This window comes from Pleurodeles waltl, chromosome 7, assembly GCF_031143425.1.
Source record: "Pleurodeles waltl isolate 20211129_DDA chromosome 7, aPleWal1.hap1.20221129, whole genome shotgun sequence".
In the NCBI taxonomy this organism is placed as follows: Eukaryota; Metazoa; Chordata; class Amphibia; order Caudata; family Salamandridae; genus Pleurodeles; species Pleurodeles waltl.
In genome coordinates this window covers 87,974,508-88,118,686 of record NC_090446.1, presented here as the reverse complement: position 1 = coordinate 88,118,686, position 144,179 = coordinate 87,974,508, and the positions used below count along the sequence as shown (strand labels likewise).

Genomic DNA, 144,179 nt, shown 5'->3' with positions numbered 1-144,179 from the left:
CAGGAACAGACCACTTTTTAATCTTTATGTGATGAACGTACTTCTTTAGACAACCTAATCTATCATTGAACACTTCCTTATAATCTTTAACAAACTCTGGTGGAACTTCTCCTTTTCCATCTTGCACAGAAAGTTCACAAACCTTCTGCAGCTTTTCAATAAACTCGTTCTTGATCATAACAGGTGTGGATGAATTGGGATCCAGAATAATATTCAGATCCCTCTGGTGCGGCCAACTCAAAACACTGTCCCCTTTAACCGGAACATACATTTTCCCAAAAAATGTGTTCATTTTGAAAGAAATTTCAGACTCAAAGTAACCTCAGTTCAATAATTTGCCCACCATACGCACCGGGGGTAACATCCGGATCTTTCAAGTTAACTTTGTGACTTAAATGTTTGTCAAATAAATCATTTGATAACAAAGTTAACCATGCTCCTGAGTCGAACAGTGCTTCACTCTCAACACCTAAAATAGTAACAATATCTCTTGGATGACTTTTCTTCTGAGTACACGTAGAAATTGATAGAATGCAGTCTTCAACAACTTTCAATGACGTTTGACTTTTGGTAGACTTGCAACACTTGGCAAAATGACCCTTTTTATTGCACAGTTTGCAAGTCATATTGATGGCAGGACATTTCTTATGTGAGGCATAATGACCAGTTGTAAGGAAATGCCTCCTTGGCATGGTTACCCCCTGACTTTTTGCCTTTGCTGATGCTATGTTTTGAATTGAAAGTGTGCTGAGGCCTGCTAACCAGGCCCCAGCACCAGTGTTCTTTCCCTAACCTGTACTTTTGATTCCACAATTGGCACACCCTGGCACCCAGATAAGTCCCTTGTAACTGGTACCTCTGGTACCAAGGGCTCTGATGCCAGGGAAGGTCTCTAAGGGCTGCAGCATGTATTATGCCACCCTAGAGACCCCTCACCCAGCACAGACACACTGCTTACCAGCTTGTGTGTGCTAGTGAGAACAAAATGAGTAAGTCGACATGGCACTCCCCTCAGGGTGCCATGCCAGCCTCTCACTGCCTATGCAGTATAGGTAAGACACCCCTCTAGCAGGCCTTACAGCCCTAAGGCAGGGTGCACTATACCATAGGTGAGGGTACCAGTGCATGAGCACTGTACCCCTACAGTGTCTAAGCCAAACCTTAGACATTGTAAGTGCAGGGTAGCCATAAGAGTATATGGTCTGGGAGTCTGTTTTACACGAACTCCACAGCACCATAATGGCTACACTGAAAACTGGGAAGTTTGGTATCAAACTTCTCAGCACAATAAATGCACACTGATGCCAGTGTACATTTTATTGTAAAATACACCACAGAGGGCACCTTAGAGGTGCCCCCTGAAACTTAACCGACTATCTGTGTAGGCTGACTGGTTCCAGCAGCCTGCCACACTAGAGACATGTTGATGGCCCCATGGGGAGAGTGCCTTTGTCACTCTGAGGCCAGTAACAAAGCCTGCACTGGGTGGAGATGCTAACACCTCCCCCAGGCAGGAGCTGTAACACCTGGCGGTGAGCCTCAAAGGCTCCCCCCTTTGTCACAGCACCGCAGGACACTCCAGCTAGTGGAGTTGCCCGCCCCCTCCGGCCCCGGCCCCCACTTTTGGCGGCAAGGCCGGAGAAAATAATGAGAATAACAAGGAGGAGTCACTGGCCAGTCAGGACAGCCCCTAAGGTGTCCTGAGCTGAGGTGACTCTAACTTTTAGAAATCCTCCATCTTGCAGATGGAGGATTCCCCCAATAGGATTAGGGATGTGACCCCCTCCCCTTGGGAGGAGGCACAAAGAGGGTGTACTCACCCTCAGGGCTAGTAGCCATTGGCTACTAACCCCCCAGACCTAAACACGCCCTTAAATTTAGTATTTAAGGGCTCTCCCTGAACCTAGAAACTAGATTCCTGCAACAAGAAGAAGAAGGACTGCCTAGCTGAAAACCCCTGCAGAGGAAGACCAGAAGACAACAACTGCCTTGGCTCCAGAAACTCACCGGCCTGTCTCCTGCCTTCCAAAGAACTCTGCTCCAGCGACGTCTTCCAAAGGGACCAGCGACCTCTGAATCCTCTGAGGACTGCCCTGCTTCGACGACGACAAGAAACTCCCGAGGACAGCGGACCTGCTCCAAAAAGACTGCAACTTTATCCAAAGGAGCAGCTTTAAAGAACCCTGCAATCTCCCCGCAAGAAGCGTGAGACTTGCAACACTGCACCCGGCGACCCCGACTCGGCTGGTGGAGACCCAACATCTCAGGGAGGACCCCCGGACTACTCTACGACTGTGAGTACCAAAACCTGTCCCCCCTGAGCCCCCACAGCGCCGCCTGCAGAGGGAATCCCGAGGCTTCCCCTGACCGCGACTCTCTGAAACCTAAGTCCCGACGCCTGGAAAAGACCCTGCACCCGCAGCCCCCAGGACCTGAAGGACCGGACTTTCACTGCAGAAGTGACCCCCAGGAGTCCCTCTCCCTTGCCCAAGTGGAGGTTTCCCCGAGGAAGCCCCCCCTTGCCTGCCTGCAGCGCTGAAGAGATCCCTTGATCTCTCATTGACTTCCATTGCGAACCCGACGCTTGTTCTAACACTGCACCCGGCCGCCCCCGCGCCGCTGAGGGTGAAATTTCTGTGTGGGCTTGTGTCCCCCCCGGTGCCCTACAAAACCCCCCTGGTCTGCCCTCCGAAGACGCGGGTACTTACCTGCTGGCAGACTGGAACCGGGGCACCCCCTTCTCTCCATTGAAGCCTATGCGTTTTGGGCACCACTTTGAACTCTGCACCTGACCGGCCCTGAGCTGCTGGTGTGGTAACTTTGGGGTTGCTCTGAACCCCCAACGGTGAGCTACCTTGGACCAAGAACTGAACCCTGTAAGTGTCTTACTTACCTGGTAAAACTAACAAAAACTTACCTCCCCCAGGAACTGTGAAAATTGCACTGTGTCCACTTTGAAAATAGCTATTTGTGAATAACTTGAAAAGTATACATGCAATTGAAATAATTCAAAGTTCCTAATGTACTTACCTGCAATACCTTTCAAACAAGATATTACATGTTAAATTTGAACCTGTGGTTCTTAAAATAAACTAAGAAAAGATATTTTTCTATAACAAAACCTATGGGCTGGATTTGTCTCTGAGTGTGTGTACCTCATTTATTGTCTATGTGTATATACAACAAATGCTTAACACTACTCCTTGGATAAGCCTACTGCTCGACCACACTACCACAAAATAGAGCATTAGTATTATCTCTTTTTACCACTATTTTACCTCTAAGGGGAACCCTTGGACTCTGTGCATGCTATTCCTTACTTTGAAATAGCACATACAGAGCCAACTTCCTACATTGGTGGATCAGCGGTGGGGTACAAGACTTTGCATTTGCTGGACTACTCAGCCAATACCTGAGCACACGACAAATTCCAAAATTGTCATTAGAAATTGATTTTTGCAATTTGAAAAGTTTTCTAAATTCTTTAAAGTCCTGCTAGGGCCTTGTGTTAGTCCCTGTTAGCATTTCTTTTAGAGTTTAAAAGTTTGGTAAAAGTTTGAATTAGAACCTAGAACTAGTTTTAGATTCTTAAAAAGTATTCCAACTTTTAGAAGCATAATGTCTAGTGCAGAGATGAATGTGGTGGAACTCGACACCACACCTTACCTCCATCTTAAGATGAGGGAGCTAAGGTCACTCTGTAAAATAAAGAAAATAGTAATGGGCCCCAGACCTTCCAAACTACAGCTCCAGGAGCTGTTGGCAGAGTTTGAAAAGGCCAACCCCTCTGAGGATGGCAACACAGAGGATGAAGATAGTGACTTGGAGGAACATTCCCCCCTACCAGTCCTATTTAGGGAGAACAGGGCCTCTCAAGCCCTGACTCCACAAATAATAGTCAGAAATGCTGGTTCCCTCACAGGAGGGGCCAACAACTCTGAAATCACTGAGGATAACTCCAGTGAAGAGGACATCCAGTTAGCCAGGATGGCCAAAAGATTGGCTTTGGAAAGACAGATCCTAGCCATAGAAAGGGAAAGACAAGAGATGGGCCTAGGACCCATCAATGGTGGCAGCAACATAAATAGGGTCAGAGATTCTCCTGACATGTTGAAAATCCCTAAAGGGATTGTAACTAAATATGAAGATGGTGATGACATCACCAAATGGTCCACAGCTTTTGAGAGGGCTTGTGTAACCAGAAAAGTGAACAAATCTCACTGGGGTGCTCTCCTTTGGGAAATGTTCACAGGAAAGTGTAGGAATAGACTCCTCACACTCTCTGGAAAAGATGCAGAATCTTATGACCTCATGAAGGGTACCCTGATTGAGGGCTTTGGATTCTCCACTGAGGAGTATAGGATTAGATTCAGGGGGGCTCAAAAATCCTCGAGCCAGACCTGGGTTGACTTTGTAGACTACTCAGTAAAAACACTAGATGGTTGGATTCAAGGCAGTGGTGTAAGTAATTATGATGGGCTGTACAATTTATTTGTGAAAGAACACCTGTTAAGTAATTGTTTCAATGACAAACTGCATCAGCATCTGGTGGACCTAGGACCAATTTCTCCCCAAGAATTGGGAAAGAAGGCGGACCATTGGGTCAAGACTAGGGTGTCCAAAACTTCCACAGGGGGTGACCAAAAGAAAGGGGTCACAAAACCTCCCCAGGGAAAAGGTGGTGAGACAGCCAAAAATTAAAATAGTAAAGAGTCTTCTACAGGCCCCCAAAAACCTACACAGGAGGGTGGGCCCAGAGCCTCTTCACAAAACAATCCTGGGTACAAGGGTAAAAACTTTGATCCCAAAAAGGCCTGGTGTCGAAACTGTAGTCAGTCTGGACACCAAACTGGAGACAAGGCCTGTCCCAAGAAAGATACCACTTCTAACTCCCATCCAGCTAAAACTGGAATGGCCAGTCTCCAAGTGGGATCAACAGTGTGCCCAGAGCAAATCAGGTGTCACACTGAAGCTACATTAGTCTCGGAGGGTGGGGTGGATTTAGCCACACTGGCTGCCTGGCCCCCTAACATGCAAAAATACAGGCAGCAGCTCTTAATTAATGGGACAAGTGTAGAGGGCCTGAGGGATACAGCTGCCAGTGTCACCATGGTGACAGAGAAACTGGTTTCCCCTGGCCAATACCTGACTGGACAAACCTATCCAGTCACCAATGCTGACAATCAGACTAAAGTACATCCCATGGCAATGGTAACTTTAGAGTGGGGAGGGGTCAATGGCCTGAAACAGGTGGTGGTCTCCTCAAATATCCCAGTAGACTGTTTGCTTGGAAATGACCTGGAGTCCTCAGCATGGGCTGAGGTAGAACTGAAAACCCATGCAGCCATGCTGGGTATCCCTGAACTGGTGTGTGTCAAGACTAGGGCACAGTGCAAGGCACAGGGTGAAAAAGTAGAGCTGGAGTCTGGAAAAATGGCCCAGCCTACCAAGAGACAAGGAAAGTCAGCTGGGAAACCAGCTGCAACACAACACCAAAAAGAGAACCTCTCTTCTCAGGAAGAAGTTCTGCCCTCTGAGGGAACTGAGCCTATGGAGCTGGAACCTTATCAGGTTGAGCTCTTGGGCCCAGGGGGACCCTCAAGGGAAGAGTTGTGTAAGGGACAAGAAACCTGTCCCTCTCTTGAAGGCCTTAGGCAGCAAGCTGCTGAAGAGTCCAAAGGCAAGAAAAATGGAACACATAGGGTCTATTGGGAAGATGCACTCCTGTACACTGAGGCAAGAGACCCCAAACCTGGTGCCACTAGGAGAGTGGTAGTGCCTCAGGGTTTCAGAGAGTTTATTCTGACCTTAGCCCATGATATTCCCCTTGCTGGGCATTTGGGACAAACCAAGACGTGGGAGAGGTTAGTCAACCACTTCTACTGGCCCAATATGTCCCAGAAGGTTAAGGAGTTTTGCCTCTCCTGCCCCACCTGTCAAGCCAGTGGTAAGACAGGTGGGCATCCAAAGGCCCCCCTCATTCCACTTCCAGTGGTGGGGGTCCCCTTTGAAAGAGTGGGTGTGGACATAGTTGGTCCACTAGAACCTCCCACAGCCTCAGGAAATATGTACATCCTAGTAGTAGTGGATCATGCTACTAGGTATCCTGAAGCTATTCCCCTTAGGTCGACTACTGCCCCTGCAGTAGCCAAGGCCCTCATTGGTATCTTTACCAGAGTGGGTTTCCCTAAGGAGGTGGTTTCTGACAGAGGTACCAACTTCATGTCAGCTTACCTAAAACACATGTGGAATGAGTGTGGAGTGACTTATAAATTCACTACACCATATCATCCACAAACAAATGGCCTTGTTGAGAGATTCAACAAGACATTAAAGGGCATGATCATGGGGCTCCCAGAAAAACTCAAAAGGAGATGGGATGTCCTCCTGCCATGTCTGCTTTTCGCTTACAGAGAGGTGCCTCAGAAGGGAGTAGGATTCTCACCCTTTGAACTTCTGTTTGGCCACCCTGTAAGGGGACCACTTGCTCTTGTTAAAGAAGGCTGGGAGAGACCTCTTCATGAGCCTAAACAAGACATAGTGGACTATGTACTTGGCCTTCGCTCAAGGATGGCAGAGTACATGGAAAAGGCAAGTAAAAACCTTGAGGCCAGCCAACAACTCCAGAAGTTGTGGTATGACCAAAAGGCTGCACTGGTTGAATTTCAACCAGGGCAGAAAGTCTGGGTTCTGGAGCCTGTGGCTCCCAGGGCACTCTAGGACAAATGGAGTGGCCCTTACCCAGTACTAGAAAGGAAGAGTCAGGTCACCTACCTGGTGGTCCTGGGCACAAGCAGGAGCCCCAAGAGGGTGATCCATGTGAACCGCCTTAAGCTCTTCCATGACAGGGCTGATGTAAATCTGTTGATGGTAACAGATGAGGACCAGGAAGCTGAGAGTGAACCTCTCCCTGATCTCCTCTCATCAGACCCTAAAGATGGCTCAGTAGATGGGGTGATCTACTCAGACACCCTCTCTAGCCAACAGCAGTCTGACTGCAGGAAGGTCCTGCAGCAGTTTGCTGAACTCTTTTCCCTAACCCCTGGTCAGACACACCTGTGTACCCATGATGTGGACACAGGAGACAGCATGCCTGTCAAAAACAAAATATTTAGACAGTCTGACCAAGTTAAGGAAAGCATCAAGGTGGAAGTCCACAAGATGCTGGAATTGGGAGTAATTGAGTACTCTGACAGCCCCTGGGCTAGCCCAGTGGTCTTAGTCCCCAAACCTCACACCAAAGAAGGAAAGAGAGAGATGAGGTTTTGTGTGGACTACAGAGGTCTCAACTCTGTCACAAAGACAGATGCTCATCCCATTCCTAGAGCTGATGAGCTAATAGACAAATTAGGGGCTGACAAATTCTTAAGTACCTTTGACTTAACAGCAGGGTACTGGCAAATCAAAATGGCCCCTGGAGCAAAAGAAAAGACAGCATTCTCCACACCTGATGGGCATTATCAGTTCACTGTTATGCCCTTTGGTTTAAAGAATGCCCCTGCCACCTTCCAAAGGTTGGTGAATCAAGTCCTTGCTGGGCTGGAATCCTTTAGTGCAGCTTATCTTGATGATATTGCTGTCTTCAGCTCCACCTGGCAGGATCACCTGGTCCACCTGAAGAAGGTTTTGAAGGCTCTGCAATCTGCAGGCCTCTCTATCAAGGCATCCAAATGCCAGATAGGGCAGGGAACTGTGGTTTACTTGGGACACCTTGTAGGTGGAGGCCAAGTTCAGCCACTCCAGCCTAAGATCCAGACTATTCTGGACTGGGCAGCTCCAAAAACCCAGACTCAAGTCAGGGCATTCCTTGGCTTGACTGGGTACTACAGGAGGTTTGTGAAGGGATATGGATCCATTGTGACAGCCCTCACAGAACTCACCTCCAAGAAAATGCCCAAGAAAGTAAACTGGACTGTAGAATGCCAACAGGCCTTTGACACCGTGAAACAAGCTATGTGCACAGCACCAGTTCTAAAAGCTCCAGATTACTCCAAGCAGTTCATTGTGCAAACAGATGCCTCTGAACATGGGATAGGGGCAGTTTTGTCCCAAACAAATGATGATGGCCTTGACCAGCCTGTTGCTTTCATTAGCAGGAGGTTACTCCCCAGGGAGCAGCGTTGGAGTGCCATTGAGAGGGAGGCCTTTGCTGTGGTTTGGTCCCTGAAGAAGCTGAGACCATACCTCTTTGGTACTCACTTCCTAGTTCAGACTGACCACAGACCTCTCAGATGGCTGATGCAAATGAAAGGTGAAAATCCAAAACTGTTGAGGTGGTCCATCTCCCTACAGGGAATGGACTTTATAGTGGAACACAGACCTGGGACTGCCCATGCCAATGCAGATGGCCTTTTCAGGTTCTTCCACTTAGAAAATGAAGACTCTCTTGGGAAAGGTTAGTCTCATCCTCTTTCGTTTGGGGGGGGGGTTGTGTAAGGAAATGCCTCCTTGGCATGGTTACCTCCTGACTTTTTGCCTTTGCTGATGCTATGTTTTGAATTGAAAGTGTGCTGAGGCCTGCTAACCAGGCCCCAGCACCAGTGTTCTTTCCCTAACCTGTACTTTTGATTCCACAATTGGCACACCCTGGCACCCAGATAAGTCCCTTGTAACTGGTACCTCTGGTACCAAGGGCTCTGATGCCAGGGAAGGTCTCTAAGGGCTGCAGCATGTATTATGCCACCCTAGAGACCCCTCACCCAGCACAGACACACTGCTTACCAGCTTGTGTGTGCTAGTGAGAACAAAATGAGTAAGTCGACATGGCACTCCCCTCAGGGTGCCATGCCAGCCTCTCACTGCCTATGCAGTATAGGTAAGACACCCCTCTAGCAGGCCTTACAGCCCTAAGGCAGGGTGCACTATACCATAGGTGAGGGTACCAGTGCATGAGCACTGTGCCCCTACAGTGTCTAAGCCAAACCTTAGACATTGTAAGTGCAGGGTAGCCATAAGAGTATATGGTCTGGGAGTCTGTTTTACACAACTCCACAGCACCATAATGGCTACACTGAAAACTGGGAAGTTTGGTATCAAACTTCTCAGCACAATAAATGCACACTGATGCCAGTGTACATTTTATTGTAAAATACACCACAGAGGGCACCTTAGAGGTGCCCCCTGAAACTTAACCGACTATCTGTGTAGGCTGACTGGTTCCAGCAGCCTGCCACACTAGAGACATGTTGCTGGCCCCATGGGGAGAGTGCCTTTGTCACTCTGAGGCCAGTAACAAAGCCTGCACTGGGTGGAGATGCTAACACCTCCCCCAGGCAGGAGCTGTAACACCTGGCGGTGAGCCTCAAAGGCTCCCCCCTTTGTCACAGCACCGCAGGACACTCCAGCTAGTGGAGTTGCCCGCCCCCTCTGGCCCCGGCCCCCACTTTTGGCGGCAAGGCCGGAGAAAATAATGAGAATAACAAGGAGTCGTCACTGGCCAGTCAGGACAGCCCCTAAGGTGTCCTGAGCTGAGGTGACTCTAACTTTTAGAAATCCTCCATCTTGCAGATGGAGGATTCCCCCAATAGGATTAGGGATGTGACCCCCTCCCCTTGGGAGGAGGCACAAAGAGGGTGTACTCACCCTCAGGGCTAGTAGCCATTGGCTACTAACCCCCCAGACCTAAACACGCCCTTAAATTTAGTATTTAAGGGCTCTCCCTGAACCTAGAAACTAGATTCCTGCAACAACAAGAAGAAGGACTGCCTAGCTTAAAACCCCTGCAGAGGAAGACCAGAAGACAACTGCCTTGGCTCCAGAAACTCACCGGCCTGTCTCCTGCCTTCCAAAGAACTCTGCTCCAGCGATGTCTTCCAAAGGGACCAGCGACCTCTGAATCCTCTGAGGACTGCCCTGCTTCGACGACGACAAGAAACTCCCGAGGACAGCGGACCTGCTCCAAAAAGACTGCAACTTTATCCAAAGGAGCAGCTTTAAAGAACCCTGCAATCTCCCCGCAAGAAGCGTGAGACTTGCAACACTGCACCCGGCGACCCCGACTCGGCTGGTGGAGACCCAACATCTCAGGGAGGACCCCCGGACTACTCTACGACTGTGAGTACCAAAACCTGTCCCCCCTGAGCCCCCACAGCGCCGCCTGCAAAGGGAATCCCGAGGCTTCCCCTGACCGCGACTCTCTGAAACCTAAGTCCCGACGCCTGGAAAAGACCCTGCACCCGCAGCCCCCAGGACCTGAAGGACCGGACTTTCACTGCAGAAGTGACCCCCAGGAGTCCCTCTCCCTTGCCCAAGTGGAGGTTTCCCCGAGGAAGCCCCCCCTTGCCTGCCTGCAGCGCTGAAGAGATCCCTTGATCTCTCATTGACTTCCATTGCGAACCCGACGCTTGTTCTAACACTGCACCCGGCCGCCCCCGCGCCGCTGAGGGTGAAATTTCTGTGTGGGCTTGTGTCCCCCCCCGGTGCCCTACAAAACCCCCCTGGTCTGCCCTCCGAAGACGCGGGTACTTACCTGCTGGCAGACTGGAACCGGGGCACCCCCTTCTCTCCATTGAAGCCTATGCGTTTTGGGCACCACTTTGAACTCTGCACCTGACCGGCTCTGAGCTGCTGGTGTGGTAACTTTGGGGTTGCTCTGAACCCCCAACGGTGGGCTACCTTGGACCAAGAACTGAACCCTGTAAGTGTCTTACTTACCTGGTAAAACTAACAAAAACTTACCTCCCCCAGGAACTGTGAAAATTGCACTGTGTCCACTTTTAAAATAGCTATTTGTGAATAACTTGAAAAGTATACATGCAATTGAAATAATTCAAAGTTCCTAATGTACTTACCTGCAATACCTTTCAAACAAGATATTACATGTTAAATTTGAACCTGTGGTTCTTAAAATAAACTAAGAAAAGATATTTTTCTATAACAAAACCTATGGGCTGGATTTGTCTCTGAGTGTGTGTACCTCATTTATTGTCTATGTGTATGTACAACAAATGCTTAACACTACTCCTTGGATAAGCCTACTGCTCGACCACACTACCACAAAATAGAGCATTAGTATTATCTCTTTTTACCACTATTTTACCTCTAAGGGGAACCCTTGGACTCTGTGCATGCTATTCCTTACTTTGAAATAGCACATAGAGAGCCAACTTCCTACACCAGTATTCCCACAACCGAAACACCTTGTGTCTTTGAACCAGGTCAACTGTCCTAGATTAATTTTATCCTCCTCTTTATCACTATCTACTTCTTTTCTTAAATTTTCCTTTCTTGTAGTAATTTTATTTATTGTAGTATTTTTTCCTCTTTCTAATTCCTCCACACAAGCTAAAGTGTGTTCAACACCCTTAGCTAGGATGATCACCTCATGTAAGGATGGATCATCCTTGCTCCATAATTCTTGTCTGATTTTATCGCTAGAACATCTTAACATAAACTGGTCTCTAATGCGTTCATCAATAGTATCCAAACTTACATGTAGATGCCAACTTTCGTAGAGCAATGATGTATTCTTCAATACTTTCCTCGGGTTTTTGCTCTCTCATGCCAAAATGGTACTGCTCCAAAATTGTAAAAATTTTTGGTAAGAAATGCAGGTCTAGTTTTTTCAAACTCATTTAAATCCATTCCTTCATCACCTGTGTCGGTTAGGGTTTCAAAAATCTCTTGTCCTTCACACCCTAAACAATGCATAAGCAAAGCTGTTTTCCTTTCATTAGATAAATTAGTGCCACATACTCTGGAATAGTGAAGAAATGTCTTTTTCCATTTAGACCATTTTATAGGTGGTTAGGAAAAAGGGTGGAGGTGATATATTCTGCATTATGGAATTCACTAATATTTAATTGTGCATATGCACTGTTTGCTTCTAAAAGAAGAAAAGAAAAAAACATTTTTTTTTTTTTTACCTAGAAACAAATCCTCATGCAGATAAGAAATCTCCTAATGCGGTGGATGTTACCTAAAATATGTCTAATTACAACTTTATAGACATATTATGTGGCAAATCGTCAGTTCTCTAACAAAAATGTCCTTTATCCATACTGTAAAATTGCTGTCTATGACGTTGTGGAATGGGAAAGCATTCGGTTTGTTTTCTAAAGGAAATCTCCCTTGTACACTCTGTGACGTAGTTACTGAAGAAACTTCCTTCACTTCTTCTGAACGCACCAAGTTGAATGCCCTCGTAAATGCAGAGACTTTGTTCTCTTCCTCAGTGACCCACAGCTCACAGCTGAATGCCCTCGGGAAATAACAAGCAGGTAAGAATATCGCGCGGCACGCGTACAGTTCATCTCGGCACCGAAAGAGAGCGAACACATGCACGCGAAGGCGCGGCGGGAATCCTTATTGTGAAGGCGTGCGACGCCAAAACACGAGCAGTGCGTTGATTTTCAAATAATAACGTTTTCCAGGTTAAAAGGTAATCTTTAAGGGTTTGCAATGCAAATAAAGTTTGGCTCACCAAAATGTACATTAAAGGCGATGAATAGACAGGTTTTCCTTTGAAATCTTCATTAGAATGATGGTGAAGAAAGTGTTCCCAAACAGGAGATCCAACCGATTACTTCCTTGAAACTTGAAACTGTGTGTAGCTACTCCCAAAGTCTTCACCTCGTCGCCAAATGTAATAAAGTGGAGAAGTTCAAATATGATGAGTAGGTTCTTTATTAGGAGGATCCTATCCACTAGCAACCAAAGACATCCATCTCTCTCCATCAGCTCTCCATAAGCTCAGCTAGAACATTCCTACCCCCAAGAATCTAATATGATGTCATGCATGACATCTGCCTCAGGAATAAATCCCTTACATTCTACCATCTAATAAGATGTCAAAGAGACTTGCCATCTTCACATACTACTAATACCAACAGTACTAATATTACTGCAACTACTAATAGTACCTCTGCTGCTAATACCACTATGACTGCTCCTACTAATATTACTAATACTACTGCTACTACCACTAATACTACTTTTGCTACTACTATTGCTACTACTAATACTGCTACTGTTACTACAACCACTACTGCTACTACTACTTCTACTGCTGCTACTAGTACTGCTACTACTGATGCTACTACTACTAATACTTCTGCTGCTACTACTAATACTTCTGCTGCTACTACTAGTACTACTATTTCTACTGCTGTTACTACTGCTACTACTAATACTACTTCTATTACTAATAGTACTGCTACTGCTGCAATTACTACTACCACTAATGCTACTACTTTTACCACTACTACTTCCACTGCTACTATTACTTCTACCACTGATACTGCTACTATTACTACTACTTCTACTGCTACTACTATTGCTACTACTATGACATCTACTACTCCTTCTCCTCCTGATCTTATTCCCTCCTTCTCCTCCTCCTCCTTTCCCTCTTCCTCCTCCTTTTTCCCTTTTCCACTTCCCTCTTCCTCCTGCTACTCCTCCCTCTTCCTCTCTCTTCCTTCCGCTTCCTTTCTCTCTCCCTCCTCCTCCTCTTCCCTCCTCTTCCTTCCTCTTCACCTTCCCTCTTCTTCCTTTTCTTCTCCCCCCACCCTATCCGGTCACAAGGACAGTGAAAGAGCTACTATTGTCATTAATAATGTCTCACACATTAGTACTGCTGCAGTGCTTAATTTGTAAATAAAAAGGTGGCGGTGCTCAAAGCCCTCCTCTTAAACACGCAGCTGCTGCAATTAAAAGTGCGCGCACATACTACTGAGGCAGTGTAATCCTGAAGCCACCTCGGGCCTCTTCAATCCATTTACAGCCACTCCCTCACCTGAGCTCACTATTGCAGCTTTCTGCTTTCTCCCTTTCTGACGCTTTTTCGTTTTTCTCTTCCTCCGTCTTTCCCACGTGTCTTTTGCTCGCAGTAAATGCTTGAGACTGAAAACTAAGCGCCAAACCTCAGAAATAAGTGCTGGTGCTCTGCACCGGAAACAACAAGCACAAATTAAGCACTGCACTGCAGACAGCAGTTGTAAACGTCTGAAGACCTACTTGCTAGTCAGTGCTGATACAACCTACCCCTTACAACCAGCACAAGGTATACAACCTATCACATGCCTAACGTGTGGTCGGTACATTGTAATTTTAGTATCTAAAACCACAATCCCAGATAAACTAACCCATGAGCTCCACAAAACAATGCATGCATTAGGCACACTCATCAATGCCCAGAATGTATCTCCATATCGTTTCACAATATATATCATTGCCCAAGTTAATAACAGTATGTTGTAAACACCTATTGCTCAATTCTGTTGACACAAAACATTTTCTGCACACTACACTCACTTAAATGATAGCACAGAGTATAGAAAAATATGTCAGGCCATAATCACCTTAAACTGTACAACACATAGCTTTCACTAATTATGGTCTAGACATTTACACAACAAAAACGCCTGAGCCCCTGAGCACTTCCTGTAATGCCCACTAATGCCAATTGTAGGTTATACATAAAGCAAATAAGTGTCATTCAGCATGCAAAACAGGTATTGGGTACTTCCTGGTCATTCTCTACCCTTGAGAAATAACTATATACACATTTTATATGGTCTCTCACTGCTAACAACAAAAATTATAATTTATTTGACTGTTGCTGATGGGACTGACTGGGTCAGAGACCAGTTATGACCAATTGGAGGCTCCATGGTGTATGCCAAGGTTACATGTGCAAGGCACAGAAAATCCCCTTCTTTGAGGTTTTCCAGTGGAATAAGTTAATACTTTACTCAGTACAAAGTATGCATCAGTACATAAGTTATGCTGGTGGCTGCTGGTGATGGACATCATAACTCAGCAATGAGGCGTATCTTGAACCAAGTCCTCACAAGGGGCTGGAGTAACTAGCACAATATCAAAACCAAAGCCTCGTACATTAAATAATTCTATTAATTAATTTTGCATTTCATGTTATCCAGTTCACAAACCGAGGGGAGAAATATGTCGATGATTCACTACTTTAATTTAGAAAAATGTATTAATATACAAGTACCCTATTCATGTCCAGTTTAGGGTGGGATAATTGAACCCCATCACCACTTCCTTCTAAAAAACAGAAATACAAAAATACAAAACATATTGGGGGTCATTATGACCCTGGCGGAAGGCGGAGAAGCGGCGGTAAGACCGGCAACAGGCTGGCGGTCTTTTTTTTGGAACTTTGACCATGGCGGTTACCGCCATGGTCATCCGCCGGATCTCTGTTCCGCCCGCCAGGGCGGAGACGACCGCTGGGCTGGAGACCTGGGTCTCCAGCCCTGCGGTCGTCACTATACCGCCGGCGGTATTTGGACCCGGCTGACCGCCATGGATTTCATGCGGTTTGAAACCGCCATGAAATCCATGGTGGTAAGCACGATCAGTGCCAGGGAATTGCTTCCCTGGCATTGATAGAGGCTCCCTCACCCCCCACCCCCCACCCCAACTCCCTCCCCTACACCACCCACCACCCCTGCCACCCCCCAAAGGTGGCAGGACCCCCTCCCCACCCCGACCTCCAACATCACATCACTCACTCACACACGACACGCACGCAGGCACCACCAACACACATACGTGCACACACACCGACATACATGCCAACATCCACACACACAGTCAGACACGCACACCCACATTCAAACATACACGCACACATCCATACAGACATACACGTATTCATTCCCAAACACACAACACCCGCCACAAGCATACACGCACTCACACCCCCCCTCTACATACACACATGCACACCCCCATGCACGCACAAAACACACAACGCCCCCCCACCCCCCTCCCCTAACTGACGATCGACTTACCTGGTCCGTTGATCCTCCGGGAGGGGACGGGATCCATGGGGGCTGCTCCGCCGACACCACACCGTCAACAGAACACCACCAAGCCGAATCACAGGACGTGATTCGGTGGGCGGTGTTCTGTTGGCGTGGCGGTGGAGCAACCTCCACTTCCCCGCCGCCCGCCAGTATGGCTGTTGGCGGCTCTCCGTCCGAAAAAGGACGGAGAGCTGCCAACAGTCATAATACGCCGAGCGGAAAACTGCCACCACTGGCGGTCTTTCAAAAAGACAGCCGAGGTCATAATGACCACCATTGTCAAAGTTAAACTATATGTATGTTGATAACGGAAGCACGCCCAGAGGCTAAAGGATGTAATATCCTGGAAGTCCAGCCCTGATGGTTTGACAAAATAGTGCTTGAATCTCCTCTGTCATCCAGATTGAGTACCACCCTCCCGAGCTCATATTCTATCTACATTTTGGTCCCCTATTAACGACTCGTGATGACCACCCTCAGGGCTCGATTGAGGTCGATAAAAAGAGAGGCGGTGTATGTTGGTGGCATGAGGTGGAACCAAGGTTAACCAGCCTTGATATTCATTAATCCCGGTGTTTGGCAGCATCAGTGGTGGCTCCTAAGAAAACCCTTGGACACCTATACTTTTTTCACTAATTAAACACTGGTACACATCCGTGTGTTTGCTTGGAGAGTAGCTCTTGACTTGTGCTTAGCTCCATGTGACAGGGGTTTCCAGGGCACCTTGTCTGGTGTGGAATCAGAACCGTCAAGGATGTAACATCCCATGTAAATTGTTACCAGAGGCAATAGTACAATATAACAGTGGAAACTGTATCAATGTCTAATGAAGTGGTGGGTGGAGGCATAATGTGGATGACAGTTGAATAGACCAATAAACGAAGAGGGCTTACTGAAAGTTTGTGCTTCGTTTACATGTAAACCAATGAGGCTGGAAAACAGCTACATTCCAAATGTGTCTCTAGGCCTGGCCTAAAAAGGAGATAATGGTGGAAAAATGCACTGTGACGTAACACAGCGCATGAATATTTGGAACAGCTTACAGTTATAAAGTGTGACCAACTCATCTGGGCAAAATCCTAATGTATGGTGAATTTGATCAAAGGCTATTTGAAGAGGAGTTCCTGACTTGATTTACCATTTGTGGTCTACATTACTTTGCAGTCCACCTTTCCTACACGACTTCCTCATCCTGTTTATTTTCCTCAATTTAAGACACCAGTTGATCAACTTAGCCAACATAACACGTTTCCAGTTTCAACTGGGCAAACGAAGAATTATCCAAATTTCCAATTTCATTTTGCATCTGTGTACCAGACCTTGAAAGCAGATCTGCAAATGCTGCATGGATGGCTCTAGCGTCAGGCGCAGAGTAGAGCATTGCCCAAAAGCTGTAATTCTCTCCAAGAACTAAAATGGCAATTTTTTGTTGAAGTGGCCATACAATCTGAGATAGAATATGAAAATAGGAATTGAATTTCCAGAGCAGCAATTGTTTTAAATAAATTGAATTTGGCGTATTATTAGTTTTGGTTTTTGCATAGCACTTTGCCTTGGCTCTGCATCTTCCCGGTTTGAATTGAATTAGTATGGGTGACGTATAGATTCAGATAAGGTTACGTATGGTAAGTCAGGAAACACGTTCCTTTTTGGCCTTTGGCAGAGTTGGGTGATATTTGTCAGAGCCAAATGCCAAGGCGGTGGTGTTCAGAACTCAGGGTACAACTACTACAAATGTTTTAAACTCAGAACCAGATTCACAATGATTTTGTTGCAAGAACATGCAACATAACTCTCCTAACGTACTAATGAATCCATGCAACATTTGAGAACAGCAAATGGGAGATTTTGGCAAAGATTAGTGGAAGATAATTTCCCTGGTTGACTTGCATATAACTGTAGGCAATTGCATTTAGGAGAATGATAAAATAACGCTATTTTTTACTTAAAAAAAACAGGATTCTTTTACCTATTTCTATGTAAGCTATCTAATTAAGATAGAACTCCTAAAAGAAAGTCACAGGTCATTTTTTGTGAATAGGGCCCTCGGAGTTTAACAAAATCCTTTCTTGCAAATGACTTCAGACATGGCCAAAGCAAAATTGTATAGATGTCCATGACATTCTAAAGGGGGGGACCTGCATCTATGTCCAGATGAATGATGAATAATTTGTAAAGCGTGATACCAAACCCCCCTCGTGGCGCTGCTGAATATTCTGGACAGGGATATGAACCTATTGGAATTGTAAATCTGACAACGGCCAGTTTTGAGTGATTCCCTAAATTGATTTATATTTGACTGAAGTTTAAGATGCATTGGAACATTGGAAACTGTTCCATAGTTTACAGGTGGGCAAGACAAAGCTTCTACCACCCCATTGAACCCTTCTGGATGAGGGTATCACAATGTTCTTGGAAAATGTTCTCTTAGGGAGGTACCATTGGAATCTCCTCCTTAGATATTCCGGGCTGGAGTCATGAAGAGCTTTAATAGCTATAGAAAGGGCTTTAAAAGCAACTTGTTTTTTTACTGGTAGCCAGTGAAGATCAGCTCTGACTTGTGAGATCAAATGACATTTTGGAATCCTTAGGAGGAGACGTGTGGCTGCATTTTGTAAAAGCTGGAATTTGTTTAGTAATCTTTATTGAATGCCAACATTGAAGCATTGCAGTAATCCATTCTGGACATTACTAGGGCAACTATCATTGTTTTTTGAAGACCAATAGGGATAAATGGGAGGATTTTCTCAGAGTTTTTGCGAGAAACAAACAAGTGAAGGCGAATTGGTTGATTTGATTGGCAAGCGTTATCTTGTTGTAAAAAAAGAACTCACAAATTTTTAACCTTTCTGGCAGGGGAAGTGAGAGGGCCAAAATCCTGTGCCCACCTGATAGGGAAACAAAAGGAGATGTCATTTCCAAACACAAGAATCTCAGTTTTGCCCGAGTTAAGTTTGAAGCATTTGTATTTCATTCATCTGCCGATCTCAAGCATCCAGTTGTCAAAACGTTTTGCTACCTCAACAATGTCACTTGAGATTGAAACTACAATCGTAGTATCATCCGCGTAGGAAACTATACAAAAGCCAAAGGAATGGATTTGTTTTGCCAGCAATGTAACATACATGTTGAATAGAGTAGGGCTTAATGAAGACTCTTGTGTAACTCTGCAAGGGAGAGAGGAGGATTTGGATAGATAAAGGGTTATTACAATGGGTCACGGTGGACTGGCAGTGCTTGCAGTCCTAATCTGCAGGGGCAGCGCTGCAAGCAGCACCGCCCTGAGGATTACGACCTCCCGGTCCACCAGCTTTTACATGGCGGTGCTACCGCCATGTCAAGGCTGGCGGAGACAGGGTGCAGGGGGCCTCATGCGCGCTGTTCACTGTCTGCATCCTAGGCACTGCAGCATTGCTGCCGGCTCAGTTATGAGCCGGCGTCAATGTTAAAGGCTGTTTCCCGCTGGGCCAGCGGGCAGAAACGCTGACCCAGAGGGAAACCCCTAGTGGGGCTCCCGGGAAGGCAGCCGCACTGGCAGCAACCTGACCGGCAGAGTTTGGCGGACGGCCTTTTCTGTACACCAAACTCATAATTACCCCCATAGTCTCCTATGTGTTCTTTGTCGGTAAGGAAGGAGTTTAGAATGGCCAAGGCAGGGTCCCTATTCCCAATGGTCTCCAGGCGATCTAAAAGCACCTTATGATTAATAGTGTCGAAGGCCGCCGACAAATCTAGAAGGATAAGCACTGCCTTTCCACCTTTATCTACTATTGCTCTCAATCTTGGTTGCTACGATGGCAGATTCAGTACTGTGATTACTTCTCAATGTTTACTGTGAGGAGTCTAACAGATGACTATCCAGAAATAAGGAGAGTTCTATGTTCATAGCATTTGCCACTAATTTAGCGGGCATGGGAAGACTGGAGATGGGACGATAGCGGCTTACTTCATGTGGATTAAGGGAGGGTTTTTTATTTATGGTAAAACAGAAGCATTTTTCCAGATTTTTGGGATGTGTTCTGGGCTAAATACAACATTTAGGAGCTCAGTGCTGTGCAATGCCACGGTCTCTGGTACAAAAGGTAGGATTCTAGGAGGGCACAGATCTGTAGAAGCTCCCAAATTGGTTGGATTAATTTAGTTACCGCCTCCTTTGTCAGTGTGGTAAAGACATCAAATGTCTTGGTTATGGGGATGGGGGGATCATTCATACTATCGCTTAGGTTAATTTTAGTATTGGCGGCAAACTCAAGATAGACTTCATTAACCTTATGTTGAAAGAAATCATCCAGTTTATCACAGAAGGATTGGTTAAGGTCAGCTGTGTTTTTAATATTAAAATTTAGAAGTATGCTAACCGTTTTAAAGAGTTCTTTGGCTGAGTTTTTGGCAGTTTTAATTTGTTTCAGTAAATTAGATTTTTCAATTGCAATCTTGCCTTTGTAGTCTTTGATACAGTGTTTCTATTTGTCTTGTTCACATGAGCTATGATTTTTCCTTCATTTTTGTTCCTGCTTCTGCACATTTGTTTTTTTCAATCTTAAACTGGAGAATTCCAAGGCTCTGATTGTGAACTTCTATAATTTTTTCCGGATCTTTAAAGGGGTCAACTCCTTCACCACTGCCTCTATCCAATTAGTGCAGTTTATTGTTGCTTGATCCAGATCATTATATAAATTAGTGTGCGTCTCTATTAAGGTTTATTTACTCCGAACTTTAACATATGGAAGGAGAAGGGGGAGGGGTGTGTTAACATGCCATATCTAAACATCAATCTCTGTGCTTAGTAATAAAATTAAAATATTTGTTCATAGTGTGAAGCAATAAAAATAACTGTTGGCAAAGCCCCTAGATGCCCCAGTGTAAGATTTCAAGATGTTGGGCCTTATTATGAGGCTGGCGGTCCAAAGACCACCAGCCTTGCGGTGGCGGTCGAACTGCTGTGGCGGTCAGACCACCATATTACGAGGTTGGTTGGCAGACTCGCCAACCTACCGCTGTCCCCGCCAGGATCAGAGATCCCGACGGGCAGACCGCGGTCCTGGTTGTAATCAGCCAGGGTGGCACTGAACTCTGCGCTGCCCTGTTGATTACGACCTTGTTCTCCACCAGCCTTTTCATGGTAGTTCCACCGCCATGAAAAGGCTGGCAGAGAACAAGTGCAGGGAGCCACGTGAGGGCCCCTGCACTGCCCATGCCAATGGCATGGGCAGTGCATTTCGAGGGTGCTGGTGCCCCCGGCTCATGATAGAGTGGGCGACAATGCTGCCGCACCTTTCCTACTTGGCTGACTGAGGAAACAGTGGTTTCTGCCAGTCAGCCGAGTGGCAAAGTCGCAATGGGGCCGGCCCGTCGGAAGTTTGGGGGACAGATGTTTCCATCCAGCAAACTCATAATCACCCCCTTTGTATGTTATGTTTTTTACCCAAAAGTAGGATTAATTTTGTGTGATGCACCTCTAAAGGCTGTGGGGAGCAAGAAAGAGAAAAGGAGTGACACTCATTCAATGCAAGCGAGACTTGTGGGGCCTGATTGTACAAAAAAAAAAAAACTAATTTATCCCTACTCACATGTTTACAGACTTGCATGGGTGTAGATTTAATCATTTTTGGACTGCACAAAGGTTTGCCAAGTTACATTTAGAATTGCAAATCCTCTTTCTAACCTTTTTCTTTTTCTTTCCAGGGAAATATGGGCCAGGTGTACAGAAAGTTTTAGCGTTTGCAAGTGCCGGATTGGGCCATTTACAGCCGCTAAATAGCCTTTTTGTATGTACCAATCCTATATTTCTACTTCCGTAACCTATTATCGAATCACAGAATAAGGTTGGCAAGTCCATATTAGGAGATGGCGTGATAAGGGCATCCCTTCCTAATATCATTTTGCAGGGCCATGTATGAATGTTTTGTCACCGGAATGCGGTTGCAAAACATTCACAGTTTGCCACCAACTTCAAGCTTGTTGTAACCCATTCCAAACAGGAAGGGGTCCCATGCGACCCCTTCCCCTTTGTGAATGTGGGCGCCAACATTTTTTAAGAGCAGGCAGAGGTCCCACGGACCACTGCCTGCTCTTAAAAAATGAAAAGAAAGCTTTTTATTTTTGTTTTTGAAATGCATCCCATTTTCATTGAAAGAAAACAGATTGCATTTTAAAAAAATGCTTTATTAAAAATACAATCACAGGCATGGTGGTCTGCTGACCCTAGAAGGCCACCATCAGTGTGATTGAAGCCATTAACAATGGGTCGCAAATTGCGACCTGCCTCAATATTAATGAGGCAGGTCAATTAACTCCCATTGCAAATTACTAAATGTCTCTGAGACACATTAGTACATTGTAGTTTGTGATCTCCTAATTGCGAATCACAAAGATTCGCAATTAGGAAATCGCAAACCGGAATCTTTGTACATCTAGCCCTATATGTCCTTATAAAGAAACCTGTTGCTGTACAATCTCACTATCTTAGAGGGGTGTTGTCTTTCTGCCTTAGGTAGGGCTATTGCTAGAAGTAGATTTATGATTTTTTACCCGAGTGGAAATGGGTGTGAAGGGGATTTGCTAATATCAATATATATGTAAGTTGGAAATGTATGTGTGTAAGCAAAACTTAATTGTGTAAATAGCTCTGTGGTATGAGTCCGAGATGTTTTGTGCAAGGTCTTACCTGGTTTCATGCAGCCAACCGTGGACCCTTTGTTTGGTCCAGACCGTGAGAAAAAAAGAGTTAAGAGGGGCAGATAGATTGGTGGTCATAAATAAGACTGTAGGAGTAATAACCTGCCAGTAGAGGGCAGCAGAGAGACCTGGCTAGAATGAGGCAGTAAGGCGGGTTGATCATTAAGAAAGAGGTGAGAAATGAGGTAGGGAATTTGGAGGTTAAATTAAATAAGGTATCAATATTGCCCTTTTCCATGCAGGTGTACCGTGTTGGATGTGTGAAGGACAAGAACTACACGGTTATTAACCAAGACTATGAAGAAGAAGAGGAATTACGCCAACACATGCATTTAAAAGAACTGCCTTTGGATAAAGCAAGAACTGAGGCTCAAAAAAGTAAAAAAGAGAAAGGAGGAAAAGGAAAGGAGGTAAGAGATGAAAAGGAAAAAAAGAGACATAACAAAGTGAAAAAAAAACATAAGACAGAAAATGTACAAATAGAACAAGAGGAAAAGGCACAAACTCAAGAAGTAGAGAATGAAAAATAGAGAGAAAGGATTTAAGAACGAGAAAGGGCAAGCAGAGAAATAATATGATAGAGGAAGAATAATAAGTCACAAAGCAAAGGTGGAAAAGCAAAATTAAATATACCAGAAAGAAAGTTGAAAAAAGTAAAAGTCAGGCACAACAAAGAATGAACAACAGGAACTGAGGAAAGAATGTGGCGTATGCACAGATGAAAGCAAGAGAAAAGAAATAAAAAGGAAAACAAAGAAATGAGAGAAAAGAAGAAATTACTGTCTTGAGAAAAAGAGAATTTATAAAAGGGAGGATCCAAGTAACAGTAAAAGAAGAAATAAATAATCAGTCAGAGAATGCACAAATCTAGAAAAGAACTACAAAAGGAAAAGCAAGAGAAAATTAAGAAAATTATAGAAATGCTCAGCAGGACAGAGTGATGTAAAAGGTAGAACATTAAAGAAAAATTTAACAATAGAGGGAAAAGAGGATGACATGGAACAGAGGAAGATGGTGGGTGAGAGATTGCAGAAGGATGGACAGAGTGATAAAAAGACAGTGCAACAGAGAGGCTACTTATTCTGCTCTGAGCCTGACTTGTGTCCTCCCCTACGCCCTTCCAGCAACTCACCCCAACTGATTACCCTTTCTCCATGCATTAATCGGAAGGCAGAAGTCATATAGATGAACTTTACTAGCTTTTACTGTAGATATCTTGAGTCCTATAATGAAGCAAAAAGGCCGCCAAGCGCTATTGTACCAGCCCCCCACCAGAGGACTTCCCGCAATTTAATGTCTATCCACCTGATGCTTCCCTTAAGTGACTGACATATTGTCTATAATAAAATATGAGAAATCATTACATCACTTTCAGAAGGTGTATGAGTGTGATGGGATGAGTTCAAGAGTGCAGTACCCGGATTATTTCCCAGAAATCTTCATTACTCCAGTTCCTTGGACTCTATCCCCGATCTTACATCCTTTTGACTGGTCATGCTTACCTGTGGGTTTTGGGGGGTGCAGGTGGCAAAAGGTGGCAGTATCACAGTGAGCAGGTAGAGAAAACAATATACTTTTATTTAAGATGAAGAGTGGGTATGATAAGTATATGCAGGAGGTGATTCATCTCAGGTTCGAAGTAAGAATGAAGGGATTGGAGGAAATAATGAGGGACTGTAGGTCTTGGGTTAATATCTCGTCTGTCTGGGTGGGTGGGATTTGGCCTGTAATCAAAACTGTTACAGGTGAGACTTGAGAAGCATAGTCTTTTTGGACAAGAGGGAAGACCTCTCTGGAACTGAAAGCAACCTTCACGAACTTTCATGGTCGTACACTCAACCAGGGAGGGCATAAAACCTCTATTCATCATTAAATAGCAGACAGAATTTACTATACAGTGATGAAGAACAAACAAATTCAACAGTGTCTTGGACTGTAGCGAAAGTTCAAAAAGTTACAGATTCTCATGAAGCCATAAAACCTCCAGAGATTTTGAAATTGTCTTTACTGCTTCAGAGATGAACTGTTGCCCTGCACTAGCCAGTCTCAAGTCTGGTGAGATACTGTATGGATCACCAACATAATATTGGAACCAACAATATTGTGTCAAAAATATTGATTACAAAAATATTGTTTTCCTATAATTATAATAGTAAGTACAAAAATCGTATTATCCTAATATTGTAAGAAACATACAAAAATATAGTTTTTTAATATAAATATTGTTTAAAATAGTAAATCTTGAATGTTTTCATTTATAACATTAATATAATGTAAAGTAAATACATTTAAATATTATTTAAAACTAAATAGAAATAAACACTTATATAAACACACATATGTATGTTGATATATAGATATACATATATATAATGTAGCACTATTATTAAAATATGTATTTTACATTATATTATATTTATTGGAGTTTTTTTTAATTTCATATATATGTGCGTGAAACAGAAGAAATATTAACAAATCAACAGGAAAAAAATAAATAAATTACCAAATTAACTATAAAAAAATATTAAATAAAAAAAAAATACTGTCATAAAAAATATTTTATAAATATATAAATCGATCTCTCGCTCTATATATACCTATATGTGTATATATATATGTATATATATAGAACAGTAGAAAATAAACAATATATATATTTGAACAATATTAAGGGAAGTATTGAAGTCTGGGAAGAATGAATATACTATTTCCACTTCACTTTGTGCAATAGTAGGGAAAGTGTTAGACTTTTGGAGGGATTAAATTTTTTAATTTTTAATAATTAATTGTTAATTATTCCTTTATTTGCTTACCACCTTCTCCAGTCTGTGCAACAGTAGAGAAAGCCTTGGACTTCGGAAGGGTAAGATTGACTATGTCCACACTGTGCAACAGTAGGGAAAACTTTAGACTTCGGAGGGATTCAATTTACTATTTCTATTCCATTCTGTTTACCTGAGGGGAAATGTTGGACTTCAGAGGGATTCAATTTACCATTCCCACTCCAGCCTTGTAACAGTAGGGAAAACGTTGGACTTCTGAGGGGTAAGATTTACTGTTCCCACTCCAGTCTGTGCAAGAGTAGAGAAAGCGTTGGACTTTGGAGGGGTAAGATTTACTATTCCCACTCCAGTCTGTGCAACAGTAGGGAAAGCGTTGGACTTCGGGGGGGGGGTCTCCAGTCAGTGCTGCGGTAGGGAAAGTACATCACTTTCAACACATATTTGAATAATCCTATTAATTTACAAAAAATATAAAACTCCTAATGGGAACATTATTAATTAACCGAAAAAATATATGAATCAAAATAAAATAAAACATATTTATTACTTACCTTCCCCCATTATGCCCCCACAAACCTAGAAGCCCTCAGTTAAAATGTAACTAAAGTAAATATGCATAACACAATTAACATAATTAATGATCAATTAAATAATTAGTAATAAATTAATAAATAATTTTCAATGAATTATTACTTAAATACCTTCCCACCTTATGCCCCTACAAGCCCCGCAGCCCACACCTAATATATAACTTATAAAATATAACTATTGCACAATTTACATAATTATTAATCAATTAAATATTTAGTAATAACTTAATAATTAATTGTTAATTATTATTTGATTAACTTCCAACCCTATACTCCTTGAAACCCCACAGCCCACACCTAATATAGAACTTTACAAATTAATTATTACACAATTTAAATCATTAATATTCAATTAAATAATTATTTGTTAATTACTTAACTTACCACCCCACCAAAACCAGCAGCCGACACTTAATATATATCTACAAATATAATTATTAATAATTTAAAAATCAATTACATAATTAAACATAAATTAATAATGAATTGTTAAATATTTCTTTATTTGCTTCCTACCCTATCCTTAATTATTACTTAGTTAACTTCCCACCCTAAACCCCTTCAAACCCAGCAGCCTTCACCTAATATATAAATTAAAAAATATAATTATTACACAATTTACATAAGTAAAATTAAATAATTAATAATATACAATATTTAATTGGTCATTAATTGTAAGGAATTTACCACCCTTAACTCCTACAAACCTAGCAACCCACTACAGCACTATAAATTACTATTATCAATTAATTTAAGCATTTTAAATCACTTAAAATTACAAACTATATTTACAAATATTAACAATTATACAAACAATAACATAAAATGAATATATGAACTAAAGGTCATTAAAAAATATATTTTGAGAACTATGTTATTGAAATCAATATTCTTGACAATATTACTTAATATTTCTGTGTTACAATATGTTTTTTGAAATATTTCTGTAACTCAATATTTAAAACTCAATATTTTGTCCAAATGGCTGTTGCATAGTGCTTAGAGTTCAGGTTATGTGGCATATGATCCCCTCTCTGTTCACATGTGCAAGGTAACCACCCCCCCCCCACTCCCGGTACTCCCCCAGTGTGTCACACATGAGCACAGGAAGCCGGGTCTTTGGCAAACACAAGTGGGTGTAGAGCTGAAAGGGGAAGCACAGGGTGGGGATAACGATGTTTGAAGGGAGTGATGAGAAGGGGATCTCCTATTTAAAAAAGTGATCCAAACGAGAGTTTGACTCAGTGCAAATGCACATTTTCAAAACAATGCTGCCAAACACTTTCATTCAAAAATATGTTTCCCAAGCCAAATAGTTTGAAGTATTAACAAAGAATTGGTGCAGACACCTGCCTTCGCAACACGTGCCTTGGTCCAATGGCTTTGAATATCCATGCACAGCCACTCGACAATGAGGGGACATAAGGAAAATATGCAAATTTTAACTTTGAGAAGCCCATACAGGTTTCTGATTATCAAGAAAAGGTTCGCAGTTATGCACTGGGAAGGGAAAACCATAAAATAAGAAACAACCCTGAATAAAAACCAGAACTGTTAAAAATGATCATATAGCTCTCATGGAAGGATTACAGTGCCTTAGGAGAGAGCAGGTGTTTAGAAAAGAGAACTATATATTTAGTAAAACTTGAAAATCTTTGAGACCTTAACTGTGGTTTTCTGGCTTCATCATAGCGGAGGATTTTATGTTATGTTGATATGTATAGCTTACTAATTACATGAGAGGGTATCCAGTCGATATGATGGTGCATCTATGGCCGTCATTTGAGATAGAGCTCTTAGGGATAAAATTTAAACACAGCATGGAAAAGTCTAGTTCACTGCTTCCAGGTCCAGCTCTAATTCTCTCGGGAGCCAGTCAGAGCTGCAGCAGATAGAGTTATTGGAGATGGGAGTGTATAGATTGTCAGGGGCCTGAGAGATATTCTGACCCCCTCCCTTGGTAGTTAGAAAGGATATTTGGCTACCTTTTGAAACTGATAGCCAATTGACTTGGAGAAAAACTATATCGTCTTAACTTAAGAACCACGTGCTTCGTATCATGGATCATATGGATTTGATATTCCTTTATAGTACACTGATACAGCAAGGGATTAGCACATACTGGTAAATGGATGGTCAGGGAAACACACCATCTATAAATGGCTAACAAATTTAGGGCCTTCTTGAGGCGCTGGCAGGTGTTGTGCCAGAGGGCTGAAAGTTATGACCTCCAGCACTCTAGCAGAGGATTGTCCACCATTTTTAGAGATTCATGCCTGCTTGTAGGAGATCTCTCTGCTGTGAAGTTAGTCATCACCACAGCAGCTTACTCCTGCTGAGAAGATGCCATACTTAAAGTGCCTGCTCAGCAAACTTGTTTCGTTCATAGAAAAGAAATTCCAAAAGCAGGAGTTTGATTTCTCTGAACAAAAAGTAAATGGTTCGACGCACATGGAGTTCTGTCTCTACACATGGGGTCCATTTAACATTTTCCCTGTTTGTTTCTGCTGTGCGTTGCATGGCGGACACGGTCATGGAAAAATGAGCAATGGTAGCTGTGCTGTCAATAGTGTGACCCAGCGGTTGTGTGGAAAATGGACCTCTGGTTTCAAGTTGAGCCAGCAGGAAGGTTTTGCCACACGTTCTCCCCAACTCTAAACAAAGTGGGGGAACTGAGGTTTTGGTAGGGCTGGAGGACTGCTGATTTACCTTTTTCCTCCTGTTCTTTCTAACCCTAAATAACGTCCATCTTCACCAAACATAAAAGGCAAGTTTTCAGATGTTTCCTAAATCCCAAGAGTGACTATCTATAGTCCTTTTCTAACTTTGGCAGCCAACAAGACGGTCAAGCTTCACTAAGCAGGATACTCACCCAAGATGGCTCATCTCCAGGAGCAAAGTACAGGAAGAGGGGGGAAACGCTGAGGGCTCACCCTAACATCTGTTGAATCCTGGGTGGTAGTTGCAAACTTGTTAAATAACAAGCCAGCCACCAGGTGTGGAATTTCCAGGTTGTCAAATTACTGCCTCATTCTGAATTTCAGACCTTGAAATTGGAGTTAGTGCTGAGGTAGCATGTGTTTTCCCATATTCCAAGGTGTGCAGACCTAGACTTGGTGCAGTTTGCCAGCACTAATTATACCAGGATTTTCCTGATGAGAATTGTGGTGGCAGACACACATGGGGAGCGCAATTACTGGCTCAGGTGTAATTCTGATCCAGCGCCAATGGAAGGTTCAGCCCAGTTCTGGATTTATGCTGCCAGTGAATGGACTCTTTGGAGTGAATAATGGTTCCAAAAGGCAACATGCACCTGAACCTGCTGCCCATAATCTGCTGAATCGGGTATGAAAATACAGTCAGAAAATGTCATTCTTAATTGGAAGGATTTACACAAAATCAGCTACACAGTGCTGTTACTTTATGGGGACAATGACTGCAATGTTACTGTCACAGGATACCTGGTGGCCAGACTAAGTTGGTCGCTAAATATAAACAAGCATTAGCAAAGCCAATAGGTCTTGCTTTTGGGAGCTATTGACTTTGCTAATGGTTTTTGACGATGCTGACGAACACAAGGGAAAAGGGAAGACAGAGCAACACAGAGTGGAAAGGCAGAGAAGACCACTGGTGAGAGCTAAGATCATAAGCATGGGTGGGGAAAAGAATCATTCAAGAGAGACAGCTGTGAACATGCACTCTCACAGTTCTTCATGAAAAATAGTTCCTGGAAAGCGAGCACGCCTGAAAGAATAGAACCAACGATTCAGCGGCTATGCTCCACGAGAAGGACAAAGAAGTTGGACGGGCTAAAAAAAAAAAATAAAGCCACATAATAGAATAGCATGTCTTCAAGAAGTCTTTCGCATCCAGACAATTGTGTTGTCAGTAGGCTTCAACCTCAACAGCAAATCACAAATAAATCACAATTTTGTTTATTTCTAACATTTCCTTTGTCAGGCCGAACAATATGGACCTTTGTTCAAATACAGCATACAGAAAATACACAGAATCAGAAATTAATATGGAAAGCCGGAGATTTTGCAGAAGCACAGAGAAAACTCGTCAATGACATCCTTTTCCTGTGGTCTGTTGTGGTGCGTGCCCAACACACCCCTGCTCCCAGGTCCACAAAGAGATTTTTCATTCCCCAGCACTCACAGATACACCCTATACCAGAGCCCAACAAAGGATATCTTTTACCCAAGCCCCATACAACAAGTTCTGCTTACAAGGCCCCCTAGTAGACTTCCTGTTTCTAAGCTCCCTACAAACACTTACTATTCCCAAACCCCTTATAGAGGCTCCTGTTGCAAACCTTCACATTAGATTTTCTTTTGGCCGCTTCTCAAGAAGCTTTGCTGATCATGTAGTTCGGATCCCATTGGCTATTTACATATGTTGGGGTGACCCCCATGAAGTGGCAAAGTGGGGTTTACTTAAATTGGAGTTAGACCTCACTTTTATATATCAGTCGCACCCTGATCATTGCAATAAGCCCATTCTTCATCATAGCTAAAAAGTGTGAGAGTACCAGGAAGGCGAGAGGCCTCACAGACCTTGTTCAACAATCCTCCCTCTGGTCACCACATACAAGTCAGAGGTGGATGGTGAACTCCGCTCCGCTTGAGGAGTTTGCAGAGTTTTTCCCACACCGCTTAGAGTGCGGAGTTCAGAAAAACTCCATGTAGCATAGCGGAGCTGAGTTTTTTCCTTGTTCGGGCTCGCCAACATTAAGTTGGCGAGCAAGGAAAATCCTATTCCATGCTACTCCCGGTGAGATTTCTCAACGCAGCGGTCACGGATGGTCACTACTGCTCGTGTTGAGAAACCTTCCGTTCCTGTTGAGGAAGCAGCACCCTCTTGCGCTGCTCGTGGTGCAGTTCGCACTGATTTTTCAGCACAGGACAAACACCCGGCACTAAAAATCAGTGCGAACGGTGTTACCTAACGCACTACGCTGTTTGCCGAACTCTGCATAATGCGTGGAGTTTTTTGGTCCGTTTGCGGAGTTGCGCGTAGTGGAACTCCGTGAACTCCATCCAGGCCTAGTCAGAGGGCTGTGACCACTGCCCTCTGCTCCTTCTCCTGTGCCTGTTGTAGGTTGTATATGGCCCTGGAGCCCCTCCACACCGCACTGGTGGATTGAGGGAAACATAAATGATGCTCCTGAAGGTTCCTAGAAGGGAGGGCTGTAGTTAAGCTACGGATATATTAAGATTCCTTCTCATTCCTGACTTTGAGAGTGACCCCGAAGCCGCATGCAGGTCTAGCTGGACAGTCAGACAGAAGGAGTAGAGATAAGACAGACTAAAAGAGGGCCCTGTCTGGCTATATAGGATGTATGACCTAAAAGTTATACAAATACATGAAAAGGTTGTTATTTTTTTCAGAACCATCATTGGGAGGGTTCTAGAAGCTTTCCTGTGCAGGGCCGCCAATGGGATTTCATAGTGAACCAGGAGAGGAAAAGTGTTTTCTGGCGGTCAATGAGCTCTGCAGCTTCTGACTTATTAAAGTAGGTAATGCCTGTAGTATATCCCAGTCTCCTCAAATTTTGCCATTCTCATGTCCTGCAATACTCTGCTGGGGGATAAACTTGACTCTCTGCAGGTGAAATTTACATCTTTTGAACCTCATCATCAGACCAGACCCTGTTAGTGTTCAAAGAGACCTGAACCAATTGGAGGTTTTGAGGCACCCAGCAATATTTCTACTTTTATTAAATGCCAGAAAGTAGCAAATGTCTAAATCTGAGGCACGTTTCAGCTTGAGGTTTAGGGCCAAGTGTCTGGCCTCGAGGCGCAGCCTTCGGTAGACCCTTATTCCAGAAGGGATGCTTCATTGTCAGGTGTGTTGAAATCATGAAAGCTGCCAAACTCTTTTTAAGACCAGCCTGCTGTTGAGTTGTGTGCTTTACCAGACACTTCAGAGATTAAGTGAGTGGGAACTGACAGTAACTGAGTCCCACTATAGTTTATATTTCAAGCAGCTCTGCTAATTTGTGGAACCATTTTCATAGATTTTATACTGTTCTTTACAAAGTTAAAGTACACTTCTCCGTCTTACATTTGCATTTGTTGCACTCTACAACGATAAATGTTTCACTTGTGCCCCTATTCAGGTGCCCTACATCTAAAGAAAAATCTTTTTTTTTTACCTATTCCTTACGAGCCTCCACAGTGCACCCTGCTTGACCAGCATCGGACTGGTCACTGCTTTACACATTTTTGTATTACACATCCATCTCCTGACCGTGCCTTGAGTTTCCTCACGGTGAAACATCGGAGACTATTACGTCTAGATTGACTTACGAGCCAACAAGGTACTCAAGCTGTTGAGTACTGATCTTGTTGGTTTGTGGAAAGCAGTGTAACCAGATAGTCATCAAAGGTTGGTGTGAGGATGCAAGTGGACGGGGAAATGCTGCCAGGTCAATATTGAGAATAGTTCTTCATGGACTGTTTCACCATCGCTCCAGCATTTGACAACCCAACTGCAGTTTTGAAAATCACTAATGGTGTGATCCGGAAGGGGTGGAAATTTCTAGAAGAGCATTTGGAGTGTCTAAAGTCTGTGACTGGAAATTCGGAGATTTTAATGTTCTATACTATTAAGCAAAAAAAAAGAATACTCGCTAATTTCCTTGAGAGTAAAGGATTGTCATAATTTTACTTTAAGTAATTAAAAACATTTCTCCTTTGGGTCAGCTAGACTGAATGTTACCTTCAGTATTGCTTAAATTAAATGTTGGTTACTTTTTTCATTTGCTTATTCACCGCTATTTTTTCCTGTGAACACTTGGGGTCTCATTACGAGGCTGGCGATCTTGAGACTGCCAGCCTCGCGGTGGCAGTCAGGACCGCCGCCGCTGTGGGTCCGACCGTCACATTAAGACCCTGATAGTTAGACCGCCACGGGGTACCGCCAGCACCGCTGGGATCCATGATCCCAAAGGGCTGCAGTGGCAAAGATCGCAATCAGCCAGGGATGCGCTGCTGCTGCTGATTACGACCTGGTTCTCCGCCAGCCTTTTCATGAGCAACATGAAAAGGCTGGCTGAGAACGGGTGCAGAGGGCCAAGGGGGGGCCCTCAACTGCCCATGCACCTGTAAATAATGACAATGCAGGTAGAGTAAATACATACAAAAGGGCAACCCAACAGTTCCTTGTGGGCTTGGTTATCTAACTATCGATAGGGTAAACTACCAAAAAGGGAATGATTCAGAGGTACTTATAAGGCAAAATTAAAGTCTGTTTTAGATGTCCTTTGATGGCATCACAAATGAATTAATAATATTTTAATGAGACGATTAAACAAAGAAATAATCACACAGATAGGTGTAAATTCTGGTTGAATGCAACCAACTATTCAAGCACAACAAATGATGGGGTTCAATCAACATAATGTCACACCATACATTGACAATGTGCTTGAATATAATTTGTTGCATTCAACCAGTATTTACACTTGTCTCTGTGACTCTTTCCTTGTTTAATTGTTTCAAGAAAATCAATTAATTTATGAAACAGACTTTAGCTTTGCAATTTATGTACCTTTGAATGATTCCCTTGTTGGCAGCCCTATCAACGCTGGTAGAAGATTATCATCCTTCCAATAACAGGGCATTTTGTGTTCATGCTATCTGCAAGTTCCATGAGTGCTCTTAAGCCATAATAGGTCAGTCCCTGCACCACCCTAGGATATCAAGAAGGTCTCACAGGCGTAACTGCAAAGGAGTTTGGAGAGTGCACCCAGTAGGTTTGGAAACAAAATTCCCAGAGAAAACCCTGGATCACCAAAAGATGCTGTTTTATTTATACGCCTCACTAATTTTTCTTCCTACATACTGTAACTAAATGTTCACTAGTTTGTTCTGCCTAGGTGTAGCAATTTGTTTTGTACTGGATACTGTCTTTACTCCTAGATCAGAACGTGGCTTGTGCGATTTTCCTATTTATCCCACCCGTGGCCAATTCATTAATTGCTTTATCTTCAGTGTCAGACAGATCTGACTCAAGTAAGGCACTCCCACCTACCTGCCTTCTTACAGAGATGGGGTCCTTTTCAGAACTTTGCCCTGCTGGCATGTAGGTATAATCAGATTATCATTGAGACATCATAAACCCATGTTATAAAGTACACTTCCACTTTCCAGTATCCCTTTTCAAAGTAGATATGTTTTCTTCCTAGGGTTTTTTCTCCCACAGAGACTTAGAAACTTACTCTTTCAAGGTCATGCTATGGATATTTTGTGTTCCTATGAGTGCCTCACACTTCCTTTTCATTTGCCTTCAAAAGCCCTTCAGAGACACCTACTGCTATGCCTCCAAAATGTATTTTTATTTTAAAACATCCAGCGGTCCATTTATGGACTTTCTTTTCCCAAGCACTCTTATGAGACATCTTGTTGCAGAAGCTCCTTGCGCTCCAGCACCCAGCGCAAACATTGTATACTCATGCCCTCAATGGAGGTGTGTTCCATCTGCAAGTTAAAAAATGCAGCTGTCAGTTCTCCAGTGCGGTCCACAAGGTCATCAGCAGGACCACCACCAGGACCCCAAGTAATCTGAGGTATGTATTCTTCTGCATAGTGTCCCCCAATTCATTCCTGTCTGCCATCTCCACCAGGGCTTCCACTGCAACTCTTCAGATGGATTCCAGTTCCTGCACTCCTTCTGTAGCCTTAGCCTGGTGACCCTCCAAGGCATGCAAGCCATTTTCTGTTCCTTCTGTACCTTCTTACCCTGCAACAAGTTTCTGTCTGAGGACCATTACTACTTTCTCGATTGTGTCAAACCAGGCACTAAGTGGGCTGTATGTTCCGGGTCCCCACTTGCTAGGACTACCAACACAATGGGATAAGGTACTGGGTGGGACCCTACTCCAAACAAGGCTGTCTGCTCAGTCACAAGCCGATGTTTCTTAGAAATGTGAGAAATTCATGAAGACCAGATGTGCAAGAAGTTCACATGGGGCAGAGATGCAATATACTAATACAGAGCCAGATGAGAAAAAGGGGCAGTGAAAGAGTTTGAAAACTTCGTGAAGTAACAGAGATGTATGAGTGACAGAAGAGTTTGGGCCTAGTTACGAGTTTGGCGGACGGGAACACCCGTCTGCCAAACACCCAAAAGGGTGGCCACCACTGTAGTGGCGACCTCCCTGCCAGACCTATTATGGCAGTTACACTGGACTGATTTGCGGAAACCTTGGTTTCTGCCCGTCAGCCCACTGGGAAAGTGTTGGCAGCATTGAGCCAGTGGCAATGCTAGCGCCCGCAGGGGGCACCAGCACCCTCATAATGTACACTGTCTGCACAGCAGACTGTGCATTATGAGGGTGCTGGGCCATGCAGGGCCCCCGGTGACCCTCCTGCACCTATTCTCCACCAGCCTTGAAAAGGCTGGCAGAAAACCAGGTTGTAATCGGCAGAGCGGTGCTGCATGCACCCGCCGTCAGCCAGTCGGGATCACGGATCCTGGCGGAGACAGCAGTACCCTGCTGCTCAGACAACCAGGGTCGTAATGTGGCAGTCCAGACCGCACAAAAACAAGATACACTGTTCCAAAGAGAAAAAAGGAAATGAACGACACATGGCAACCCTCTTGCTAGAAGCAAATGCCCTCACACATCCAATTAGATGTCATGCTTCATCATCGGGCATGGTCCTCATCAGACCAGCTCTGCAATGTCTGATGGACACCGCGTAGAGGGGGCTCTTTGCCGGAGATCTTTTTCCCAATGCCTGTGTGCCGTGATAAGAGGTATAGCGGACAATGCCAACCTACAAGCACAATAAGGATAGGAGAGCAAAAAAACAAAGAATAAAATTGGCTCAAAACCTAGCACATCATCATAAATTTATTTGATCAGGGAAGGGTCTTGGCCAAAGGTAAAAACAAACGGAGAGTGAAAGTAGAGATAATGCTCATTCACCCTCTCAATCAAGGTAAAGAAGTGGGGAGGAAACTACCTTGCACCCCGATAAGATGGGTCAACATGTTTCGCGTCTCAAGAGTCCATATGAATCCTTTGACACTTCAACAGGACCAAACAATTGAAACTTCTCCTTTATTACACACACAGACCTCAATACGTCTTGAACTGTCAGTCCACTAGTCTCCGGTCACTTACGTAAATAAACTGCACATCAGGCTAGTCTAGTTCAAAAGGTCGCCAGTCCCAAATTATTAATCTGGCTCCCTAGGAATACACGTGTCGGGAGACAGGCGCAATCAGATTGTGCAGCCAGTCCTCGGGATAGTGTTCCTGCAAGTCTAGTGACCGCCAGACTCGTAATTAGGCCCTTTATCCGGAGCACCAATGTATAACATTTATGATGTACCCAAAATGTGAAACTTTCATAGTGGGATAAATGGAAAAAAAAAAGCGGGGGTAAAATGTGAAAACTACGGAGTGCAGAAATGTGAAATGCTCCTGATGGGAAGAATTGTGACAGACATTTATGGGAGATAGAAAAGTGAACAAAAATATGACCAATTTGTGAGGAAATAACTGTGACACACTAATTTGGAGCAATGTAAAATAAAGTTTGAGGTGAGAAAGCCATAGTGAAAGAAAACTGAGGAAGTTCAATTTCTGGTAAAATGTATAAAATTCAAAAGGTGCTCAGAAGTACGAAATTGATGCCATGCAGCACTCGGGGAACTTCTTCCGGGAACGAAATGTGAGTAATTCAAGGAGCAGAACTGTGAAGTTTATTTTTAAAGCAGAATTGTGATTACTTTAGTGAAAGTGGAGTTTTAGGAAACTCTTGAAACCCAGAGCCTGGGGGAATTCAATTAGAATGATTAGTTTTAGGATGCTTGTGTTTTTCTGCATTTGCAGTTGTCTTCAGAATGGGTTTCTATTGCTTACAGAACACTGTCTGAGTAGTATGACAACCCTTGAGTCAGCCTGGCTTGCATGGAGTGCAAAGGGTGCTTGGGTTTCATCAGGAACTGGGGTAGTCTGCCAGTCTTGTCATTCTCCAGTGCTTATTTAATAGTGAGTGCATTATCAAGTGCTGTGTTAGCTTGGGCTTTATGAAGTGCTGAGTTTGTGTGGGATTTCTAAAGATACCCGGCTGAGTCAAGGCACTAGTAGCAAAATATAAGTGAATCTGGTCAGTGTCAAGAGTTGAGAGATTCTGTACTTTAGAAGCAATTAGAAAGAAATGGAATCGATAACAAATTATTTTTATTTGGAAGGTATTAGGAGCTGAGCAAGACTGTGCTGTTTAACATGCCAAAGTAGCCTGGTTAATAAGAAAACACTGAGGGGGTCATTCTGAGCTTGGCGGGTGACGGAGGCTGCCCGCCAAACTCAACCTGCCACCTGACCACTGGTGCCGTCAGGACACCGCCGGCCCTATTACGACTTCACAGGAGGGCCGGCGGGCGGAAACAATGTTTCCGGCCACCAGCCCTGCGGTGAAGAGGGCCTTAACATTGATGCTGGCTCGAAATCGAGCAGGAGCCAATGTGGCGGTGCAGCGGGTGCAGCAGCACCTGTCACGCATTTCACTGCCTGTAATTCGGGCAGTGAAATGCGCGATGAAGCTGTGCATGTAGGGCCCCTGCACTGCCCATGCCAAGTACATGGGCAGTGCAGGGGCCCTCAGGGAGCTCCCAGCACCCCCATTTGGCAAGATTTTCCAGGGCGGTGTAAATCACCATGGAAAAGCTGGGGGAATGGAACTCGTAATCCGGTGCGCAGTGCTGCTTGCAGAACTGCCCTGGCGGATTACTACCGCCGGTACCACCAGGCTGGAGTTTGACTCCAGCCTGGCAGTGTCAGCGGTATTATTGCACCGTTTCAGCTGCAGTCAGAATGTGGCAGATCAGACTGCCACTACCACGGCGGTCCAGTGGCCACCCCGAGTCTGGCAGTCTCAAGACCGCCAGACTCGGAATGACCCCCTGAGTTTGTCTGTGCTTTACCAAGTGCTGAAAGAGGCTGTTAATTATCAAAAGTAAAGCTATTAGTGTGGGTTTTATTAAGAAGGGAGTGAATCTGGACAGTAGAGATCTGGAAAGGTCTATGGTTAAACACGGTTATGGGTAAAATAGTTTTATTATGGGTTTGTTAACCTAGTTGTGACACTGAGTAGGCCGAGTGTTATCAAGAGTTACCAGAGTTTGACCAGTATAAAGATCTTAGTTAAACTAAATATTATATATTGGTAATTTAGCCTGTTTTTCATCATGCTGAGTGAGTCTGGTAAATATCAAGAGATCACCTAATTCATCTAGTGTTGAGCTAGGTGGGCTTTATTAAGTTATGTGTTAGACTAGGAATTATCAGAAGGCGTGTGCAACTTCAGTATTGAGTTAGAATTGAGTGTTGGTGTAATCATGGGCTGAGTGAGCATGGGAATTGTGGGGATATAAAGTTTTCATGGGCATTTGAGATGATCTGGGAATTTTCAGAAGCTATGCAGGACAGGAGTTATTAAACCCCTGGTTACTCTGTGTATTATCTAATCCAGATTTTGTCTGGACATTTTTGAGGGATTGAGTTGATCTGGGCATTAACTAAGAAGTATTTTGTCAGGCCATAAACAACATCTGAGTAAGGCTAGGAACCACAGACATCTTTCAGTAGCCTAGGCAGTAATGAGGACTGAATTATATTGAGGCTTTTCAAGAATGAATTTTCTGTGGGCTTTATAAAGAAATGAGATAAGTGTCTATCAGCTACGCTCCATCAAATGTAGAGTTAGTCTTGACTTCAGGCGCTGCATGAGACTGTTCAGTAACAAGCTAGAAGAGAATCTGCGTGTTATCAAAAGCTGGCTGAGTCTTGGCACGATCATGTACTGAATGAATCTGAGGGATCAATAATCAATAGCTGAGTGTGTCAGGGCATTGGATAATATCAGTATGTTGAGTTATTAAGAGCCAAATTAACCTGGGTATTGTTAAGAAGTATTGTGGGTTCTCCCTAACAACCTATATAGGTATTAACTAGCTGGAGATGAGTGGGTTTGGAGATTAAGAGCGAAGCTGATTTGGATATCATAGGTCTGAGTAGGACTAATGATTACCAAGAGCTCAGAATGGATCAGCTTGTTATTAGAAAATGATTAGATTGTGTATTATATCAATAAGTGAATCTGGCCCTGTCAAATGCTACTTGAGCCTGAGCATTATAAAGAAGTGAGTTAGTCTGCATTTTATCAATAGGTGAGTGAGTCTCTTCCTGATCAGATGCTACGTAGGTCTCGACATTATCAAGAGCTTAGTATTTGCTTCATCATGTGCTATGTTATTCTGAATATTATCCTGAGCTGAATCACTGTAAAGTATAAGATGTTAGTTAGCATAGGCATTATCAAGGGCCAAATTAGTTAAGGAATTAGAAAGAATGATGATATTCTAGGCAACATCAGTCGCAAAACTTGCACTTGCCAGGCCATTATTTAGAGAGGAACTAGTCTAGATAGTGTAAACATTTGAGTTGGTCTACAGATCACCAGGAGCATAGTTAGTTTGGGAATTGTCGCAGCTTTAAATTATGTTGTCATTATCAAAAGCTGAGTTGGCCTTGCTAGTGTATAGTGTTTAGTTAGTCAGGGCATTGCCAGGAACATAATTAGTCTTGGCATTATCAATAGAACTAATTAATTTAGTGGGCGTGAGCTTGGACATTATCAGGAGCTCTGCTGGTCAGGCATTTTATTAGTGTTGAATTATCCTAGACACTGTCAAGAGACCATGTTTAGTCTGAGTTTATCATCAGCTGAGTCTGCGATGCATAATGAAGTGTTGAGATAGAAGTATCCAGTGGCATGGTTTAGTTAGTGTACTATCAACAGCCGAGTTGTATAAAGATTCTGTGGTTTGTGGAGGAAGTCTTAAATCAGCTGTTGGATTATTTCCCTGTTTCACCACTCAACTCTAAATCCGGCCCCTAGTTTAAGCATTTTTGGAAGATGTTATTTATAAGAGTTGAGTTGGTTATGCATTAACAAGAGCATAATTCAGCTGACTCTATCAAGAGATTGTCCTGTCATAATTAAAAGCTGCAGTAGTCTGAAAATTTAGCAAGAGCTAAGCTAGTTTAGACACTAAGGAGTTGAGCTGTTCTTTACACATCAAAACATGAATTTCTATGGCATTATAATAAAGAAAGTCAGTATAGGAATTATGATGGGATGATTAAAGTTTTTTATAATCAAAAGTGAATTTTTAAGCTCTAAATTAGTCTGTACCTTTTAAAGGACATTAGGCCTGATTTAAATGTTGGCAGGAAGGTTGTTTCTTCACCAGGGTGGTAGAGTAAATTATTCAGTCGCCCTGATGGAGGTGCAGTCCGCTAAATTTAGAAATGCCTGCTGGCCAGCAGACATTTCTAGCATTGGCAGGAACAGCCGTGACATCGGTTCTTAGTGCAATGTAAGTCCGTCAGACCTGTAGGGCTCACTTAAAATGTTCTTTCTTTTCTTTCTTTTTTTTTGAAGAAAATTCCAAAGTGGGACATCTTTTTGGAAAATTATTTTTAAAAAGAGCCCCCCCCCTCACCATGGGAATTTTCTTGCATGGTAAGGGAGGCCAATGAGTACTTTTTGATGCCCTTTCCTCCCAGCTTCTTCCTGGCAGTAATGGGCGTTGAAAATCAACTGTATGTTTTCCCACCTAAGTTAGTTAGGCAGACATACAGCCAAACATCCAACAACTCGTGCTCCATCGAGGGGCTGGAGGGGTTTGACCATGACAGCGACATAGTAGTCTCCACCGTCATTACACCTGTGGTCCGACCGATTCTAAATTGGGCAGTTGGACCATAATAGTGGTTTGGAGAGAACTCTGTCGCCGACTGACAACACTTAAATCCTGCCTATGGTTACTCAAGAACTCAATTGCTCTTGAAATATTCAAGTGTTACATTAATGGGGCTATTTTCAAGATCTGATATAAATATATTTGACATTTTCAAGGTCCAAACATTTCCATATACCACAAAGAATTCAATCTTGACATATTGAAGATAATAATTCAGGTGAATCATTAAAAAAAGTTTCAAGATATGTCACAAGGATCTTGTCTAATACAATGCAGTTTCTTGGGTTGCCCTATGTTACATTATGCTAATGGATAATATCAATAACTCCAAATACTATGTCTTCGTTAGTAAGGAAAGTTTGGTAAGTGTGCCTACGCATTCTCTTCCTAAGCCATTTCATTCTATTAGAAACTTTTTTTTGCTAAGTTACAAAGTTCTGAATGTTCTTCTTACCCAGTTGCATTGTTCATCCTTTGAATGTTGCTCAGGAAAAATCTGAAAATGTGTTGTTTTCTAACTTTCTGACTGTACGAAATTACTACTTATCCAAAGTTCTGATTGCGAGAGCTCTTCCCTGAACTTTGTATATTACTGAAGTTGATGTTACTTTGTTAATGAATTATTTTAAATTGAGATATCTTTTTCCCTTTTTCTATCAGTTCCATTTAGCTGTACATTTGGTGAAGCATTCGCCAAGCAAACACCATAAACAAAATAAAGAGTGAAAATACAGTTCCTGCCACTAAAGGATACTACAGATATTTTCTGAGCCCCAAAATGTAGTTCCTTCAAAGATGACCTGTCTCAAAAGCCCCTTTGATGTGGTATCTTGGATGTTCCTAGTGTAGGATCATGGTGCTTCCCATACAGTGGGGGGTTTCTTCTGGAAGTCCAGGAAGAGGGTAGCTTCATTATCACCAACAGGGTTTGTCCTGAGTGTCACGCCTCAGTGGGGCACAGTGGGTAGTCTTGGGCAGGCCCTTGTGGACTGTAGATTGTTATGTTGTGGAAAATAGTGACTTTGTGATTAAGGCTGGGGAGTAACAGCATTAACCTAGCATTAGGGTGTTTTTCACCACTGTTTTTGATATGGTTTATTGTGGAGCAAAGGGTTTATGGCATAGATTATGAAGACAGCACAATAGCAGCAGTCGGCTGCGATAAGGTCACAATGGCCATTATAGGCCATAGTGACACCAAGGAGCCATTATGATAGGAGAAATAAGAGGACCCTGTTCCTGGGGGCACCACAACCTTCAAATGCCATATATGGCAATGTTAAACCACTACCACAGATGTGTTCTTACTTAGACCCAGATATTTTGTGAGGTAAACTATAGCTCTTCAACATAATTTCCATGGACAAGGTCTTTGTCCATATGTCCAACACGCTATTGTCAGTGAAAGTTTGTTGAGTGGCTGGACTGAGACTGTGGCCTAAGGTCAAAATAAATCATAACATGATTTTATCTAAATGTGCCTACCAAATGAACAGTAATGCAGAGGGCACTGCAAAGACTATCAACCAAATTTTGTGTAAGCTTCTAAATAAGATGACATCTAAATAGTATCCGAAAGGTGTGAAATGAGATAGGGACATAAAAAAGCCAGTGGTTGAAATGGGTAACATCATCGAAGTCAGAAATTAAATGGCCGCCGCTCATTGTCCTAATACCACAATCAGATGAGATAATTCATTTTTGTATAGACTTTGGCAAAGTATTTAAGATATCAACCATCTTCACCTATCCAACCCAAGGGTGCATGACATATTTTTTATAGAGCAATACACTACACTGATATTTAAACATGGTACTTGACTTGGGTCATATCTGAGAAACAGACAAATGTGTCAGTGCCTTAAATCCAACCAGAAATTGTTTCCATTTCAACTCCCTTTCGCCTGAAGGCATAAACACCTGCAATTTCATCTTGAAATTCTTTTATGGGACTATTCTTCACTGGCAGTGTTTTCTACTAATTAAGCCTCATTTATTTGGAGCAAAATCTACACATTATACTACCACCAGGCTTCTTCATTCGTCTTCCACTGTCAAGCTTCAAATCATGAGCTACAGGAAAGAAAGACAGGGTGGCCCCTCCTTTACTGTGCCGGTGATGAGGATGTGGAATAACTTCCCTTCCCCTCTGGGCCCTGAAATTAATAATCTTACCTTCAGACATCTCTGAAAATGCTGCTCTCCCCACTAACTTTCCTTTATTTCGTTCATCAGCCCCTGGCTAAGTAGGGTTCTACCACCTATCTGCAGTGCCACAGCACTCTTAGAGTATCGGAATGCTTTCTGAAATTTTCTGTATAACATGACATTGCATAACTTCTTCAGGGCCCCGGGTTTCGTGGCACTTAGCAGGAGAGAAATCTCTCTCATAAATATAAAATAGAATCCAAATAAGTCCCAAATTGCTAGCTGAGTATATCTAGAACTGGAAGGACTATCTTGTGTGATGCTCTTTAGATCATCCCAGTTCCAAAGTGCTACATGTAGGCTAATAAGTAGATCTGCAAAGAGGAGTTTTCCTGCATCCTGCAGTGGCCTAGGTAATGAGCCTGGAGGAAGACAAAGATGCCAGGTGCGTCCCAAATATGACAATAGCACAAATAGTGTTGAAGCAAGTATTTCCTGGATTAGCATATCTCTCTAAGAACCATAGCTTTCTTTGCATGGAATTGTTGGTTGAACTATCTCATTAATGTTAAGACTTTCCTGAGAGCCTAACATCAACCTAACCTGTCTAATATGTTGTATCCAGTAAATCTGTAAAGGCTCTTCCTTAATTTAGAGTGGTTTCTCTAAGTTGTTTCTAGCCATTCTATTCCACTTGTAGGCCCAGATGAACATAAGGATCAAATCCTGTATTTTCCTAATCCTGGATTTATAAAAAATAAAGAGTTTTTGCTTTAAACAAAAATGTTGGAAAGGACATTTTCACAAAACGAATTCTTCCTTTTTTGTTATTGCACATTGCAAGCTTCTGCTTTAGTTCCAGAAGAAATTTCCATAAAATGTTATTCTTCCATCTGCTCCCACATAGGTGTTAAATAAATATTCATATATTTAAAGCAGAGATTCTGGAATGTTAGTATGCAAGCACATAGACCTGGGTTTGTTCATATTGGTGGACAGCAACATCTTCAATAGGTTCCTTGCTAGGCCTGGTGGTTTAGATGTGTACATTATAATACAGTCAACACACATTGTTATCTTTCTGCTCCAATTATTGAAGTAGAATGGGGTCTAAACACTTCTGAGGAAACAGGGACATGGCGGTGCTGTCTTGTCTCCCTTGGAATATAGGTTTTATCAATACAGATTCTATTTTTTAACACTTTAGCATTGAAATTAGCAGACAGTTTATGAAAAACTGCAGTCTGCTTCCCACGTATATCAAAACGTTTCAGTACCTGCCACAAGAATGCTCAGTTTGTCTTATCAAAACCTTGAAGGCAAGGATTTTCATAACTGGGAAGCAAATTTATTTTGCTAAACTAAATGTCATGTTTCCCCTTCAAATGCTGGACAGGGTTTGCCATGGTATACCACCACCACATTGCATGGGTTATATCCCATGTCAAAAATATTGTCTCCACTACATCAACCTAACCACTGCAACATAAGCTACATAGATGTGGAAGTAATAATACTAAGTAGATATTTACCGTGATTATGCAGGTGAAGTAGTGATACAATATTATTGTGGGTTGATGTAATAATTATAGTACTATATGGTGACCAGGAGTGAAACTTTTCTGATTCTCGATAATAAAAGCAGGAAGCAGATGATTGAAACCACCTGAAACAATACTAGCAAGGACTTTGGTACTAGAGTTTAATATCAGTAATTTACTGGGTTTAGGAATTTGTTAAATAGTTGGCTTCAGGCCAGCAATAAGGAATGGCTCCATGCAGGTTACCATCAAATAATTGCCTGGTGATTCCTTTGTTCTATGGAATAATATCAGATATATCTCAGCTGTCAGACTGCCTATATCTTTGGGTTTACACTTCAATGAAGAGTTAATGACTTCACTGTTTTCTTGTTCCATACAGATGACTAATTACAACAGCTGCTCTGGAGCAATTGAATTACAGAGATAAAAGAGATTAAGTATTCCAGCTATGTACACTGTGTATGGTTTGAAAAAGTTTTTCAGATTTCAAAACCTGACACTTAAAGCGTTTAACTGATGTGAGAATTTTTGTTTTCAATTTATCACATATTGAGTTATAGCTGTCAAGCCGGAAGGCATCTCCTTTTTTTACCTTGCCTACTTCAATTGGTGCTGCCCTGCCTCTGAGAATGCTGCCTGAAACTTAGTTTAATATTTTTGTTTCTGATTTTGAATCAAATTCAATAACTTGGATTTAAATACTTCAGATATTCTCTGAAAGCAGCAGTTCATCACTTGCATTTAACTAATTTTCCAACTGGAACCACTCGTGCTTACTAATCCTGGTGAGTTCCCAAGAAAGTTCTTTCAGTGCGCAAAGGAAGGCTTTGAGAGTCCTGGAGAATATAGAGGGGACGGGTTTCCTATTATTCTCTATAAACAAAAGTCAGATTTAACTTTGAGCCCATCTTGGAAATATTGCCCATATTTCCCAGAAATGTATGAGAAACATGTAGTTATTGAGTTATTTCCTCAAAAACTTAAGAGATTTTGGGCACGATTATGAGTTTGGTAGTCCAGGGGCAGTCAAATTTATGGTGGCGGTGGGACTGCCGCACTCCTGGCAGTCCACCCGCCAGGTTGTCATCCTGGTGGTCGGACTGCAAGAAGACTGCCACCTCCGCCAGGATCAGGGATCCAGACGGGTTTGGTGTGGTCGGAGTCGCGGTCAGCCACAGTGGTGCCGAGTTTGGCACTGCCGTGCTGATCACGACTCCCCTTTCTGCAAGCCTTTCCATGTCGGTTGCATTGCCATGGAAAGGCTGGTGGAAAGGCAGTGCTATGTTGTGGCCAGTGCAGCCCTCCCCGCCAGCACCCTTGGAATGTGCTTTGTGTGCTATGCATATATTTCATGTTTTTTGTGGCTGGCCTCTTTATGTAGAGTGTTTGCACCCATCTTTCTTGAGAATGCTGCTACTCCTGCTTTTGTAAGTGTACCCACCTTCCTTTCTTGGTACTGTTTCTATGAACTGTGTCAGTGTGTCTATTGAGGGGCAAGCTGGATAGCTGTAGTTGATCAGGTAGTGGGACCTTATTTTTATATATCATAAGGGTTTGATGCTGCCTCTGTCATTTACAGTAATTAATATTCAACAATTATTCATATCATTTTTATATCCATTTTCATGTTCTTTTGGGATTCGGTGGCAGTGTATTTTTCCTTTGTACACTGCTTCTTCCAGGTGTTTAGTGGAAGAGTTGGCTTATCATGTTACTGATGCGGTCTCTGATTCCTGTGAGAGAAGCATGAGCTGCTAGGCTTTTCCTACCATCGTTTTCCTCCAATCAGATCATTCTCCCTGTTCCCCTCTTTCCAGGGTCTGGGGTTTTGGAACCATATAGGGTCCTTCCTTGTATACATCAATACTCAAATTACACTCTTTTTTCAGTGGTCTCTAAGTCCTGGTCCTTCTTCAATTGGTGAAACACAATCCCAGGCTTTGGTTTCCCCATAAAACCTCCTAGTCTTCAAATCATTACAGACTCCCCAATTATTTACAACACCAGGTGGACATTTCATATAGATTTTCAGTTGTCTCTTCTTTAATCTAGTCTGCTGTCTCAATTTCAGGTTATCCACGGCTTTACAATCTTGGGGATCCACTGTATCTTACCAAAGGAGCATTTTGCATACTTATTTGGACTACCTGACTGGGCCCATATATTTGGACTCTTCAAATGCCTACCATTTGTGGTGCTTAGGAGGTACAGCACCCTAAGGCTTATATTATTGAGAACTCGTGGACTGTAACTAATCAATCTACAATTCCAGTTCTTGACACTTCTCATAAGACAGCGCACCTACAGGGCAGTGCCATTCTCTTAACCCTAGGGCTCTGTCAGATACACTGATGGGACCCATTTTGGCAATCCTCAAATATGCCCTTTAAATGTAAGTCTCTGACATTCTCATGAGGTTTGCCTGAATGCCCAGACAAACAATGGGACCCATTAATGTGTTACGACTACTCCTGCTAAATGTAAAATGCTTCCAGTTCTTGGGACTCTGCCGATATACCCCCCCACCACCCTGTCCTGGTCTGCTGCTTTCAGGTACCAATTCTTAGAGATTGACCAGTGACTTAAATTAACTGTACTACACTTGGACATTTGTTCGGGTTTTCAGCTAATCTGTGGTATCTAGCCTTGTAGTCCTCTGAAATACAATACAGAACATTCCCATTCTCTGAGACACATTGATGCATCAAGTGAATTTATGGGACAGGAATCTTGGGGATTCTTGAATACATCATTTAACTACAGAACACTGATCTTCTTGGGGGCTCCTTTGGGGTACTCAGTCAGTATTTAGGACCAAATACTGTGGCCCTCAAATATCCCTTTTAACTGTAGGTCAGTTGGATCCTACTGTTCCTAGGCATTCCAGATACCCAGCTAAAATTTGAGACCTGTTATTGGCATGCCAGAGCCCTATGAATTCAATTTTAATTACATGTCACTCTGAGTTTCCCTTTCTGGTGGACTCCTTAGAGACATACAGTCAATATGAAGGATCCATTTTGGCACCCCCCACCAATTTGCTCCCATACTATTAAACCCTTCAGCACCCTACAATTGTTTTACACCTTCAAGTTACCGAAATAGCCACTGGGCCTCTCCCAGTCCTGATAACCCCCAAAATCCCCACACGCCTTGGTAGACCCTAGCATTCTCCAGTTCTCTTTGCATTCTTCTGATCTTCAGTCCCCATACTTTCCACTTACTGTCTTCTGCCCCTGTGCCTTTCTCCTTTCTGCAGTCACCGGTTCACCGGCATGTGTGCACCTGCACAATGTTGCGGCACTGCTTACACTTGACAGAGCAGCACCAGCGGAAGGTGCAACTGCAGCGCTCCACTACCTCAGTCTCAGCTGTGTGGAAGCCCCGACCACAGCACATCAGTTCACATCCATCAGTGGCGGGTGAGGTGCGGTTGCAGCGGCGGCCTGTGGTGCCTGGGACCCCATTTCTAGGGTCCTGGTGGCAGAAGTCTGGGCTGGGTGACAGGTAGATCAAATCCTGCATGGTATAGGGCTTGAAGTGGGCACTCTTGGGCACTAGAAGCTTGCGGGTAGCCACCTTCTGCTGCTGGACCTCCGTTGCACCCTCGAACTTCTCCTTCAGTACATTGCCCACCTTGCGGAAAGGTGGCATGACCTTCCAGCATGTGCGCACTTCACAAGATCCTGAGACGCCGTGGCACTTGCACTCTACCTTCATGTTGGACAAGATGGCCTGCAACAAGAAGAGTAGTAAAGAAACTGATTGCCATGGCTAATGGAGAAATACATTGGGACAGGCAAGAAAGAAGACAATGACAGAAGCAAAAATGGTGATAAAGCCGGCTGGACGGAACGCACTTTGCTATTCATATGGGAGGCCAGTGGCAGCAGTAGAGGCAGTTTAGGAGGTAACCAGAGAGGGCATACTGTGTCTAATGTGTATAATTGAGATCAGGAGAGATATTGATGGAGACTGCTAGATGGAAATCATCATGATGTCAGGCAAGCAATGACTGAGAGCCTGATTACGACCCTGGCAGTGTTCGGACTGCCAGGGTTGCGGCGGCGGGCGGTCTGACCGCCACCAAAGCGGTGGTCCGACCGCTTTGGCTGTGGTCTGACTACCACATAACGACCGTGGTGTTCGTGCCGCGGTTGGACCGCCACCACCTCCAGTTTTCCTCCAAAGGAGGGACTGGCAGTCCTAATCTGCCAGGGCAGCGCTGCAATCAACGCCGCCCTGGGGATTACGACCCCCCCTCTCTGCAAGCATTTATAAGGCTGGCAGAGACAGGGTGCAGGGTGCCCTAGAGGGAGCCTGCACTGTCCATTCATTTGGCATGGGCAGCGCAGGAGCCCCCTAGCCAGTCCCGTTGCTAAGTTCACTAGTTGCTTTGCACCCTACGCACTACAGCACTGCCACTGGTTCTATTATGAGCCAGCGAAAATGCTGTAGGCCTTTATCCGTTGAGCCTGCGGGAAGGTCGGCTGCACTGTCGGCAACCTGACCAGTGGAACTTCGGCGGACGGTTTTATAATGACCCCTTAAATATTTGCAAAAGAAATGGAGATGACTGGCGAAAGTAAACAATACGGTCAAGGAGAATAATGACCAGTCAGGGTAATGGAGATGGCTAGCAATGAGAAGCATAATGGTCAGAAGACAGACCAATCAGAACAGTGGAGATGGGATTAGCTAGACAGGACACTGAATAAAGATGGGCATGAATGTAGCCAATAAATCAACGAAATCGCAAGAGAGGATCAACTGTAGAATTAAGTAGGATTAGAGCAGTAGAGATGTTTATGTGGATGGCTAGAGAAGACACATACCAACAAACTCAAAGGGGATGAATAATGAGAATTAATGAGATCTGAGCAGCCAACAACTGTGGTTTAATTGTTTTCTTAATAGCTATTTGAATTCTGCTGTTTTGAAGACATGAGGAAAAATAGTTTTGAATGCCTCATAATTAGCAGAAGATTGTGCAACAAATAGTTCTAACACCTCTATCCACATCAGCACCCTCTTTCATCCTCCTATTTGCTGCATTCCTCTTAGAGTCTAAAATCTTAATGTAGGAACTTTTAGAAAGACGGGAGGGGGAAATGGTTCAAGCCTTCCACTCTAATGCAGTGGATTGAGTTTGTTATGTAGAATAATTTCATTTTAAGTTACCTAGTTTGTGCTCAGTAGGTGCACACACACTCTGAAAGAAGTGTTGTTTGGGATATTTAATTGCCCCCTTTGACTCCCTCATTACCTTTTTCAGTATTCCTCTTTTGCACTCCCTGCATGACAGTGTAGAGGCTGGACAAATATATTTTACTGTAATAAGTTAGGACAAGTACCTTAAAAGCATTTTTTAAATATCATAGTTAATAACGAAAAGTGCATTTATGTGCAGTTCATAAGTTACTATATTCAAAGTTAATTCTAATTCAAGTTCAAGTGAAATATTATTTAAACATTAATAATTTACTAAGGTAAAGAGAGTGATTTGATCACTCAAAATGCTCTAAGTACTTTGAGTCTTATTCACAAAGATAATTTGCAGTTTTGAGTAGGTTTACTACTTTTGCTTATTCACAAAAAGTGTAAGTTAATACTGAAAAAAATAGTATGTCCTGCGCTACACATGGCCAACCACTGGTACTGCAACACCTCTCTGAGGTAAATAATGGGCATAGGGAATTAAAATAAATCTCTACAAGAAATATGGTTGAATTAATATAAATTATTTAAAATAGTTAAAAATATAAATAAATACTTAAAATGTAATGTTAAAAATACAGAAAAATAGTACATGGTATTATTGAACTATACATTATTTTAAAACCCCATTTTGAATGTAAAAGTTAATGTAAGAATATTTTTATTAAACTATAGATTAATTTTCGTTATTTATATACATAATTTTACTAATTAAGGCATAATAAAAGAATATTTTTTCTATGGATGGGAATTCATTTTTTTATTTTAAACTTCGAAATATTCATTTTAATTTCATTTAATATATTTCCATTACTTAAAGACATAGTTCAGATTAAGTGAATAGTGCTTTCGCATTTGTATTTTGTTCTACATTTAACATAAATATCGAAAATGAACTTACATTAATATTTACAATAAAATATTTTTTATATTTATTTTCGAGTAAATAAACCTTCCTTTATTTTTCTCTATACTGTACCATGTGAAAATCTCTGCACCAAATGTGGAGTCTCCTTATGGTAAGTTATTTAAAAATATTTAACTCAAATTTAAATATTTTAAAAGATTTTTATATTTGATGTTAATGCACATTAACGTATACGTTTATTTTAAATGTAGAACAAAATCTAAGAAGGTTAAGTTAAAATAAATATAAAATTAATGGTAATATATTAAATTAAAATTATTTTTCTGAAGTTTAGATTAAAACATAAATTCCAACCAACAGATAAAAATAGAATTATTATTTATAATTATCAAAAGTGTTGTATCGAAATACTTAAAATAAAGTCATTATATTTGATAAAACATATTGTTGCATTTATTTCACATTCAAAATAGGGTTTTATTTTATAGTTAATTAATATATGTACTATTTTCATATATTTTTAATATTACATTATTTATATTTTGACTATTAAACAATTTAGGATCACATCATTCACAAAACGGTTTTATTTTAATTTACAGCATCCCTTATTTTCTATTGGAGCTTTCTCCATGGAAACAGAATGAGTAAAACTCTTTCATCCATCAGGCTTTAAATTTGTAAGTCATGAAGAATAGATCCCATTCTGTATCTTTCTGTGTGGTGTGTGGTATTATTGCATACACCAGTGTACTGTGTTTATTATGTGTACAACTGCGTCTACATAAACAAAAACTATTCCAGTACAATATGTGCTTGCTTGTCTGTTAAATGTAGGAGTGAAAATGTTGAAATGCAACTTATACCCATAATTATACGCTTTGCCTCAAAACTGCGGTAACACAGTTTTGAAGCAAAAAGTTTATCGCTGGCTTGTGTCATTTCACAACGCCAGCCGGGCGCCGTATTTATTGAGCCGGTGCTAAACTTGGGCTAGCCTCTTCAAAAAAGACGCTAGCCGGGTGGGGGTGGCAGTAGGGAAGGTGGGGATTGTGCGTCAGAAAATTACGCTAGCCTGGTTAGAGGTAAAAAAATGCCTCCAACCAGACTAGCACTGTTTCCCGTTGCACAATCACCAAAAACATGACTCCTGTCTTAGGAAAGACAGGACTCATACCCACCACACCAATGGCCAGCACAGGGGACAAGTGTCCCCTGGGGATCGCCACTGCACCCTGTGCCATACAGGGAGCCCCAAGTTAGGGCTCGATGGCAAAAAAACATAGAAAAAAAATACTTACCTGGACTCACCTGGGATGGGGTCCCCCATCCTCCGGTGTCCCTCTGGTGGGGGCGGGGTGTTTCTGGGGCTTGGGGAGGGCACCTGTGGACCCATTCCATGGTGTTTAACCATGGAATGGGTCCACAGGTCTCCTAACGCCTGGTCTGACCCAGGCATTAAATAATGGTGCTAAGCAAGCTTAGCCCCATTATTTAGCCCCTCCTCCCACCCGTGCATCATTTTAGCACTGGGGAATAAATATGGGGCTATGGGGATAGCACCGTTTTTTGGATGGGAACGCCTACCTTGCATCTCATTGATGCAAGGTAGGTTCATTCATCCAAAAAATGGTGCAAACTCCTATATCTTGACGTTAGACATGTCTAACATCAAAATATAAATATGGAGTTATGTTTGAGCCGAATCTGCGTAAAAAAAATGATGCAAATGCAGCGCAAAAAAGTATTAGTATGGGTCTCTGTACTTCTATCACTCTGTATACTAGTTCTTAATTTAGCTACTTCCTCTTTCACAATCTGTAAAACATTCTGACAAGTAGATAGAAAGATAGATAGATAGATAAATAGATAGATAGATAGATAGATAGATAGATAGATAGATAGATAGATAATATATATTAGTATAAAAGACAACAAACATAAATGCCAACTTTTTAAAGTTTGCACATGGCCTCTTAATTGCAGGGCATTGGACAAAAATACTTTTGAATGGCTATGGAAGGAAACTTTTACTAGTACCAACATTTACCAAAATAAGTATCTCACTCCAAAAGAAGGTACTTTGACAGCAAGAATGCACACATTTCTTTATACTCAACCTGTTCTGATGTTCATTATTGGAAAATACCATAACTGTGCAAATATGAACAATGTAGCCGATAGTTTAAAACAGCTGAATTTTTTTGATTGATTCCAGATTTATAACAATGTTTGAAGTTTGAAAAACAAATAAGAAAACGGACTCACACACAACCTGTAAAAAACTAGGGGCTCATTGCGAGTTTGGGGGTCCCAATGCGGGACTGCCAAACTCGCGGGGAGGATGCCACAACCTTAGGGGTGGTGCCCCGCTGCCCTGTTACAAGTTTTCCACCAGTCTAACTTGGCTGACCGGATGAGAACTAGAATTAGAGCGTTCCCGTCTGTCAGTCCGGTGGGAACAGTGCTAAGAGATGGCACTAAGCTCCCTTAAAGGAGCCGTGTGCTATCTCGTAGCACAGATGGGGCTGACCAGCACCCTCAGAATGTGCACTGTCCGCAAAGCAGACTGCGCATTCTGATATTGCTGAGCAGGGTGGTCCCTGCACTGCCTTTACGCCAGCCTTTTCATGGTTGGGTCACAGCCATTAAAAAACTGGCGGAAAGGTGGGTTGTAAGCAGTATGGCGGTGCTGAGTTATGCGTCGCCATGGCTGATTACAAGCCCGACCACCGTCATGCCGCCAGGAACCATGTACCTGGCCGGGACATCAGTCTTTTAACGGTCCGACTGCCAAAGTCGTAATTTGGTGGTCGGACCATCAAAGGTGCAGTGGTCCGACCGCCATTGCTAGTCTGGCGGTCTCGTAATGAGACCCTAAATATTTCATGTACGTCTACAAACAGTATAAATGTACAACTGTTCACCTGATTTACTAAACTTCTAGACACACTAGTGCCCAGCCTCTGATTCTTATAATATACTGGCATACAAATGTGGTATTGGCTGATAAACATCTGCTTTCCCTTATCTACACATTGTGTAAGTTAAACATGTTCAAGTGTAGGTGAACAGTGACATTTCAAATATATCTTTGGAATTGTTTTCCTTTTCTATTAATTTTCTGCTTTACTTTCCTTACTGAAAACCTGCATTAAGAATGCAGCACATCTTCTAGCCATTAAAATTGGACCATTAGGTGTACATTTTGAAGCACAAGTAAGTAGATGGAATTCAGTTGTAAATGTTTGTATCTGTTTTTATGTTGTTATCTGTGTGTTGGAAGTTAGTTTACACCCTGTCCAAGTAGGGACCCTCTCTCTCTGGTCGGGTAAGAGAGTCACCCACATAAAATAACCCCAGCTCATCCCCTTGATAGCTTGACACAAGCAGTCAGGCTTATCTCTGAGTCAATGTGTAAGGTACTTGTACCCACCCACAGAGTAACACAGTAAAAACATTACAAATGGACACCACACCAATTCACAAAGATAGCCAATATTTAGCTGAATAAATCAAGCCCAAATGACAAAAATCCAACATACATACGAAAAGATATACATTTTTAAAGTGAAACGAGTCTTAATCCATAGGAATCAATGAAAGTGTTGTTTTAGCACAAAGTACCTGGTATGTGCCTAAAATAAAGTAGCAGGAGAGGTGATGCATCAGAAAAGCAAGCGATGCGTTGATTCCTTACACGTAAGTGAGGCCGTGCATCGATTCTTTTCCCGCCCAGTAGGTGATGCGTCGATTCTTTCCCTGCAGGACAACAATGTGTCGATTTCTACCCACTCCACCTCGGTTCCTTGCACTGCAACAATGGATTTGCGCTGAAGCAGGCGATGTGTCAATTTCTCCAGCACTGCATTGGTTTTTCAGCTGCGGTGCAGGGGATGGATCGATTTTTCTGCTGCAGTAGCGTGGTGCGTAGATTTTTCTTTAGGTCACCAGCTTCCACTTCCGAGGGCCCAAGGACTAGATTTAGCACCACTTGGTAAATCAGGATTCTCAGCAGAAGAAGGCACTGGCAGATGAAGTATTTGATGTCCCTGAGACTTCACAACAGGAGGCAAGCTCAGTTCAATCCCTTGGAGAACCTTGGAAAGCAGGATGTAGAAAGCAAAGTCCAGTCCTTTCACTCCCAGGGCAGAAGTAGCAGCAGCAAGCCAGCACAGCAAATTATTAGGCATAGTGGCAGCTCTCCCTGGTAGAACGTTCTCAGTCCAGAAGTGTTCTGAAGTTGTGGGGTCAGCAGTCCAATACTTAAACTAATTTCTGCCTTTGAAGTAGGCAAACTTCAAAGGAAAGTCTTTGTAATGCACAAAACCCCGTCTCTCCCTGTCCTGGTCCCTGACACCTTCCAGGGGGTTGGAGACTGCTTTGTGTAAAGACAGGCACTGCCTTATTCAGGTGCAGGTGTTACTCTTCCCACCACTCTAGCCGAGGAAGCCACATCAGGATATGCAAGACACACCTCTGCTCCCTTTGTGTGACAGTCTAGAGTAAATTTGCAAACAGCCCAACTATCAGTCTGACACATACATCTATTCAGCAGCCAGGCAGAGGCACAGATTGGTTCAGCATGAAAATGCCTACTTCCTAAAAGTGGCATTTTCAAACTTATAATCTAAAAAACAACTTTACCGAAAGATATATCTTTGAATTGTGAGTTCAAAGACCCCAAACTCCATACCCAATGGGAAACTGCACTTAAAAGATATTTCAGGGCATTGGCCATGTTAACCTATGAGAGAGATTGGCCTTGCAGTAACGAAAACCGAATTTAGCAGTATTTCACTTTCAGGACACGTAAAACACAGCCATACATTTTCTACCTTTTAAATACACTGCACCTTGCCCAGGGGGCTGCCTTGGGCTTACCTTAGGGATGACTTACATGAAGTAAAAGGGAAGGTTTGGGCATGGCAAGTGGATTCACATGCCAGGTCGAACAGGCAGCAAAAACTGCGCACACACACACACACACTCTGCAGTGGCAGGTCTGAGCCATGTTTACAAGGCTACTCATGTGGCTGGCACAATCAGAGCTGCAGGTCCACTAGTAGCATTTGATTTACAGGCCCTGGCACCTCTAGTGCACTGTACTGGGGACTTACTAGTGAATCAAATATGTCAATCAGGAATAAACTAATTACCAAAACAATTTAGACAGAGAGCATTTGCACTTTAGCATTGGTTACTAGTGGTAAAGAGTCCTAAAGCCAAAAAAAAAGGTCAGAAACAAAGAGGAGGAAGGAGGCAAAACATTTGGGGATGAATCTGCAAAAAGGGCCAGGTCCAACAGGTTCACTGGCTTTGCATTTCACTGGCTGCTTCTCTGACACTCAGCGCTTAATTAGTAAAAAAAGAAAAAAATCAGTTCCAGGGCTCTCATCAAGAGGCTACTGCAACTTACAACACACATTGCCCCTGATAATAGTAATGGCACAACTACTAACCATCACACTCCTACAAGTGTGACAACACAGACTATTCCGGGCCCTCAAAGCTATAAGAATGGCTTGGGCGGCAGGTAATAGTAATTTTAATGCATATTGAATTAATAATTAACTGTTGTTGTGGTCATCTCTGAATTAGCCAGACAGCGCCACCTTGTGGCGGACTGTGACAAGGGGCGGTGTTGACAATTAAGTGCTGGTGCCGAGCACCAGAAACCACTGGCTCAAATTAAGCACTGCTGTTACTTCACTCATTAAGCCGACTTCTACTTACTCGAGGAAACTTTGCTATTGGAAATCTATGCATACTTTCCATATGTTACATATGAAACTATGTTTTGCAAATGCCTTATTATAAATCCCTGATTTTTCTTCTTTCAAGCAATAGTACACGGGAAGGTACATCAGGATTGGTGAGGCCTTGTCTAAATTATATGTATTCCACTTCAGATCGGAACAAGTTGCTGGTAGATTTATTTGCAGCAATGATATTTTTTTATGACGGATGCCTCTTCCTTGATATAGTGCTTCTCCGTGTTGTAATAATTAACATTCCATTGTTGCTTCTGGTTTGATGTTGTGAATTTAGTTCAAGAGGTCAATGGAATAATTGGGTGAAACCTATGAAAGATGATATAATCTTGTAGGAAGTAAAAATGTTTATTTGGGGTAGCTGTAACACTAAAAGATACTTGGCTGCAAGTTTACAAGTTTTTTCCTCACAGCAAGAAAGAATCAGCCTGTGAGGGAGAGGTGGTTTTGATAAATGACCAAACTGTTCATCCCAGAGAGCTCAGACTGGATTGTAAATATGTGATTGTTCAGTTGACTATCTTTCTAAATATGTATTATTTAGATGTGTCGTAGAATTCACCACTTAGGCCGTTGTGAAGTGTCTGAAGGGATGTTTTATTTGTAAATGATTTCCCATGTACAACTACTGATAATGGTATCCAATTCACTTCTGATGAAAGGACTGTTTTTTTTCATATTCTGGTATCATGCACAAACACACTGTAACACTCACCTGACAGTAGTGGCCTTGCTGAAAGGGTTAACAGAAATTTGTGTGATGACTGTAAATGACTGAAGTGAACAGCAGTTGTGTTAATAACTTAATTGAAGAGAAAATGTTGTCTGGCCATTGTCCAGCACATTCTACCATGGATTTTCGCCATTTGAATTGTTAATTAATTGAATTTGTCGATTGGATTTTTGCCCCATTTGATTATCACTTTACAGTCCAACTAAGACTGATCTCGATATGTATGAAAAAACGAAACCAATGTATTTTCTAAGCAACTGAAGAATAAGGGCCCTATTGCGGCTTTGGTGGTCGTACCACCAGTCCGCTGTCGCGGCAGTCGAGAGAATGCCCCAAGCTGGTGGCATCCGACCGCCACATTACGACATTCTTGCGGGGCTAGCAGTGTGTTGGTGGCACAGTCAAGACGGCAGCCTGCTTCAGCTCAAGGAGAGAGCCTGAAGCCAATGCCGGCTACACTGCTGCACCACCAGCAATGCGGGCGCACTACATCCAGGCACCATGTGGTGCATGGCAAACAGTGTACACGCTGACATTGCAGACATAGGTGAGAACAACATATGCCCCAGGCACAATCCACATGGGTTTAATCACCCTGGGGCCCATTTTTTGTGGCCCTTTACCTGCCTTTCTGCTAGCCTTTTCATGGCCGTGTCACCTCCATGAAAAGGTCGGTGGAAAGGCAGGTCATATTACACACTGTGGTGCCAAGCCGGCACCGCCATCATTGACCACCATTGTCCCTACTGCCGCTGCTGCGGTAGCTCAAATGTTGGCGGCGGTCTGACTGAACAGATCGTAATTTGGCAGTTGGACCGCCAAAGGCGGTACAGGAGTCCCAAGACCGCCGAAGTCGTAATCACCCCTTAAGTCTTGGTTTGACTCCAATAGAGCGGTCAAGGATTCTGTCATTATTAAAGGTGACTCAGTCAATTTAATAAAATGCCCATTTTGTTCACGCTGGTATGTTGACGTATTCTTTCCCTCTTAAAGTGATTTATTTAGCAAAATCCTTAGCCAAGTTAGATAATAGAAACTAGCGGAATCTTAACAGAAACATTTAAGGAACATGAATGAAAGGAATTTGCAAGTGCAAATTCTGTCAGGAACATTATATTGGCTAACAGTAATGTATAGGTTGATGTGGGTCATTGTGGGCACAATAGTGTTGATATTTCCACAAATGAGGACCTCGATGTCTCAGATTTTAAGTTTGCACTGTACTCCATCTGAGCCTAGGCTTGGAGAGTCCATTGTTTGTGCTGACAAACAGTTAGTAAATCCTCAAAGTAAAGAATATTTAACAGGTTTACAAAGTCAAAGAGTTGTTCAGTGAAGTTCTAGAAAAGTGTCTCAACATCATTGGCGGCAGGTGACATTTGAAAGTGGTGGGGCTTAAAAATTGGGTATGATTTTTATAAAGCGAGTGAAGCGAGCAAGCTTAATGTGCAAACGTGGGGTCCAAGGTAAGTCCTTCTCTCAAGAATTTTTTTTTAAAAAGATTGACAAATGGTGCATTTGAAAGCAAATGAATTTAGTGAGAGAAAAGGGTTTAAAAAGCAGTGGAAACGTATAGTCTTGAAATACTAAACACAATGAAAACTGGGCCATATCTTACTGCATTAATATGTTCAACATTTACTATAATGTGCAAATTGTACAGCGCAACAACTTGAGGCCCTTTAAAGTGTGTGCTTGCCTAGTGTTTTGCACTGCAGCATCAACGTTGGAAGAAAATGCTCTAACCAGGCATCAGTAGGCAAACACAGCTGCTGGCTGTAATCAATCATACAGAAATACGTGCAGACAGGTCTTTAAGTGAGATGAAAAAAGTGTGGGGTCTGGAGTGTTTGTTTGTCCAAAGTTCAAGGTTTGGTTGGTGGGGGATTCCTTGGCAGTATCATTCATGGCATTGCAGCCATTCTAGATGCACATTTATGTCTGTTTGGGCACTATGCAGGTGTGTTATCCCATTGACGTAGAAATCCAAGTTTGAATCTATCCAGGGTGCTTATGCACAAGTTTCTATATGTTTCAGAGATGCTTATATGATCTGTGTGAAAGAGTTGAGCATGTGTTGGTGTCTCTGTATGCAGTACACTTTTTGGTAGGTGCATTGATGCATCTCTCAATGTCACTTTTCATAACTGGTACAAATGCATCTTTTTACTTGATTGTACGACGCAGTATCAAAACTGAGAGCTTCCTACTATCCAGGTGCATGCAAAGATATGCAATCATTCAGAGTATGTTGGGTTGTATGTGTCTGATGCAGACAATTGTTCTATAGTCAAACCAGTGGATCTAAGGATGTGTGATCGCAGGATGAATGTGTGCATGCCGCATGGATGACTCTTTGCATCCCCAGCTAAAGTGCACAACTGCTTCTTCACTCCCAGCATCTGGCAGGCGGCAAACCCAACCTTGTTTTGACTGCAGAACACTGTATCCAAGATGTTGAAAAATAAAGGGGCATATTTATACTTGTTTTGCGCTGAATTTGCATCATTTTTTTACGCACATTCAGTGCAAAACTAACTCCATATTCATGCTTTGGCGCTAGACCCGTCTAGCGCCAAAGTTATGAAGTTAAAGTCATTTTTTGGATGTGGAAACCTACCTTGCGTCAATGAGATGCAAGGTAGACGTTCCCGTGCAAAAAATGACTCTATGGCTTTAGCACCATATTTACCCCCGTCCTAAAATCATGCACGGGGAGGAGGGTTCAAATAATGGTGCAAAGCTTGCTTTGCACCCTTATTTAACACCTGGGTCAGGGCAGGCGTTAGAGTGAACACCATGGAATAAGCTCACAAGTGTCCTCCCCAGGCCCCAGGGATACCCACACCAGAGAGACTGCGGAGGATGGGGGACCCCATCCCAGGTAAGTATAGGTAAGTATTTTATTTTATCTTTTAAAGTGCCATTGGGGGCCCTAAAATACCCCCCCCCCCCCCACATGGCCCTGGTGCAATGGCCATGCCCAGGGGGCAATGGTCCCCTGTTCTGGCCATTGGGGTGAGGGCATGACTCCCGTCTTTTCTAAGACAGGAGTCATGTGGTATGGATGGTTTTGAGTGAGAAAATGATGCTGGGCTGGTTAGAGTCATTTTTTTTACTCTAACCTGCCTAACTTTATTTTGTTGGTGCAAAACTGCCTTCTCCCATACCGCAACCCCCACCTGGCTAACGTCATTTTTTTTACGTTAGCCATTTCTTTGCACCGGCTTGCACCATTCCATAAATATGGTGCCCTGACGGTGCTCAGGAATGGTGCAAGCTGGTGCAAAACTTTTTGATGCAAAACTGCGTTAATGCAGTTTTGCACCAAAAAGTATAAATATGCCCCATAATGTGCTATCCCAGGCAAGGAGGACCAGCAAAGAAAACAGATGCTGGAGCAGCAAGCCAACATTTTCATACTGGTGGACACACAAAGGTCAGAATGTCTCTGCCTAATGCGCTTTTAATCAAATCTGCCAGCTGTTGCCCAAAGTGCCAGGAAAGCTGTCTCTCAACAACTTTCAAGCAAAGACTGCATCCACAAGAGACAGTTGCAGACTCACTCTCTGACCTTCTCGTACTTTCACTGCAGTCCAGTCATCTCAGCACAAATGACTGTCTTCAAAGCCTGATTGCAACTCCTATTACATTGTATCATGTATACACAGTTCATAAACCGCGGATTGATAAACATTCTGACCAATCATATGTTGAATCACCACAGGAACCCTCCTTCACGTCAGCCATTTAGATGAAGCAGTTGGGTTTACAAAAGCTTCCAGCAATCCACTCGCTCCTCAGTCAACTGCAAATGAAATCATGCACCTAGCTCACCCTTACAATATGTGCTTTAGACAGATAATAGGTTTAATTGGCAGTGAACAGCATCCTTTTTGGGTTACCACAATCCTTTCGATGGAGGAAGGTGTTAAAAAATCACCCAAACAAGTTAGGGATCTCACTCGTATTCATTAAATGGACAAATGAAAAATGCATATTTCTTTCACTTATCCCAAATAACAGAGCTAGCTGGGCGACTTGCTACCTGTACTGTTTCCCATTCCAATATGGCTGCTCTACGATTTTTTCAACCTTTAATGGCTGTTCTGGATTTACCCAATCCAAAATGGGTGTTCTGCATCCTAAAACACAAAATGGTGCCTTTGTCATTTCCCAGTATGTAGTGAGTGCTTTGCAATACCACAGAGGAATGTCAGTCCAAATCGAAGATGGCTGGTCTCTAACTTCCCAACGCAAATGACCCAAATCTTCTGGTAGTCACTCGGGCTTTAGGGCCATATAGGGGCCTCCAATCCACCCTCACCACCTCTCTCTGAACACACAACCACTCACAGAAGGATTTAGAACTGTTGGAAGAGCGTGCGTGGGGAGGGAATAGGAGCAATAGAGAAGAGGGCAGAGTACAACCAGTTCAGATGGTTAAAGTGCTTGTGATGGGAGGGCAAGTGGACCTTGTGAAACGCAGGAGATGCTCTGTATGCTTGGCTCACAGCACAGTTCCCTTGCCTCATACTCACCCGTCTGCCAGCCTCGTTGTTGTGGAGGTTCATGAGGGCCCGACTGGAAAAGACCCCGCGACTCCTTTCGGGATTATCTACAAAGCTCTGAGAAAAGGCAATCCCATAGGAGAGGTTATCCGAGCAGCCGGACCACTGAAAGCCTGAAGAGGGAACGAAGAGAAGAGTCAGTCAAGGAAGAGCTGCACTGATCATGTCCTGTGAATATGTAGTATTTTAGTCCCAACCCCTGTTACACCGTCCCCAAAGGATAAAACTGAGCATTCATTCGCCAGCACTGTCAGCCCCTTCCTTGGTCTAGGACATGTAAAGGGCTCAGTCTGAAGCTCTACCAGCCCCCCTTTAGGCCTAGAATATGGAGACAGCCTCAGCAGCAGGGATGGATCTTGTTGTGAGTATGGTGCTGATGCTGGGAGGGCACACACCTGGAGGGTGTTCGGACAGTAATTCTCAGTGAAACTGGGACTGTCCCGCTATGTCCTGGCGCACTGCGTGCAGAGCGCGGGACAGAACTAGAAAGCCACCATGATGGGGACGAGATGAGGTATGGGGCTTCCACCACCTTCTCTGACACAGGGTGGCTGGACCACTGCTCCAGTGCGCACGGGGCCTATTGACTGTGGTAGGCAACCACCCTGAGTCTCTGTCATGGAGAAATAGGGTCTGCTGATTTTCCCACGTAATGAACCACACAAAAGCGACAAGCCTGTGCTGGGGGGGAGATACTGCCAAGTAAAGCAACTGTGGGATTGGAGAGTGGGGGCCCTTATCTGAAAGTATCTGAAATAGCTTTGAAACATGAGATTTCTTATTGTATTTACTCTGATATTTAATTGAGAAGATATGAAAGAAAAGGGTTTTTTTCTCAATGCATGTCTTCAACTCCCGTACTTTGAATTGTGACACATATTATTCAGAAGTTAATAATATTTGGTTTTCTTTCATTGTTCCACGTACCAACAGGCCTTAACATAGTCAGTAGGCTTGGCTTTATTGTGCTAGCACACATAAACACACATGCTGTTTACATGAGTTGCATGCACAAATGCTGTCTAACGATCATAGCAGCCCTATTGACTTTGCCAATGCTGGGGAAAAGTTGAAAAAAGTATTGCTTTCCTGGTATGATACAAAAAGATAATAAATATTTGACTTTGACAAACAGTGTGATAATTGAGTGTGCTTTTCAGTTGCAAACTGGTCCCTCATGCATTCCAATAGAAGGAGGAATGATACACCAAACAGCCAATAGCATGAGGTGAGAGAGTACTAATTCAGTGGCAGGAGCCAAAGCTTACTACATGTATGTCAAAGACTAGGAAGCAATAAGTCTTGCATACCGCTGGCATGTCAAACCACTCCTAAAAATGAGGGACGGGCGCAGCTGTCTAGCCACTCAGGCCCAGATGTATGAGGGCCTAGCGCCATTCCAATGCCACATTAGCGGCATTTTTTTTTACGCTAATGTGGCATTGGGAGGCCAAAAATGACGCGCCATATTTACAAAATGTGTAACCCCTTGCGCAACATTATGCCTGCTCCAGGCATAATGTATGCAAGGCGGCGTTCCGGCACTAGTGGGGCCGAAAAATGGCACAAAGAAATCTAAGAGGTTTCTTTGAGTCATATTTAACAGTATTTTTAACGAATGCTAAAAGCAGGCGTTAAAAAGAGGCACCCATTGTTTTCACTGGGCCTCTGGGTGCTATGCAGGATTAGCATAAACAATTATGAGGCTAGTCCCCCTGACTACCGCCATGGTGCGTCGTGTTTTAAATAAGGCTCACACATGGTGGCGTAAGTGGGGCGCAAGAAAAGTGGTGCTGCAGTAGGTGCAGCGCCACTTTTCATAAATCTGTCCCTACATTTCTGAAATCTGCAAGGCATGTTCCTTTAAAAAATAGCAGCCCTATAGAGAACAGGTGATATTTTACAACAAGGAGTGCAAGGACCATCTTGAAAGCTACTTGTACTGCCTTGCTAAAGGTTTAGAAGTCATACAGAGATGGTGTCCGTTACATCTACCCTGGACTTGCTGACAAGGGCATGAGAGGTACCTTTAAAGGCTTGACAGTCATGCTGAGAAGTGCCAATACCAGGGCTTATTTTGAGCCGGTGGTTGCAGCTGGGGCCCACTGGGACTCTTTTAAGAGGGAGATAAAAGGAAGAGGGGAAGAGATGTCACTGGGGTTAACTGTGTGTAGAATTCCAGTGAATTAGGGCCAGATGTAGCAAAGGTTTTTACCCATTCTGTGTCTATGGGAAAAAGTATTCGTACATATGGCCCTTAGTGAGAAAAGCATTTAGTTCTAATCAAAAGGTTATGTTTCACGTGGTTCGAAATTGCCCATTGTCATTGAATTTGACATCAATTCAAGCAATTTCAATCGAATATATATTCAGCATTAGTCCAAACCCAATGCTAACCCCTCACTGCACCCTAGACTTATCCTTCACCCCAATCCTAACTATAAAACTATCTAACTCTCCCCCATCCTTTATTCAAACCCCTTCAATTTATCTTTCGAGCTCTTCTCACTGCTCCTTTTCCCACTAATTATTTTTCAAACAATGTTCTTAGAACATCAGAACTGATCACTTATCACTGCCACTGAGAGATAATTGACACAGAATTAAGATTTATGAATGTTAAAATACACGTGTTGATATTAACCACAGAAAGTTCATTTGTCTTAACATGGTAATAAAATAAGGACCCTGTAATTTTGAAGCTGTTTGGCTGCAACTCAATAATGCGCCCAGTAGATGGCAGTACTATCAAGCAAAAGGCCAAAATTCCCCAACGAAAAATATTTCAAAAAAGATAAAACGTGGGGGAAGAGGAGACAGACAACTGATTACTTAGTAATTGCTGCCAACTGAGAATGACTAATGCTGGGAAAATATAAGGCTGCATACTGGCTGCTGCATCCGGTTTACAAGTTTCCACGGTTACTCAAGCTGTAATCAAATAGTCAGTACCCTAAATGCAAAAACGAACACGGCACAATTGCGTCATTTAGTCCCGGGGGAACTTGGTGGGGGGGCACTGACTTCTGCTTCTATGGCGACGGATCACTTGCCATACTTCAAGATTCCCTGCTGCCTTGTGCGCTCACAGTGCAACTTCCAAAGTGGGAACTTCAAAAAAAAAAAAAAAAAAACAATGGTCGTGACTTTCAGGGAGATTTCTTCCTGTGGATCAAGGCTACTGTTTGTTTCCACTTCCTGTGACTGCCAGGGCTCGCATGACCGACCTGAGCGAGGAAAACCACTGAATGACGCATACATGTTTCCATTTAAAGGTGTATTTAGGGCGGGGCGACCATCACTGTGATCTGGCGACCAAATGGCTGATGGGCTATTAGATCAAGGGGTTCCACTGGTGAATCCATTGTGGTTTCCTTACTTCTAAATGGGGTGGGGGGACTGTGAGGTTGACAGATGATCAAGCTGGCATTTTTGCAGATATCCTGCACTTTCTGGCCTGCACATGAGGCCTTTAGTCTGGAAGTGCTCACTGACAGCTGACAACCCCACCCTATATCCTTGTCTCAGGTATACAGTTTTCCAGCTCAGTCACTTGCTGGTCAGGTACCTTCTGGGCTGATTCCGCGCACCTTACGGTCACACCCACATTTTTCCAGCTCGCTGCGAGTGCACGCCCGCGTCACAGCAAATGCGACCCCGGCTGAGGCCATGGCATGGACAAAGGCTGACTCCCGCGTCCCTGCAAGACCAAGAAAGAGACCAGGTTTTTTTTCCCAAAACTGACACAACAATGAAAAGTGATCAACAAGGAGGCTTCTGGCTTGGTCCATCCCTTGGGGGACTTCACAAGCCCAGAGCCATCAAGAGCTCACCTTGCATTATAAGCTTCCCGAAGACCTGCACCCCATCAAGGGTGGAGCAGTTCCATCGTCGATTGTAGAACTGGTGCTGGCACTCCTCGATGGCCATCTCTGCGCCCCGCTTGACCGACTCCATGGCCTCCACCTGTCGCCGGCAGAGCTGCAGCTGGCCGTCTGTCAACCCTTTCAGTTGGCTGCAGACGTCCCGGTCCCGCAGTGCGCGTAGGGAGGGCTGCTTGGCCATGTACCTACGAGATAATGCAAAAAGCTGGGTTAGGAAAATACAGAGCCCTGAGGTGACCATCCTTGATGCAAACACCAAAAGAATCCAGAGGAAGCAACTCAACTCACTTCCACAAATAGTATTTATCAGTTTTAGTTAGGGAACATGAAACCCATGCATGAAAGACAAATAAGTTATATTCTGAAAAAGAAGTGGTTAATCCAACTAGTTATACCAATGCAGGAGGTACTCAACTAACTTCCTTAGATAGACTTTTACCATCCATGAAGATAAACTCAACCTGCTTTTGTATATGACGCAGACTAGCAAACACTGAAACACTCAAATCATTCACGAGATTCACATTAACTCACTGTTATAAGGCCAAGGAGAAGAACTGAAAACTGCATTAATCAATGCAGCCCGTATCTGCAAAGGGTGCTCTACAACCCTCTAGGCAAATGCCAAAACCATCCAACGGCCATGTAAAAAACACAATAACCAACAATGAACGCCAATTAAATCCTCTTTCAGAAGAGGTTCCCAACCAAAGAAGAGCAGAAACTCCTAAATCACAACAGAGAGTTTGTTAATTCAACTTCTGTGGTAAATGCGAAAACCATTCATGGGAGTGATCTCAACCCCTTCATGCAACGGATGCAAAGGGTAGTCAAGCAAACTTCCATTTCCATGCCAGCCACCATAACCCAGCTCTGTAAAGGGTACTACAGCTGCGTACAAGGAAACACTCAAACCATTCATAGTTATCTCAACCCCTGTGAAGAACGTAACTCAACAGACCCTAATGAAAATACCAACATCACCCGTGAGAGTCAACCAGGCCCACTTTAAGAAGCGTTACTCTATGCTCTTTCAGTAAAACATTTCAAGCATCCTTGAAACTTCACTCAACTCACTTCTGCAAGTGGCACTACAGGAATAAAAGAAAGAAACAAACAAAAACATTCAACAACACCCAAGTTCATTTCACTTCATCACTGGGTAACCAACCCATCTAAAATGTGACATTCAACCCTTCTATCAAAGACACATTAACCTACCACTATGTGCTATACGGAACCAGTCCAAAGGGAAATAAGGAATACATCACCCCTACTGAACTTTATTTTACCTGATTAACATCTTTTAACAACTTGATAAGAAATGCTATCAAAATCACAATCACAATGCACTGCAATAACCTGTAGCCAGGTGCGGTAAAGGATTTTGTGGTCGCAAAGCCATCAATTAGCAAAATCACTGGATTTACAACTGCAAAAGCTGAAGTTGCAGTGCACTAAAGAGAAATTACGAGTCATGGAAGGAGTGCTCCCACCCTCAGATTTGTTATTATGAATGAAACGCATTTGTGGTTTGTGATTGCAGTTGTGGCAGAAAACCATTCATCATATCACAGCAGCAGACTTGAGGTGGTAACTGATTTGCAAAGGGGAAGCTATTCGTGTGGGACATCTCCTTTAGGTGTTAGGGTGGGCGGCACAGAGGAGGACAGACAGTGGACAATGCATGCTCCCCTCAATGCCATTCCTTCCAAGTGAATCATATTTTTAGAAAGGAGCCCAAATCATTTGCAGAGACAAAGGCTGCGTTAAGGGGCCTGGGTTACTTTTAAAACCTATTTTCATAAGGAATACAAATGCAGCAAGGGAGGTCTGCGGTCCTTTGCAGGCCTCCATCCCTGTATTCAAAAGCATTGGCAGGGAGTCATACAATGCCTCCTGGTTCATTAATATGCATGATGTAGGACTTCTTTTGTCCTTCTGTGAATGTAGATTTGGGAAGCAACTGATTAATCCCATCACAAAATGTAGTTGATCGCAAACCAGTGGGTATTCATGTTTTCACCTATTGGTTTGCAAACAAATTAGAACAACCAACAAACTATCCACTTCTATATTGGGTACCCAACCCTGCTCCAGCAGACACCAAAGCTATCCATATAAGGTAACCACACACACATCTAAAGGAGGTATTTAACCTGTGTAGAAAGGGAACAGCAAAACCATCAATGAAAGTTAACTCAATCATCCTCGGCAAGAGTTATTAAAGCAACAGAAGGGAAACTCACATGCCACCTTAGAGTTAGCTCAGCCAATTGTCTTTTCTGCTAAACATGCAAGGCATTGCTAAAAGTGACCTCAACCTCCTTATTTAAGGGGTACTCAACAAGAATGCAGATCATCCAGGGTCAACCAATCATATAAGGTGTACTCAATCAAATATCTACACCATCTATCCATGAGATGCACCCAAATCACTGCTGCAGGGTTACCCAGCCTACTTAAATGGAAACCCTCGAAGCATCCACAAGTCATCTCGCCTTCCCTCAAACAGGAGTGCCTGCAGAGCTACAGGGAAACATACAAATCACTATTGAGAGCCAAATTAGTCCATGTCTGCAAGGGGTAATTAGGCACCTATAAATCCTAAACTCATCCAAGAGCATCGATTCAGCCCAGTTTTGAAAATAATTCTCAATCAACCCCTAAGGAAACAGTCAAAGAATCCATGAGATTTATTTCACCACACTTTCACAAAGGGTACCTAGGTGGTCTACAGGACAATACCCATTTCATCCATTAAAAACAGAGGAAACCACTTACAGAAGTGGTACTCAATCAACCCATAGGCAAACACACAGCATCCACAAGAGTGATCGTTTTCCCAGTACTCAAAGAGTATTCAAACAGCAAACAAAGAAAACCAACCCAGCCATGAGTGAATTAACACACATGAAAAAAGGGCACTACGTCAGCGTGATAGGGATACACTAAAAAATCCATGGGAGTAAACTCAACCCAGTTGTACAATGCATATTCATCCACCCCCACAGAGAAGTACAAAGCTTCAATGAGATTCAAGTGAAACCCATCTCAAAAGGCGATTCTTAACCAGCTTGCTGAGAAAACCTGCAAACTATCCATGAAAATAAATTAAACTCTGTGCTATACGGGCTACTTACTAAACCTACAATGCAGTCTGCATGAAAACGTCATACTTGAAGTGCCAACAATACCAGTTAGAAAATCCAAACCCAAACTCTGCTCTATACAAATGCCAACACTATAACATAACCGAGAAAATAATGAGTCATATAAACCAAGGTTAGCAAGAGGTACTCAGCACCTTTGTCATGTTTGAGAGTGGTGTTAATGAACACAAAATCAGTCTATAGAGAAACACACAAACAATATATATAAGTATCCAGGGCCATTTGTACAAGTTAATCAACAGGCCTGCAGAGAAATACCCAAATAATCAATAGAAGGGTACAACCTCAAACCAAATGCTGCAAGGTGTACTCACACAAAGTACAGGGAAACATCAAAGACATCCATGAGATTACCTCAGTCTACTTTGACAAATACCACCTACCTGAAGAAAAAAGCCCATGTACCATCACTGTCACAAAGCCGTCTTAACCCTTTTCTACATAGTGTTTTCAAACCACCAATGCAGGATTTAGTTCACCTTTCTTCTACAAGGGGTACATCAGCATTATCTCAACCGTTACAAGACCAACAGGGAGACCACCAGTCCACTGTTGAGATTAAAATTCTCCCTCTTTTAATAAGGTACTTAACCAAGCTGAGGAGAAGCAAAGAGAGAGATCACCACAACTAGCCAAGGGAGTCAACTCAAACAGTTACCACAAAGCACATTCAATCAACCTTCAGAGGAAACTACAACATGCTTCATGGGAGTCAAATGGATCAGTTTCTGCAAGTGGTCCTCGGCCAACCAATATGTAACATACAGAACATCAATGAATGTCAAGTAAAACCACTAATGCAGGCAATATATAACCCTCCCCAGATAACCCACAGCATTCACCATAGTCAACTCGCGCCACCTGTGTAAGAGTTGCCAACTTATATGGAAATTCATAGATTACCCATGAGAGTCAGCTGAACGCACTTTCATAAAAGGTTCTCAACCAGCCTGCAGGGAAACCCCAAACTATCCAGGAGAGTCAGCCCAGTGCACTCAACAGAGGGTACTGATCCAACCTAGAAGGAAAGAGAACCATTAATCGTGAGGCACCACCCAACCCAGCATAGTGTACTTAACCAATCAGAATGCAAAAGGGCATAACTAAGAAGATGAAATAGCCAGCATCAGCAGCAGAGACTAAGCTTGGTAGAGAGCGGTCCCCTGATGGTTGAGGAATCCTTGGCCAACAGCAACAAAGTGGATTTAGCCATACACAAGAGAAACTACTCCTTGGATAAAAACAATGGTATTCAGATACTTCTGGGTGACAGGGCTTAATCAAGGACCCTGCATGGTGAAAAGCTCCCAGCTAACCTCAGTAGTGGGACTCTATATAACTTAGAGGGAAAAGCCCACAATTTCAAGAGAAGTACTGAATGAACCAGCACCATGGGAAGGTTAGTAATTCTACATAGGGAACATCCTATTATGAGACGTACACTGTGCATGCTCGGAGGAGAGACTTGGCCAACCTGGAGCGGCCCAAGAAGGGAGGGTGTACAAGCCTAGAGGAAGAAAGAGCGCACTAAGGCCAAAAATACCACCTGGCCAAGTAAAAGTACGTTTTGCATATGAGTACATTAGACCCTGGAAAATGTATTGTCAGCAGGGCAGCTTAGCTCATCTTAGCCGATAGGATGTATTCACCACGTGGAGTAAAATGTTCAACCAAAGTGTGAAGTTTCCATCAAACCACATCCTCCAATATAGGGGACTGAGCCATCTTCAAACAGAAGGGATGGGTGGTTGATGTTTCACAAGGGTGAGCTGAAGCTTTCGCGGCAGAAAAAGTATTTCACCAGAAAGGAGAAGACAGTGAATACATCTGTGGGGTGAACTGTAGCCACGTCAACCATAACTTCTGCCCTATCCGACGTTCCATTCCATCAAAGACAATCCCAGTTCAGGCAACCTCAGGAGAAATAGAGTATTCACACCGTCCCACTTATCACATTATGAACATGTGTTTATTAATTAATAAAAGCCATAAACCTGCACATTTGCAAATCACAGCAATGCATGTCAAATCAAAATTAAGACAGTGCACAATTAGCACATTGTGTTCCAGTAAAATCACACAAATGTTATTAAAATCAAGATACACCCCGGGAAAGTCGTGCCTCGAGACCCTGACGGGATGGTTGTCATAAAGAAGGATATCAAGTGCTTCCAAGAGCAATTTCTCTAATTTACCACATATGACAGGTGGAATTTCTTAGAACTACCTGGGATGTATAGAATACGAAGTGCCTGTGTGCCTCAAGTGTAGATGCCAAGTATATAGGATGTAAAGTGCTTGCGTACCTAAAGTATAAAGTGCAAAGGTCTATGTAACTCGCTCTTGGTTTGTCATTATAGGGGACGAATGGGATATTTACCACCCTCGCAGCCCACTATAAACATAAAATGCTTGTGTAGCCCAAATATAAAGTGCCGGAGGGCAAGCAACGCGCTCTTGGTTTTGCGGTATAGGGAACTAATGGGATATTTACCACCCTAGTCGCCCACCAAAACATCAGCAATGCCCCACATGAAGTTTCCTACTTGTGCCCACAACTGAGTCATAAATTTCTCTAGTGGTCGCCATGGTAGCGGCAGACACAGTATTCCTGTCATAGGACCCATCACTACTGGCTTATGTGGCCCCAGTTTGAGACACTGAGACACAGTATTCCCCTTGTGGAGCCCACATCACCATCCCACTTGATTCATGCCAAGATAGTGAGGGATATCCATACAAAATCAATACCCAACAATCTCGTGATGCTGAGTTTGAGTAGGAAAAATACAGTGAAAGCGCATTGAAACTGACCCCGCCCCTTCCCCATTGTTTCAGTCAACAAAGTGCTGAATACATCACAATACAGGCTGTCAATAAACCTACCATCACATCTTAAGGAAACTCAATAAATCTCTAACTCTACCACATCAAAGCGCACTCAACAAATCTACAAACATACCTCAGTGTGAAGAATCAACAAATCTCTCAACTCACCTCTGCGAACACAACAAAACTCTCAGTACATCCTACCGTAGGGGACTCAAACCTCAGCCTGTCTCATTTTGGGGCGCTCAACAGCCTTCCAGACTACTACATTGCAGCTCACTCAACAAACTTCACAACATTACTCACTGGGGTAACTTAAGGAACCCTTTAACCCAACTAATCACTGTAAAATCAACAAACCTTGAAGTATATTTCGCATTTGTGGACTCACAGGTCTCAGCCAAGTTCATCTTAGGTAACTTAAGAATTCTCTTGGTCTGTGGCACCACAGAACACTCAACGCATCAATTAACATAACTCGTTCGAATGAACTCAACAGACCTCTACCCCGCCCTTATGCAAAATCCAACACAACTGACCTCTGAGCGTGTTGTGCTGTAGGGGACTCAACCCTCCCAATCCCTCTCATATTAACAGATGCAACAAATGTCTCAGTCTAACTCGCTGTAGCGAACTGAGCAAACCTCCCAATACCCTTCATCAACAAAGGCTTAAAAACCCTTCAACCTACCTCATCTTAAGGCATGCAGCAAACACCAAACATCACTAGTCAGAGGGAGCTCAACCAACCTCTTACACCGCCTTAGCCTAGATTTGAATCAGTAACTCCATCCCACAGCACACTAAACAAATGCACAGCCAGATGGGACACGGTGGCGGAAAGACACATTCCAGCAGCAGGCACTACACAGAAGTCAGCACAGGAAGTCCAACTGAGGAGACCAGAGTCAATGGACCAATAAATACTCCAGTGTACTTGGGAACTGAGGATGTGATTGGGGGACCTGTACACCCCAACAAAGGACAATCAGTTCAAGTGATGAGAGTACACAGGCAAGCCTTCCTGAGGTGGGACACCAAGAAGATGGTGTTGGGGTATAGCCTAAGGGGAAGACTAAACCCTTCCCAGGGAGTAAAGCTCTTCCCTTACCAGGGAGGAATAGTCACGTCTTCCCAGGGTGGAACGCTTAACTCTTCCCAGGGAGGAACGCTCAGCTCTTCCCAGGGAAGAACGCTTAGCTCTTCCCAGCGTAGAACACTCAACTCTTCCCAGGGAGAAATGCTCAGCTCTTCCCAGGGAGGAACGCTCAGCTTTTCCCAGGGAAGAACGCTTAGCTCTTCCCAGCGTAGAACACTCAGCTCTTCCCAGGGAGGAACGCTCAGCTTTTCCCAGGGAAGAACGCTTAGCTCTTCCCAGCGTAGAACACTCAGCTCTTCCCAGGGAGAAACGCTCAGCTCTTCCCAAGGAGGAACACAGCTCTTCAGAGAGTTAAGAGGAGACTTTTACACCCTTTCCCGGGAGAAACCCTCAGCACCTTTTATGAAGGTCCTTGGTGGTCACCTTGGAGATAGCCTAGCGCGGGGCTCCTAATGATGAGATACTCAATTATGGTGTAAACCGGACTGGGGTGGGCTTTGGTTCCGGCAGATACTCACATCCAGGCGACTGACTGTGATGAGGGTGAGACCAACACCAGGGAGAAGACGAGAACATACAAGATCTTCATTGCGCTGTCCGCGTTGGCCATGTGCAGTGTGGGTACCCTCTGAAGGCTGTGTGACAATGGTGCACCCGACCACCAGCCACACTCTGGCACTTCACCAGTCACCACCTTCCAATGGGTGGAGAGCGGCTGGTGTCCCAAGACCTTCCGTCATGTACTAGATTCTTATTCTCGTAGAGTTATTGACCAGACCCTGTGGCCCTTAAAATGAGAAACTTAGGGAAGATATGCTCCCCATTAACCTAAACATAATGAGGAAATACGAATTAATAGTCAAAAGAAAGTCTGTGCCTCCACTGGGTGGGGGATCGAGTAATAGAAAATCCAAGCACTCTTGCTCCAAAAGTTTCAAATTGAGTCAAATTCTTTCAAGCTGTTTCTAATCCAATATTGAGATTAGTAAAAGAGTAGAAAACCTGCCATTCTGCACTTGTTCACCCTTTTTTTTCATTTCCAGCGAACTCCATGTTCAACTTTTCTGAAACCTTTCCCAACGAAATATTGCTTTATGGTACTTCTTGGTCAGCTTTCAAATTTAAAAAAGTACAAAAATTGAGCAAGTCAAAGGTACCATGTTGATTTCCTTCGCCGCCTACGACAAACTAAGGCCAGGTGATGACGCGTGCCTGTAGGTTGAGGGGGGCTTCCCCCCAAATATTTCCTTTAAGAAGTCCCCAGCAAAGTGCTCGGAGGGTGCCAACAACTCTGGGGGCGTCACGCCTTGTGAGCTTCCAGCTTTGACTCCTGGACCGTGCACAATGTCTCTGTCCATCGAAGAACCCAACACAACTTAGTGGCGCCCCAAAAGCAGTCTCTCTGACCCCCTCAAGATGTCGCGGGTTAGGTCCGTCTAGCGCTGGGGCACCCGGCGTTGACAGTGGCACCGTGGTCGAGTGTCTGATGGCTCGACCCACGAGAATGTCTTACCCGCTCCGACCATGCCTCCCCCTGGGCCCCCATCACCCCCCTTCCGCGGCCCCTTCTCCTTTTGGCGCCATCGGCCTTTAAGATTCCTGGTATTATATGGCGCCGGCCTCATGGAGACGGCAAACACGCCAGCCTGTGTCCCCCTCCGAGCCCGGGGCTCGCTGCCGTCATGGAAGGCCCTCTTGGGGAGCCAGGACCTGCACTGCTGCTGATTCGGGGCCTCTCGGTGAGGAGCGGGTCAGAGTGGGGGGTCTCGCACTCCAAAACAGAAAAAAATGGCGCCATAATTACCACAGCACCTGCTGGTTGTAGAAGACAGGTGGTGCGTCCTAGGTGCACGCAGTGGTACTCTTTACAACTTGACTAATATTGCCTTGGTTCACTGTAGTAATTCAGAATGATGTCCTTCCCCACTCACACACACAGAATGTGGAGTGGTGTCCTCGAGTTTCTCGCAGGTATTGGTTGACCTTGGGCTGGATCAGGCCTCCTGAAGGTCAAGTGCCTCCAAATCAGTTCGCCCCCCGCCCCCCCCGCCACATGGTTACGCCTCTGCCCTGGTGTGTGCCTGTGTTGTACCATGTCATCCTGTCCTTGCCACACACAGGATATTGAGTGCGAGTATCTGTCCCTGATACTTTCTTGCCTCACTTGTGTTCTTGACATGTTCCTGCTCTTGGCATGCTGCGCCTCACTCAAGGTGTCAGTGGCCCTTCTCACCCATGTTTGTGTTCCCTGGTCACCCATGTTCTAGTTGCATGTTCCCAACTCTGTGGCGAGTCTTCCGCCCCCATGCCTTGGGGTGTCCACATCACATGAGTTCCAGGTGTGTTTCTCCTCAGCTGTGAGTTTCTGGGTGTAGACCCCCCTCCCCGCCTCTCCTGTTGTCCCCCTCATACGTGTTTTGATGCATTACTCCTGATCCATGTACTGTAGGCCTTCCTTCACATGTGGGTTCCCATGTGCTAATTTTAGGGTGTTGTTCTTCCTTTCCATGTACCTGGCATGTCTCTCCTTGTCCACATACTAGTTATCCTCTCCAGCCCGTGGCCTAGGCGTGTTTCCTTCTCACCTGTGTTCGTGGCACGTTCCTCTTTACTCGTGTTCTTGATCCGCACCTGGTCAATTCTCACATGGCGTCAAGATTGTCAATTCACCAAAATGCCAGAGGGAGCGGAAGTGACATCACATGCCCTTTGGCCTTCAGTTTCACTCACACACATATGCTTACACACAAACACATTCACACATGCACACACTCTCTCTTGTGTAAGCACACACTCACACAACATATATTTGAACCCATATTAAGGGTCGAGCGCACAAGCGCTCCGCCCCTGTTGTAATCTCTTTTTGGGCTTCTAACCATGCCCATGTCAAGCCTGTCACTTTCATTGGTTTGTGGCCTTGCCTTTTAAAATCGCTTGATTTCATTCGTGAAAGGCATGCACACGTCATGCCTTTTCCAGGGTTTAGCCCTCCTCGAGCACACCAGCCAACTACTGAAAACATACGAGGGTCCGTGTTTTCAGCCTGATTTCTGCATTACTTTATCTTTTTATTTTTCACTCAGAGCGATCACGCTGGGTTTTACATAGCGCGATCACACTCAGTTTTTGGTTTTCAATTTCAGCGCTATTGCACTTAGTTTTACATAGCCCAATCGCGCTTGTTTTTTTTCTTTCAATTTGTGTGGCAAGAAAAATCCCGTTAGGACTTTACAACGCTAAAAGCTCTAACTCGAGCAAATGTGAGACCCGTTGCATTGCAAATGCTTGTTTTTACCTAACTCGGCTGCCAGGGAAGGTCATATACAGCTGATTGTACTCCATGTTTTATTACACTAATAGTGAACAGTGAAGCATTATTCACTATTAGTGTAATAAAAAATAGACACGGGTTAGGACTCCACTGTCTTTGTTTTTTTTTTCGCTATTTTTGTATTACACTAATAGTGAATAATGTTTTATATATTGTTTCAATGTAATAAACATTTTTACAAAAAGAGAGAGTGGAGCCCCAACTGACGTCCATAAGGAGGAGCTGCAACTGTACCCCTTGCACTGATTATGCCACCTCTGAGGCCAGGGGTCTTAAAGAGAGTGCCAGGGGTTGCTAGGGGCAAGCCAGGGGTCGCAGATGCAACCCCTCGCGGCCCTTAACTAACGTCCATGGATGGCGTTTCCTTCTCATGTGTTGGAGGCACGTTCCCCTTCACTCGTGTTCTTGATCCGTACCTCGTCAATTCTCACATGTTTAGCTGGCGTGTTTCCATGTCATCCATGTTGTGTGTGTGCCTTGTGATCATAGAGTGCACTTCCTCATCTGGATTCCCGGTTCCTTCTCACATGTTTGTAGCGTGATTCTACTTGTGTTGTTGGTGTGTTTCTTCTTTACAAGTTTTTTTGTATGTTCCTCCTCATCCCTGTTCTTGAGATGTTCCTGGTCTATTCTTCCTCATGTATGTTGTTTGCATGTTCACACTAGAACCTGTTCTTGCTGCGCCCCCCCCCCCTCTTCTGTGTTCTTTGTGTGTTCTTCCACTTCTGATTTTGCTTTGTACCTCACTATCTCTGCTCTTAGCATGTTCTATCCCACACGTGTTCTTAATATGTTTATCATCAACATCGTATTCCGTGTGCTTCAGCCTCATTCCGCTCTTGGAGCATACTGCCTCATACAGCTGCAACTATCAAGTTCCGCCTCTCCCGCTATAGGGCGGTGCGACCGGTGCAGCCGCACCCGGCGCTGACTTTGGTTGGGTGGGCTGTGTTTAAAAATAACTCATGAGTTTAAAAGCACTCGAACATATTTTTGTGTCCAGCGGTTTTCAGGCAACAATAAAAATGTTAAGATAACTGGTGATTCATGTTCCTGCTGGTGAGAGATTAGAATTTTGTCTAGTGGCAGTGTTCACTCATCACAGTAGCACAAAGGGTTAATGTGCCTGCTGCAAAGAACGTGTACCAAGCAGACCACATAATTGAGTGTGAGTGAACTGAGTAGCGCTAGGAAAAACATAAAATATATGTCAGAGAGTGGCTCTGGACAGACGAGGGCCACAGCTGGAGGGTGATCGTGAAGGAGTCCATGGAGAAGGGTGTCGAGGTGGGGGGGGGACGCCCGAAAGACCCTCGCACCTGTCCTCGTCAGCGCTAAAGCCGGGCCTGTCCAACGTCCATTGGCTGTTCCCTCTTCACACATGTTCTTTGCATGTTCTATCTCATCTGTGCTCTGAGGCTATACCTTCTGATCCTTTTCTTAAACTTGTCCCTCGTCATCAGACTCCCTGGCACGTTCCCCTTGACAGGGGCACTTTACGCGCCCCCACACCTGTGGGTTCTCGGGGTGTTTTTCCTCACAGGATCCTTGGCGGCCCCCGCCTCTCTCGTGCTCTTGCCATGTTCCTGTCCAGGGAGCTCCCGGGGGTTCATGTCTCTTCCTGCCCCACGCCGCCCAGGAGCATGGCAGGGGACGTGTTGGGATTCGCCCTCTGGGGCGGGCCCGGGACGGGGAAGGCTCCAGCGCCGCGCTGGCTCCACCCGGGAGCAGGTATTACTGGAGTGGCAGGCTCCCGAGACCGTCGGGGCCCCAGACGGCGAGCAGAGGGCCCCAAGACATCTCCTGTCCCGGCCCGGGGTCCCCGGCACCGACGATCCCTCCCTAGCACCCGTCAGCCCGCTCTCCTCGGCGCAGAGTACCACCGGGTGCCACAGCGCACCCCTGGGGGCTACGAGCAGCACAGAGCCCAGGGGGGCCTCTGGTGAGGTCATCCTGACCACCACATCCAGGAAGCAGGTGAGTACCACCACCCCTTGTGCTCTGAGGCTATAGACTGGCCTCCCTCTCAGGCCCCTCGGTGGCAAGCCCCCGCCGATCTCCCGCCGAAATCCTCGGTGTGTCCGATGGAGGCCCCACATGGATCACCACAAGAGGCGCTCTTCATGGGCCTACCAACTTCCTCTTTGTGGTGGCCCCACATGCATCTCTTCGGTGTGAGGAGTCTCCCGCCTCTTTCTCTTACCACAGTGTAGGGGGGGCATCACCCGGCTTCCTTCCCAACTCTAGTTTCAGGGGACCATTCCATGGAGTTACCAGACGACTCCATGTCATGGAGGCCAACACATTCAAGTCCGATTTCTTTAAAATCACAGTGCTCTTGCTTTGAGATGAACAGAACTACAACTCCCAGAATGCACTGTGTTATATAAAAGCCCATGTCCTGGTGACATGCAATCATCTTTCAATATTACCGTCCCTGCCACTCTTTCTCTGTCCAAGAGTGAACCGGGGTCATATACACATGCCTCCCCTCTGACCCGAAGACCCCTGGCTCCTTCTCTGTGCCTCAGTGTGACGGACTCCTCAGCTGCCACCCTCACTGACCTAATCCTGAGGTTCTCTCTCTCTCTGCATGAGTGTGAGGGTCCCTCACGCATCTTCCTTCCCTCACCGTAGTGACAGAGATCCTTCACAACAGTTAAGTGGTACCAGGTCACGTATGACACCTTCTTGCAGTCAAGGCTTTTAGCCAACAGAATTTAGCATGACAGAGTTTATGAGCCCACACGTTCCATGCTACAAGGGGAACTACAAGTCCCAGAACGCAATGTAGTATATCCTAGAAAGTGGGGTCCCGCATGGCAAGGGGACCACATGGCAGCTCTGCTTCACGTGCCCCCTATTCTGTAACTTAGGGACATGTTTACAAGAAAGTCGCGCATCGGTCCCCATGCGCCACTTTTCTTGCGTCCCCCTGCGCACCTCTAATGACACCAAGGTTGTGCTGTATTTACAATACGGCGAACCATGCCAGTCGTTACCACAACAGATTCTAAATTTTTTACGCTATTGTGGTGCTTTGCTGCACTAGTGCCCCAAATGTTTGCGCTACTTCAGCAAAGCACAGGGGGGCCCATAGGCTAATACAGGAGCATCACTTTAACACCTGCCTTGGCAGGGGTAAAAAATGACAGAAAAAATGGCGCAGTGAAATCTTGTAACTTTCACTGCAGCATTTCTTCGAGCCTCCCAGCGGGGGAACCCCCTCCCTTGCATACATTATTCCTGGTGCAGGCATAATATGGCGTAAGGGGTTGCAAAGTGGCACAATGCATGCGTTGCGCCCTTTTTGTAAATATGCATGGGGGAATGGTCTACTTAGCACCACTTTAGTGTAAAAAAATAGGGCTAAGGCGGTGCTAAGAGGCGCTAGGGTCTTGTAAATCTGCCCCTTAGTGTTAGCGTAACCTGACCTGCTTCACTTCCTCTGTTCATTTCTCTTTTTATGTGTGCCCCCTCACCCATCTCTGTTTCTTTGACAAGATCCCCAACTTTCCTCATGTACATACCCACAGGAATTATGCGGAAGTGGAGGGACACATTATTCTGTCCTATTGAATATTGTATCCGGCAAGAAAAGGAAAATTATTTTGAAATGTGTGGTACATTATTCCATTTAAATCAGGTGAGCAGAACCAAGATTATAGTACGTTTCCTATTCAGCATGTTAGAGAATAAAACATTCACCGGACGTATTTATTACATCTTATAAACACAACAATTGTTTTCATTCTCCTGTTAAGTTACAATGTGTACAGAATAGGGTCGCGATTATCACATGGACTTACCTAATACAAGAAATTCCTAGCAAATACTCTTAGCAGATACCAAATACACAAAAGTAATCATGGTCGACCACACAGCAGGCCTTCTGTGGCACTGACTGATTGAATTGACTTGGACCCAGGATGAAACCCTGTTGGTCCCTTAATAAGATGTCCTTTGCAAGGCGAACTCACTTCCCCCTCAAGACAGAGGGAGTTTGGCCAGCATGACAGCTGGTCCCCCAAACAACCATGCCAGAGCCAACCCAGTACATGGGATTCCCCCTGGCACCCACTGGGGGATGGGCCTTGGCAACCGAGCCATACGTTGGTCCCCTGGTGCAGCCCACCGTCCCCCAGTATTCTCAGGGCCAGGTAATGGAGTACTCTGGCCGGCTATGGACAATCACGGTAGCAGACGTCCTCAGCCTTCCAATAAAGACCATAGTACCCCTGCCCCGGCTTCAGCTAAAGGCTAAAAGCTGATTCCACCCTGAATTCGCCTGCACTTATATCCGTGATGCCAAGGTTGTCTACCTGTTTTCTGGCCAAATATAACTCCTCCTCCACACTTCTCCCCATGGACTTAATACAGGGCTGAGAGGGTGGGAATAGACGAAATCTGGTGCGAATGGGTCAGCGGGGTGCATCAGCAGTCATCAGCGGCAGCCAGCAGTAAAACAAGCATTTGCAATGCAACGGGTCTCGCATTAGCTCTAGTTAGAGCTATTAGCGTTGTAAACTCCTAACTGGACTTTTCTTGCCACATAAATTGAAAAATAAAAGTAAAACAGTTTCACGCAAGCGAGCCGATTCACAGCACCATGACCTCCATGAGCATCAGCGTGAAGAGAGGCTCAAAAGAAAAAAGAAGTTCGCTCGCAGTCAAACTTATCGGCAAAAGTGCAATTATCCATGAAACAGGAGCGATGGCCAAGATGGTAGCAAAACCTCCCTAAGGAGGGACAATCATAAACTATTTACCAATGTCATCAAAGGATTTTTGAAGGGCAAGCCCAGGAACGAGTGATACTAATGGGCGGGCGGTGGTCGTGGTTAAAAGCCCAGATCCATACCAACACATTGGAAAAGCAGCGGTTGCGCCCTGCTATGCTCGACCTAAAAAGGGGCAATCAGGGGGTTCTACCCCTTATTCAACTAGTGCCACCGTCCTTGATGCTCGCCCAAGCGACCCCGCCAGTCCCATAGTAACCAATGGCTGTTGCCCATTGGAGTCCGCCAAAATTCAAAACCAGGACCACCGCTGGCCACTGCCCCTGACCGGTTCGAACCAGCCCACGCCTGTCTCCGGGGCCTGCAAGCTCTCGCCTTGCCCCCTTGTCCAGACTCTCCTAGGAGGCATTTCAGGATTCAAGACATGGGACCTGATAAAAACAGAAGCATCATATTTGTTAGATTTCTGTTGAAATATCTGAAAGTCTGAGAACGGTGTCTTTCAATTCAACATGAATTTTTGTTAAAATGGAAATTAAAAAAAATCTCCTGCTTCACACAAAGATGATTTCCCGATCTGGTCCATTACTGGGATGTTTACCTTACCTGTGCAACTTGTCACTTTTTTAATTGTCTAAATACAACAATCTGTTTAGCCCCCTTGAAGTGCTCAGCGTGCGTCTGTTTTGCTTGAATTAATTTTTCTATTGAAATCTGCTCTTTATGCGGTATAGGATGGATTATGCGGCGAGTGCAACAAATTCATATCATGAAAATGTGGCAGCCACACAATTGTTTTTTTCCCCAGTGGCCCTGCTCAAGGGCCCACTTTTCCTGCGATTTTCATATTCTGCTGTGTAAAGTGAGTGTGAGGAGCACTCCCGGTCTCTGTGCCTCTAGGAATCCTGGTACTTGAGGTCCAGCAATGGATATCTGGGACCAATAAAATATACTGTCCACAAAACAATGCTAAAAGCGCAAAGTAATCAAGGATATTGTGTGAACTATTTTACATTTCTGTCTCACTGTTCGCCAGATAATCTTACATCTGCACTGAGGCCTGCCCTCACCTGCACCACTTCCTGTCCCTGATATCTACCAGTTCCTTCTTGTTCACCAGTGATACCTGCTGCTCTCTCTAACCCTCCACCCCCCTCATCCTGTCATTTCCTGTCACTGACCCGCCTCCTTGCCCCTCCCAACTTTCCCGCTCGCGGCAGGTTACACTGAGTGTTCTTATCAGCACAACTTTCCATGCTGGGATCTTTTGAACCCATAATCAGTGCCAAGGGAATTATGTGGCATCGGATGCCCAAATTATGGCTAGCGTTTGTAATTTATGCAAAAAGTAAGAACAAATGATTCACTATAATGCAGCATATCCCGTTCCACTATCACCTGTCAGTTTGTCACTTTAATACACATTGATAGAAAATGGTTTGTGACACCAGGCAAAATATAAAGTTTTCTTAGGAAAGAAACTTACACACATACACCAAATCCTATTGACAATATGTCCAACTAACAAATAAAGTTTTTGTATGACATTATGCAAAATATATTAAATATAAAGTTTTCTTAGGAAAGAAACGTACACACATACACCAGATACTATTGAAAATGTGACACTAACAAATAAAGGTATTCTAAGCACAGGACATACTCGTATTAACACTACCTTTATAACTCCCAGGGTACAACAGTTTGACTAAAGTGTACAATGTTGCACGCAACACAAAAAAACAGCCTGTGTGTAAACATTTCTTTTACTAAAGTTGTGCTTCTTTTAATCTGCATATCCCAGTTATGTTTTAGAACTGGCCTCCAGTTTTCAGTTCACTTTATGTTTGCTCTAGAGTCTTTCAAAGCACATTTTTCCATTAAGAAGTATCCTGCAGGACAGCACTGTACATTACTAACATATAACATAAGTGGGTCCCAACAGGTCACTGTTACACTCAATACCCTGGAGGAATACAAGGGAGTAGTAACATTTTGGGGTTTTATAAACGCTCGGAGTGCCCTCTTCCATAACTGCAGCGTTTTGAACAGTGTCTGTGGAATTGCATGAATTTGCATGAATAATTAAACAAAAATGTTCATGGGAGGTACGCATGTTAATAGCATAAATAGTGTAAGTCACTCAAGGTAGCATTCCAATCCATCATTTTTCACCCACTGTGCCCCTGTAGACAGAGGCCTGCTTTATGCAGATCAGACTGACCCTGCTCCTCCTGCAAGTCCATCCTAAACTGCCGGGCACTGCCCCCTCCAGAGGAACACAAGCAACCCCAAATCTGTTTAGGCCTTATTAGGTCTTGTCAGTGAGGTACAGCATGACCCTGGGGCACAGCTTGCATCCTTTGGCACTAGGAGCAAGGGACCTGCTTCCGGGCACATCCTTCGCCACACAGGGTGTTACATAAATGCCCAAAAGGTAAGGGGACCAATGCTTGCAAATAGTCTATGCTATAGCAAAGTCTCAAAGTAGCATTCCAATCCATCATTTTTTACCCACTGTGCCACTCTAGCGAGAAGCTGGCCATTTGCAAATCAGTACAGACCCTGCTCCTCATGGAAACATTTCATTGCCAACCTCCAGGCAATGCCCCGTCCAGAGTAACACAAGCAACCCAAATCTATTTCAGACTAATAGGGAGAGCCAATGGAATTATGCAGCAGTGGAGGCCAAATTATGGGGCACGGTTAAGTAAATTATGCAGCAAAAAAAGGCAAATTGCACAGCATTATGCAGCATATTTGTTGATAGTATTACTTCATTATTTTGTCAATTTTAAACTTGTTGACACTGTCTGAGTATTGGTTGCACCTCATTAGTACCAGTTTAACACCCAAATATTGCAATAAGCAAAAAGGTGACCAGTCAACATTTGCAAAGGGCTTTCCACTGCACAGCAACACATGTTGTTTCATTTTTAGTAACTTTTGAACCGTTTGAACTAGAAACACATTTGTTTGTTAAAATCTGCAGATTGTGCAGCAGACAATGGATTATGTGGCAAATATGGCAAATATATAAATATGCAAAAATCGCCGTGGCCGCACAATCTATTATTCCAGTGGCCCTGCTTGTAAAGTCTTATCAGAGAGGTATAACTTGGACCCTGTGGCACAGTTTGGATTCACCGCTGGACATATCCTCTGCCACATAGGGTGTTACATCAAACACACAAAAGATAATGGGAGGAATGCTTGCAAATAATCTAACAACTAGCAATGACGAGGGCAGCGTTCTAATCCATCATTTTTCACCCACTGTGCCACTTTAGACAAGAGCCTGCCATATGCAGATTGGTACCGACCCTGCTCCCCATGGGAAGAGTCCATATGGAACTGGCAGGCAATGCCTCCTCCAGCAGGAAACACAAGCAAACCCCCTCACTCAGCATCTTCCAGAGAGGACACACTACATGATTCCAAAAGTGTGCCCAGGAAGGAACCTGGTCTAAACTGGAGCAGTTTGTGACCTCATCAGTGATAAGAAGCACTTTACAAAAAATGCCTTCAAATAAAATACAATGATATTTCCACACTGGTTGGATTACGTTTAAATCTGTTAGGATTTTTGGATGCTGCAAATAAAAGCCATTCACAATCACCTCAATTAGGGGCATTAGTAATGCATCCACAAAAGTGTCATCTCATTAACCACAGTCCTTAATGACATTGAAATCTACAAATACCAGCTGCAAAGTTAACAAGCATTTTCAATGCAACGGGTCTCACATTTGTTCGAGTTAGAGCCTTTAGCGTTGTAAAGCAAAAAAAAATGCTGCGCGATTGCGCTGCGTGGAAAATTAACAGATAAAGTATTCCGAACTCCAGGCAGAAATCATCGAGTCTCGTATGTTTTTGGTACTTTACCGGTGCTGTGTAGGTGGGCTAAACACCGGAAAAGGCATGTCCATGCCTTTCACAAATGAAAGCAAGCGGATTTTAAAAGGCAAACTCACAAACCAATGTCAGTGACTGATGTGGCACGGGTGTGGTTTGAAGCCCAAAGAGAGATTACAGAATGGACGGAGCACTTTGTGCTCGCCCATAAAAAGTATAAGTTGGTGAAGAACTTCATCTTGAGATGGGGCGTTCAAAGAATCCTGCATTCGGAGATCTCACGTTTCCTAGCCACATACACGAATAGTTACGCCAAGATTTTTTTTTTGAAGTCTGTGACTCCTTGTTCTCATTTCATAATGGGAGACACACAATTACAAATCCCACCATGCAAAGAAACAAGAACTAGATTTAAGCTCCTCACACCTGGGCCTAGGAAGGGTGATAACTCTGTGATGCATTGTAAATTGTATTTGTAGAGCTCCTACTGCCCCTGGCTGGGTGTTGAAGCGCTTGGTGAGGAGTAGCACACTACTCCGGAACCCAAGGTTAGAAATAAGGAGGTTACAGATTAAAACAAGCATTTGCAATGCAACGGGTCTCGCGTTTGCTCATGTTAGAGCTGATAGCGTTGTAAACTCCTTACCCGACTTTTCAGCTATCGGCAAAAGTGTATTTATGTACGTAAGCCGAAAAAGTGCAATCAACTGTGTAAAGCGCTCGACTTCTGCCAAGCGAAATTGCGCTAGTAAAATAGAGAAAAAGTAGTCCACGAGCCGGACAGAAAACAGCGAGCCTCGCATGTTTTCTGTACTTGGTCGATGCGCTCGAGGAGGGCTAGCCACCGGAAAAGTCATGACGTATGCATGCCTTCGACTAATGAAAGCAAGCGGATTTTAATAGGCAAGCCCACGAACCAATAAAAAACACTGACGAAATGTCGACAGGACTCCGAGCCTTTTTCTAATAACTAAAGCGTCTTGCTGCGATATGCATGCGCGAGCGCATGCAACGGAGGCTCGACTCTAAAAAGTGATGTGTTTCCTTCTTTGTGGATTAGTTGTGGTCAGTGTGTTAAGTTAGTGCCCATTGTGATCTCATGGACTTACTGCAAGAGTTTTCAAAGGATGGATTCATTGAAGTAGATTAGTAAAGGGAAAAAGTGATTTGTTTTTGGGAGTGGAGGGCATGTTAGTTGGATGATTTGGATAACGGGGGGAAAGAGCTTTGAAAGGGTGTTTGGGGTCCATTGTAGTTGGAGAGATTTGGCATGAGTCAGAGTGAAGGTACGGACAGTGGTTGACATTGAAATTGTTAAATTATTTTTTTTATTTCTCCCAGTAAGTAAATTACTATATATATAGAAACATACTTACACATCTACACACAAATGCAAATATAAAACACACAAACACACACATATATATATAGTGATGTTTACATGTTCAGACATTCCCATGCTGGTGCGCAGAAATAAACATTTTTGTATATTGAAACAGATTGTTAATCACTTACACGCACCTTCCATGTAATCGGATTTTAATACTGAGCTATATATGTATTTTTATAGAAAACACAAATCTCTAAGTACACAGTCATCTGCGTGTATGTTAACTTTATTATATGATATACATATGTACCTATATGTTAAGCAGAAGTATAAAATTAGTTTCATTAAAAAAATACATATATATAATATTTTTACATATGTATACAAACAATATATTTAAATATAAACACCTATATATGTACAAATCTGTACATACACGAATATATGTATTGCACATAGTGATATTTCTGCACAATGAATTGATCCCTATGTACCCACACCCATATGTACTAAACATGTAGTAATATTTACCCAGTAAAACATAGGTTACTAAGGGTTGCTTAATCACACATAGGCACTTGTACCCCCTCTCTCTCTCTCAAGGGGAGCTCCGACCATCTTCACTCCCGGCTCCCTGTCTCTTCGTGTCCCTACATGTCGCCTCCCTCGCTCTCGGCCCCCCTCCACCCTCTCTCTCTCCGCCTTATGTCCCCTCTCACTGCGGCTGTGATACATATTTGGGCAGATTCTTGTGAGTGGAATGGAGGGATGCATGTACAGTGACTGAGAGATGGGAGGCGCGCGAGAGAGGCAGCAGTGTGTGGGGGGGGGGGGGGGGGCTATAAACCGAAAATATTACTTGAGTATGAGAGCAAGCGAGGGCGAAGGCAGGGAGAGTGACTGAGTAACCATGTGAACGAAAAAGTGAGGGAGTACCAGTGAGTGACTGACAGAGGTATCACCGGCCTGGAATAAGCAAGAGATTGAATGGGTGGGAAAAGGGTCACTCAAAAAGAGTTTTGCAGGCTTTCTACCCCTGCGGTATTGGCCTCTCGGCTGAGACTGCGGCCCGCGCCCAGTCATTCCACGCACGTCTATGGACGCAGGTCCAGGGACTGGACGTGTCCTTCGGGGACTCTGCCTCTGGGACGCCCCCACAACCCCCAGGGCGTCAGTCGCGAGGACTGACGTCAGAGCGGACAGTCCTGCCTTTGTCCCCCAGGATTTACTGCCCCTAGGCCTGTCACTGGGTGAATGCAGAGTCCCAGGATCTCAGGGGGAGCCCAGTGAGAAAGGCAAACAGCGAAGGGGCGCTCCCGGGGACTGGGGGCTGCACAGCCCACCATCTACCGGGGGGTGGGGGCGCAAAGGCACCTGCCACCAACGAGGATTACTGAGAGAGGGAGGTGGGCCCTGGGAATGATTGGCTAATGATGGAAGGGGCTGGAGCGGGGATTGGGTCTTCAAGGGATACGACAGTGGGGCCATCTTTGGGACCAGTAACAGAGAGAAGGGGCTGAGACCAGTGAGTAAATGATGTGAGCCATAGTGCTGTGGGACCAGTGAGTAACTAGAGTGGGGCGACCTGGACGGGTCCAGCTGTGGGCCCAATGGGATGAGAGTGCAATGGGACTAACTTTGGGGGCAGTGAGTAAGGAGGGAGTTGGGGGCAATGGGACATGCGAGGAAATGATGGGTGAAGCGGACTTTGGGCCAGTGACTATGAAACTATGAAGATATTAAAGGGGGGACAGGGCAAACTTGGGGAAACCATTACGTGGGGGATGGGAGGGTTAGGGGCAATGGAACAATTTCTCGGACCAGCTAGGGCTTCGGGCGGCGAGACCTATACTCTGACAGTAAGTGGAATGTGGGTACTGACAGACCTACTTTGGGGGCCAATAGGTAAGTGTTCTTGGGGCAACGGAGCCAACTTTGGGACCACTTAGTAAGTGAGCCTGGGTGCAGTGGGGCCAACTTTGGGACCACTTAGTCAGTGAGCCTGGGTGCAATGGGGCCAACTTTGGGACCACTTAGTAAGTGAGCCTGGGTGCAGTGGGGCCAACTTTGGGAACGCTTAGTAAGTGAGCCTGGGTGCAGTGGGGCCAACTTTAGGGCCGCTTATTAAGTGAGCCTGGGTGCAGTGGGGCCAACTTTGGGACCGCTTAGTAAGTAGGCCTGGGTGCAGTGGGGCCAACTTTGGGACCACTTAGTAAGTGGGCCTGGGTGCAATGGGGCCAACTTTGGGACCGCTTAGTAAGTAGGCCTGGGTGCAATGATGCCAACTTTGGGACCGCTTAGTAAGTAGGCCAGGGTGCAATGGGGCCAACTTTAGAACCGCTTAGTAAGTGAGCCTGGGTGCAATGGGGCCAACTTTGGGACCACTTAGTAAGTGAGCCTGGGTGCAAGGGGGACAGCTTTGGGACCACTTAGTAAGTGAGCCTGGGTGAAATGGGGCCAACTTTGGGACCACGTAGTAAGTGAGCCTGGGGGCAGTGGGGCCAACTTTGGGACCAATAAGTGATGGGGCAATAGTACACAATGTTGGACCAGAGAGTAAGAGGACGATGGCAGCGTGATAGATTTAGGACAAGTGAGTTCTGTGAGGAGGCAATTGGACCAACTAAGGGACCAGTGAGAGTGCCTGAAAGGAACGACCAACTTTAGGGGGCCAGTGGAGGGTTGAACTCTCTCCAGGACAAGTGAGGGCCAGAAGTGGGAAAAAACTGCAGGGGGAGAGCAGCGGGGCAAATTCTGGAACCGGTGAGTAAGGGGTAAAGGGACAATCTCCAGGACAGTAAATCCAGGACTGTGGGATGAGCTCTGAGACAAGTTAAGTAACCGGTGAAGGGGGGCTAATGAGGGCATCTGTGGGACCACTGAGTGAAGGGAGTAACCCCCCAGCGGAGCCCTGTTTCTGTAGAGACAGTGTCCCGCCCTTTTGGAGCCCTCTTATAATGATAGATATATTTGTTTGTTTTGTTTTTACTGTCCTCTGGAAAGTTTGCCCAGAAGTAAAGTCACGGTGGCGGGTTTCCTGGATACCCAAGCAGTCTGCCCCTCACCCTCCACCCCGCCCCCCCCCTTCTTCCCGAGTGCTGGACGGAGTGGTAGGGGGGAGGAAGAGGGACGGAGAGAAGGGCGAGGAAAGGAATGAGCGCGAGGGCCAATCGAAGTGTTCGTTTTAGAACATACACCCCGCAGGTAGCGCACAGACCGCTATACCATGTGCATTATCCCACTGAGCTATCGTGTTGGGAACGGAACCTATGGCCTGCGCATCGCACCAAGCCGCATCATGTGCAGGGATCCAGTGAGGTACCTTATGGAGCCCGAACCCCCGCTCACTGAGAGTACACACAGTTATCTATAGCGGGCACATTACTTCACAAGGCGCTATGCCTGGAAGGGGGAACACAGATACTGCCATTGTGTACATTAAGGCCCTGACTTTTTAGCCGAAGTGTGACCAATGTGCTCACAAAGATCTCCGCAGCACTGCCATTAACCGCCTGAGCTGGCTTACTGCAATCAACTTATGATCAGGTCTGTTCAGAAGGCGCTATAACCCATGAGCGTTCGACGCAAAAGGTTTCCATACATTATTCAGGTTCCGTTGGGATGCCAATGGGACCTGCCTGGGGCCATGTTTGGTCCAGCTGCTTGTGTTCATACAATCTCACACCCAACCCCGTCCCTGGAGCCACACTTCTCAGAATATGACTTCTTGGGGCCGGCATTAGCGCTGGTGGTGCCAGGTGCGAGGGTCTTTTGGCCCCTTCCACGACCACCTTCTCCAAGGATTCCCTCGCTACCACCCTCCAGCAGTGGCCCTCGTCTGTCCATAGCTCCTCTCTGACATACATTTCATGTTTCCAGCGCTACTCAGTGCACTCTGCATGGTAGACGTTCCTTGTAGCAGGCACATTAACCCTCCGTGCTACTATGTAAAAGTCAAAACTGCCACTAGACAAAATTCCAATCTCTCACCAGCATGAGCATTAATCACCAGAGTTATCTTGACATTTTTATTGTTGCCCAAAAACTGCTGGACCCAAAAAAGTTCAAGTACTTTTAAACCTATGAGGTTTTTAAACACAGCGGCCCCCACCAAAGTCAGCGCCAGGTGCAGCTGCACCAGTCACACCGTCCTAAAGCCGGCCCTGTGACTTCTCGAGAGCCTTCTTAATTTCCTGATCGCCAGCCTGCTGCAGTGTACTAAGGGCCATACTTACAAGGAACTGGCGCAGGGCAGAGCCGAAAGCCTTTCTGCTGCGCTGCCCTACGCCAATTCACAAGACAGAAATGCACCTACGCCAATTCACAAGACAGAAATGCACCTACGCCAATTCACAAGACAGAAATGCACCGTCTTTATAAGGTACGGTTCATTTCTGACCATACCCCCCTGCACTGCTGCACAAATTGATGCCTAGCGCCAACGGAGGCACCCTTGCACCATGGTGAAGGGGTGTCTGCGTAGTTGAAGGATTGTTTTTGTGCAGGAAGGGATACATTCCTACACAAAAACAATCCGTTGGGGTAGTGCTTAATTTGTAAATAAAAACGTGCCGGTGCCCAAAGCCCTCCTCTTGAACACGCGGCTGCTGCATTTAAATGTGCGAGCACAAAATACTGAGGCAGCGTAATCCTGAAGCCATCCCGGGCCTTTTCAATCCATTTAAAGCCACTCAATAACTGCCGGTGCTCAGCACCGGAAACAACAAGCACAAATTAAGCACTGCAGAGGGACATTTTCCTGCAGCACACACAGAAAGAGGAAACAACAAGGAGAGATCTACTCATTGCGTCTGCCCTGGGAAGGTGTACAGTTTTGATGCATTCCCAAGTTTAGAAAGTCTTCTAAATCTGGGAATGCGTCAAAACACCTGGGGTGCTGCATGGGAACACACGCCGCAGAGCCCACGGTACGCCTCCCTGACGCAGCGTAAGGCAAAGTGGCTCGCGCTGCACTGCCTTACACAATATCTAGAAGGCCAGGAAAACCCACACAAAGTGGCCGTGGTGGCCTTGTAGATATGGGTCTGAACAGTGAGCTGCCAGTGACCCACGGGTGGTGCACGGGGCTTGTAAATATGCCCCTAACTGTCCTGTTTCTACTTTTACTGCTAGATGTGCCTTCCAACAAGCCTGTGTTCCACGGGACCCGCCAGTCCCCTCAGCTCCATCAGTAATCATGGAGTCAACCCCTGGCCTCGGGGTTCATGAAGTCAGCACCCTTTCCCTGCTCACAGAGCTGGTCTGACCAGTCAGCACCAAACGAGGCAGGCCTGTGAAGCACCACACTGCAGGATGGACTCAAGGCGCTAGGTTCAGTCTTGTCTATATACAAATACATTCAGGTTTGGACCCGCCTCGTGCTTGAGACCGAACCTGATCTGCACACCTTGACACAACACGCCTCCCACCAACCAAGGCCTGCTCCTGAACCGGCCTGTAAATACAGGAATCATTTTCCTGTGACAGCCCGTGCCTTTCTCTACCCCCAGGCCTCGGGGGAAGCCCTACACACCAATTTGTTCTTGTAAAAAGATGGCATCGCTTCCTGTGGTCTGGCAGAGCACGAAAGCACTTTGCTTTGCAATGCGCGGTGCATATCAGGAGGAGAACTTTTTTTTTTTTCATTTCCACATTTGAGTAGTTCACGCTCCGGTTTTTGGCTCTGCTTTCTGGAACCTGCAGTCCAGCTTATACGAGTATAAACACTGGACTACAAGTCCCAGAAATGCACATGAAACGAGTCTGGGAAGTTTGGGCGCTCGGCTCATAAGTAATGTGGTTACTAGTGGCAACTTCAGTTCCACAACAAATAAAAAACACATGGCTAGAGATAAAGTGGACACATAATAAACATGGATGCATATATGGCAATGTCAGACCATAAACAGCACAAAAGCGAGGAAGGCCTAGAGCCTGAGACATTACAGCTGGCGTTGTTTGCAAGGTGCAACAGGTGAGCCAGGGGATGTGGGGCTTTTTATGTACATTTTGGGGGTTATTTGAACATCTCTTCGGATTGGCTGTTCATATTCGTGCCATTTAACTGAGATCTTTAGAGCTGAGTCTCCACAGAGACAGGCACTCTCGATGGATACCGGTAAAGCTCCAGACAGGACGAGAAATGTCTGTGACTTTTGAACGTCATTGAGGGACTTCTCGCTGCTATTATAGAAGAGTTTGAGTGTTGTTAGACTTTGTCTACCATTAGTGCTTAATTTGAGCCGGTGGTTTCCAGTGCGGGGCACCGTCACTTATTTTTCTGCCTCAAGCATTTACTGCGAGCAAAAGACACATATGGGAAAGATGGAGGAAGAGAAAAGCGAAAAAGTGCCGCAAAGGGAGAAAACAGAAAGCTGCAAGAGTGAGCTGAATGGGCAGGGAGTGTCTGTAAATAGATTAAAGAGGCCTGATATAGCTTCAGGATTAGGCTGCCTCTCAGGACCGGCCCTAGGACTGGTAGCGCCCTGTGCGACAGTTTATTTTGGCGCCTCCCACCCCATGACCTCCTCCTCGATTTCACTCACTGCCACCCAGCAAATGTGCCCCTTATCTCTCCGTCCCTCCCCTTTCACATACATTCATGTGTTACAAAGCACTTGTAAAGGCTGGCTTTACTAATCCACTCAGCTATCCACATAAATTATAGGGACATATTTAAAAGCCCCTAGCGCCATTCTAGCGCCACATTAGAGTCATTTTTTTTTATGCTAATGTAGCGTTAGAAGGCCAAAAATGCTGTGCCATATTTACAAAGTGGCACAATGCATGCATTGCGCCACTTTGTAACACTTTGAGCTACATTATGCCTGCACCAGGCACAATGCATGCAAAGGTGGCATTGCCCCCGTTAGGGGGGCCACATAAATGGCGCATAGAAATCTGACAGATTTCTTTGTGTCATTTTTTTTTGGCACTTTTAATGCCTGCTCAGAGCATGCGTTAAAAGGAGGCTTCTGTTGGTTACATTGAGCATCTGGGGGCTTTGCAGGATTAGCGTCAACACTTTGTACGCTAATTCTGCAAAGCGCCTGACTAGCGTCAACATTTCTGACGCTGGTCCCCTAACTACTGCCGTGGTGTGCCATATTTTAAATACAGCGCACACATGGTGGCATTAGGGGGTTCTAAGGGGCACAAGAAAAGTGGCACAGCACTATGTGCAGCACCACTTTTTTCAACTATGCCCCATGGGGCATATTTAAGAGCCCCTAGTGCCATTCTAACCCCACATTAGTATAATTTTTTTATGTTAATGTGGCGTTAGAAGGCCAAAAATGCTGCGCAATATTTACAAAAGTGGCGCAATGCATGCATTGCGCCACTTTGTAACACTTTGCGCTACATTATGCCTGTGCCAGGCATTATGTATGCAAAGGCGGTATCCGCCAGTTAGGGGGGCCAAAAAATGGCGCAAAGAAATCTGACAGATTTCTTTGCATCATTTTTTCCTCGACACTTTAAACGCCTGCTCAGAGCAGCCATTAAAAGAAATCTCCCATTGGTTACAATGGGCCTCTGGGTGCTTTGCAGGATTAGCGTCAACATTTTTTATGCTAATCCTGCAAAGCGCCGGACTAGCATAAAAAATTCTGACGGCAGTCCCCTAACTACTGCCATTGTGCACCGAATTTCAAATATGACGCACACTTGGTGGCGTTAGGAGGGACGCTAAGGGGTGCAAGAAAAGTGGCGCAGCACTGTGTGCAGCACCACTTTTTTCAAATATGCCCCATAGTTCTGTTTTTTGTAGCAGGCATATTAACAACCCTCTATGCTACTTTATGTTGAGTCAAAGCTGCCACTGGGCAAAACTCCCATCTCTCTCCCTAGCAGGAACATTAATCAGAAGAGGCATCTTGACACTTTGTCTCCTGAAGGCTGGAGGCACAATGAACTTTTCAGCAGATGATTTTGAATGGCAAGTTTCTGAAGTTATTTCTAAACACAGCGCCCCCCTGAGGTCAGCGCCCGGTGCCACCGCACCGCTCGTACCGCCCAAAAGCCGGCCCTGCGGGTATTCTGTGCTCGCACGTTTAATTGCAACCACCTCGTGTTTCGGAGGAGAACTTCGGGCACCGGCACGTTTTTATTTACAAATTAAGCACTGGCTACCAACTTCTTTTGAAGGCGGCTTGCCCTCCAGATTCTGCTGCTTCTTCTGCGCTCTCTGATTTCCCGTGCCTCTCTCCCCGCCCTCGCACGCCCTCTCGTGTTTCACTTTCGGCACATGCCTCCTGCGTCGCTCCTTTCACACCCCCAAACAGCAGGTGAGCACGAGAGCCACTCCCCGTCACAAAGTTCACCCCAGGGAGAGAGACTGAAGATGAGAGGGAGGGCAGCGAGGGAGGAAGAGAAGGGGCTGTGGCCACAGGGACATGCTGCAGGCCGTCTCAGCACACGGCGGCACCTGGTGAGTGACCCAATATTCCCGTATAGCGCACGCTGCACGTAGGACCGCGTCTAGGCGCTGCCCGAGGCTGACAGACAAGGGAGCTGAGACCCAGGGCGATGGGGTGACGTGAGTGTCAGCTATGGGTGGGTTGCAAGGAATATCAGCCCCCACCCCCATGGCCTGACCTCTGGTGCCCCTGCCCTCCTCTCAGAGGTCATCATGGCAGCGGCAAGAACAGAAAGTTAAAATGGCTTCAAACTATTAGAGTCCTGTTAACTTTCTGTAGCTGGCAGTCCCTGCCCATTCTCTGGCCTCTCAGCATCGTACAAAAGGCTATTGATGGTCCTAGGGTGGCACAAGGGGTCATCCTGCGATGCCCATGTGTGACATCACGTCCGCTTCCTCTGGGCTGACTCTTGCTAGAAATACTTGTGATGTGATTTGCCAAAGATCACACAGTGAGTTCAGTCAAGAAGCGAGGCAGCTCCTGAGCAGCAGTTTAACCTCTAGCTCTGCCCCATGTCTCTGCCCCGTGCCACCCAGCCGAAGGTGTGCCAGCAGCGGTATCCTCCACCCTGGCAGTGCCAGCAGCGACACCACATCCTGTCAGTTTGACCTTTGACACTTCGCGGCGCCCAACCCGGAAACGCACTAGGCTCGTCGCGAGGGAGGGGTCTGTTCTTCATGGTGCCCTCCAGGCCCAGCACAGTGGCATGGAGGCCTCTCCCCTCCCTGCATGCACGGTGCACTCCCCAGTGAAGGGTCTTCTGTCTGCGAGGGGTCTCAGCTCTCAGGGACATTTCAGAATGTCTGGGCCCTTGCTAGTGGGTCCCCAACCTGTTGGGGGGGGCTCTGCTCAGCGCTGGCATCTTGATCTCTGCGCTTAGAAAGACATCTAGGCACTTTGTTTCCTTCTTATTTGAATGTCCTAGCTTCGTGAGAAGTTGTCATGGGGCCCCACGCTGCTCTGGCGCTATTAAAAATCCCAGCTGATTAAGTGTTGGGGGGCCTGCAATGCTTAGGTCTCTATTCTCGAGGGGGGACCCCAAACCCCCGGATACCTTCGTGTTGAGTGTTCTGTCTGAGAGTCACGCACTGACATACTGGGTCCCCGTGGTTACTGCAGCGCACGCCTCCCTTCCATTCATACATTACAATACATAGCAGTGAGAGGCGGGGCCGACGGACAGCATCCTACGCCGGGGTGCTCAGGTTTAGGGGCTGCTAAGAACTCAAACATTCAACCGCTAGCTTGCAAACCTCTTGTTATCACAGTATTTAGCATGCATTAAAATGAGTGTTTTCTTGCAGATTTTTTTATTTGCATTTGAAGTTATTTCAGCCCCCTCTTTCCTATTTTCTCGGTATCTTCTAAGCACAGGGGTGTACCTTTGTCAGTAAGATTGGGGGTGTGTGAGCTTCAGATTTTCCAACAATCATGTTGATATATAGTGTCAAAATACACCACCCTACGAGCAGGGCACGTGAGAGCCTGAAGGTACAGTGCAAAGGGGAACAAACCCGGATTGGTAGGGGCACTAAGTGAGAGAAAACACATAGGGGCAGATTTAAGGAAAGTGGCACTGCACCCAGTGTAGCGCCACTTTTCTGGGTGCAGTGCCACCTTCCTTGCACCCCCCTACCGCCACCATGTGTGCGCTGAATTTCACAGATGGCGCATGCTAGGGGGCAATAGCTTCAACATTGTTGACACTACTGTTCAGGGTTAGTGCCAAAATATTGACGCCAACCCTGAACCTTTCATAGGGTCTCATTGTAACCAATGATGTCCCCCATTTTAATGCCTGCTCTGAGCAGGTGTTAAAAATGCAGAAAAAAATGAAGCAAAAAAATCTTTTAGATTTCTTTGTGCTGTTTTTTCAGCCCCTCCCTCCCGTAGGAAGGGAACGCCCCCCCCCCCCCCCTTGCATACATTATGCCTGGGGCAGGAACAATATGGTAAATCTGGCGTGGCGATTTTGGCCTCGTTGGGGCACATTAGCCTAAAAAAATGACATTAATATGGTGTAAGGAGGCGCTAGCCCCTCTTAAATCTGGGCCGTATTTTTGTAAAATAACCAACAATTCTGAAGACTTTCAAAGTATGGATGGAGAGGGGGTGTGTGCGTTTTTGTCTGTGTTAAATTTACTTGTGAAATCCGACAGGCACCTCACCAGAGTTGATTCAACTATTTTCCAGAAGACACATTTATTGGGGGGTGGGGGGGTGACACCCCACTGAAGCTACGCTCCTGTAATTTCCTCAAATCTGAGTAGTTTTATTGTAGACTCGGTTAATCTCATTTATTTAATCTCCTTTGTAAATCTTTAACCCCTGCCTTCCATTTCAAAAATGTTCCTACTGAATTTTCAACCAAGGTCCCCATCGCATCAGTGAACTCACTCTCCTTATCGCTGTTCACAAGGTGGACATCAAGGTCATCCATGGAGGGAGAAAAGAGCCCTCAGTGGACGGTGAGCTTTGTTCTTGTGATGGTGTCTGGGGCTGTACCACCCACCACTTCGCTCATTCAAGTCTTTTCGTTTAGTCTCTGTAATGTTACAAAGTTATCTTTGAGCCCTGACTTGAAGTCTACACGCAAATGCCAGGCACCATTCTTGTCCATCGGCGTTCCCCACCACAAATAATAAATACATACATAAATAAATAATACTACCACTACTAAGAGTACTAATGATAATTCGAATGATAACAATACTAACAATAATACTACTAATAATATTAATACAAAAATAATAATAATAACACCAATAATAATAATATTAATACTACTACTAATAATACTATGAACCTAAACATTAAATATGATATGCTACAAACTCATTTATTTCTTAGATCATAAACTAGGTGCTAGTGTTCCAAATCAATGCGCTCATTTTATCAACCTTGCGAGGATGAAAGACAGAGATCGCCCACCAACGGATGCAAAAAAATGGAAGCATTAAATCTATTGAAACAATCCTCTTATGCTCTGAAAAGAATTCTCCTGCCAGCGTTCTAATCCATGGTTTAAGTTAATCTGTGCCTAGACAAAGGGGGTAAACTGCCTGCAAATGAGTCTCCGCCTCTCCCCAAAGAGCCGACCAGCTTGATCCGTGAGGCTACATCCCCTCGGGTTAGGAACCGTGGGCGCAGGACGTAGAGGTACAGGGGGGGCTGCAGCGCTCCCAAAATAACCATGCCGAGTTCAGAAATGAATGAGCAATAAAGATGCCTGTAGGTTTTGTTTTTATCTCTTCACATTTGCTGTGCTTCAAAGTCAGAGGTCAAATGTCAGGCTGTGTCTTGTGGCAAATCGCTGCTTATTCTTGTAAGGATTTTGTAAAATTAAATAAATGACACCTTCGTGGGGTACAGAGAGTGTGAAAGGCAAGTCTGTACGATGCTATTTGTTTCTAACAAAAAACACAATTTAAATACATATAAAAGACCTGTACAAAAGTTTCAGAATATATCAGCAGTATAAGGAAAGCAAAAATAAAGCAAATTTTTTGTGATCCAGAAGTGTAATATAAAGTAATATTTTAATTGGATCAAAACAAATCAAGACGCTTTACTTGGTATTGTGTAAATAATAATACTTGCTGAAACTCGATTTCCACACTTTTCATTTGTGCGCTATATCGTTTTTATCAGTAAAGCTGTACATTTGTTGGAATGTAGTGGCCATTTCAGTGGAATGGTGCTGTCTATTAAGAACATAGTGCTACTACACCATGTCTTAGTAATATCTATCTGTGACAGTGTGCTCCAAAATGCACCACCAGCTACATACTACATCTGTACCACTCTCTTGCATGGATAGGTTTGCTACACCTGTCCTTTGTGAGTATGAATGAATGAATGAATAAATGTTATTGCGTAATTAATTCAAATCATTGCAATTCCTCTGCTGTGTTTACATAATAGTAACAGTAAGGACAAATACTATGTTTCCAATATACAAATATAAGAGCGTATATATGCATAAAAATAGGTTAAAAATAAACACAGCATAAAATATTGTATTGTATTGTATTGTAATAGTATTTATGTAGCGCTTACTACCCCTGATGAGGCGGCGAAGTGCTTTTCAGAAAGTAGCACGCTACTCCAGAACCCAAAAGGAAATTAGTGGTGGATTAGTAGAGGGAAATATGAGTACAGTTTTAGTATTATTATTAATTAATTTGAGCCGCGGATATGTGAATTTGTTAGTTGGATTGACTGGAGTAATGGAGGGATAGAGTAGGGAAGAATCCAGAAATGTTAATTGGGAGTTTATAGTAATAGTATTTAGGCTTGCGATGAGTAAAGGGGTGATGGAGGAGGGAAGAGTCTGTGGGAAGGGTTAGGGGGATCATAGTAGCAGGAGGGGTTTTGGATGAGTTAAAGGTGAGATAAATGAGGGTGAATTTAGTAGGGTTGTTTGGGAGATCATAGTAGTAAACTGAGGTTTGGGTGATTTAGATGTGGAAGAGGAGAGAAGAGTTTAGGCAGGGTTATTTGGAGATGAAAGTAGTAGAATGGGTTTGGGATGAGTCAGAGTGGGAATGGAGGATAGATTGATAGAGACATGGCATATGGTTATGGGTAGACAAAGCAAAGCTTACAAGAGAGTAAAAATCTAATATTTGTTATTTATAATTATATATACACATATATATATATATATACATTTTTTATCATTATTTTTATTTAATTAATTTATTTTTTATTATTATTAATATATATATTTTATCATTAAAACCTTTCGTATCCTTATAGATAGACGCAGAAAAACAACTGTTCGAAAGTGCTACATCGAATGATGTGAAATGTGCATTTAAGCAGAACAAATCTCAATGATCAACGCAAAATCTCATGGAAACTTTCATATCATTACCATCAGAGACAACCCTAGGAGAGAATTGAATCAAGTGACATAAGGAGTGCAAGAGAGCAGTATTACGTGCAAATCCTGCATCCTTCTAAGCAAGATAAGTGGCAGCATCTGCCAGCAGCTTAACGCAGTACAGTTAGTAAGGTGGAGTGCAGGTTGTCTTTCATACCAGTGAGCGAAATGAACAGATAAATTGCAATCCTCAGCTCAAAATGTCATTGGTATTTTTATTTTGTTACACTTGTTCTTTGTGTGGCGCTTGGATTTCTCTCAATCCCTATTGGTTCAGTGATTTAACATTGATGGCAGCACCCCTACTTTGACAATCATTCCAGCACCACAGATGTGAACACAGGAAGCCTCACAGCTACTGTCACCAACATTGTCCCCCATCTGTGAAGTGCACCTTGTACCCCTAGACAAGAGGTGTGAGAACTTGTGAAATGTTTCCTCTCACTGACTCCACAATTCTTGCAAAAAATGCCATTAATACCTGGTTCGCAAAGTATTCTGTGGGTTTTCAAATTAAAAAGGGAACTTCACGCTCTTTAATTGTTTCGAGATAGAAAACGTTGCCACTATCTACCCAGTTGTAAAGCAGTGAAGAAAAGTGTTTAAATGTGAACTCACTCGAAAGTGGCATGTCTGTTTTCAGTACCTACTAGCACTTGTGGCGTAATAGTGGCTCTTGAGAGTAAATATTACAAATTTGTTGTGGAAAACAATACAAGTGTGAAAATATTGAAAAATAGGGAAACTCTAAGGGCTACAGGTAGACCAATGAATCTGGATCTCCACAACACTTCCCTCCTGTACTAAAAAATTGGAAGAGGCCTACCCTATACCCAGTCTGCTGAGGATCTATGCATACCTACACCACTTAGGAAGTCCCACTGCATTGGAGGAAGTCCCACCCCCTAAGATCCCTGGTGATGGCCTGACTCACTGAGGATGCCTACTTTGTGCAAGATGTGGCCCGTAGCCAAACCTGAGAGATCCTCAACCCCCATGAGTGGTAATGAAAGGCAAATATTTTGCAATATTGATCTGCTGCCTGTACCATTTTTGCTTGCTTTAAAGTGGTCATTGGCATGTTGGGACTGGGTCTATTGCCTTTTCTCAGGAGAGAGACAACTCTTCCCCTGTTCACAAATGCGCAGTGTTCACAAAGTGTTTATCCGTTGTTTAAAGATAACCTCACATCACAGCCCTACAATCTTGCACTGCCCTGACCCATTCTTCGTGTTCCCCTCTCCAGGACTGACGGCTGTAGGTACACCAAAGGTGGTACCCTACCTCACCACTGCATTGGGAATCTGGTGGCAAATGACCTCTCCACACCGGTGTCCTCTCTCTACCGCCAAGAAGACCTGACCACTGCTGGCAGTCGATAAGGGCTGACATGGGCCAAGGAACAGACCCCAAAGAGCTCCACAGGTACGGAGGCAACATGTGAAGGCCACTGTGTTTCGGGAATGTTTGGTTGGGGGGCGGTTGAAGGCGTGGCGAGTATATGCCACTCAGTGGCAGCAGATCTCACAAGTAACACACAGTATTATTTCTGAGAAACAAAAGTAATTTTACGTTTTGGTCCAGGTTGGGTTAGGTGCTGCTTGATGTCACGTTTTGAATTAGATATCATTTGGGTTTGACATACTGGTGGGTTTGACTCTCGCTTTGATTTGGGGCATGTTGTGATGTGGTTGTGTTTTGCTTTAAGTAACAACTGACTTTAGATATTGCTTGAGTTTCACTTATGTTTGAAACATGTCGTGATCAGTTATGTTTTACATCAAGGCAAATTTTTGTTGGTATTACTTTGTGGTTTTGGTCGTATTCTGGTATGACTCACATTGTGATTCGGTCATGATTTGGCTAGAGACATATTGTGGTTTAAGATAGTTTGGCTAGGGTCTCATTTTGCTCTGGGTCATGCATGTTTTGGACCAGTGCTTAATTTGTAAATAAAAAGGTGACGGTGATCAAAGCTCTCCTCTTAAACACGCGGCTGGTGCAATTAAAAGTGCGAGCACATAATACAGAGACAGCGTAATCCTGAAGCCATCTCAGGACTCTTTAATGCATTTACAGCCACTCCCTGCCCCTTCAGCTCACTCTTGCAGCTTCCTGCTTTTCCCCTTTCTGACGCTTTTTCGTTTTTCTCTTCCTCCATCTTTCCCTCGTGTCTTTTGCTCGCAGTAAATGCTTGAGGCAGCAAACTAAGCGCCGGCCCTCAGAAATAAGTGCCAATGCTCAGCATGGAAACAACAAGTACAAATTATGCATTGATTTGAACACACGATGAAGAGACAATCATTGAGGATATCAGGCTTGGTGAGGGACTGACAGCTCGATCGCGAGTAATTGAGGCGGGCAATCCTCGTGTTTTATTTTGATATTTAAACTACATTTTCTCTAGAGTGGGACTGCGTCTGGTGTGCATACGCACTCGACATAGGTAAACCTTCACCTGTTAGAGCTAAATAAATACTTCTGAATAAACAAAGGGCAGTTGCTACTCTGCTATCTCATATCCGGAGTAGCTACCGGAAGTGGGTGGAGGAGATGGGTTCTGACCCGCCCCACCCCAGTGCTACAGTGACATGCCTGACAAGCAGCTGTCAACCCACCGCCCACGTGACCCGAGGGTGACTGTCAGCCAACAGCCTTAAGTGGCAGGGACTGGAAGTTCCACATTTCCCAGGATAAGGATGGGCCCTCAACCCCCAAAATACTTATTTCTTTTAGAACTTTTGACAGAGCACCGCTAGGTCAGCAGAGGCACAAACAGGAGTTCTCTGGGTGCCTCTTTAGGGTTGAAAGCAGGCCACACTGGAACTGCGAGGGGCTGGAGGGGCGGCGGGGGCTGTGTACAGAGGAGCTTTCTGTCTTCGGTGAGGGGAATGTGGTGAAACAACGCGCACACAGACAGTTTAGGCAGATTTAGCTGCAGCCCGTGCCCAGCACTGAGCACAGTGGCACAGCCCCAGCAGCCCGTACCCAGCACTGAGCGCAGTGGCACAGCCACCAGTAGCCTGTACCCAGCACTGAGCACAGTGGCACAGCCCCAGCAGCCTGTACCCAGCACTGAGCACAGTGGCACAGCCACCAGTAGCCTGTACCCAGCACTGAGCACAGTGGCACAGCCCTAGCAGCCCGTACCCAGCACTGAGCACAGTGGCACAGCCCCAGCAGCCTGTACCCAGCACTGAGCACAGTGGCACAGCCCCAGCAGCCCGTGCCCAGCACTGAGCACAGTGGCACAGCCCCAGCAGCCCGTACCCAGCACTGAGCACAGTGGCACAGCCCCAGCAGCCCGTGCCCAGCACTGAGCACAGTGGCACAGCCCCAGCAGCCCGTGCCCAGCACTGGGCACAGTGGCATAGCCCCAGCAGCCTGTACCCAGCACAGTGGCACAGTCTCAGCAGCCTGTACCCAGCACTGAGCACAGTGACACAGCCCCAGCAGCCTGTACCCAGCACAGTGGCAAAGCCCCAGCAGCCCGTGCCTAGCACTGAGCACAGTGACACAGCCCCAGCAGCCCGTGCCCAGCACTGAGCACAGTGGCACAGCCCCAGCAGCCTGTACCCAGCACAGTGGCACAGCCCCAGCAGCCTGTACCCAGCACTGGGCACAGTGGCACAGCCCCAGCAGGCCGTACCCAGCACAGTGGCACAGCCCCAGCAGCCTGTACCCAGCACAGTGGCACAGCCCCAGCAGCCTGTACCCAGCACAGTGGCACAACTCCAGCAGCCCGTACCCAGCACTGAGCATAGTGGCACAGCCCCAGCAGCCCGTACCCAGCACTGAGCACAGTGGCACAGCCCCAGCAGCCCGTACCCAGCACAGTGGCACAGCCCCAGCAGCCTGTACCCAGCACAGTGGCACAGCCCCAGCAGCCTGTACCCAGCACAGTGGCACAACTCCAGCAGCCCGTACCCAGCACTGAGGACAGTGGCACAGCCCCAGCAGCCTGTACCCAGCACAGTGGCACAGCCCCAGCAGGCTGTACCCAGCACTGAGCACAGTGGCACTGCCATCGGAGTGCGGCAGGTGGAGGGAAGCAAGCTGAGAACGGTGAGGGAAAGAGGGTGTGGAAGCAAGCTGACACCGGAGTGTGGGTGGCAGGGGCTGTGGAACCACGCTGATGACAAAAGATGAGCGGCAGGGGCTGAGGCAGCAAGCTGATAATGGAGAATGGGCCAGAGAGGCTGGGACAGCAAACTGATAAGAGCGGTGGGAGATGCTCCGGAATCAAGCTGACACTAGAGGGTAGGAAGGAGGGGCTGAGGAAACACACATATTGGAAGGTGGCAAGAACTGGCTGGGGAAGCAAACAGACAACTAAGGGTGGGCAGACAGGGCTGCGGTAGCAAACAGACAAGGGGCTGGTGGGAAAGCAAGAATAGTAAGTGAGCATGGGTAGGAAGAAAGCACAAACAAGCTCAAGGAGGGCGAGAAAGAAGAACATGGAGGGTGGAGAAATAAACGAGGAAGACAGCTGAAAAACACATGCACCCTTGTAGAGTGCTTAAGTAGTGTCTGAAAAATGGCAGTGGAAGAACACAAGTAATGCACCCATGCTCCAGGGGAAGGACAAACACAAGAACAAGAAAGGCTAAATAAAGAAGCTTTCATTAAGACATAAGGAAATGAAAGTGACAATGAAACAAGCCATTGGTAAGCATTGGGAGTACTGTAAGATAACAATACGTTTTGCATCAGACAGCGCATGTCCTTTTTTAGACGAGACCTGAAATATCACCTGCAGGACAGGAAGTGCACGTCGTAGGTGAAACCTAAAAAGAACTACAAGCATGAGATAAAGAGACAGGAAGTGTACGGTGGTGGAAAAAAGTGTCATGAAGTGAAATCAAATCAAGTCAGCCGTAGTACTCCTCAGCCCCAGCATTCGGCAGCCTGCACGTATGTTTTTTTACGCTAGTTATTCACGGACCATGCATCTAATCGGCGTATTTTATAACCACAACGGTGTTTATTTTTGTGTATCACACAGTCTTTCTACACAAGAACAAGGAAGAGGTTGGGTGAAGACAGATGTGACCTCCCTGGTCTGATCTAATCAATCAATCAATCAATCAATCAATTAGTCAGATGTTTGTGGAGTGCGATATCACCCTGAGGGTCACCCGGGGGATCTAGAAGAGAGTCCTGATGAATGGTGATAGAAAGACGGTGGGCTCCAATGAGAACTTTGAAATGGACTTGAGACTTGTGCAAGGACAGAAAAACATGGGTGATGTGATGTGCTGTATTATCTCAGTGTTGGTTGCCATACAAAGACGCTTAGCGGCGTGGTATTTGGAAGGCCTGCCTAAGCCCTGATGCAGTGGCGTAGCGTGGGTTGTCAGCACCCGGGGCAAGGCAAGTAATTTGCGCCCCCTAACCCGTGGATTTTAGCACTGGAGTCCCCCCCCAGATGTTGCGCCCGGTGCGGCCGGCCCCCTCTGCACCCCCCACGCTACGCCACTGCCCTGATGAAGTAGTCTAGTTGCGAATCTAGGAACACTGCAGGCACAAAGCCCTTTGATGGACAGGAAGTAGAGGAAGAACTCTGCCTAGCTGGGGGGGGGGTGGGAGTGATGCCATCACGAATGGTCTGCTACATGTATTTGGGCCCCAGAAAGAGACCTTTATTAACGAGAATTCATAAACTATTCACCACACGGTTGTAGGTCGGAAAGACTCATGTCTTTTCTATGCATGCTGCTACTCTGCAGTCTTTGCAACAAATGCGTCTTTACCGCGCATTCGTTTACCTCGCGTATCGTTACAGCGAGATGCCGTGGGGAAGGTGCTGGACTTTGTAGTGGTATAATTTACTATTCCAACTCCAGTTTGCGCAACAGGAGGGAAAGCGTTCAACTTTATAGTCTAACGCCACTTTCCCTAAGGCATGGCGTTGTAACAACATGCGTGGTAATGGAATACGTGGTAAAGACATTAGTTTTGCCTCGTTGTTACTGCAGCGTGTGGTTCAGCGGTCATGGTAAAGACTGTTTCCTTCACCACACAGGCTCAAGGGTGGAAACAGAGTAAATATTTTGACTATACTTCGATATTAAGCCACGTCTCAAATATCTATATACATAAAAAAATAGTTCTCCTTTGTCTCCCTGGTCATTCTCTGCTGATAAAAGAATCAGATATGAGGCTACAGGGGAGTGTCCCAAACACTCATAGTGTGAAGAGAAGGTCTTATTCACCCAATAGGCTTAATAAAAACCAAGGAGGAATTCAGTACATTTTCTGGCTTTCCTCGAAAGCAAAGGTCTCCATGAGCATGACATAAACAAGAGACTAGTGCCAAGTGACATGCTTCGGTGCGCCTCTCTTTCACAGGGAGCAGCACTGGGAGCAGAGACAGGCTGGAACAGTAAAGAGAGGAAGGTGTCTAGTGTTTGTCGAGGCAGAGGGTGCTCCTTGTTTACCACTAGAGTTAAGAGAAGGCCTCGATTTTGTTATTTAAAGATTTCTTTCCCTCTGGGGTCTGAAACCCTTAAAATCCAAGCAGCCTCTTTCTGTCTATCTCTTTTTTAAATACATTTATTTATTGTCCATTTTATAGGACAGTAACATACAATAACAAGGCCACAAGTTGATGCACAGTTAGCAGATAGATGCAGCGTGGCAGAGAGCAGAACCAACCACTCACACAACATGAGTGTGAAGTAGCTTTGCGGGCTTAGAAAGAGAATGGTACACAAGGTCGGGTGAGCACAGAGCGCAGCAGTTTAGGTCTAGTCTGCAGCTTCAAATGACAGCAGGTACGACCCGGGTGGTTGCCAAGTGTCTTTAGGGTGGAAGGTAGGTGGTTGGAGTGTGGCATAGACTTCACTTACCAGCCATAGCGGCTCGCGGGAGGGAAAAGGGGCAGGGCAGCACGTGGCGGAAAGGAGAAGACGACAAAAAAATATATTATAATTTTTTTTCAAATTCACCTTTCTCGGCAATATGATCCACTCCTCTGTCCTACACTGCAGGCACAGGCTCCCAGCCTGCCCTGCGCCCTATCCTAACGCTGCTTTCATGCTGCTGGCAACATGAACGCAGCCTTAGGGTTGGATGGAGCGCCCAGCCAGGACACACCGAGGCAGAGTGAGAGTCTCTGTCTGCTGTCTCCAAACAGATAACGCAGTGCCAAGTTGGAGAGGGCCTAGTGCGCATGTGTGTTTGACCAGCCGGAGAAGGCCGTCCAAACATACATGTGCACTCTCTCCCTGTCATAACCTGTGGCCTGCACCCTTTTACAAGAAAACAATGATAAACATAGTTGATAAACGTTTTCTTGTAAAGGTTTTTCAGCTGCTGATGGCAGGGGGTGGCGACGCTCCTCCGCCACCCGGAGGAACCATCCCTGCTTATCAGTCACATCAAATAATGCTTTTCAACCATGCAGTATCCGCTGGGCAAACCCTTCTACCCCAATCCAATGCAATCTCTAATTTACCCAACAATAACGTTATAGCAGTGACTCTTCGGACTTCCTGTGGTATGTCGTTAACATAGCCCAGTAGTGCCATGAGTGTCCCGGGGGTGAGTGCAATAGCGTGGAAAATAATCTTATGCCAATTTGTCCCTATTAGGGGAACACATCCACGTTAAATGTGTAAAATCAGCTTAATCTATGTGACATTTTGGGCATTGGGAGGACCTTGTATGGTCAATCTTGGCCATTGCACTGGACGTAGTATACGCCCTATGTAAGAATTTCTAGTGGGTGAGTTTATGTTGGTGGTTGGGAGATATCAATTTACTCTGGTGACAACAGGAGTACCATACGTTATCTGTCAGGGGGCGCCCTACGTCCCGCTCCCATGTTGCTCTGAGTCTCTCATCTCGCTCCAGCCTTACGGCCATGCAGGCATGGTAAAGCCTAGAAACCAGTGTCCCTCCCTCGGTATCGGCCACCACCAGAGTCAATGGGGGGAAATCATCCGGGGCCACAGGATAAGAGAGGATTTTTGCACACAATGAGCTATGAAGCCTCCATAGGATGAAGCGGTCCATTTATATGTAGCATCTGCGAATCTGGCATCATCGGCATGGGCGAAGGAGCCTCTTTCTCTGATCATTGCTCCTCACGAATGAAAACATGTCCACGGCAGAGATCAGATGCAGACAGGAAGAAGTAATTGCACCTATCAGTTGGAGGAGGCCGTTCTTGGCTGCTTACACAGGAGGTCATGTGATTTTGTGCTGGGTTTCAGAGCTTTTGGCCAGAGACTTAAAGTTCAATGGGCTTAGATACAGCTCGGGGGAATGGTGGGGCGGGTGCTCTCAACATGCATGTCGTTACTCTGCATTTATTACAACAATTTAGTCTTAACCACGCATTCCTTTACCACGCACATCATTTCAGTGACATGCCTTAGAGAAAGCGAGGGACTTTGGAGCGGTATGATTTACTATTCCAACTCCAGTCTGCGCTACAGTAGGGAAAGCGTTGGACTTTAAAGTCTATTGCGCGGTGAAGTCACATTCATTGTAATGGTGGCGTTCTAACTGCAGCCCGTGGTTCGGCCATTGTGCTAAAGGCTGTTTCCCATTTGATTTACAGGCAGAGAGACGACAAGCGGGTACCTTTACTATCAGGAGGGAGATAGGACTTATAGGTTAGGGAGAGTCTACGGCATGTTGGGCTAGAGCGTTGTATAGTAAAAATGTTATAGGACTAACTAGGGGAGCTGTAGGATTTGCTGGTCAGGGAGCAGCCATGATGTGCTGGGCTTGAGAGCTGCTGACCAGGGATGACTTACAGGTCAGGGAGGTCTTTGCTGTGCTGTGCTAGAGAGCTAGTTACCAGAATGGTTAGAGCCCAGCGAGAGAATGTTTTTTATGGAACCATTCCTCCATTGATATGAAATCTCAGTGGAAAGTGGCAGCTTCAAGAAGTTTTGATTTGCATCCAATTTAAAGAAAATTTCCACGGAAATTATTACCACTGAGGAAACATGCAAACATGCTGTAAATGCACTAGAGTACTTGCCATACAACTAACTTTTTAGATTTAGCTGCAAACAGCTTTAGCTGACCGAGAGAACTCAGGTTACCAATTCTCTGATAAAGTACCTATCAGAAGTCATACATCAATTCACTGAGTGGGGTTTAAGCCAGCCTGCTTCAGCCATTGGCTGAAATCGTTTTTTAGTAGTTTCCTATTGCTTGGATGGGCTGTCCATTAAGGCCATGACATTTTGTTAATGGTTGCATTGTCTAATTTGTGCTACCCTTGGGCTTTGGCTACGGGGCTCAAGAAGTCCCTTTGTTAGAGTGTAGGTGCATCATAACGTGTTGAGTATTAAAGTATTTCCATTGCTAATGTGATTACATCTTAATTGTTGCTTTACAGGGTTTATCTTTAGGAAGTACACTATATTTGTCTTTGTGAAAGACTTAGGGGCATATTTATGAAAAATTGTTGCATCATTCATGATACACCACTTTTCTAGCGCCCCACTGCATCCCACTAATGACATCATGCATGTGCCTTGGTTACCATATGGCCCACCATGGCGGTCATGTCCACATTAGCATAATAATTTATAGCCCTATTGTGGCCCTCTGCTGGATTAGCGCCATAAAATATGGCGCTAATGCAGCAAAGCACAGGGAGACATATTGTTTTCAATAGGAGTGTCATCTTAACGCCTGCCTTAGGCAGGTGTTAATAACGATGCTAAAAAGTGCGCAGCAAAATCTAGTAAATTGCACTGCGCCATTTTTCTGGGCCTCCTTATGTGGCAATGCTCCCCTTGCATAGATTATGCCTGGCACAGTGATGCATGGGAAATGCCACTTTAACACCACATTTGTGTTATTTGTGTTAAAAAAAAGACGCAAATGTGGTACAAGGGGGCACTAGGGGCATCATAAATATGCCTCTTAGTGCCTTATTTAGAGCTTGGCGGGGGGAATACTCCATTACAAACATGATCAATATCCCATTTGCCTTATCACGATCTCCATAGGATATCATGGGATCGCAATAAGGCGGACGGGATATCCGTCATGTTGTGACGGAGTAGTCCTTCCACCAGCATCTACATCAGGCCCTTAGGGTATTTAGTAATCACTCTTGCACTTTGTTTTGTTTTACCCAGCTGTTGCGTTAATATTTTTTTACTCATAGTGTGCACACATACGCTTCCTTGCAGATCCACTTAAAATACTGGTCCGCTGTCAGAATAATCTATTATCCATTATTTTGCTGTTTATGCCTTTTTAAAATAATCACTTACAACCCAGCTTCATCTTCCAACTCATTTTTATAATACTCTACTTTCATTGTGTATCTTAATTCTTCTAATGCATTCTCTTTAATATAGGGGCTCTACTCTCAGCTTCCATATTGTTGTAGCCCAAGAGATTGATTCATTAAGGTGTTTTTTCTAGGACAGCTAGGAGAAACACTAACAAGACACTCAACTAATCTCAAATATTTCCCCTATACAAAAGCCAGACTTATTGGCTTTGCTATTGCATGTTTAAAAAATAGACACCTATTGGTTCTGCCAATGCTTCTTTGTATTAAAATAGAATTAGTTCACTGATTAATCTGGGCAGATACGAACAACGGTGCTAGCACTTTAAAATAAGGCTTTACTTTATTTGTCAATAAGGGGAACAGAAACCCAGGAAAATTGCTACTATGGTAGCTTTCTAATTTGGCCTGAAATGATGAAGTGGGCTATATGATGAGAAAAGCTTACCCTGGACCCAGAAACCAGATGGTTAGTAACAGGTTATTTGACCCAGGATGTGAGCAAGGTTGTTAGTGGTTGGAATACTTAACCTGCAATGACCAATTATTGATTAAAATCTAAAAACCTTATTACTAACTACCATGGTACTGGTAGATTCATGCAAGTGGTTTTCTGTGACAAAGGTTGGTGGAACATTCCATTTGCAGGGAGACGTTTGTGTGATGTTGAAATATTTTAAGCTTTATGATAGAAGAATTTTAAACAAAGCAAGACATTATGGGCCTCATTACGATTTTGGCGGTTGAAAAAGCCTGCCTGCTGAAATTCTGACAGGGAGGTTCTTGCCAATGTGGCTGCCTCCCCGCCGGGCCCATTATGAGTTTCGCTGTGGTTTAGCAGGAAGTGGCCTACAGCATTGTCTCCGGCTTGTAATAGAGCAAGCAGCAATGCTGTAGTGTGCAGAGTGCACCTTCACCCATGAAACCGCTGGTGGAGAATAAAGTTGTAATCCCCAGGGCAGCGCTGCTTGCAGCACAACCCTGGTGGATTAGGACCACTATGACTGCCTAATCCTGGCGGTGCTGGCGGTCCAGCCACGGCACGACCGCCACAGTCGTGATATGGCGCTCAGACCACCACACTGGCAGTGGTCCAACCGCCACCGCGAACCTGGCAGCCATGAGACCGCCAGGTTCATAATGATGGCCCATGCCTGAGTAAAAGTGAACTAGTGAAGACACTTCTATAGTAAACACTAAAAACAAAATTGTCTCTAGATTCCAGGGACTTTGGTCAACTGTACTGCAACTGGGACCTATGTGATGAGTAGCCGATGATGGTTAAGTCCAGCGTACTTGCACAGAGGATGATCACAAGTCTCTGGCAGCCTGAAATCCGCAGTCTCTGTTCGGTCTTTTAGAATCCTACATTGGGTTCTTCCTGAAGGTCAGTCAGACTAGCCCACTTTCTACAATAGGCAGATAAGACACAGAAAAAAAGAGAGCAAGTCAGTCAGTCAAAAATCTTTATTCAGTCAAAACATGATCATAAAAGCACAGAGTAAAAGATACATGTTCAGTCATTTAAAAACACAACTAGTGATTAATGATATACATTCAATGTAGATTTTATACAGTTAATGATGTATACTGAACTGTGATTAAACTGGTTATGAAGCATATTTCCTTCTTAGTTTTATATCAGAAGAAATAAAGATTGAGTTAAAAAGTGAGGGAGGGGCATAAGGAGGCAGGGAAATTGTGTATATGTTTGTGCATGTGTCTTGTTGTGTCTGTGCATCTGTGCACACATGCTCGCTTCCAGATTCTGAGGAAGTATGTTGGAACATAGAGTTGGGGTCTGACCTTTGGATATTTAAGTCAACAGAGACCTGCCTGTCTGGAACTAGGCTTCACCGGGCTGTGTTCAAAGAAGGTTTACAACTGCTGTTGTCCTCCATCTCACTTGTGATCTTCTCTCTGCACTAAAACTTCCTCTATCATTTATGTGTCATGTTGTGTAAGTAGGATGGTGGAGCTGTAAACATCAGTCTGTGGTCTTGTTGCCCCACTTCTGTTTCTCATCCAACTTCTCTCAATCTTCCCATTGTGAATCAAAATGGTCGCAGGATCAGAGAGTGCGAACATGGTTGAAACCGCGTCAGCTCCACTACTTTGGGTTGGTGCAAGAACGGGGATTGTGGAATTTAGTAACATAAAAACTACTGACCAATCCCAAATGACCAACGATTGACATGGCTGGTTCGGCAGAAGAATATGGCTCGTAGGCACGTACTCCCCTGCCACGCAATCCTTCCACCCTCTTTTTACCCGCCTTCCCCATCACAACAATGCAGACTCAGCAGTTTTCTACAGATCGTTAACATTTAGTTGCAATTTCTTCTGGATCACACAGGACTATGTCTTAGCTCACTGAAATTGTAAAGGAATGTCCTTTTATAGAGATCGCCTACTTTAAATACCCAGTTTCTGTAAACCTATTAATTAGTGGAATATCTGTTTTTCTGTAAATCAGTCACAAATCATGCTTTCAAATATAGGTACATTTTGATCTAAATTAAAACATGTGTATTGTGACAACGAATTGATTACATTATTCATATCACAGATGTCCCATGATATTATGCAGAAGCTACAAACAGATTAATAGAGCACTAAATTGTAATGAAAGAAAACAACTACAATTTAATGCAAGATAGATAGTACACAATCAACATATTTTACAACTCTACCTACTAACCAGTCACCTTTAGCATTCAAAATCAAACTTGTAACTGTGAAGGTTGATCAGATGCCTACATTTCTCTTTCTGGGGCATAGCCAAAATGTAATTTTTCAATTAGAAGTCAGAGAGATGCAGAAAATGTGAATAAATTATTCCAGCTTGTAGCCACAACACATTTTATATACAGACAATTCGTTTTCCTTGAGTCCCCAAACTGCCAATAGCAACAAAAGTGAAAACCTTAGTCTTAAGAATTTATGACTCATCATTCCTTTAAATGGATGTGAAATACTGTTTGAAAGATTATGGAGTACGCTTACTTATTTTTAAATTCCTTAAGAAGGTGCTATGCTCATGTAGAGAAGTCGATTGTAACAAATTTTTGATCTCTTTTTGAACACCTCACAACTAATATTGAGTCAAATTCTATGCAACTGAGATCATGGGTGGACACACTACTTATTTACATTCTTTCTTGATACCATCTTAGACCACATTAGTTGCATCTGCTTTTTAACATCTGTGTTATATGCTTTACATGCGTGTATTAAACATGCTGCTTCAGAAATTACATATACGATTTTTAAACCCATTTCCAGTTTTAATAGCACAAGTGTAGATTTACTACATGAAATATAGATCATAAGAGTTTACCACCCTTTAAGTGACCAACTATCCAATTTGTTACAATTGACTGTAGCATTATATAAAAGCTTTGAATAAGCTTTGCTCTTTCTACCCTCAGAAACCAGCTCAAATACAGGAGACAGAAGGCTGTAATATAAATGTTAGATAGGAAAATTGATAGAAGCCACTTTGCCCATTGGGTTGTTAATATGGTCCTCTGGCTGCCCTTCCTATCATTAATTAGCTCAAGTTAGTCATATGAGATGGCATTCTCTAACTGAGCCAATCCACTGGCTATAACCAGATGTAATGGGTACACATCCCATCACCTTTGTCTTACTAGCTTTCATCAGCAGATCTTTCTGGCATATTGTAATCCTCCAATGCATTCAATGCAATTTGAAGACCCATTGCAGTTGGATCTACTAGTGTTGTGTCCTGCGCATGCTGCAGATATTTGGTCGGTCTCCCACCCATTCAGGGTGCTGCTGCCCGCCTTGTCGCCGGTGCCACTCCCTTGTTTGCATCATATATACTGAACACCAGAGTGCAGGCAACACCCTTGCGTCAGTTGTCTTTCAGTGCAGGCCTTCTTGTGTTGTGGTCATTCTCACTAGTATTCACTACCCTGCACGTTCTGTAAGATTAAGGCTGCATTGCTCTGAACAGTCTTTGATTATTGTCCCAGTTCTCTTGTTTCAACCACAGTTTTTCTATGTTAACATGGTCAATTGCATGGGTATTACCAAGCAATCAGACGTACTTCAATCCTCCCTCCTGCTGACCTTATTGCTTCAGCGTAGTAAGCGCAAAAACAGAAACTAGTTGCCTATTGCATACCCTGTTGACTAAGTTGTCCAAAAATAATCTTGCATGCACTTCCCCTCCCTCCACGTCTAAAAAGGTGATCATTCTATAACTTCAAGGGTTACTCCATTCGCACCTTTTGTAAAGGGGACGGATAACTGAGCCTCGCCATGAGTCTGGTGTGCGGTGATTACATAACACCACATCAAACACTGGGATCTACTGTTTAGCTCAGAAAATTGGATTATATTGTAATATGCCCATGAGGAGGCCATTTGGGTCTGGAGCCCAAAATTGTCTTTTCCTGTAGATATATTTTAATTCAACTACACTCTGTTTCACCACACCGCACATGAAACTTCGGTGATTTAACTTTGCGTGAAACACAAAGCCCTCAGTGTTAGCGGAGGGTCAGTGTCTCTCTCTGTACTCTTGAGGAGGTGATATAACTCAAATAAGTTCTTCTGAGTATTTCAGTCGAAGTTGTTGCAAACAGAATTCACAACAAACTCTTCCCTTATAATAATGTCCAACCTCTTGGCTCATTCATCATCCCACCAGTCCAGTGGAATTTACTGTTTCTAATCTGTGCTTCCCTTTTATCTCCACAGCTCCTAGCACTGAAGGAACTGAAGGACCCGAATCCGCCAGAGATATGGAGAACACCTCAAGTAACCTCTCGGTGTGCGAGAACTACCGCTTCAACCACAAGCTACACCTGGTGGGCTACAGCGTCATCTTTTCATTTGGACTGTTCCTTAATTTGCTGGCTCTGTACATCTTCCTGCGTTACCTTCGACTCAAGTCGGTGGTCAGCATCTACATGTTCAACCTTGCAATTAGTGATCTCCTCTTCACTCTCTCACTGCCGCTGCGCCTCTACTACTATTCCCAGCACCACTGGCCCTTCGGTACACTCCTCTGCCAGCTGTCGGGGTCCCTCTTCCAGATCAACATGTACGGAAGCTGCCTCTTCCTCATGTGCATCAATGTGGACCGCTATGTGGCCATCGTGCACCCACTACGCTGGCGCCACTTGAGGCGACCCAAGGTGGCCCGCCTGGTCTGCATCGCTGTCTGGATCCTGATCCTGATGGGTAGTATCCCGGCGGCCCGCATCCATCTGTCCAATGACTGTCGCTACGCAAATGGCTCCATCTCACGCTGCTTTGAGGGCTTCAGCACCTGGGAGAAGAACGTGCTGCCACTGATAGTGCTAGCCGAGATCTTGGGCTTTCTGTTACCACTGGTCACTGTGGCCTATGGCTCGGGACGTATATTCCACGAATTGTGCCGGGCAGGAGGGACACAGAGTGTGCGCCGGCAAAAGACTGTGCGGCTGCTGATAGTCAACCTTGCTATCTTCGTTATATGCTTTGTACCGTACAACACCACACTTGCCATCTACGGGATGATGAAAGCCAATGTGGTGAAGGTGGAGGAGGACACCCGCAGCTCGGTGCGACAGGTTTTGGTGGTGACTGTGCTGCTGGCAAGCCTGAACTGCACCCTAGACCCACTGATTTACTACTTCAGCACAGAGGGCTTTCGCAACACCTTCAAGAAACTGCGTATGGGGCAGGGATGGGACTCTGAGGGAGGCACGGACAGGACATTGGTCAGGAGGTCTGGCACAACCAGAAGCAACTCCAGCAATGGTGAGGCAAGGTATTCAACCATCGAGAAGGGATCACCTGCCATCAAGAAGGACCCGCCCTCCTTTAAAAAAGGCAGTCTCTCCCCTGAGAAGGCCCAGCCTGCTCAGCCGATCTGTCCACCAGTGAGGCCACTCCGAGGCATACCCATCCAGGACTCCGCAATATAACAAAGTAGGCAGAGTTATTTTCAAAGGAATCACTTCTGTCACTTTCCAGGAGGTTGGGTGAATGGACTGCCTTAGTGCCACCCAATGAAATAAAACAACCCTGCTTCAGAATTTGGGGTGCAGGTTGGGATGCCTTCAAAGTTACTATGTGAGGCCTGCTGTGCTAGGCCACAACTAGTTTTTTACTTGTTAGCGAAATTAAGACAGATGCTGACACTTCAACCTAGGTAAAAGGGAGGTTAAGTTATGGCATCTGGGGCAAAACCAGAATCCATTTAGAGTCAGAACAAGTGAACCTGGTACCAAGAGAATTTATGATCCTGCCAGAGGGAACAAAAGGAGGAACAGAAGAACGCGTTTGCAAGAACAGCGAGAAGGCAACCGAAAAGGAAGCTGGTGAAAGATTTGAAGAGAGAATGTATAGCAGAGGCATGAGGGAAGGATTTTGCAAAATCATGAAAATTAGCATACGAATAATGGTGTCCACTGGGTTAAGATGCCTAGACCACAGAGAGAGGCTTATGAGGTAAAACAGGGACAGCAGTGGGCGGACCAACCTCGAATAATGAAACAGGGAGTAGTGAAAAAACAGCCATGAAGCAAAGAGCCCAGGAATAGCTGAAAAGGCACCCAGATTACTGAGAAAACCTGCAGCACGAATACCCAATCTGAACAAAGATTGTGGGAGAGTTAAGTAAACAAGTTAGAACATAGGGGGGCCTCTATAGGATAAAGAGCCTAAGACACTGAGATAAGGTTGGGGTGAAAGCAAAGTATGAACAATAATGGGGAAAGCAGCCTGGAGTAGCCATGTACCAAAATGCATAAAATATAGGTAAAAAGCACTAGAACAGTGAGATACTCTCAAAGGAGACACCAATGAAAAGAGCCCTGGCATACAGAGATGGAGCTTTAAAGCGGAGGCGTGCTTGGCTGGTGAGGCTAAACTACACAGGGGAAAATGTACATGGGGTAGGCACCTAGAAAATACCCCACACAAAGAAGCTTGCAAGATCAAGTTAACCTAAAAAAACTGTAGTACAACAGTTAAAGGTGATTAGAAGACAGAGCTTGGGTTAGTAGAGATAAAGATAAGATTATAATCTAAGTATTAAAGCAGTTGTAGAAAGAGAAAGGTTATGGAAGTAAAGTTCAGGTACCTAGAACACGTACACTGGGACAATGAAGCAACAGATAAAATGCAACAAAAGTGGGATGTGTAAAAGAAATGAGAAGGATCTGAATATCAACCCCAGAATATCAGTAGGACACAATATCGAGGACAAAATATGAAACAAAAGAGTCAAAATTTTCTACAGTTCCTCATATAGCTACCTATGCGGTACATATATCTTTAAAGTACGTAGAAGTGGAGTTAGGAACACTAAATGCAGTTACCTTTCAATATTTTGTCCCTCAATATTCTTGTACCACAGTATTCTGGGGGTCGATATTCAGTAGTACAATCGATTCGAACACGCAAACACAGTTACCATGAACATTAGCTCAGAGCGAGGAAGTGTAATGGATATTAAAGCTCAGAGTACAGAAACCGGTGCTTCAGGAGCCATAGGAACCACAACCTAGAACATGCTGAGACAAGGCATGCAAAGGAAATCATAGATCATATGAGCTACAATTAATATCCGAGAACAAAAAAGTTAGCTTACAGCACATAAGCTATAATAGAAGGAGCTCCTAGAAAGCACAAAGATGGAGAGGTTAAGATTAAAACATGAGACCTGCAAAGAAGTCTAGATCACGTGAAAAGGTACGGTCTAGCTTTGAGTGAGTCACCTGCAATGGACAGTGTAACAGGGGACGCAGAAAGAGGACTTGAAGCAAATGAGGTGCAATGATCAAAGGAGTTTAGAACACCCACTAAGTCTAGGATGAAGAAAGGAACTGTGGTAGTATTCAGGACGCTGAACCTAGAACAATTCATTGATGACATTTTTCAATGCATCCATTTCTTAAACGCGAGATGTGTACCCCTAAACAAAGAGCTGCCAGATGTGCACATGGAACATGCTGGAAGTAGAAGCCCAGGCCTGCTCTCTACTGGAACACATCCAGTAGAACATTTCCAAAATGGTTCACAACTGTCCACTCAAGAACATAGGATGCTAACTGAGAATGAATAAAGGTTCCTTGAAAACACGACAACTAGAATTTTGTGTTGGTCTTTGCGAGAGTAAAACAAAAAAAACTCAGAGACAAGTAACTTTTCCTGTGACTGGTGAACATAGGCCTAATAATGTAATGTAGAAAACTAGAACTTTGGAGGAAGGCATTGCAAGGGTGAGAAAAGCCAGAGATAGGCAATGTTACCTGTGCCAGGTGTTAACTGTGAAAGTTGAGGGGCAGATGGGCAAAGTGAGGGGGAGGCTTTTCGTCCCATAAAAGAGCAACATATGTTGCATATAACAAGTAGGTAACTGTCATACTGATTATGTACCAAATGAGAGACAGGCCAGGTTATCTGTAACATTAGAAGGTCATGTTGTGTTAGCTTTCCTGATGAAGGACGATATAATGTATCCTGTGAGAGTGAGGGACAGGTCTTGTTCCCTATGACAGGTGGGTGACTTAAGGTCAGGTTTTCTGCATCAGGTGATTGTAGATCATGTTACCTGCTACAGACCTGTCTGAGGTGATGGGGCTAGTAATGTTAGCTGAGATGAGGAATGGACTGACCATGTTAGCCAGGAAAAGTGGTATGTAACACTCCATTTTTGGCCTGTTTACAACGGAGTACTTTACAATACAGGTAAGTATTTTCTTAAACAAAATATTTTTAATGTCACTACAAAAAGGGGATTTGAGGGTTGAGTCATTTTTTAGGATTTAAGGGTGGGTGGAGGTAAAGGAAGGTAAGGGTTTCTTACAGTTGCGGTGTGGTTAGAAGTAAAGGTAGGCTAGGGTTTTTTTAGGGTTCGAGGATGGGTGGAGGTAAAGGGAAATAAGAGGTTTTTAGGGTTCAGAGGTAGGTATAGGTAAAGGGACGCAAGTGTTTTATAGGGTTCAGGGATCGTTTGGGGTAAAGAGTTGTAATTTTTTAGGGTTCATGGAGAGATTGACGAAAAATTGGGTAATGTTTTTTAGGGTTCAGGGGTGGTAGAGATAAAGGAGAAGAAGTGTTTTTTAGGGTTCAGGGGTGGGTAGAGGTAAAGGGGCATAAGGGTTGTTAGGGTTCAAGGACGGGGAGGGGTAAAGGGGGTAATGTTTTTTATGGTTCTGGAGGAGGTAGAGGTAAAGAGATGTAGGAGGATTTTAGGATTACGGGGCAGATAGATGTAAAGGGAGGTGAGGGGATTTTAGGGTTCAGTAATAATGTGGAAGGAGGTAAAGGTTATTTTCAGGGTAGATATTATTTTAAATATATAAATATATATATATATATATATATATGTATATATATATATTGAATATGAAACAGCAAATGGTCCCCTCTCAGTGCGCTCAAACACCGGTGCTCGCGTCAGGGAATGACCAGTTCCCTGTATTATTTCTCCAACAAATGCCACTCAAATTGCTGAACACTTAGCGATGGGTGCCTCCTTCGTGCGAGTGGCATGCACGTGAAAACATAAAACATAACAACCAAAAAAGGCTTCCCTTTCACGCCAAAAGGAGCACTCTACGGGTTCACGGCCAGATTCATTTCACCCAGCATGACGCGTTTCGGCTGAATGCCTTTCTCAAATGCCGGTAAATAAAAAGACATTCGCGCGCAGATGTTTAAATAGCTTCCCTTCATTGGTTATCTCAATATACTCGTGAGTGAAAAAGCACTTCAGTTCATTCATGAATCGCACAGCTTAACGTGCTGCTATTATAGCATGTTCCCTCAGTTGTTTCCCTCAGTTGTTTCCCTCAGTTGTTCCCTCAGTTGTTTCCCTCAGTTGTTTCCCTCAGTTGTTTCCCTCAGTTGTTCCCTCAGTTGTTTCCCTCAGTTGTTTCCCTCAGTTGTTCCCTCAGTTGTTTCCCTCAGTTGTTCCCTCAGTTGTTTCCCTCAGTTGTTTCCCTCAGTTGTTCCCTCAGTTGTTTCCCTCAGTTGTTTCCCTCAGTTGTTCCCTCAGTTGTTTCCCTCAGTTGTTTCCCTCAGTTGTTCCCTCAGTTGTTTCCCTCAGTTGTTTCCCTCAGTTGTTCCCTCAGTTGTTTCCCTCAGTTGTTCCCTCAGTTGTTTCCCTCAGTTGTTTCCCTCAGTTGTTTCCCTCAGTTGTTCCCTCAGTTGTTCCCTCAGTTGTTTCATAGTCCCAGTCACAGTTTCTTCCGTAGGTTCGTGGTTCTGGGCCCATTCCTGCTCTCATTATAATTGGCGCGCTTTCAGCCTTAAACCTTCATGTTATTATCAAAACATGCGAATAAATACAATAAATAAGCTGAACCTCTTCATCAAGCCCTCTCTCGCCCATATTATCTCAATACCTGAAGGTAGTTGTCTCATGACTGAAGCCAATCCATATAGTCATGTCCTGAAAAATCATCAGGCATTTCAATATTGTCAGGGCTACGGCAGTTCTGGCAATTCCAATTAAATAATTCCACCAAATGCCACTCAAATTGCAGATGGGTGCCTCCTTCCTGCAAGCGGCATGCACGTGAAAACATAACAACCAGCAAGCATTTGCAATGCAACGGGTCTTGCATGTGCTCGAGTTAGAGCTATTAGCGTTGTAAACTCCTAACCTGACTTTTCTTGCTACATGAAAATGAAAAGTAAAACAGTTTCACATAGGTGAGCCCATTCTCAGTGCCACGGCCGCCATGAGCATCAGCGTGAAGAGACACGAAAGGAAAAAGAAGTTCGCCGGCAGTGAAACGTATCGGCAAAAGTGCAATTAGCCATGTAACGGGGGCGCTGGCCAAGGCGGTAACAAATCCTCCCCAAGGAGGGACAAACGTAAAGCAGTTATCAATGTCATCAAGGATTTTTGAAGGGCAAGCCCACGAACGAGAGGTAGTGATGAGCGTGCGGTGGGCGTGTTTAAAAGCCCAGATACATACCAACACGTCGGAAAAGCAGCGCTTGCGGCCTGCTATGCTGGACCTAAAAAGGCTTCAATTCCACGCCCAAAGTGGCACTCTACTGGTTCACAGCCAGATTCAGTGACTGACACCCCGTGACTGAGGCCAATCCATGTGGTCATGGACTATGAAACGATTAAACAACTGGGAACACATGCTATAGTGGCATCGCATTTAGCTATGTGATTGATGAATGAACTGAAGTCCTTTTTCACTTACGAGTATATTGAGATAAGCAATGAAGGGAAACTATTTAAACATCTGCGTGCAAATTTTATTTACGCCATCTGAGAAAGGCATTCAGCCGAAACACGTCATGCTGGTTGAAATGAATCTCGCTGTGAACCCGTAGAGTGCTCCTTTTGGCGTGGAGGTGAAGCCTTTTTGGTTGTTTTATATATATATATATATATATATATATATATATATATGTAAGTACACATATATAAACATACTATTTGATCAATATTTTTATAGAAACACATATATGTTTATGTACAGATGCATATATATATATATACAGTGTCAATTGTTAAAATGCAGTCCATTGGGAAAAAAAACATGTTGTAAAGCACAGCCCAGTGTAAAACCTGTTGTAAAGGCATGGGTTGTTAGCGGCATTCACTGTAACAATTGATGTTCATGAAAAGTGACTGAAACGTTACCTGTGGCACATGAGTTATAGGCCATGGCGCATGTCACAGCCAAAAAACAAGCATTGCTCCTTGTGAAAGCCACCTCCACCGACAGGTGATGGAGACGCCGCGTTTCTTATTACCGTTGAGGAAAGGTAATGTAAGCAGTGAAGGGTGATTGGCTGGTCACGTAAAGCTTGAAAAGTTAGACTGTTTACGTTATCCGTGGTAGGTAAGGTATAGGGTAAGCCACATATGACAGCTAATGGACAAGACGAGTGAAGGGTCGCCTTACATGTGTCCGGTTAGTTATAGGAAAGGGTACTTTTGACCAGGGCCGGCTTTAGGGCGGTGCGACTGGTGCGGCCGCACCGGGTGCTGACCTGGATTGGGGGGTGGTGACCTCAGTGGGGCAATAACTTATAAAACTTGCGATTTAAAAGCACCGGTTGAAAAAATCCTTGTGCGTACAGCCTTCAGGAAGCAATTAAAATGTCAAGATACCTCTAGTGGTTAATGTTCGTGCTAGCGAGAGATCGGTGTTTTGTCCAGTAGCAGCTTTGACTGGCCATAAAGTAGCACAGAGGGTTAATATGCCTGCTGCAAAGAACAGAACTATATTTTATGTGGATAGCTGAGTGGATGAGTAAAGCAGCCTTTAAAAGCGCCTTAAAACAAACGAATGTATGTGAAAGGGGACTATGGAGAGATGAGGGGCACATTTGCCGGGTGATAGGGAAGGAATCCGAGGAGGTGGTCGTGGGGTGGGGTGGTGCCACCAGCGCTAAAGCCGGCCTTCTTGTGACAGCCGAGAGACAGGCCATGCTGCCAATAAGAGGTGAGAACTGAGAAGGCACCTTACTTGTACCGGGCGATGGACAATTCATGCCAACTTTGACAGGCGAGGGACAGGTCATGTTATCTCTAACATGGCAGGCCTATGGCATGTCACCTGTGCCATATGACGAAGAGGTAATGCCACCAAGTCCGGTGATGTCCATTTCTGGAGATCCTTGTGATCTTGTACACCCGATTGTCTGTATGCCGCCACCGGCTGCCCTGGGCGCTGCTAAACCCAGCCTCACGGTGTGCTGCCAGGCTGCCCTGGGCTCTGCTAATCCCAGCCTCACTGTGAGCTGCCAGGCTTCCCTGGGCTCTGCTAAGCCCAGACTCACTGTGAGCTGCCAGGCTTCCCTGGGCGCTGCTAAGCCCAGACTCACTGTGTGCTGCCAGGCTGCCCTGGGCGCTGCTAATGTCAGACTCACTGTGAGCTGCCAGGCTTCCCTGGGCGCTGCTAAGCTCAGACTCACTGTGAGCTGCCAGGCTTCCCTGGGCTCTGCTAAGCCCAGACTCACTGTGAGCTGCCAGGCTTCCCTGGGCTCTGCTAAGCCCAGCCTCACTGTGTGCTGCCAGGCTTCCCTGGGCGCTGCTAAGCCCAGCCTCACTGTGTGCAGCTGCCAGGCTGCCCTGGGCTCTGCTAATCCCAGCCTCACTGTGTGCTGCCAGGCTTCCCTGGGCGCTGCTAAGCCCAGCCTCACTGTGTGCAGCTGCCAGGCTGCCCTGGGCTCTGCTAAACCCAGCCTCACCCTGAGCTGCCACCGGCTGCCCTGGGCTCTCCTAAGCCCAGCCTCACGGTGTGCTGCCAGGCTGCCCTGGGCTCTGCTAAGCCCAGACTCACTGTGAGCTGCCAGGCTGCCCTGGGCTCTGCTAAACCCAGCCTCACGGTGTGCTGCCAGGCTGCCCTGGGCTCTGCTAAGCCCAGACTCACTGTGAGGTGCCAGGCTGCCCTGGGCTCTGCTAAGCTCAGCCTCACTGTGTGCAGCTGCCAGGCTGCCCTGGGCTCTGCTAAGCGCAGCCTCACTGTGTGCAGCTGCCAGGCTGCCCTGGGCGCTGCTAAGCCCAGACTCACTGTGAGCTGCCAGGCTGCCCTGGGCTCTGCTAAGCCCAGACTCACTGTGAGCTCCCAGGCTGCCCTGGGCGCTGCTAAGCCCAGACTTACTGTGTGCTGCCAGGCTGCCCTGGGCTCTGATAAACCCAGCCTCAGGCTGCAGGCTTTGTTTCATCTCCCTGTTCCAAAAGGACAGGGGCTCACCTGTCGGTCACGACCTCCTTTCACTGTCTTACGACAGCATTGTAGAGTCTCTTATCTCTTTCACCTAAAAAAACAGCTCAGCACATAATTGTTTGCTAACCTCCTGTTTGTCGTAGCCTCGAGCACTACATGTACATGGGTGCATTCCCCGGACACGCTGTCGAAAGTGAAAGTGAAAGCATGCCACTTGGCGCACTTGAGCTTCCTGTAATAGGGTCCAAGGTATAAACACAGCGAAACTCAAAGTGCAGCCCAAGGGCTGAATGAAGCCCTCCTGACCTTTACGCGTGGCCCCCACACAGTGCTTAATTTGTAAATAAAAAGGTGCCGGTGCCCAAAATTCTCCTCTGAAACACGCGGCTGCTGCACTTAAATGTGTGAGCTCAGAATACTGAGGCAGCCTAATTCTGAAGCCATCTCGGCCTCTTTAATCCATTTAAAGCCACTCCCTGCCCCTTCATCTCACTCTTGCAGCTTTCTCCCTTTGTAACCCTTTTTCGTTTTTCTCTTTCCCCTATGTGTCTTTCGCTCGCAGTAAATGCTTAAGGCAGAAAAATACGTGCCGGCCCTCAAAAATAAGTGCCGGTTCCCCACCACTGGAAACCACCGGTTCAAATTAAGCACTGCCTCCACGTTAGCAGCAGCACTGGGCTTCTTATATTTGAATCAGATCTAACACTAAAAAGATGTTACATAGACAGGCAGGTATTTACTTGAAGGTTAATTGAAGTTAAAGAAAGGAAGTAACTTGGGTGTCCTGAACCGCTTAACTTTAGCAACATCTTCATTGTGCAGTATAAAAGTGAAAGATATAATAAAGGTAATTTAAAACATATTTCATTAATATGCAAAGCCTTTCACCTTAGTGCATCAGATGATATCAGTGCATTGAGAAGTATCTTTTTGAAAGTGATAGTTTTCAAGCATGAATTTAGAACTATTCATCCCCCCCACCATGACAATAATTCCAATAGTGAAAAAAGAGGCAAGTCACTGGTTATAGGACCTCTGTGGTTGGTATGGGTTTCTACTATACATGAACAATATTATAGTTTATTAAATCAAACGCAGAAGAAGGTTTTGCGTGGCGCACACCATGAAGTCATGTATTCAAGGTCCTCTTATATGAGATAATGAAGGAAAAGGAGGGAAAGTGAAATAATACAATTGCCTAGGGTCACACAATTTGGTTAAAGTGGGGCAGCCAGGAATAAACCCACATTTTCTGGTTTCACATTATAAAATTCAGCCACTAGATGTATAAGCTTGGCTTCCCCTACACCCACCTTAATGCCAAACCCCACCAGCGATCCCCCAATCGCCACCCTGCTGTCCTTAATACAGCCCTTTGTCACATCACTGACCCAAATTTTTGGCTCCTGGAAAAATGTTTGCAAGTACCTATTGTAGGAAGCTGGCCTGGTATGTGGTGAGCACCTAAGGTGTTATCACCCTGTACCAGGTCCAGATATCCTCTATCAGTGAAGTATAGGCTGTGTCTAGGAAGCCAGGGCTCTCTAGAGGTAGCTGTGGATGAGCAGCCAAGGCTTATCTAGGAGACATGCAAAGCTTATGCACCACTATAGTCACACAGCACATACACACATGAAAGAACCACACAGTGTTACAAAAATAAAGGTACTTTATTTGATAACACAATTACTAAATTACTATGTAGGCAATACTCTGTCAGTTATATAAACCCATTATTACTTAGGAAACAGCATAGAAATGCAATAGAAAACAGTCAAAGAACAGAATGCAATGGGAACCCTAAGGGACAACCAAACCATATACTAAAAAAAGTGGAATGTGAAGGTTGGACCCACACCCAGGTAAGTAAGATCTGTAGAGGGGAGCTGGAGGAACTAGGAACCCCAAAAGGTAAGTACCAGAGTGCCCCCAGCAACCTTGAGACAAGAGGTAAGTACCTAGATTTTCCAAAACCCACAGAGAAACTTTGCAGAAGGACAATGCAATACCCAAGCAAGATTGGAAGAAACTGAAGATGTATTCTGCCAGAAAAGAGAACCTCCAAATGAAGGGGACCCAGTCCAGTTCCAGTTGGAGTGTCTGGGTGGGGGCAGGAGCCACTACCCACCCTTCTGGAGGTGCAGAACCAGGTCATCGAGGAAGGACAGGAGTCGGCTATGCAGCACAGGAGCAGAAGAGGAGTTCCAGAGGTGATGCAGTCGATGTCCCACGTCACAAGGAGAGATGCAGCCTGTCAGTGGTGAGGAAAACCACCAACAAGCCTTGGCAAAGGCAAGAGTTCCTGAAGCAGAGTTTGCAGAGCTGCGGGGGACCAGGAGAGTCAGAGGTGACTCAACCCAAGGAGGAGAGTCGCAGGTGACCCCCAGCAACTAGAAGAGTCCAGAGATGAAGATGCCGCCCCCACAGGTGACCCACGGGCAGCAAGCACAGGAGTCGCGGCGAAGCCCACTCAGCACACCTGGCAGGGAGTCCCACATCATTGGAGCAGTAGGCAGGACACTGTGCATGGCAGGGAAGAGTGCTGGAGGCCGAGGCTACACGGAGCCTGAAGATCCCTTGGATGAAGAGCCAACAAGCCTTGGTAGCTGCAAGAGTCACAGTGCACAGGGGTACTATCCTGCAAAGACAGGCAAAGAAGCACCCATTTCAAAGTTGGATAACTGGTAGAGAGGACCGAGGGGACCACTCCGGACTACCACCTGTGTTGCAGGATCCACGCAGAGTTGCAGGAGAGAGGATCCACATGGCCGATCATCCAGCAGCTGGTACATGCAGATGCAGGGGAGTGACTCCTTCACTCCAAGGGAGATTCCTTCTTGCTTCTTGGTGCAGACTGAAGACTTGCTGCCCTCAGAGAATGCACAGCTAGGGAAATGTTGCAGCAGCTGGAAGGAGCAGGAGAAACAATGTTGCAGAGGCAGAGTCGGCGCTGGAACTGCAGATTGTAGGTTCTTGTGGAGCCCAGTTGCGGTTCCACTGGCCAGAAGTAGAAGAACATTGCAGAGGAGTCCTGCTGGAATCGTGCATGTCCAATCTGAGGACCCACCCAAGAGGGAGATCCTATATAGCCCTAAAAGGGGGAATGATCACCTAGCAGGGTGACCACCTATCAGGAAGGGGCTGTGACGTCACCTTCCTGACCTGGCTACTCAGATTCTCCCAGAACGAAGTGACCACCTAGAGGAGCTGTGGGCACCACCCCTAGGATGGTGATGGACAGGGGAGTGGTAACTCCCCTTCCCATGCTTCAGTTTCTCACTAGAGCACGGACCGGGGGTCCCTGGACTGGTGCAAACCGGTTTATGCAAGGAGGGCACCAAATGTGTCCTTCAAAGCATACCAGTGGCTTGGGGGGACACCCTCCCCCCCCCAAGCCATGTAACACCTATTTCCAAAGAGAGGTGGGGTTGCCTCCCACTCCCAAAAGAAATCCTTTGTTCTGCCTTCCTCGGCTTGAGCAGCTCAAAAAGCAGGAGGGCAGAAACCCATTTGGAGGGTGGCAGCAGGGCGGCTGCCCGGGAAAACCCTGCAAACTGGTAGGAGCAAAGCTGGGGGTTCTCTAAGGAGCCCCCAGAGTGCATGGAATCATACAACCAATACTGGGAATAGTATTGGGGTATGATTCGACATGTTTGATACCAAATATGCCAAGGTTCAGAATGACCATTATGTTGCTGACCTATGTCCAGTACACGGGTGGAATGGCTTCCCCACACTCATAAAGTCCAGGAAAATGGAGCTGGAGTTCGTGGGGGCACCTCTGCTCATGCAGGGGTGCCCTCAAATATAAGTATATGCACCCTGCCCTCTGGGCTAGGAGGGCCTGCCATAGGAGTGACTTCTAGTGGCCTGGTGCAGTGACCTGTAGTGGGAAGGGTGCATGCACCCTTTCACGCAGGCTGCAAAGGCAGGCCTGCGGAGAGGTTTTGCATGGGCTCCCATGGGTGGCATGATAAATGCTGCAGCCCATGGGGGACACCTGGTGCCCCAATGCCCTGGGTATCTGGGTCCCATATACTAGGGACTAACATGAGGGCACCACTATGCCAATTGTGGGGCGTAAAAGTCATGAACAACTGAATTTAGGGAACAAGAGCACAGTCACTGGGGTTCTAAATTAGGCCCTGAGTCTTATACCTCTGGTGTCTTGGGGCTTACTGTACCACAGGAGTACAACACTGACCACAAAGCACAATTTGATGCTTAGGGTAGTGAGGTCGAGCAGTCCAAGGCTTACTCAGGGAAGTGGTGTGGGGGTAGAAGCTTAGAACTCAGTGAAGTATACAATAGTATCAAATAAATCAATGCCCATCCAGTGATTTTGCATTTAAGACAAAGTAGTTTACTTCTAGCACACTACACAATAATTAATGCATACCATTCAGAGAATAGACATATTATATGGAGAGGTTAAGGTAACATTCACTATGTGAGGGAACGAGCTAGTGTATGCGGGGGCAATTCTTAGTTATTCTTGTTATTATAGTGAAATATAGTCAGGCTTGATTGCCTTCATGGGGATATAGTGGGTATTACACAGCTCCAGGTGGTTGCCTCCATCACAGCCCACCAGGAACAGAAGTGCTTACTTACTTGCTGGCCTTGCATCTAGTGCACAGGCGTGCACCCTGGCTGCGGAGGAGGGCCCTGAGCCACAGAAGTGATCAACACTGCTCTGCCTATGCTGCTGAGGAGCAAATAATTCCTGGCTCGTGGTTCTTCCTCAGGCCAAACACATACCCACCACCCAAAGTGTAAAGCCCACTCCGGGTCGCAGCCATGATCTAACCTGAGTCCATGAAAAACACTGACTGAGGTACGCAATCTCATGATGGGGCTCATTCTCTATAGGTGATTTGATTTACTTGATGCGATAACTGGAGTGCGGTCTCAAATCTTTGGGTGCCATCCAGGCACAGTTGCTTCTTCAAGTTATGGAAAAACCACAAGATGTGGTTGCAATTTCGGAGTGTGAAAAGCCATCACAAGTACTGTAGCTTCTGGTGTCTGCAGAGGCAAAAGGGTCTCAATGCCTCATCACAGGGCCCGACAGTGGAGATGTTCCCTGGGTCACAGCAGCCTGAGCACCTCGTGGTCCTCCTCTCCTAGGTCGGTGCTTCTTAACCCAATGGTACTTCTAGCACCACTACTCAACAGTTAATAAGCTCCTTTCCTCAAGGCAGGTCCGAGGCGACTGTTCCTGGCAGTCTGCGTAAACAGGAGTTGGCGCTCCACAAAGCAGAACCTGGGATTTCTCAGTCACCACTGACGTGGGACCCTGGATTGTGGTAAAGAACACCGGCTCATAGATTCTGCCTCATGACGAGTTTGCATATTCCATAACTCAAACTTTCAGAGCAGTTTCAGGCAGTTCCTAACTTTTGAGTATTCCTTCCAGACATCTACAGCCATGGCCGAGGTCTCACAGTGTCAGCAGGAAATTGGGTCACAATGGGAGCCTCCTGTCAGTGGAGACCCAAGACAAAGGCACAAATGAAGGGGACGTTGTCCCACTTAAATGCCACTCAACCTGGTAGGCCATGGGTTCTAGCAAACAATGGAGTGGGAAAGCCCAGGTGGCTTTCCCTACCCTTCAAAAGGGCACTGACTTCTAACCTCCACACCCTAAAGTCTGGTCCACTATGAAGAACCTCAAGAGAGATTGGGAGGAGCCCTGCAGTCCACAATGCTGTGTGGGGGGTTCTCCAACCTCCAAAGTATGTACCACCCTGGGTCAGGAACTCAAAATGGATTCCAGGGTTGCCACAGTCATATACAGCACACTCGCTCCATGCACATTCTGTTGCACATTTAGAGGCTAAGCAGACGTGTGACAGACATGTACCACATAGAAGGAGCGATGGAGCCAATTGCAGAGGACTTGCAGACCAATTTAAAACTGGGGAGAGGCCATCACGCGTGCCTCACTGGCAGGGAAAAGATAAAAAGGCCTGCCTCGCCACCAGAACCTATTGCTGTCACTGCCACCTGCCTGTGAGTACCGCGAGCTGATGCCAGTCATTCTCAGTGGAGGGCGCACTTGATGAGCCCCTCCACCCCAGACCACAGAGCCGAGCCCTGGGTCCCCTTGTGTGTCACAGGAAGCCCTCAGCCAACATGCAGGAAGCGAAAAAAGGTAAACAACGGAAACTCTCTGTGGGGAACTCGAGACAGGGAGAACATTCACCAGAACGTTTTCCTCCCACAAGTGATGAAGTTATTGCCATGCCCCTGCGAGAAGAGGGGGCTGGTGAAGGCCACCGCATCAATGACGTGTGAGGCGTGCATCAAACCAACTGTGAGAGGAGGACAGGCCATGTGGCAGGCGAGGGACAGAATATGGTTCCTTTTGACACTTAATGGACTGTAATATTACCAGGCTGTGGCATGCACAGGACACAGGCCGTGTAGCTTCTGACATGTGAGAGCTAGGACATTTAACATGCTATCTGTAACAGATGAGTGACAGGTGGTTTTACCATCAAGAGGAAAGAACTGGCCCTTTAATAGGTAACAGGTGAGAAACAGGCCAAGTGATATGTAGCAGGTGAGGTTTAGGCCATCTTGTCAATGACAGGTAGAAGACAGTTCATATTACCTCTTACTGCCAAGTGCACCAGTACTATGCTGGGGCATCTATGCCACAAACACCATTGTTGTAGAACAACAGGTACCTTCCTTACCTGCTCTAGTAAGGTAACAACAGAATCCAAAAATATGAAGTATGACCGCCGCCTCCCCCCACGCCCCTCCCTGCACAGTCCTCTCCATTGACCCACTGAGAGAAACTGGCAGGCAGAACTTACAACTTAGTTATGGTTTATTATAACTCACACATCACCCTCATCCATTGGTTTGCAAACAGAGGTAAACCACGCCCTCCCCTTAGAGTGCCTTGTGGTCGAACATCACTATGGCCTTGAAGCCCTGTCTGGGACTTTGGGTTGAGCGGTGAGGTCTCCTTCAGTGGGTTTGAGGCTGTACGCTTTTTGCTGCTGGTGAGCTGTGGCAGGAGGCCATTACCAGTTACTAAAGCATCTTTGACCCATAACATACCACATACCCGGCTGATGGAAACAGTCTACAGGCAGCATGGCTCGCTGTGTGGCAACTTTAAGTTGTTTCTTATAAGTTTGCCGTTGATGCTTCCTGGTGCCAAGTGCATTTGGGATCACCATGTTATATAGGATATCCTCACTTTCGTCTGTAAAATTTGTTCTAATGGGTGATTCTGTGTAGCATATTGTGCCTAAAAGTGTTTTTTAGACGCTACGTGATATCCAACTGTATGGGATGTTCTTGTACGTGTCGGATGCTTTGAAATGTTCAGCCTAACGTGTTGTGTTGGTTGTTCGTGGGTGAAATCTCTAGTCAAGAAGTGCTGTTGGGAGCCCCAGATATCCAGCTAAATAGTCCATCTGTGCCCTATTGGATGTGAGGGGTGTACTGTGCAGTGCTGTGTTGGTTGTTGGAGCGCTTTGTTCAATCAATGCACACAATACAACAAATGACATATTATTCACCTCTTCACAGTCCTAGGCACTACTCACAATGGATGCCAGGCGCTGCATCTGCCTGCCTGTTACCATATTAACACATGTGGTTGTCAAACCTGATAAACCACAGATGAGCTGCACCGTGCAAGGGAGTGTCAGTGTAATAAGGCTGAAATCATCTGGCGTATGATAAGCATTCTACAATTTACATCCGATTGAGCAAGCTGGGACAACCCTTATTGTGAGGAAAAACTTTTATTTTACAGTTTGGTTGATGTAGAAGATCTGAATCATCCACGAGAAACATGGGAATAGTTTGCATGGGGAGAACAGAAATGTGTCTGGAAAATGATAAAAAAAATAGCACCCTCCTATGTTCAACCATACACAAGTTAAATGCAGCTAATGTGAGGTAGGGTTCATCACCTCAGAGAAGTTGACCCAAATATCGTATAAACTATGTACTATAAGCTGTTTTGGGGCTACGTTAAGGCTAGAGTTGAAAATAAAGTATCCATCGGAGGTTCTTTGGGGTCTGCAAACCCAGATGCATGCAGTATTAAGAGCAAAAATGTAATTGTAAATTGTGTTCATATAGCATTTGCTACCCCTGGCAAAGCGTTGAAGCGCTTTGTGGTGAGTAGCAGACTACTCCTGAACTCAAAGTTAGAGTTAGATAGGTAGTAGGTTAGTGATAGGTGCTTCCTGTTTCCTTGTTTTTGAGTTTTTGTAATGTTCTTAAGGTTGTGCTCTTGAGATCGCATTCTTTAAATGCAGTGTTTTGAAATTGATAGATTGATTGAAGTGATATGTAAGAATATCTGAGATTTACTCTGGACCCAGGAGATACATTTGCATTGTCCCTGAATAGTAAACTCCCGTGGGTGCAACTCCGATGGGGTTTGCAAGGAAGGAATTGATTTGCTCGGCTCTTGGAACTACCAGGAAGTATAAAGTGATTGGTGGAAGGCGTCTGAGTAGTGTGTGAAGGGTTTCAAAGTGTACAATTCAATACACAAAGTTAAAATGTATTTAAACCACAGTGTATCTTTATATAAAAATGATGGTCAGAGGTGAATATAGCTCTGCTGAAATTAAGGATCTATATAGAATACCCCCAGGGGTATTGCAAATATCTATTGCTACCAATCGTATAAATGAAATTGCAAATCAATGCAAACTGAAAATTAAGCTGTGGCAGCAAGTACTGTACATAGTATACACATTCCAATTCATTTACCAGCTTTAAAATACTTCTGATAGAGATGGGAAAACTACAGCTGTCATAAACTGAATTTCAATTTTAGGGGGGCTGGACAAAAGGCTCCTGCATTAAACTTCACTTCACATTACATTAGCTACTCCAGACTTCTTACCTTTTTATGAGAAGCTGCTAGCTGTTTTTTGCTCTGGGCAGTGTCTTGGTGTGATGGGGGTTGCTGGGATTATGCATATTATCTCCTGCAGTAACTCACTGAACTCAATTGTATTATTATAGGCAGGTGGTATTTCCTCCTTCTGTAATGGGTGTAATGGGCAGAGTTTATGAATGCATGAATTACAGCAAGTAGTATTGTAACCTGCTTTCAAGTAATGAGGCACAAAAGTCCAGGTTCTGTACATTTATTGACGACAGGACGATTACAAATTGCAGGAGACACTGAAAATAGGCCTTAACCATTTTACATCGAAGTCAATGGGAGCCCTGCATGTGGCTGGGGAGAATGAAAATATAGAAGGAACATACAGACCACAAAAATAGGACAGTCGTAGGCTGGGTCTTTCAGAAGGACGTGGGACAAAAGTTAGGCCGAGATGCGAGTGGACACGGACGGCCTAAGGACATGGATGATATAAGGAGTGAGAATGAACCACTTTGCAAAAGGTACCTTCTGTTTTTATGGACGAGCGAGACTTTAGGCGAGGTCGGGGTCTAGGCTAGGTCGTGGCGGGGAGAAGTTCCACAACCTGGGACAGTTTACAGATGAAATGTTGAGATCAGGAAAATATGTCACTGCTGAATTCCAGTTTTGCTGAACAGCAAGGCTGCCTAGTCTTGATTCCACAGCCGGCCACCACCCTAGACTTGGCCCTGATTATAACGCTCATGTCGGTCCGACTGCCACATTATGACTGTGGCGGAGCCGCCACGGTCCAACCGCCGACACCACCAGGATGCCGCCAGCTTGCAGCCTGGCAGTCCCGGCGATTGTAATCCGGCAGGGCAGCACTGCAAGCAGCGCCGCTCTGGGAATTACGAGTCCCCACTCACCAGCCTGTCCATAGTGGATTACACTGCCATGGAAAGGCTTGTGGAATGGGGGACTAAGGTGGCCCCTGCACTGCACATGCACTTGGTATGGGCAGTGCAGGGGCCCCCATGCACAGCCCCGTTGCGCATTCCACTGCCCGAATTACGGGCACTGGAATGTGCAACAGGTGCTGCTACACCTGCTCGACCCGCCACATTGCTGCCGGCTCCATTAGGAGCCGGCTGCAATGTTAAGGCCCTGTTTCCCGCTAGTCCGGCAGGGAACTCAAATTAGGGCCGGTGGGGTTCAGGCCACCCATGTGGCCTGATGGCAGGATGAGTTTGCCGGGCGGCCTCTGCTATCCACCAAACTCTTAATGGGGTCCTTTCTGTTTATGTATTTCCTCATACAGCTTTTTTCCTCTCTTTCTCCCAGTTTCACTATCTTCTTCATTTTTTGCTTGCTCTCCCTTGTTCTGGTTGGAAGTCTGATGATAAAGTATATGTCCTGGTCTGCAAACATGGGTGCCGGTGCCCACCAGCTGCAACCACTGGCACAAATTAAACAGAGCTAAGAGGAGATACACTGGTCAAGCTACCAGTGACCACGAGGGGCAGGTTGTGTTAGCCATGACAAGTATTGCGGTTGATCTTGCGCACAGTAGCTGGTGGTTGGCAGTTCCTGTTATTTATTAAGTTTGAGGGACAGGACCTGGTACATATCACAACTGAGTGACAAATCATATGACATGCGAGAGTTGAGAAGGAGGTACATCTACCTGTGAAAGGTGATGGACACCTCAAAATTTGATTTGCTAACTACAATTTCTGCAAAATGCTGTACTTAGGAACCCTCCAGCTCCACAATGCACAACGTGCGCCTGCAAATAAACCTTGAAGACATTGGTAAATTCCCTGACTTGTCACTTTTCTGGTTTTGCACTTCTGTGGCGGCTGGTGAACTTTCAAATAGGTGGGGCGTAAATGCTACACTGGCTGGTCTCAAGTGACCAAAATGAGCTAGGCCAAAGTCCCTGAGTTGAGTTTGGGGGTTATCCCTTCCCCCGAGAAATGTTAGCAATTAAAAGTAGATGCCAACCACTGCATTTATGGCATTTTTTAAAATTATCTAACACCCCAAAGGTTTACCAAGTTGATCTGAGGAGTAACCATTAAAATATACTAAAACGTCAGACACTACAACAGCAGAAACAATGTACTTCACTGGCTTTGTCTACCAGAAAATACTACTAACAGGTAATTCAATTACTAGGAGAAGACAATGCCTGTATTACAGCCTATTGATATGCCCGTGCTGCGTCAGTAGTGACTGGCTGATCTTTGACAGTGCACAAAGAGAAGGAGAATATTACAAACTGCATCCAGGTCATGCCCTTTGCAGACAAGACCACAATATTTCCCTAATTTAAAAAATACAAAAGCACAGTGTCATAGTAAGGCCACCTTGGGCCCTAATACAAGCATGACAATTGGGCCTCCTTGCCCCGGACTGGCTGTGAAAACAGCGGCTAATTGGGTTAGAGAGGGCCTCTCACATTACAGGGCCTGGTGCAACTGCACCTGTTGCACTATTGGTAGCTACACCCCTGATGTAAAAGGAGAGCACAAACAATTTAATCTCAGGTGCCAGCAGCTCGTCTGTTTCACAGTTTTGTCTCGCAATCCTCTGACCTTCCACCCCACAGGATTTCATTCTACATGGGTTCATTCATGTAAACATACACACACACATGGACACACGTACTCATACAAAGTGAAACATCTAAAGAAAAAGCTTCCCTGCAGCAGGCCTCTTCTGCATTAGCTGACACACCCTTTCAGCAGGGCCCACGACTTCCGACTCGCTTAACTGCGGCAAGCAGCACACCAGAGCCACGCCCAAGGCCTTCTACCCACTCAGAAGCCAGGATACGGCTAGAATTAAACTTCTTTTCTCTATTCCAACTTCTGATAGGGTAAAGGGGTGCACGATTGACAAACTCTGAAGCTCCATTATCTGAAATACTGCATTGGGTTGATGCTAGTGCAGCCTGTCAGATATGTAGTCAGTGCTTAATTGTGGTTGTTGTTTCCGCACTTATTTTTGAGGGACAGGGCTTATTCTTCTGCCTCAAGCATTTGCTGCGAGCAAAAGACACTTATGGGAAAGACCGGAGGAAGAGAAAAACGAAAGCAGAAAGCTGCAAGAGTGAGCTGCAGGGGAAGGGCGTGGCTGTAAATTGATTGAAGAGGCCCAAAATCGCATTAGGATTACGCCGTCTCAATATTCTGTGCTCGCACATTTAATTGCAGCAGCCGCATGTTTAACATGAGGTCTTTGGGCACCGGCACGTTTTTATTTACAAATTAAGCACTGTGTGTACTGCGACTGTCTAAGGCTGGACGTAACAGCCACTGCCTGACACATCTGCAATACAACTCGTGGAGACATCTTCTGCTGCCAAGTTGATATTACAGCTTTTATATGAAAAAAAAAAGATCTGAGCTCATTTGTTTGCACGTAAAAGCTGTAATACCGGAAGCAATTAACTGCAGACTAGGCAGTGGGTGAACGCCCTGGCGCCCCTCTGGAGGAGCCGCTATTACAGCCTGCTTCCTTGGCCATCAGATGTCAACTCCTCCTGTGGGGACTCCCGTTCCAGGCTCACAAGCAAGAGGCAGGACTTAGGGCCAGATGTAGCAAAGGTTTTTCCCCATTCTGTGTCTATGTGAAAAAGTGTTCGTACATATGGCCCTAAGATCTTTCAGAAAGCACTAAAGTCTTTTATTGACCTATGGTACATCTGAAGGTGCATTCCTCAGGATCCATACACTGCCCTTTCATCAACTGGCAAGACGGACAGCTCTTTGTTGCAGGGAAGCAAGATAGCACCAAGAGAGCACAAACCCCATGGCACATGTACTTGGCAAAGTAGGTGTCTGCAGATTGCTAGCTCTGAAGTGCACAGAGGTATCACCAGTGTGCACAGCCTCTTTTACTCCACTGTGGCATCACCTGAAGCTCAGGAGAGTGGGCCTCCGGCACTGCAAACCTCACCTGACAGTTCTGATGCAGCCAGGTGGCCTCAGAGCATTCCTGGCTCCTACTCACAAGTATAAATCTAGTCTTTTTTGCTTTGCACCCACATCTGGAGTGCACTTACGGATTGTAGAATTCTCAAAATAGGTTGTGTGTCGGAACAACGCAAGTCTTTAGCATGCATGCCTTAAGAACGCGGCCCAAACCACGAATGCATCTCTGCAAGGCATTTTTTTACTACGCAAGTCATTACAACGACTTGCCTTGGGGAAAGCCCTGGACTTTGGAATAGTATAGTTTAGTATTCCAACTCCAGTCAGCGCCACAGTAGGGAAAGTGTTGGACTTAAAGTCCAACATCAGTCCAATAACACTTTCCCTAAGGCAAGTCATTGTAATGACTTGAGTGGTAAAGGAATGCGTTGTATAGACGCATTCATGGTTCAGGCCGCGTCGTAAAGGCACAACGTGACTCGAGACGCTTTGTTAAGGCTGTTTCCCCTCAAAATATACCAGAACACCTCTTTGGAAGCTGTGGGATCTTCACTTTCAAAGACAACTCGCATGTATAATTATTTCCAGGCATATAAATGACATGGTGTACATTTATGCATGTGTAAGTGCTCAGCAAATGTGAATTGGCACATGGTAACCATTTTTCCCTCCATGCGGACCATGAAGAAAACCTCTGATTCTAAACCTCTGCTAATTCTTGGGATGTTTCCTCTCAATTCACACCCTGGACCAGATTGGAACTCACCATGCCTTAGCAGAAGTACATTTCTGATCATATCAAAGATGAGACTGGCATTTGCAAAATGTGTGAATACTCAGGAACTCACAGGTTTGTGGGTGTTTACCTTTCTTGCAAGGCATTGCCGCCATGGAACACCCTCCAGCCACCCCTGGGAAGAATTTCCTATAATGTAATATTACACCATAATCGTTTATTGCATCACGTGTGAGCAAATCGCTTTGCAAGAGTATATTCAAGATTTGTGAAATGCAAACATGAAATTGCAGTGGTAATTGTGTGCAAAGAAGTTCAAATTAGATGCAAAATGGTTATGTGATTGGTCACTCCTTCCGCAAGCGCCTTCAAAGATTTCTTGTTATAGGTGTACTATTCAACCAATGGGAAGATTATCATTTTGGTGCTTCTTCTCTCCCTCCATGTTGCCTTGTGAGGATTTAGTCGTTACATCAATGGGGATCCTCAGAAATACAAATGGTTTGTGGAAACCTTTTAGGGTTGGATTCAATACCCCAGCTTCCAAAACACCTCTACAGTCTACATAGAGTGGACATTGGGACCTTCCCTTTCAATCATTGGCTTTCTTCGGCCAGCTGCTATCAGTCATTGGCTTATGGCAATCATTCATGTCTTGGCTCAACCCAGTGGAGCATTTATCTCTTACCTAATGCTATTGGGTATTTGAGTGTATCCTTCCTCCTCCACTTGAGTGATTACATTGCACTAAATGAGAGGCTAATTTACAACTCTGTCCTCTTGCGCTCGTTCCCTCCTGTGCATCTAACTTTAACGAGCTAATGGTGCATGTGTTAGCACCTTTAATCCAGACGTTTCTGCTCTGGCTGTTCTTCTTATTGATGCCAGCCAACTGGAGGCCTTCCAAGCTGAACTCTAGAAAAACACCGAGCCTTAGTGTGATGTCTGATGCTAGGATATCTCACAACAGGTCTAATAGGATCATGGATGGCACAAGACGCAATCAGTCGACCGGTTGCCTGGCAGTCACTTAGCCTTCAGATCTTTGTGTTAATGGAATGATCTTGAAAACTCATTAACACCCCACCCCCTTGACCTATTATTATTGTTTTTAGTGCAAGAGTCTTCAGTCTCTAACTGGAACATACAAGCTAATGTCAAGAATATACACTCCAATCTAGAACCCAAAAACATGCATCACAAGAAAAAACACCCAACTGGAACCCATGGTCACATACTCGGACAACACACCTAAACAACACACCCAAGTTAGAGCCCATAGGTACATGACAAGATTCTATGGACAATCTGGAACCAAACGGCAAACATCCTGAAGGTACACTCAACTGGAAATGACACATGACACAACAACACAACACACTGGAGCCCAAGGGCAATGCCATAAATACATACCCAAACAGGTGGCCACCAAGTCTACCCACCTAAATGAGAAAGCAAGGACAAATGCTGCTAAAAATACCCACCCAAGGGCTGGGGACACATGCCATAACTACACACCAAACTGGAACCCATAGGCATATGCCACAGCTACATGCACACACCAAAAGTCAACAAACCTACTCTAGCAATGGATTCTGTAAGCATGAAATGACCATAGCATGTTTTAGTAGATCAGGGACAACTTGATTATGAGAAAGTTCTTGACCATGAGGTGATGTCTACTGCAAATGGGGGAACAGAATTGTTGCAGCCATAAGCATAGAAAAGGACACATTGGTCAATGAGATGCTATTATTTTGGAGATTCAGGCTCAGCACAGCCTCCATCTCTATTGGTTCGAAAGTCATGAATTCAGGCTGCATGTGGGTGGAGTAATGCGGGTAGCTTAGGATATGGCGGTTGGCAACTGAGAATCTTTCTAGTAATCCTTGCTGGGCGGATATGTTTTTAGTGTTCCTTTTAGGTCCTCCCTCTGCTGATGTTTGTTCTCTCCTCTCCCGCAGTTTTGCTGACTTTTGTTGAATGACATATGTTTATATATATATATATATATATATATATATATATATATATATATATATATATTAAATAAAGGGAACTGGGTTTTTATTGCAGTACCCCCTCCCACACACACTTTTTTGCCTGGTATGCCTGGTATTTGATGCAACTTTGACTGAAATGTACTGGGTACCTGGCAACCAGGTCCCAAGTGCCAGTGTTCTTTTCCACAAAACTGTACAATTGTCAAAACCTTCAGAACCCTTTGTAAGTTCCTAGTAAATTGTACCCTGGTACTTAGGGCCTGAGGTAGCAAAGAGTGTCCCTAAGGGCTACAGCATGAATTGTGCCATCCTTAGGGACCCCTCACCAAGCACATGCAGACAAAAGTGAAAACACAACACATCACACATCGTTGTGTGCCATGTCCCTTAACACAAACAAAAAGAACAGATGATGGATGGAATGCTGAATAATGCAAACATTCAACCCCAGTAGCAAAGATCTGGGTTTTATCCATCGTTTTTTTGCCCACTACGCCACCCCACTATGGACTTAGCCACATGCAAATCGGTCTTGACCCTGTTCCCCCATGGGAACAGTCCAGCCTGAACTGCCAAACGAGGTCCTCCCTGGGCTGAAAACAAGCATTGGGGACCGGTTTCAGGATATCAACCCTTCATCAGCCAGGCTAGCTTGAATCTAGTGGCCTAGTGAGCCCGGCACCCACGTCTGGGCATACCCAGCACACTTAGGGTGACAAAAGTAAAAAGAACAGATGATGGACAGAATGTCCCTTAACACTGCATGCAATATATGAAAGTCATCCCTACAGCAGGCCTGACAGCCCTAAGGCAGGGTGCCTTATATTACATGTAAGGGATTTATCAACACATGCACCCAGAAGGCACCTTAGATGTGCCCTCTGAAAACGTAGCAGTCTCTGGTGTGCTCGCAGACTAGTTTGAGCCAGCCTGCCACCACCAGACATACGTCTGCCCCCCTAAGGTGAGAGCCTTTGCTCTCAGGCAGTCAAACACAAAACCTGCTCTGGGAGGGGTGTTACACACCCCCATCCAAGAGGATGACCTGCAAATCTATATTCCAAGGCGGGAAGCTTCAAAGAGGCCCACCCCCCTTAGTATGCAGATCTTGCTTCTCTCACAAGGGAAATGCTGACCCCCTGACCAGGGCCCATTTGGCACCTGGACAAGTGGGAAATGTATTATTCATAGAGGTGTTCCACCCCTCGGATCAGTCCCACCCCCTAAGTTGTGCTGCCTGATGGGGACACTAGATTTCAGAAGAAGAGGAGAAAAGAAGCAGCTGTCCTGGTACCAACCCCGCTGGCCTCTCTGCATCCCTCATCAAAATCTACACCAAAGTTGACTCATCCTGCAGCTTTGACTCCAGAAACCCGGGAGAACTGTCTGTCTTCAATAAAGACTCAAGACCTCCCGCGAACAGTGGACCTGTTCTCCCTCAAACTCCAAGAAAGGACTCTGAAGCCTCCGGAACCACCAAAACCAGACACCTGAAGCCACCACTGCACCCGTCGACTCTAGCCCAAGTTGACGTGGGCCACTGGTGCCAACAAGGTTCCTCAGCCCTCCAGTGCACGAGTGTATTGTGGTTTCACCTCTCCTGGACTCCCCGATGACGCCTGCAGCCTCTGCACACAGCCCCCTCTACTGTGACCACTCCGGTAAGGAAAACCAGACACCAGAAGACAGTTCAGCACCCATCACCCCTGAGCCGTGGAGATGAAGATCAAAGGTGCCTTCCTGTGCTCGAGCATCATGAGACCTGAGCCACGCTGTTGTTTCAGCCTCACTAGCTTCCTGGCCAGAGCCTGAAGTCTCTTTTCACAGTGACCGATCTCCATTGAAACGCATTGGGCACCCAACGCTGTTTTGCACCCTGCACCCGCCTGCCCCCATGTCGCTGGTGGTGCTTTGGAGCTTTCCCACCACTTACCTTAACTCCTGGAGATTGGTCGTTAGTCGCTGTACTCTACCTGTTAACAGAACTTGTTTTTCCTCCCATAGGATAACACAACAGAACTCAGATATTGCACTGTGTCCACTTTTTAAAGTGAAAAGAATTTCTATTCAAAAACGTACTTACCTGAACAATTTTTCTCTGATGCCTAAACATATATAAAGATACTTGCTATTTTTTTATAAATTAGTGTGGACCTCCTTTTTGAGTTGTGTTTCTCATTTATTGTCCATTCTGTGTATTTGTAGATGTCTTGCACTCTTCTGTGTTAAGACTAAGGTGCTCGACCACACCACCTCCACATAGAGCACTTTGGGATTGCATAGCAAGCCCTGTCCACTCATTAGTTAACCCCTGGACTCTTTACACGGTGTATCTAGTTAATGATATACCGCACAAAGAGCCAGCTTCCTACAATATATATGTGTGTGTGTTTGTGTGTATACACATAAATACACTTCCATACAAAGTCAGATTTAACACACACACACACACACATGCCCCCCACTTTCCTTGGAGGATGCCCCACCAGTTTTGTCTGTGGTCCAGTATGTGGCAGTTCCCAAAAAATATCTTCTACAAACTCCATTGATTGTATGGCCCTACCCCCACCTCTGCACATCTTCCCCCCGTCATTTCCCACCCTCCCCTTCAGCTGTCTCTGCCACTTCCTGCATATCATGGTCCTTATGTTGTGATGGAGGTCATGGGTTGTTGATTTTTGGGAAGAGGGATCCTGTCCCCATGCAGCTCTTTTCCCACCACACCTTCCCTTTTGTATCACCATATCTACTGTCCTTCGGCTGCCATTGAGCCATTTTCATGCCTTCCTTGTTGCTGACACTGGTTTTGCTGGGTGCTGTGTACCAGCAAACTTGTAGTTTTATAATACAGCATCCAAATGATAATGAAGGCTACTCACCAAGGAACCATACGCCTGTGAGTAATTTATATGTGAAGTCTATTCTTATGCTTCTGAGTAGCTGTACTGCTTTTGGCTACTCACAAAATTCAAGTGTAAAGTTACTCAAAAGAGTAGACTTACACGTCTTTGAGACCTGAAAAAGAAGGTTTAGCCAAATTTACACGTGTAAGTTACTAATACCAAAAAAGACACAGTAGTAAGTCACGCATCATACATGGCCAACCACTGATACTACAACACCTTCCCATAGAAAATAATGGATTTAGGGACTTAAAATAGGAACCCATGGGAAATGATGTTAAATTAAATTAAAATATTTAAAATAGTTACAAATATAAATAGACATAATTTTATAAACTAGATTCAGATTAGTGCACATTTATTATTTAATTATAAAAGTATTTAAGTAACCTTTTTTTAAATTAAACTTAATATAACATTCATTTGTATTAAAATAAAATTAAATTGCTTTCAATTACTTATATACATATCATGTTTAATAATTATTAATGCATAATAAAAAAATGTTTTCTTGTATTTAGGAATCTGTTTAATTTAATCTTCAGCAACATAAATTTGAACTCATATGTTTAAATCAATAAAAGATTTATTTCAAAATTAAGTTAATTGTGCAGTAGCATGTTTTTCTTTTGTTCTATATTAAAATTTTTGCAGTGGTGGCTTCAAGCAGAAGTGCCCTTTGAAATGCTGCCCTGACATAGTTTTATTTCACAGGTAAATTCATAGCCACCAAAGCCCTAAGCAAGGAGGGAATCCCCAATCCAAGAGGCCAGTGAGATCTGAGGAGGGGAGGGTTAGATACAATTAGTAGGAGTAAAACCCTATTGATGTTAATGGGATCACTGAGACTGGCCACAAGTGAGGCTCCAAGGAATGGAAGGTATACTTGATGAGTGAGGCTGTGCCCTGAGGTGTTACACCAAATGAGAAAGACCCAAACTCACTCAGTGACTATGTGCTCCTATAAGTGAAACTCTGACGCAGGAGGGACTTTCCACTAAAATATGAGACACAAATCAATGGGTGAGGCTGTACTCCTCTTCAGTGTTTCCTTGTCTTGTGCTATTCCATGCATCCCATGTGTTCCCTTTTGGAGCATGCTGTTTTGCCCTGTGCTCGCTTGCTGTCAGACTCTGCAGCTGAATTGAGGTCTCTTCCCATTAAAAGCCACTCACCATAATAGCTGGGGTATCCGTGCACGTGCCATTAGGTTGACTGAATCCAATTATTGTCTAAAACATGAGACCATCCTACTGACACTGCTTCTATAGTTGTCCAAACTCAACCAAGAAGCCTTGCCCCAGCAAAATCTGGGCCCAGAGTTGCTGAAGTCTCTATGGTCATGAGGAGTTGCATAAACTCTGGGCTGATGTGAGTCTGGTTTCCAATGAAAGCACATGACTTCTGGACACCTAAGAGAGGCAATGACTGGCACTCAGTGGTAACTGAGAAAACAAGATGATGGATGGAATGCTTGAATTAATCTCAGCCACTGGCAATTGCTTGGGGCCACATTCCAATCCATCATTTTGTTTGCCCACCATGCCACCTCAGTGTGGACCCAGTGATATACAAATCAGTCTTTACCCAGCTTATCATGGTAACAGTCCAGCCCAAAATGCCAAGCCAGGTCCTCCCTGAATCAGAACACAAGCAACCTAGGACCGGTTTGGGTGTAGTTAGGGCTCTTCAGCCAGGTATAGCTTTGTTCCAGTGACACAGTGAGCCCGAGACACACATCTAGGCATACCCGGCGCACTTAGGGTAGCAAATGCAAAAGCAACAACGTAATGGATGGAATGTTTGAATTAATCTCAGCAACTGGAAATCACTCAGGCCGCATTCAAATCCAATTTTTTTCTGCCCACCATGCCATTTCAATTTGGACCCAGCCATTTGCAAATCCGTCTTGACCCAACTCCTCATGGGAATAGTCCAGCCCGAACTGCTAAGCCAGGTCCTTCCTGAACCAGAACACAAGCAACCTAGGACCGGTTTCATCCTAGTTAGGGCTCTTCAGCCAGGTGTAGCTTGGTTCCACTGGCACAGCTGAGCCTGGGACACACGTTTGGGCATACCCAGCGACTTAGGGCAGCAAATGCAAAAATTACAAGGTGATGGATGGAATCCTTGGGTTAATCTCAGCCACTGGTAATTGCCTGGACCACATCCCAATCAATCGATTTTTTTTTTGCCCACAATGCCACCTTGGCCTGGACCCAGCCATATACCCTGCTCCTCATGGGAACAGTCCAGCCCAAACTGCCAAGCCACGTCCTCTCTGAACCAGAACACAAGCAACCGAGAACTAGTTTTGTCCTAGTTAGGGCTCTTCAGCCAAGTATAGCTTGGTTCCAGTGGCACAGTGAGCCAGGGACCTACGTTTGGGCAAACCCGTCGCACTTAGGGCAGCAAATGCAAAAACCACGAGGTGATGGATGGAATGCTTGGATTAATCTCAAATACTGGCAATTACTTAGGCTGCATCCCAAGCCATCATTTTTTTCCCCACCATGGCACCTCAGTTTGGACCGAGCCATATGCAAATCAGTCTATACCCATCTTCTCATGGTAACAGTCCAGCCCAAACTGCCAAGCCAGGTCCTCCTTGAATCAGAACACAAGCAACCTAGGACTGGTTTGGCCGTAGTTAGGGCTCTTCAGCCAGGTGTAGCTTTGTTCCAGTGACACAGTGAGCCCGAGACACACATCTAGGCATACCCAGCGCACTTCGGGAAGCAAATCCCCCAAAAATAAGGTGATG

The 144,179-nt window shown here is 45.0% G+C and overlaps 2 protein-coding genes across 3 annotated transcripts; one reads left to right on the top strand and one right to left on the bottom strand.

Annotated features, from left to right (window-relative positions):
• Positions 1-47,503: 47,503 nt before the first annotated feature.
• LOC138247204 (protein Wnt-4-like) lies at positions 47,504-65,534 on the bottom strand. Its single transcript, XM_069201946.1, has 4 exons — positions 65,306-65,534; positions 65,041-65,172; positions 61,443-61,585; positions 47,504-48,044 (listed from the first exon to the last, which is right to left on the bottom strand). Exons 1-4 carry the CDS (start codon positions 65,427-65,429, stop codon positions 47,577-47,579), a joined length of 867 nt encoding a protein of 288 aa, XP_069058047.1. The 5' UTR covers positions 65,430-65,534; the 3' UTR covers positions 47,504-47,576.
• Positions 65,535-77,475: 11,941 nt separating this feature from the next.
• LPAR5 (lysophosphatidic acid receptor 5) lies at positions 77,476-117,407 on the top strand. Of its 2 annotated transcripts, none has more exons than XM_069243112.1 (3): positions 77,476-77,768; positions 100,270-100,448; positions 114,028-117,407. In XM_069243112.1, the coding sequence occupies exon 3, from the start codon at positions 114,072-114,074 to the stop codon at positions 115,239-115,241; it is 1,170 nt and encodes a 389-aa protein (XP_069099213.1). In that variant the 5' UTR covers positions 77,476-77,768; positions 100,270-100,448; positions 114,028-114,071; the 3' UTR covers positions 115,242-117,407. The 2 variants fall into 2 exon arrangements, with proteins under 2 accessions (XP_069099213.1, XP_069099212.1); XM_069243111.1 differs by lacking the exon at positions 77,476-77,768 and adding an exon at positions 93,935-94,146.
• The last annotated feature ends 26,772 nt before the right edge of the window (positions 117,408-144,179 follow it).

Coding starts and splice junctions, on each gene's coding strand:
- LPAR5 (XM_069243112.1), top strand. CDS start 114,072: ATGGAGAACACCTCAAGTAACCTCTCGGTGTGCGAGAACTACCGCTTC.
- LOC138247204 (XM_069201946.1), bottom strand. CDS start 65,429: ATGGAGTCGGTCAAGCGGGGCGCAGAGATGGCCATCGAGGAGTGCCAG. Junction 61,586..65,040: donor GCGCGGAATCAGCCCAGAAG/GTACCTGACCAG, acceptor TTCCCTCTTCAG/GCTTTCAGTGGTCCGGCTGC. Junction 48,045..61,442: donor ACAACGAGGCTGGCAGACGG/GTGAGTATGAGG, acceptor TTCTTGTTGCAG/GCCATCTTGTCCAACATGAA.